We start from the raw sequence: 144,179 nt of genomic DNA, 5'->3' as shown, positions 1-144,179 counted from the left end.
ATGTCAATCAAGTCACTGAAGTCCAGTTTATTCAGGTGTCAGTACTAACAGGTAAGTGGTTAATGAAAAAATCTTCATTCAATAAGTAGGCAATATATTGCAAAAAGGATTTTCAAAAAAACATTTCTATATCAATGCCTTAGAATGTTGGTGCACAAAATACTTCAGGTATTGCATGAAAATAAATGTTTTTTGAATGTCATGTAACTGTTCATTCTTACAGGTAAGTGGTTTATGAAATTTACAACACACTGGACTTTCCATAACATCTTCATTTCAATAAGTAGGCAATATATTGCAAGAAGGATTTTCAAAAATAAATTTTTATATCAATGCCTTAGAATATTGGTACACAAAATACTTCAGGTATTGCATGAAAATAAATGTTTTCTAATGTCATGTAACTGTTCATTCTAAATACCATAAAGATATATAGGTCTACATAAATTCATCATTGTACTCTAGGTATCTCCCAAACTGTCTGGATACTACCCTAACTGATTATAGTGGTGGCTAAAAACCTTGTCCCAAGTAGTGTAGAAAGTGTTATTTCCGATTGTGAGTCTTTAAACGATTGCAGCACAGAGTATTGGAGACATCACAATCTGCAGTAGAGCAAGCTGGAGTACGCCTGTACACTATAAGTAACGCTGAACTTTAACAATATCTGCTTGTATGATATATATATATACGTAGTTTTGCAAATAAGTCTACAGTATGTGTTATTCTAAAAAGAATCATTAATTATCAGGGGTTTTTTTTTAATTTGCATCAAATTTAATATAATTGGTAATGTTGTTACATCGTTAATTAGACGCTATAAGGACTAATTATAGGTCGTTCGTGCTGCGCGTGCCGAAGCTACCGGTACCCTACAGGTATATCGGGTGTAATTAGGCCAAATTGGTACAATAAGAAATTAGCGCATCGCCGGTTATCCCGTCTCGGCAATAAAGTCACACCCCTGGTGTTTTATGATACGGGAACATAGACCCCATATAGAGTGCGTCCCATTCCGTATATTTATAAAACAGTAAGTCGGTATCATACATGATATACTTATATATGTCAACAGTGTGACATCGTAAGGAGAGAGAAAAAGAAAGGGAGTTATTTTCTTTTAATTTTTGTCAGCGACATTTACGCTGCGCTGATCTGTTATTGTCTTATAATTATTGTTTACATTACACATTGAATTTGACAGCACACACATGGAAAATATTTGACACTTACCAAGTCCAGGCGGCCGGCCAAATGAAGAAAACATTAAAATCACAAGAAAATAACATATTGGTCCAAAAATCATGGCATCCGATTCCAAATTGGATTAATTACATCCATACGACACCGTGAACATTTGAGGTATACGTCCAAAACAAGGAGACAACGATTACTGCTTGAAACACCGCTGGATGTTCAATATCCATTGCAGTGACTGCAAGGTGCGCGCTAGTATTTGATCTTAATTGTCCAATCATCGGCTTTGTTACATTCAGCCTCCGATACAAAGAACCAATCACATTGTCATTTACTGTTACATGACCTTTAGCCTAGTTACATGTCATTTAGGGTCAATCACGGGTTATGCGTGGAAAATTCATTGATAAACTGACATCTAGCGGGGATACCGGTAACGAAATAGTCACGTGTCCTGCCTCGTTTCGTCCTTTTTGTGAAGGTAAGATGGCGGCCCCCATGCACTAGAAAATTGTAGATGAAATTAGACGATTTCTACTCATCTTATCCTATTAATTGCTCAAACATTCTTGTATATTAGTAGATAACAATCCTATAAAGCATTTCTCATGAAATTAGACCGGCAGTATATCTGATTCTTCACGTAATTTTGAGATTGTGATTTCGTTAATTCATGCGCCTCGTGTCGGGGTGAAATCTGGAAGCATACCGGTGAAAAATATCCCATGTAGTGCGTATTTCGAGATGTACAACAGTTGATATTGTTTATCTCGTGTTAAGTTAACAAATATGAACATAATTGAGTCATTAAGAAGCATAGACAAGGAAATTATTTAACATGGAATGTCTAGTGACGTCATGATTGCAGTACACGTGCTGTCAAGGGAAACATTTTGTTACATCCCATGCAGCTCAAATAGGTGATATAAAAGTCTTCCATTCTATACATGCGAAATAAATAATACCTAGATCAGATCAAGTGTGAAGGAATATTATGATAACATCGCTGTTGGTCCCAAAATACGCAACCAAGTATCTTGCATGTTATTAAGTTGTATCACAGGGGCATGTCTAGTCTTAAATGAAAATAGCCAGAAATGCCCTATATATAAATATTTTTGGTTATTTTTAAATATAAGACTAGACATGCCCCTGTGGTTATATATCAAGTTGATGGGCGTACTTTGTTTTTGATATCCAACCAAAACACTCGTCTCCACTAGTACTTTGTTTCAGTATCTCATTGTAAAATATTGTATGGAATAGATTGTTTACAATAAATGTAATGAACAAGTGATGTCAATGTCTGGAAACCCTTCCCTGAATTGAATTTCATACACATTAAGATAATATAGGTCCAACAGAAGAATGCAGTAATATTGACTTGGCATGTGTTTTGTATTTTTTAATCGAGATCAAAATTTTGAACTGTAACATGCAGAGGTGACAATTAATACTTCAAAGTTCCACTCATGAATGTGAACTTAATGGTGAATTTCTCAAATCTCTGGTTTAGATTATTTAACAACCGATAAATGAAGGGAAAGATTTATTTATAGCAATTACGTAACCAATTTGATATTTATAACCCCTTTACATTTTAATTTAAAACTTTTTCCTAGAAGAATGACAGTGATTTGGTGATATTTTAATCCTAAATTCATATACCTTAAGCAAGAAACAGGCCAGAGTTTAATTTACATATTAACTATGCTAGGAATACTTGTAGTGGGTCATATTTGTCATTAATTTAATATTGTCATTGTGTGTTTAAAACCATATGCATGAGTGATGTTCAGTAGTTGACCATGTTTGAATTACAAAGATAAATTAAAGCAATTTTAACTTAACCCTCCAACTCTCAAGTTACACCTGACAAACCCATACTTTACAAAACTTTTATATTTATCCCTAATTGAAGAAAGTATTGTTTTTAACTTTTTAAGTTTTTAAAAATTGTTTAATCCTTTGATTTAGATCTTGACATAAAGCAAGGATGCAGATCTTTGTGAAGACCCTAACGGGCAAGACCATCACTCTCGAGGTTGAGCCATCGGACTCGATCGAGAATGTTAAGGCCAAGATTCAAGACAAGGAAGGTTTGTATACATATAGATCAAGCTGTGGCTCGAGTTTCTTCTAGGAGGGTTTTTATTTGTGAATGTTCCATATGCATATAATTTGGGTTGGTTATTAGTCCCCTGCCGTTTGAAAAACGGGGGGGACTTTTAGGTTTTCCCTCCGTCCGTTTGTCTGTCTGTCTGTCACGCAACAGTTGTCCGGACAACTCCTTCTAAAGTACTACTTAGATCTTAACGAAACTTGGTATACATAAACAGTATAACATGTAGTTGTGCATCCCACATTTGTTTTTTTCGAAAAATTTTTTTTTTTTAAAAATGGGAAATGAATAGGTCACTTCTAGCTCAGGCAGGGGACTTTGTATTGCTGTTGCAAACTTTTCCTAGTCTGGGTGTGTATACATATGTAATTCTAAAAATTGCTACTCTGTCGTAGTGAATGAGCTTTATTGTTAGGTCAATCAGGATGTAGATCATCAAAGACTTGAAACCTTCTTTTGTACATGTTTCTCATTTTCTAAATTTTTGTTTCCAATTCCCCTTCTTTAGAAAAATGCTTTTATGTTGAACATGGAAAATGGAGGTTTTCGGCCTCCACATACAGTGTCCTCTGAAACATATATTTGGCATTGAAGTATGTTTGTCATGTTAAAAGTTGTGTTATTGTTTCTTAGGCATTCCCCCAGATCAGCAGAGGTTGATCTTTGCCGGTAAACAGCTGGAGGATGGCCGCACCCTCTCTGACTACAATATCCAGAAAGGTAAGTCTCCGCATGTTTGCTATTGTTTTTTTTTTTGTTTTTTTTTAGTGAACTTTTTTTTTTTTTTTTCCAGTATATTTTCAGTGATTTTTTCCAAAGGACAAAATCTCAGGATTAAATATATCATGTTTTCTACTGTATCCAATCGTTCAGATTACAAAATGCCAAAGATCCAAGTGACCTTTTAAAAAAAATGCCTTTGTCGGTTGTAAAATACTTATACAGCCAAGAAAGATATAAAAATTTGTTTATACACAAATATCTCTGATCTCAAATGTCACCCTCAGCAGCCTTGGGTAGGCAGCTAGAAATACATAACTTATTTGGAGATTTTATTTTGCACAATAACAGATTGTGTCAAAGTGCTGAGCATTCCTTGTTGAATGTCTGAACAAGGATTTATATTGGGTGTAAACTAAAAACAATACAAGTGTATGGCTGTATGATTTTACAAATTCTAAAAAAATATCTGAAGTTATATTTGGAATCAATCACTGGTCGTAAATTTAATCAAATATTCCCTTTTTTTCGGTTTCTGGAATTGAATTGTTTTACAACAATTTTACCTGATTCCCAAGATATCTAATATGCAGGTAGAAGGGAGGCAACTCCCCAGAAAATGCGAGTTTCTGAGAGGTTGGCAGATGTATTTTATTTCACTAAATCAAATTTCAATAACTTATTTGGGAAAAATTAATAACAATCGATAGAAAATGGGGATTAAATAAACTGACAAGAAAAAATACTGAGTGCATTTTTCAAGTGGACTGATAATAATGAATGCAGACTTCGGTATTGGTTTTCTGCATCAGACTTTCTCCAGTTGAATAAGAATTGTTTTCTCTCTGACAGAGTCGACCCTCCATCTGGTGCTCCGTTTGAGAGGAGGAATCATTGAGCCCAGTTTGAGGACCCTTGCCTCCAAGTACAACTGTGACAAGATGATCTGCCGCAAGTAAGTAATGGACAACCGTGATGGCTACCTCTGACTTAAATAATATTCCACAGACACAGGACAACCGTGATGGCTACCTCTGACTTAAACAATATTCCACACACACAGGACAACTGTGATGGCTACCTCTGACTTAAACAATATTCCACACACACAGGACAACCATGATGGCTACCTCTGACTTAAACAATATTCCACACACACAGGACAACCGTGAGGGCTACCTCTGACTTAAACAATATTCCACTCTCACAGGACAACCGTGATGGCTACCTCTGACTTAAACAATATTCCACACACACAGGACAACCGTGATGGCTACCTCTGACTTAAACAATATTCCACACACACACAGGACAACCGTGATGGCTACCTCTGACTTGAACAATATTCCACACACACAGGACAACCGTGATGGCTACCTCTGACTTAAACAGTATTCCACACACACACAGAACAACCGTGATGGCTACCTCTGACTTAAACAGTATTCCACACACACAGGACAACCGTGATGGCTACCTCTGACTTAAACAGTATTCCACACACACACAGAACAACCGTGATGGCTACCTCTGACTTAAACAATATTCCACACACACAGGACAACCGTGATGGCTACCTCTGACTTAAACAATATTCCACACACACAGGACAACCGTGATGGCTACCTCTGACAAACAATATTCCACACACACACAGGACAACCGTGATGGCTACCTCTGACTTAAACAGTATTCCACACACACAGAACAACCATGATGGCTACCTCTGACTTAAACACTATTCCACACACACAGAACAACCGTGATGGCTACCTCTGACTTAAACACTATTCCACACTCACAGGACAACCGTGATGGCTACCTCTGACTTAAACAATATTCCACTCTCACAGGACAACCATGATGGCTACCTCTGACTTAAACAATATTCCACTCTCATAGGACAACAGTGATGGCTACCTCTGACAAACAATATTCCACACACACAGGACAACCGAGATGGCTTTTTCTTACTTTAAACTGTATATATCGCATGCTGAATTGAAGTAATGACAAGTCTGTTCTATAAGATTGATGACATCAAATCTTCAGCTGCTCTGATTAAACAGCCATGGCAAAGTCTGCCCTGCAGGTAGGGCGTAAGAATTGTACCTGCTGCCCCCATTGCATGATTGTAAGAGGCGACAAAATTTGGGATCTTATCTTTTCTCTTCTTTCTGAACAACTTTCTTCTTCCTAAAATCCCCCTTGACAATGCCTCACTTTTGGCCTTTAGTTGAGCGTTCGCCCCTGTGAGGAAGGCTTTGGGTTCTGTCCCCTAGCCGAGACATACTAGAGTCTTGAAAAATGGTAGTTGCTGCTCCTGCTTAACGCTCAGCATATAAGGAGTGGGACGACTGGCTCGCCCGTTGTCAGTATAATGTGACCGGGTGGGGTGTGCTGCTGGGTGTCTTCGGCAGTATGCTTCAGTGAGGTAGCACTATAAATCGGCAAAAGTTCCGGCCTATCACAAGGAGACTTAACACGAACATACCGCAGCCTCCCAAAACACACATACTCACTCAGGCACACATGCATGTCGCACGCACGGGAGACCGTCCTTAAATGACCTTAGCTGTTAATAGGACGTTAAACAAAATAAACCAAACCAAACCATGGCAAAGTTTTACCATTTTCAATTCAAAATGATAATGTTTTTTATATTTCCGAAGTTTAATATTTTGTCCGTCACAAAAAACTTATTATTTCACTTAATTGTCATCTGTAAAACCTGTTCACAAAAATTTTAGTACATGTTGTTAAACATAGCAGTTCATTCACTTCAATACCACCAACTGCAACTTGAATGTGATGGGTCTGTCAAATAGTCATTGTGTAGAATTAGATTCAACACATATAATTATCATTTTCTCTGCATTCTTGGCTTACAATTTAACATCCGGCGTGAGACTGTAATTCACCGATTTGTCTTGTTATTGTAGATGTTACGCTCGTCTGCACCCCAGGGCCACAAACTGCCGTAAGAGGAAATGTGGACACACCAACAACATCCGCCCCAAGAAGAAGCTGAAGTAGACGACAAGATGTTGTCATTTTGGTGTAAAGTTAAATAATAAAACTTCACACAACACGGAGGTCTGAGTATTTTTGTCTGCAGTGTTGATTCACCTGTCTTAAAGCCAACTGAGCTTTATGCAGCTTCCTCTGTCTATCCAGTAGCTACTTTTGCCTTTAAACAATATCCTCTCCAAAAAGAATAGACTCCAGGTCATAAAATTGAGCTGAAGGGCTACCAAATTATTTGTTCAAATTAATGACCTTGATAACTGTCAAGGTCATGTAGGATTGATTTGTTTGTAAAATCTATATATGACCAGTGTCAAAAATGTTTTAACACTGGAATTTCCTTGTCAGCGGGCTCTTCGAATGAGAGTGCTAAAAATTTGAGCTACTTGATAAGTTGGGTTTGTGACACTTCATGTAGATTTACCACAATGATGTAACAAGAAATGCTTGAAGTGATATGAAATAGTTATGTAGTTGAGTAATGGTAATATTTTTGTTTTGAACCATTTGTTTCCATGGTTACAGGTAAATTAATAAAAATTTGAACAACTCCATGTAACAGAGGACAGGATTAATTAATTAAATTTAAATGACTGCCTCCAATAGGGATCGAACACGGGACCTCTAGCTTACTAGTCTTACGCTCAACTGATCAAGCTAAAGAGAAGATCTCTCTAGCCGAGCGGTATATTGCGGCTAGTATTTACCAGGGTTGCCAAAAACACAGGGCTTCTGGTTAGTATTAATCGAAAAAAATATATAGGTCCTTACTCTTATGGATATATAGTAGGAGTAGGGATGATATTTATTTTTTTATTAATCAGGGGTTGGAATTCTTCCTTTTATCAGGAAGGATTTCCTCTTTTTCTGACTTCGTTTCCAAAAAAACAAACAAAACAACTTGGGATTCGGTCTGAAAAACCCAAAAATGATGTTTTTGCAGTTAGGGTTAGTATTTTTCCTCCTTTTTTGGAAGGCACAAATCTCGCCCGCGATTAAAACAAAACAGAAGCAGACGTCTGTGGCAAAAAAGGCACCACAAGAGCAATGCGTGTAGCATATATGGCTGGACGGAGCCCAAATTATTGCCTCACAAACTCGTTTCTTGAGGATAATATTCATATTGAAGCTAAACGAGTCCCTTACTTTCAGTGGTAATTGTTGACCTGAATATCAATCTAATTAAAATCTAGATGGTCATTCTCACTACTTACATGAACATCTAACGACATCCCATAAGGGGTCACGTTCTGGTGACCTTTGAGACATATATGTGTATTTCACTTTCCGGGCGAATTGTCAATTTGTCATGTCATCGAAGCAAACCGTTTCGTCACAGCATGTATTTAGTTATATGCTTTAGTGGGCAAAATGACTTGAAACAAATTGACCAATTATGTAGGCTATGCATTCTAGTCGTGCTAATTCGCACATATAAATTCACTTCCAAGATTCTGGAAGTAGTCATTTGATTGGCTAATCCAAAAGGTCACTCTGACGTGACCCCTTATGGGATGTTGTTAGATGTTCATGTAACCTAGTGTGAATCAATGAGGATCTTTTATTTTAATTAGATTGCCTTAATATGTGGATACATTAAGGGCGAATTTGTTCTCCTAAAACCAGTTTTAGTTTCGAACCGGTTCTGTAAACTTTCCATTTGTTGAATAAACCAGTTTCAAACCACATTTAAACTGAAACCGGTTCATTCATTTGTTTCTGATAAACCTAAACTAGTTTATTAAACCATTCAAACCACCACCGGTTGTGGTTTGGAAGGTTTCGTATCTAAAAACAAGATGGCGAATGTTGTCAACATGCAGAATGTGCTCTTGAAGTGCGCTACGTGCTCCAAACTTGCCAGCTATGGCTTGTAGTGTCATTTGACTGGACAAATAAAATATAAATTATAAATATTAATAATTGTTTTCCCATTGGTATGACAGTTTTTCCCTTGTGTTTGAAAGAAAGTCTGCTAGAACTGCATGCGTTTCCCTGTCATTGCATTGAATTGTGGAAGTGTGTCTTCAACATAATTTGGGATTCGGGGGATTTTTGTGCGTTCAGGAGGTATTAACGTTTCAAATACTGCTCTGAAGCTTTTTCTCCCAAAGACACCATATTGAAAACTAGAATTTTACATTTGTTTCTCAAGAGCAAACCAGTTTTAGTTTACAAACCGTTTTGAAAACCAGGTTTAAACCATAAACCCAAACCTAAACCAGTTTATTTGCAACAAATTTGCACTAAGAGACATCCAGCACAACATGTCCTTAATTAATGATTGTCGAAGGTAAGGCGTTACATAGCTAAAGTTTGTCTGGCCGACATTAGCTATTCTCGGGCGGTTTATAAGGTACATATCGCCATGAAATTTGTGATGAAAAATTTTAAAGTTTTTTTTTTTTACTGGCACAGTTTTTTTCGGCACCAGAAGAAGAGATAATCTTTCCTTTGTTCATGTTTCAACCTTATTCTGTTAACACAAGTCATGCTTATTTCTTTTTGAAGTTATTGCAGATTGGGTCGAATTGCATGGTCACATCAACGCAATTTGTTCAAAAAATAATTTAACACCAGAAGGAAAGATAATATTTCCTTTGCAAAAGTTCTCATACATTACGATAATGTGACCATGCAACTAGAAGCAATTTTTAATAACTTTTCAAATGTCATTTTAGTAATGAATAAGTATTTTGTTAATGAAATAAGGTTAAAACATGTATGTAAAAAGAGTATCCTTCCATATATGGTGCCGATTTATCTGGTAAAAAAAGACGTATTACAAATTGAGTGGTGATTGGTCCCGGACGTCCTCTGAAGTTCTACTCTGGGACCACCATATCTTTAAGAAGATCGAAAGTTGCTTTTCATAATTCCCACTTTTATTGTTTGGCATTGTGAGGATAAAACAAAACGAAAATGATTTGATGGTGTATCGATGGATTTTTCGGCTTCTGTCAACTTTTTAGCCTTCCTTTGACGAGTGTGAGCTGTTCAGGTCGCCATTCAAGGTCCGTCGTTCGTCCTGTGTCGTCCAATCGTCCATATTAACGCTGTTTCCCGAGGAGTTCCGGGGTCTTTCTCGAATCTACTATGAATGTTCAATTTTAAGATTCCACAGCAATTTTGACAGTTGACGTTCATTTCCCTTCATTCATCATACTCTTGTGCTGTTTCTCCTTCCCAAATTGATTTCATTTTGAGACTGTCAAGATAAAGACATGGCCATCTTCAATTTCACACGAAGTACTCAAATTCCACAGGTAGATATTTCTCACTGAGACGGAACATTGTCTGGACAGAGGACAACTCCCTTTCAAAAAACCCCCAGGATTCTTGAATTTACATTTTGGCGTCTGGTTATACGAGTTACCTCCCTTTAGATAAATTGAATTCATTTCCGATAAAAAAAATAAAGAAAATCAAAATTACCATCAGTTAGACAATCATATAGATTTTTCGAAAATCCTCAGGCCTGAGAGAAATGACAGTGCATGTAAACTTTATCTGAAACTTCAGCTTGCCGGTGTCGTTGGATTTTGAATCGATACAAAGTACTGTAATCCATGGTTTTGGTAACTACGCGATAATGTACTTTAGTTCACTTACGAAGCAGGAGGTAAATGGCATTGATTTGTTTAAAGTCATAATAATGATGCAGGTGCAAAATACCCTACCCGTGTCTGGTTTCGAGCTAGCGACCTCTAGCTCTCCAGGCAAACATCCTACCTCTAGGCTAAAGGGAAATTCTCGCTAGTGTGACCTAGTAAGGCGACCCTATATAATAAAGAATATACTACAGTGTTCGGGCTGTTTTGTACTGCGCTACAATAACTCTTGATCCAGGAAAGTGATTCAATTTCGACATACACGTATATTAATTGTTAATTTTAGGCCTGAACAAAATCTTCATCCACCTACTAACATTCTCCGAAATGGTTAAAGCTTATATGATATATGTGGTGAACTAGAGGACCTCGCGCTTGCTTATAAATACATGTAGGGTGCCGCAATGCATTCTGGGACAGATTGGGAAAATAGGTCATAGCGACCTTCTTTACATTTGAGCACAAGTTATTACGACATCAACACCATCCCCTCGAACATGTAAATAAAATTTACAAACATCCTCCCTCCAGTATCTATATCAAATTGATAGCCCCTCAACATGTATATCAAATTTTTAAACACCTTCTCCTCTAACAAATACATGTAGATTGTAACCATTCAATCGAATATGGCAATCTTTCGTTTGAATAGTATTCTAGTTTAAACAATATTTATTTATATTCAAGACAAGTGTACACATACATTGCAAATTATACATTGGTGAGGGATTTAGAAACAAGCTTAAAGCTTATATTAATCCATTTCCTTCTAAGGTTCGGCATATTGGTGATTAGTATGGTGGTACAAAAAGTATTCTGCTATTTCCTCGTAAATAACGCCATGATTATATATACTTGGCCAGCCAGTGACATTTTACACACATATATATGTACAAGTTAATCGCATAATTTCTAATTACACTGATTATCGCTTCACTAAATTGTCACCAACAACCTGTCATTGAATTATGGCTTGATAGTGTCCCATTCACTCAAATCTCTGTAGATCATGCAGCATCATACCAGAGACCGAATTCGGCTTACCACAAGAAACAAAACATTAGTTTAATTGAAAAACACGACCGGGTGATTTGATTTTAACTTTTGTATTGAATGTCCACATTACCACGAGAATATTGTAACGAAACTGAAAAAAAGTACACGGTACATTATGTAGGTGCCGATGAAAGCTCCAGAGATGTTCCGAATAATTCCCCTATCCTTCGTAGCATTTTCGGATAATACTAAGCCGGGTGAAATAGTGTGAGGTCAAAAGGTCAAGTCAGAAGTGAAGGCCAGTTGTTGACAGTAAAATGGTCGACAGGTGGCCATCTTGGATAACACTTCAATTTTGTCTCCGGAAGTACTGGAACGTTTATCGCTGTTATCAATATTTAATCACAGGCGATAGTATTAATACAAAAAAAAATTAAAAAAATACCAGCCCCTACTGTTACTATAGTAGGTATATAGGGCTAATATTTGTTTCTGTAAATACTCACCAGAAACAGACGCCTGTGATTTAATTTGAAACTATATTGATTTCAGAACAAACTGTTTTCATGTCAATCGTCAGAGTTACAGAAATATGAGAATGGGGCTAAAACATACAAATTACATATCTGTTGATGTTATGGCAATTTCGAAGAAAAAAAATCTATTTAGAAATTAAGAAAATTAATTTAAGAGTATTATTCAATACAACGCGAATTATGAGGGGAGAAAAGGGAGCGCGTATCAGAATCCGGAGACTGGTATAGATTGTACGATTGTTTGCGTCAAAATACCCAGGTGACATATTTTGGGAGATATAGAACAGTATTTATTCTATCCCACATAACGGAATATTAGTTTGAGAGTTATAAGTGACTAGAGGCTGGTAAAAGAGGTGGAAATGACCTCTGTGCGACCTCACATAATACCGAGAATTATTATATGTAAGGCAGGTAGGTGTATAACACATTAACACATTTAAACATCTTTTCAATAAAAACATCAAATATGGAATAATTTCTACAAAATACATATGCCCCGTCATTCCAGGACTCGTCATAAATGAAAATCAACTCCGCCATACATCTGTTTCGTCCTTCTAGGACTCGTCATAAATAGATATCAACTCCGCCACACATCTGTTTCGTCCTTCTAGGACTCGTCATTAATGAATATCAACTCAACCATACATCTGTTTCGTCCTTCTAGGACTCGTCATTAATGGAAAGTCTGGATCATCAAAAAGGGTCTTAAGAAAGGTTTTACGAATGAAGATGATATGCTATAACCAAAGATTATCAACTCTATGAGATTGGGAATTCGATAGTTTTGAAAGAGAATTCTAAATCAAATAAATGTACATTTTACAAAAAAAAAAAATCCTGCCACCTGCAGATTTACATTAACCATCGGGGATTATCAGTCGACCTTGTCATTCAGCTAATCCAAATGATTGTACAAAAGATAGACACACATATAGATTCGTTTTGTTTTAATGGTAATAGTTAGTCATATGAAATCAAAAACAGTCAAAAAGATTTGGAATCATTCACAGCGGAAGTAGAACCGGATATGACGTAAGACATACAGATATGTATAAAATTATCTAGTTTATCTCGCTTATCGTGTCACAGACAGGTGTATGATGAACGATTCTTTCAACTTAAACGAATCGATCAGAGATATGAAAACAATTGTCCAATCCACTAGATGAATCCCCCATTGAACACGAAGGACGAAGATAAGATGGATTTGAAGTTTCATCACAGCCTCTTTAACAGCCCAAGGCAAAGCTGAAGTATTTAAAACGTTGAACAATATTTAAAACTTTCATCCTCAAATGACGTCACAGAATATCAGTTAGATTTATACATTTTCAAAAGATGTTTTTTTCAGTACATGTATAACGTATGTTCATAGATCGTGATATCATATACAATCTTGCATATGAAGCTTTAAGGGGGCATTTCTTCGTTTGAATAAACTTTAAGGTCGTACAAAATTAAACTTACTGGAAAATATGCATTTGTTTCCAAAAAATAAAAGTTATAATCTTATTACATTAATACGGCAGTTTTACTCTCAAGATAAACCAAAGTTCTTCGAGTATTAAGTCTTGAAAATTCTTAATTCGACCCGAAGTATCACTAATTACCGCAAAACATACGGTATTTGTATACGATACGCCTTTTCCTGTACATTTCGGCGTTAATTTCACTACTTATAGGCACAGACACTCATATTATCATCGTTCTGATGAAGATTTCATAAACAGAAGTTATGCATGTTTCTGATGTGCGAACGACGGAATGTCCCTTTAAGTAAATTGTACTTAAAGCGACTATAGCTGTTGTATAGATTTTATACTGATTTAAATTCAAACGGTGATTTCTTTATATAAATAGTGACGTGGGTTTAAGGTATAGTGGTGACCGAGCCTATACCGTAAGAATGTTCTATAAATACATATTTACGGGATTTAAAGTGTGTTTACCTTGATTGATGGCTGTAAGGAATACTTCTAGGAAAGGCAAACCTGTAACTAATATTTTGGCAACAGAAAACTTAATTTGACTTAAACATATTTTATTTGCAAATATACAAACGGGGATCAGACACAAGTTTAAAACTTATAATCCGTCTTCTCCCGGAAAAAAAAACTTGATTTGATCAATACTAAACTCAGGCACGGCTGTAGGACGTTGAATTCAGATCTCTTCAAATGTAACTTATTATCATCACCAGCATGTAACTGCTTTATTCGTAAGAAAATCAATTTCATTATTATTTTTTTCAATGTAACTTATACAACATTGTCGAGATATCTATTTGAGAACATTGTCTATATATAATATACATTGTATAACTATTGATTTGAATGTTTTATGGCATAGCCGTATAATATTCTTTTGGCCCCGGATATGACGCGACAGGTGGCGTTACTGGTCAAAATGAAGTATGTGATTGGTCAATGTAGCGGTAAATGCAAAATGCATGTATCCAGTTAAAAACGAAACAAAGTTAAGATTGAATGCAAGCTGAATAATTGGATGTACGTTGTATCTTTTCATATGACACATTAATACAATTATATTCCTGAATTAAATGCAGTCTTATTATCACAAAAATGATTCAAACCGATCTAATTTTGTTATCCGTGCTGAAACACATTATTTCGTTAAATTATTTAACCAGCGGTTTTACATTATAACCACCAGCATTAAAACTATGCCGTTTATCTTTTTTAACGATATTTCTTATTTTGAATAGTTTTATTAATCTGGACCGGGATGATAATGATAACATAGGATTATTTGTACAAAAATGCATTAAGAATACCAATCGTTTTCCGTAAACTGTCATAGCTAAAAATGTAAATTCAAAATACTTTTTAAAATCAAATTAATGGGAATTAATTTGAAATTTACATATAATAACTTATCAAATATTTTTATTTTTAAACATAATTTTTTTCATTTTCTTAGCAAAGCGACTGGGCAAAAGTGAAACAACTTATTCAAAGTCCTTTTATTATAATTATTACAAATAACATTGGTAAATATACACAAATTCCAATATAGTGTACTTAGTAATAATGGAACATAATGTACAATATAAATAAATCTAATTCTATACCATAATAGGCAAGATAATGTTATTCATATATCGAGATGTAACCTAGCAATTGAATATATCAAATTTACCATTGTATAATAGATTATGATAGAGGACGTTACTAAGTTTTATAACTTGTGTCCAATTTCATTTGAATTTTTCAAATAATATATGTTTAAACTGAGAAATACTACACAGAAAAGGCCCAATGGAGTCCCGTGGTTGCGAGTCCGCTCGGCGTTCTGCTTTCGAGCGGCGACACCTGCATTCTTGCAGGACCTACCGAATACTAATACAATACACGGTTGCGGACACTTAATTTTCGTAATATTAAGGGGAAATCCTAGTTGTACGAGTTTTTTAAATTTACGCCTGATAATATTTTCCAATAGTGTTTTTACAGCCATAGTCGAGATATCATATCAAGTTATTGATCGATTTCTTAATGTTTAATTTAATGTCAATTATCAATTCCTCGCCATGTCCTTTCTTCCTTTCTGACGTCACAGGTACATGACGTCACTGTTCATTATATGACGTCACTTTAGTTTCCATGTGTCCGATACTATCATAGTGGCTACAGCAGCTTCTGAAATTAAAGAAAACATGAAAAGTGTATTAGCTATTAGGGTCGATAGTTTCTGTACACGAGAAAATAGGACAATTTCGGACAGTTTCCGGTAAGTTTCCGGAAATTACCGACAGTTGTCCACTACACATGTCATGGGTGGCGGTCCGTGTCAATAACGGCATAAAGTAGCGCGTTAAAAAAGTAACGCATTAAAATGCAAAAGTAACGCGTTAAAATGCAAAATACAAAAGTAACGTTACTTTTGCATTTTACCGCCACCCATACATTTAGACCGAAGACATTTTGAATGTTTTGTTTTTTGGGTGTTTTTTTTTTTGTTTTTTTTTGTTTGTTTTTTGGTTTTCATATTGAATAAATGAAAAATTGAGACAATGCATTTGTAATTTGATTAAAATTGATTAAATTAAATCTAAGATTTTAGTCATCGTCCTTACCTATAAAATCAAGCTCTCCGTCACCATCAAAATCTCCTATTGTTATCATTTCACTTGAAACTTCGCTGGCTTCCGTGTCGGAAAATCCAATACCATTTTTGAAAAATAAATATGTTTCTGATTCCGTCAAAAGGCCATTACCATCCACATCTCCATATTCTAACATCATCGCCGCCAAATCTGAGGCGTTGCTGCGTTTGGCGATTTTCTGAAGAGAACAATGCATACATTAGCATACAATGTATTATTATTTGATATGCTTTTTTTTTTTAAAGAAAAAGCTTGAAAATCCACAGTGATGATATTTACTTTGTAAAACACTAAAGATCTTAAGAAAATTCTTTTCCCTCTTTTGTGGTTCATTTTACAGGTTACTGTGTAGTTTACTCTGTAGTCGGAACCATTCGCTTATTTCCGTCATAAGTCCCGATTGGTCTCCGAGCACTCCGGCGGATTGACGGAAATACCCGAACAGTCATCGAGTTGGTTTTCTTATAGAACTAAATGTTAAGCTTCATTTGACATGTGAAGCATCTATTTGTAAGAAAATAACATTTCTTACATAATTTGTCTTGTCAATTTTCTTATCTTCATAGAGATATTCGTACTGATTTGGTTAAACTTTAGCACTGTAACAATCCTAGTATGTTTAAATTTAATCAATTGCTCAAAGTTGAAAATTTGCAAGAACTGAACAATTTAGGAAAGTAGTTAACGTTAGTTTAAACTTTATTTTATTGTCATAAATAGAAATTGTACATACATGTATATATGTATTTAATGTTAGTAACTAGACGCTGGAAGGAGGATTATTATTATATCTTCGTTAACATGTGTATTTGGTAATTATTTAACATATTTTATTTGCTTCAAAAGCATAATGGATTAGTCACAAGTTATTACAATATCACCAAGGCCCTCTCCACGACACATGATATTTTTATTGAGAGAAACATACTGTATAAATTGAGAGATAGAGTAATATGATCACAATGAATACCATTTTATACAAATAATTCAACAAAAACAAACATAAAAAAACTATCATACCCGAAACCTTTGGCTGGATTTTATTTGCAAATTTCTAAAAATGTTTGTGTTTACATCTACCATCATTTTTTCATTTCCTTGGGGACATGCGAAAAAGAAATGATAGGCATTCACACAGGGATATTTCCACAAGGAGAGTCGGAAGTTTAGAGATTTACTTTAAAAGATCATAGTTTAATGAACGTAGAATTTCAGAGATATCATTAATGCATATTTAAAAAAAAAAAAAAGTAAAGGGCCGAGAATGGAGCCCTGAGGCACTCCTGCTTAATGTTACAAATAGAAGAAAGCGATTCAGCCATGATAACTCTCTGGTTTCAATGATAGAGATAATTTCTAAACCATTCTAAAAGGTTTCCAGGAATCTCGTGAGATTTCAATTTTGCCACTGGACCAAAATGCCAAACCCTCTCAAAAGCCTTTGATATGTCACAAAAAACAAGACATGGGTTCTCTTTTTTTCTTCTCTAAAGTGCCATACAAACTATTTTTCTACTCTAAATAGTAATCGTATCAACTGCAACGAAGTAAGTTATCACCATTATTTAAGATGATTGTATCAAGAATAATTGTGTAGCGTTTATGATGGAACAAGAAAGAGGAGTTACATTGGACACATAACGTCTCTGATTTAAATGTTGGAATACCCGCTCTGATCAAATTAATGGCGATATTTTCTTAATCTTCATTTTTTCAAAGAGGTTTTTAACAATGCACAACAATTTATTCATGTCAACATACAAAATAATTTCTACAAACTTTCATTCAAAGTTGTTACATTATGTGTGTGTGCTTTTTGTTTTTGTTTTTTAATTTAGTTTTTTTGTTGTTGCTTTTTTTTTTAATTTTTGTTGTTGTTTTTAACGTCTTGTTTTGAATTGTAAGAAGAAATAAAGGAAATGTAGAAAAGAAGAATAAAGAAACAAAGATAGAAAGAAAGAAAGAAAGAAAGAAATATAGAGAGATATTGAATGAGTTAGCTGGATTGAGAAAAACAGGAGAGAGAAAAGGAAAATTTTGACTGACAGGTATAGTATATATTATTCATATAAGTCTTTGTTCTGATGCATAATCAGCCTGTTGGGTGCATTGCTCCAATCATTATTGAACAATCCAAATAATATACTGACGAAAACTTTATAAAGTTACTTAATACCTTTGCATGTCTTCCCGATACTGCGTCAGTCCGCTGTGGAATTGTGGGAAGACTAAGGCACGTGCAGATAATTGCTGAGAAGAACACAAACCGGTCAGTCGTCACAAACTTCATCTTCTCCTGTAAGGAGTTAACAAATCATCAGGTACATGTTTATTATATATAGAATATATACAGCAAAAAATCAAAGCACGTGTGTAAAACCTGTGTCAAGCGTGTGTCAAACTTGTGTCAAGCACGTGTCAAACAAATTTCAAACCTGTGTCAAGCGTGTGTCAAACTAAGGAGTTAACAAAACATAAGATACATGTTTATTATATATAGAATATATACATAAAAAATCAAAGCACCTTTTACTTGTACATTTCGTGAAAGACAGCCATGTGTCAATCGAAATTCCGACATACGCCTGACCACGGACTTCACCTGACATAATTAAGTCCGTGCTCAGATAAATTACTCCAATTCGGTGAATTCCATTTAGAAACGGAGACACGCCCGAATTTGAAATCGCAACACCCCGGGGAAAGTCCGACAATCTTTGGAAATGAAGTCTATTTCCAAGGATTGCTGGAGATTTTCCATAGATGGTTGCGATTTCCAAATTTGGACATCGTCATTTTTTTTTCATTGATACATTTGGATTTTTTGATTACATAGAAATAAGTCAAATGCGACATTTATTCCAGCTTTACTTGGTAGACATTACGGAAATAACCAATATGGATGTTGTGATTGACGTTACACAATTTTACTGGTCATGACGGAAGTTTTGTTTGTCCGTAAAACAAAGACTTATTACAGTGTAGTAAGTAAACAAAGTGTGTAGATGTGACATCTCGAGACCGTCTTTATAACTGGGAAGGACGCCAGCTTTAAACATCAGTGAAAATGTGTGTCAAGCCTGTGCCAAACGGGTTTCAAACGTGTCAAGCGTGTGTCAACAATTGTCAAACGTATGTCAAACTGGTGTCAAGCGCGTGTCAAACGATTTTCAAACATGTTTTACGCTTGTGTAAAACATATGCCAAGTTTGTGTCAAACCAGTGTCAAGCGTGTGTCAAACGGATGTCAAACGATTTTCAAACATGTGTTAAGCGTTTGTAAAACATGTGTTAAGTGTGTGTAAAACATGTTTTAAGTGTGTGTAAAACATGTGTTAAGTGTGTGTAAAACATGTGTTAAGTGTATGTAAAACATGTGTCAAGGATGTGTCAAACGTGTGTCAAGCGTGTGTAAAACTTGTGTCAAGCGTGTGAAACGATTTTCAAACATGTGTCAAGCGTGTCTAAAACATATCTCAAAAGGTTGTCAAACGTGTGTCAAACGTGTGTAAAATATGTGTCAAGCGTGTGTCAAAATAATATAAGGCGATTTTCCTTTGTAGCTGTAAATTGATGGGATACATAAATACAAACAGGAGTATGGTCAGTCTGAACTTATCACTGATCCTGATTCCATTTCTTTATGGTGATACACATTAATTATTCAGAATCGTCTCTTGACATTTTAAGGTTTATTGCTGAGCCGGGTCACGTCCACACGTGACGATCCCAGTTCGGTAATAACTCGGCAGTCATATTTGTACGGGCATCAATGCCATTTATGGATAAATCCGATATAATTGTGTCCAGTACATCTAATTCCAGATTTCCTTACTATGGATAAATGGTAAACTCAATACTGGCCCTGACAGATATTCAGTAAAATAACAGACCGGCTGTGTCCTAATGATTAAGACTTGCCGTGTCTGGGACCCTGACTGTTGGTGACCCCCTAGACACCCGTCCTCATATGACCCTGACTGTTGGTGTCCCCCTACACACTCGTCCTCATATGACCCTGACTGTTGGTGTCCCCCTAGACACCCGTCCTCATATGACCCTGACTGTTGGTGTCCCCCTAGACACCCGTCCTCATATGACACTGACTGTTGGTGTTCCCCTAGACACTCGTCCTCATATGACCCTGACTGTTGGTGTCCCCCTAGACACTCGTCCTCATATGACCCTGACTGTTGGTGTCCCCCTAGACACCCGTCCTCATATGACCCCGGCTGTTGTTGTCCCCCTAGACACCCGTCCTCATATGACCCTGACTGTTGGTATCCCCTAGACACCCATCCTCATATGACCCTGACTGTTGGTGTCCCCCTAGACACCCGTCCTCATATGACACTGACTGTTGGTGTTCCCCTAGACACCCGTCCTCATATGACCCTGACTGTTGGTGTCCCCTAAACACCCGTCCTCATATGACCCTGACTGTTGGTGTCCTCCTAGACACCCGTCCTCATATGACCCTGACTGTTGGTGTCCCCCTAGATACCCGTCCTCATATGACCCTGGCTGTTGGTGTCCCCCTAGACACCCGTCCTCATATGACCCTGACTGTTGGTGTCCCCCTAAACACCCGTCCTCATATGACCCTGACTGTTGGTGTCCCCCTAGACACCCGTCCTCATATGACCCTGACTGTTGGTGTCCCCCTAGATACCCGTCCTCATATGACCCTGGCTGTTGGTGTCCCCCTAGACACCCGTCCTCATATGACCCTGACTGTTGGTGTCCCCCTAGACACCCGTCCTCATATGACCCTGATTGTTGGTATCCCCTAGACACCCGTCCTCATATGACCCTGACTGTTGGTGTCCCCTTGACACCCGTCCTCATATGAACCTGACTGTTGGTGTCCCCCTAGACACCAGTCCTCATATGACCCTGTCTGTTGGTGCCCCCCTAGACACCCATCCTCATATAACCCTGACTGTTGGTGTCCCCCTAGACACCCGTCCGCATATGACCCTGACTGTTGGTGTTCCCCTAGACACCCGTCCTCATATGACCCTGACTGTTCGTGTCCCCTAGATACCCGTCCTCATATGACCCTGACTGTTGGTGTCCCCTAGACACTCGTCCTCATATGACCCTGACTGTTGGTGTCCCCCTAAACACCCGTCCTCATATAACACTGTCTGTTGGTGTCCCCCTAAACATCCGTCCTCATATGACCCTGACTGTTGATGTCCCCCTAGACACCCGTCCTCATATGACCCTGACTGATGGTGACCCCCTAGACACCCGTCCTCATATGACCTTGCCTGACTTTTGGTATCCCCCTAGACACCCGTCCTCATATAACCCTGACTGTTGGTGTCCCCCTAGACACCCGTCCACATATGAGCGTGGCTGTTGTTGTTCCCTAGACACCCGTCCTCATATTATCCTGTCTGTTTGTGTCCCTCCAGACACCCGTCCTCATATGACCCTGACTGTTCGTGTCCCCTAGATACCCGTCCTCATATGACCCTGACTGTTCGTGTCCCCTAGATACCCGTCTTCATATGACCCTGTCTGTTGGTGTTCCCCTAGACAACCGTCCTCATTTGACCCTGGCTGTTGGTGTCCCTATAGACACCCGTCGTCATATGACCCTGACTGTTCGTGTCCCCTAGATACCCGTCCTCATATGACCCTGATTGTTGGTGTCCCCCTAGACACTCGTCCTCATATGACCCTGACTGTTGGTGTCCCCCTAAACACCCGTCCTCATATGACCTTGCCTGACTGTTGGTGTCCCCCTAGACACCCGTCCTCATATAACACTGTCTGTTGGTGTCCCCCTAAACATCCGTCATCATATGACCCTGACTGTTGGTGTCCCCCTAGACACCCGTCTCATATGACCCTGACTGATGGTGACCCCCTAGACACCCGTCCTCATATGACCCTGACTGTTGGTGTCCCCCTAGACACTCGTCCTCATATGACCCTGACTGTTGGTGTCCCCCTATACGCCCGTCCCCATATGACCCTGACTGATGGTGTTCCCCTAAACACCCGTCCTCATATGACCCTGACTGATGGTATTCCCCTAAACACCCGTCCTCATATGACCCTGACTGTTGGTGTCCCCCTAGACACCCGTCCTCATATGACCCTGACTGTTGGTGTCCCCTAGACATTCGTCCTCATATGACATTGACTGTTTTGTTCCCTAGATACATGTCCTCATTTGGCCCTGTCTGTGTTGTCCCCTAGACACTCGTTCTCATATGACCCTGTCTGTTGGTGTCCCCCTAGACACCAGTCCTCATATAACCCTGACTATTGGTGTTCCCCTTGACACCCGTCCTCATATGACCCTGACTGTTGGTGTCCCCTTGACACCCGTCCTCATATGAACCTGACTGTTGGTGTCCCCCTAGACACCAGTCCTCATATGACCCTGTCTGTTGGTGCCCCCCTAGACACCCATCCTCATATAACCCTGACTGTTGGTGTCCCCCTAGACACCCGTCCGCATATGACCCTGACTGTTGGTGTTCCCCTAGACACCCGTCCTCATATGACCCTGACTGTTCGTGTCCCCTAGATACCCGTCCTCATATGACCCTGACTGTTGATGTCCCCCTAGACACCCGTCCTCATATGACCCTGACTGATGGTGACCCCCTAGACACCCGTCCTCATATGACCTTGCCTGACTTTTGGTATCCCCCTAGACACCCGTCCTCATATAACCCTGACTGTTGGTGTCCCCCTAGACACCCGTCCACATATGAGCGTGGCTGTTGGTGTTCCCCTAAACACCCGTCCTCATATGACCCTGACTGTTGGTGTCCCCCTATACGCCCGTCCCCATATGACCCTGACTGATGGTGTTCCCCTAAACACCCGTCCTCATATGACCCTGACTGATGGTGTTCCCCTAAACACCCGTCCTCATATGACCCTGAATGTTGGTGTCCCCTAGACACCCATCCTCATATGACCCTGACTGTTGGTGTCCCCTAGACACCCGTCCTCATATGACCTTGACTGTTTTGTTCCCTAGATACATGTCCTCATTTGGCCCTGTCTGTGTTGTCCCCTAGACAACCGTCCTCATATGACCCTGTCTGTTGATGTCCCCCTAGACAACCGTCCTCATATGACCCTGACTGTTGGTGTCCCCCTAGACTTCCGTCCTCATATGACCCTGACTGTTCGTGTCCCCCTAGACTTCCGTCCTCATATGACCCGGACTGTTGGTGTCCCCTAAACACCCATCCTCATATGACCCTGACTGTTGGTGTCCCCTAGACACCCGTCCTCATATGACCTTGACTGTTTTGTTCCCTAGATACATGTCCTCATTTGGCCCTGTCTGTGTTGTCCCCTAGACTTCCGTCCTCATATGACCCTGTCTATTGTTGTTCCCTAGACACACGTCCTCATATTATCCTGTCTGTTTGTGTCCCTCCAGACACCCGTCCTCATATGACCCTGTCTGTTGTTGTTCCTAGACACCCGTCCTCATATGACCCTGACTGTTCGTGTCTCCTAGATACCCGTCCTCATATGACCCTGACTGTTGGTGTTCCCCTAGACAACCGTCCTCATATGACCCTGACTGTTGGTGTCCCCTAGACACCCGTCCTCATATGACCTTGACTGTTTTGTTCCCTAGATACATGTCCTCATTTGGCCCTGTCTGTGTTGTCCCCTAGACTTCCGTCCTCATATGACCCTGTCTATTGTTGTTCCCTAGACACACGTCCTCATATTATCCTGTCTGTTTGTGTCCCTCCAGACACCCGTCCTCATATGACCCTGTCTGTTGTTGTTCCCTAGACACCCGTCCTCATATGACCCTGACTGTTCGTGTCTCCTAGATACCCGTCCTCATATGACCCTGACTGTTGGTGTTCCCCTAGACAACCGTCCTCATTTGACCCTGACTTTAGCAAGGCTAAAGAACCCGTATGATCAACAGTATACCCGATATCAAAGGATTTATCTGTCGATGATCAGGGCATTAAGATACCATTTTAGAGCTCTGTCTATTGTTCTTAGAGACACGTGTAGATAGCTGCATTTCTTCAAATGAGATATTAGGCCGAGGAAAAGATTTCTGTTAAGCAAGATCAAGGATAACATCGCATCCGTTTTACAAAAACGGTTTACTTTGAAGTCTCCTTAAATGGACATTTAAAAAAGAGTAAGTTTATTCTTACATGTATTTTTTTTATTATCAACTGAAATAATAAATATACTTTTAAATGTTATTTCCCTTTTTACCTGTTATGTGCATGCTTTAGACAATTGTGTAAGTTAAAAAAGTGAAACATTTAAACTTATTTGTAAATTAGCAAAACATTTCGTATTACACTTAAAGGGGCATTCCTTCGTTCGGACAGAAACGTGCAAAATCTAATGATAAAATATATGCCCGAATGAGGATTATATGAGCTTTTGTGCCTACCAGTAATGAAAGTAACGCCGAAATGTACAGAAAAATGACGTTTCCTACACAAATACCGTCTGCCTTTTCGGTAATTAGTGATACTTCGGGTCGAATTTTTTGAGAATTTTTATGATTTGATACTTTTTTTCCTTTGAGAGTAAAACTGTCGTACTAATTTAAAGTTTTTAAGTTTTACTATCTGGGAAAAATACATATTTTCCGTTAAGTTTCATTTTGGCGACGTACACTTCATTCAAACGAATGAATGTCCCTTTAAGTTGATGCCAAATATGGAAAATATATTTTCTCATAATGAATGTGAATGTAACAATAATGATTTGATTGTCAAAGACAGTTAATAAATATAAAAAAAATCATTTTGATGACTTCACGTAAAAGATATAACTTTTTGTACAACATTTTTGACGTTGTAGACACACGGAATGTTTAATTTCCGATCTTGAAGAGGAGCGGTTTGCATCCCTTCCCATCACAGGGGCTTGGCCGCCCCTGTGCTTCCCATGAATGTTATGGAATTCCATAACTTTGCTTAACATGGTCCAACCTCTCCCAGAATGTAATACGTTCGCTTTCATTGGAATGGAACGTACCGGCGAGGAGGGGTTGAGCCCCGATGTATTGAATGTATGCATACAACTTAGCACCTAAGATTTATCTGGGACGACATTTATTATCGTTATTACGTCTGCCCACGTGAAGGGAGGGTGCACACGTGACGGTGATGAGACATTAGGTCAGGCCGTGTACTCAAATATGCGTCCCCCTCCCCAGACCCCAATCCCACCGTCCCGACACTCCTTTGCTCGTCATCCGTCAAAATGTGATGGACAGTAATTTGGCTTTTTTGGCAAAAAAGTTTCCATATTTACGGAGGACTCATCGACACTATGTCTCCGTTTAGATTTTTTAATGAGTTGTTATGTAGAAATGCAATTAGAAAAGAAAGAAAAAAAAACATTTAAAAAAAAAAATTTGGTTTTGTTTATTTAGCAAAAGTTCGGCATTTATAAATTCGCTAGTTAATGTTTTGTAGCTTCAAGTTATGCTTGCTTTTTCTGAGATGTTTCCGAAAAGCATATTTTTTTCTGAAATAACCGGAGATGTTTATAGAATAACGAACTTTCTAGAACAACCGGAGATGTTGATAGAATAACGAACTTTCTAGAATAACCGGAGATGTTGATAGAATAACGAACTTTCTAGAATAACTGGAGATGTTGATAGAATAACGAACTTTCTAGAATAACCGGAGATGTTGATAGAATAACGAACTTTCTAGAATAACTGGAGATGTTGATAGAATAACGAACTTTCTAGAATAACCGGAGATGTTGATAGAATAACGAACTTTCTAGAATAACCGGAGATGTTGATAGAATAACGAACTTTCTAGAATAACCGGAGATGTTGATAGAATAACGAACTTTCTAGAATAACTGGAGATGTTGATAGAATAACGAACTTTCTAGAATAACTGGAGATGTTGATAGAATAACGAACTTTCTAGAATAACCGGAGATGTTTATAGAATAACGAACTTTCTAGAATAACCGGAGATGTTGATAGAATAACGAACTTTCTAGAATAACCGGAGATGTTTATAGAATAACGAACTTTCTAGAATAACTGGAGATGTTGATAGAATAACGAACTTTCTAGAATAACCGGAGATGTTTATAGAATAACGAACTTTCTAGAATAACCGGAGATGTTGATAGAATAACGAACTTTCTAGAATAACCGGAGATGTTTATAGAATAACGAACTTTCTAGAATAACTGGAGATGTTGATAGAATAACGAACTTTCTAGAATAACCGGAGATGTTTATAGAATAACGAACTTTCTAGAATAACCGGAGATGTTTATAGAATAACGAACTTTCTAGAATAACCGGAGATGTTTCTGGAAGAGATTGCTGAAATAACGGTGATATCTCAGAAAACGAGATTTCTAGAATAACCAAAGATATTTCTGGAATAAAGTTATTTACGGCGATTTTTCTGAAATAATTACCGGTGATATTTTAAGAATAACAACCAGCGAAGTTTCTGAAATTTGAAATAATAACCGGGATGTTTCAGAAAGAACCAACGACGATTTTGAAATAATAACCGGCGATGTTTCTGGAATAAACAGTGACGATTTTGAAACAATAGCCGGCGTTGTTTCCGAAACATGCCCGCGTTACCCAGGTCATCCTGTAGTCATGGCAACACCTGTTGACAGCACTCACCACCTGGTCACCTGGGTATACACGTCCATTAATCTAATATCCACGAATTACTGCCCGGGGTTAAAAGACAATTCTCTAAATACCACACGTTTATAATTTATGAATTATTACTGTATATTGTTGATCCCCGACGTTCGGGAATAACAGACACAAAGTATGTAGGTAGACCTATTCAGTAATACAGGACGTTATCGTGGACTTTAACATGCAGTATTTAGATCATGATTCAGGGGAAATGTTATTGAATAGATATTAACAACCAAATAAATTACATCTAATGAATTAAATAATCAGACAATATACTGCTTATAATGCAGTGGGATTATAGCTGTCATAGAGGTCATTTTTCATTCCATGAATATGATGTTTCAGAGGGGAGTCAAATCAACACCGAGCGTATTAATTTTATCGAATTTTGATCTAGCTTCCCAAAACGTCTGAAAATGTAATACATTTGTATACACATTAGGAAAGGTTCTCAAGTCCAAGTGATAGCCACTAATCTGATTGTCCCATTATCCAGTCACCACTAATCTGGTTCAGTTCGTTAATCCAGTCTTGTTAATCCAGTCACCACTAATCTGGTTGTTCCTCTGTTCAGTCTCGTTAATCCAGTCACCACTAATCTGGTTCAGTTCGTTAATCCAGTCTCGTTAATCCAGTCACCACTAATCTGGTTCAGTTCGTTAATCCATTCTCGTTAATCCAGTCACCACTAATCTGGTTGTTCCTCTGTTCAGTCTCGTTAATACAGTCACCACTAATCTGGTTGTTCCTCTGTCCAGTCTCGTTAATCCAGTCACCACTAATCTGGTTGTTTCTCTGTCCAGTCTCGTTAATCCAGTCACCACTAATCTGGTTCAGTTCGTTCATCCAGTCTCGTTAATCCAGTCACCACTATTCTGGTTCTGTTCGTTAATCCAGTCACCACTAATCTGGTTGTTCCTCTGTTCAGTCTCGTTAATCGAGTCACCACTAATCTGGTTCAGTTCGTTAATCCAGTCTCGTTAATCCAGTCACCACTAATCTGGTTCAGTTCGTTAATCCAGTCTCGTTAATCCAGTCACCACTAATCTGGTTCAGTTTGTTAATCCAGACTCGTTAATCCAGTCACCACTAATCTGGTTCTGTTCGTTAAACCAGTCTCGTTAATCCAGTCACCACTAATCTGGTTCTGTTCGTTAATCCATTCGTCACTGATCCGTTATACTGTACTCTCCCATTCCGTTAATCCACCAACCACAATCGAACTCCAGCCATGTTTATTAAACATCCGAATCCAAACAACCCCGGTCCGTATAATATTTGGACCAATACAGCTTTCTTTTACTTGCTGAAGGCCAGAGGTCAAAATTAAGGTCGCAGCGACCTAAATCTGATACGCGACATACGACCATCCCAACATGTCACTACACAATATTGAGGACGAAACAGTACAGGATATACTATGTATGCCTCAGACGAGATCGACTGGTGAGTTGTTATGGGTTGTCTGTGAACTTGTAACCCACAAGTCGATCGGAATTCCAAAATTTGTTTTAATTCCGTTTATTCATCGCTAAAAATTCACATGCGCAGTGTCACTCATTGATAAATTATGGACAGAAAACAAAATTTCTATTCTTCTACAGGCGACGAAGATATTTTGATGCAATGAATCACCGAATGTATCCTACAAGGATATTGAATGACAACGAGTAGACGAACGGACGAACGGAATGATGGATGGACGGACGGACATATAGGCGGATATCTAGAATACTATAAACTCTTATTTTTAAAAACGATGATACAATATTTTATCAAAATTAAATGTAAGGTAAAAATTAAATAATTAAATGAAACAAGGGTTTCTTTGAGGAGCCATTGCCTCCTTGTAGTAGCTGGTGGCTACCCCACTGAACACATATGAGAGGCCCGTCGCATGCCATTCAGAGCAAATAGAGTATCGGTAGACCGGTCCTCTCTCAGTTTCCCGTGAAACTCAAACCGCGTAGAAGAAGATTTTCACACAAGGTTACTTAGACTGAGCTATCGGTTGTAAATGTAAATTATAGCGATATAAAGTAAAATAATTAATTAATCCGTCAGAGTATTTATGAATAATAACTTTATAAACGACATGCAAATTGATAAAATATTATACAGAGCTAACGTTTTTTTTCTGTTATTTTTGTTTGTTTGTTTTGTATTTTACATAAAAACAAAAATAATCAATACATTTTAACAAGCAAGCTATTAAAATCCATCTTTCCTTCTACATGAGATATAATTCAACATTTGGTTTTAAAGTAAATTGACTCTTATATTAAAAACAAAAACTCTTACCTGTCAGAGCGTGTAGTCCCTGTTCTGTGTAGAGACTGGCGGTCGGTCGTTATATAGTCCCGCGGAATGACTCACCTGGTATGCATAGCGGTAATCAGTCCGCGGAGTGATTCGTACACTAATTAGCCAAATTGTTCCAGGAGCATGTTAACATATTACAACACCACCAAGATCATTGATTTTAAATCTCTCCCGTACACACATGGCGACGTGTGTTACCAATAACAATTTGATGAGGAGATGACCAGGGCCTGGTCTGACAACAAGATACAGCCAGCGATGTCGGTCCCGTAATAGAGCAATTAAATATCAGTCCGCTCGGTCCCCGTTGACGTATCATTAATGACATTAGGTGGGCCTAAACTCACAGATTTATTCTGACAACATACATCACAATTACAGGACTTACAATCCTTTGATAGACAGCTCATAATACAATTTATAAATTTTTAACAGTGAAATATCGAAAATTATTCATTCTGTAGAAATTGTTGTTTTTTTTCACTCGTGAAAAAATATCACATTTTCTGAGTTGACCAATCAAAACACTGCTTACAAACGACGATGGGGAAACTTGAAAACTGAACCGGTGTATTTTGCTATGAAATTGTAATAAACAGAATATCTAACAGTTTCTTCATTGATACCAAATGAATTTCACGAATCAGACTAACATTTTGATATGTATATCAATACATTAGCCTTACTCGTGAAATATAATTGGTATTAATTAAGATACTGTAAGATATCCTCTATACATGTACATCATCATAATTATACAATGTAATTAAAGAAGTATATATGTACTGTATTTCTTTATTGATCAATATATTATTTTTTAGATATTTTGTTGTCTTGCATTTCCTATGTTTATCTCGAAATCAAAAACGTTCAATGGGAGGTTATTCCTCGTATCAACACTTATCTGCGTGAATGAATATTTTTCTTACATTTAATATCTTCATCACATATTTTAACATGATGGCCGTGTGTGTTTTAACTTCCTGTAATGCTAGATGTGCCTGACTTATGCCCGTCATATTTACCGTTAAATATTTTCTAAGCCTTTATCAAAAAGAGATTACAGAAATAAATATCATTTAAGTTCTTTCTCAATGAAGTTTGAACATCTTTAAAATTCAACAGAATCCGTGTACATGTATACAGAATGACGTCAACATTTAACTGATATAAATTTTATGACGTGTAAGAATATATTGCCCAATCATTTCAGGATAATGGTTTTATAAGATGCTTAAACATGCAATGCATTATCTCCCTTGGAACTTGCCATCGGATCGCAGATATCTTATTTACGCTGCATGTTTGTACGGATGCTTATACATGTATGTAATGTTTTTGCCAAAACGGTAAGTTGATAAGCTCATGGACATAGTTTTATGTAATCATAGTTCAAAGCTCAAAGATAAAGTGTCACTGCTAACGGAAATTTACTGCCGTGCGCCTAGTTCCACGAATGAATTCCTTCGAACCTAATTACTATTTGACAGATAGCGAGTAGCCTCAATGTGATTAAAGCCCCACCCCACTTTTTGTTTGTTTGTTTTGTTGTTGTTATTTTTAGGAATAATTATATCAATATTGCGTTTAGTTTAAACAATATTTTATTCATTAATCAAAATAATCAATACATATAAAAAAAAATTATGGGATGGGAAAACAAGCTTAGAGCTTATATTAATTCCTTTCTCATTTACATACAAAGGCAAATATAAATCTTCGAACTGGAACACCTTACATCAATATGAAATGAAATAATGATATTTATTGGTTGCAATTAAAACCAATAGACATGTATACATGTGGTGAGTAGAATTAATAGTAGCGTTTGAACACTGTTCAACTTGTCAATTTTAATAGGGGTTAAAACCAACAAACTTTTCTTTTCATATTCACGCTAGTGCTTTTTAACGTTATCATGAATTTTTCTACTTGTTTTCCATTTTTATAGACTCGCAAATTAAAATGTATCGATATCATTTTCAATTTATTATCTTACCTCTTACCTTTGTTTTGAAGACGAAGTTGGTATTAAAATTGTATTTTGAAGATGAATTTGGTATACTATTAGGTATTTAATTATTTTTATATTTTAGTTTGAAAATTAATCTGGTGTGTGATTAGTTCTCGAAATATTTTGATTATGGAGTTCTCAGAGTCAAATTTTCAAACCTACTCCATATCTGACGTTCGGAACACCATTGGTATTTCATTCGGAAATTTCTACACAACTATCCCACATATTTGATGACAAACTGTGTTGAGCTTGAAACCATGATACATCAACTTATCGGTACCTCAGTTTCTTACTGAAAGCATGGTCAACTTAACATAAAATGGCAGCGAAATTCACACTTTTAAATTTCAATCATTTTAAATTTTTGTTTTATTTTTATTCTTACTGATACTTTTGTATATTTTGTCTTGAAATCAACGAAAATATCAAACGAATTCGTTTCATAAAAAATATTTATTTTTTACTTATTCTATCTTTTTTCTTTTCTTTTGAAAGCTAACCAGGCATTGTGCATCTATTCCCGTCTGGACTATTAACATTCAGAGACTGTTAACACGAGAATATGGCCGATAAGGATAATGGCGGAGAGTTTTTCCGCGTATTTGTGGAACATGGCACTCCCGGGACATGTTTAAAATGATAAGTAGGAAGTGTGACATTAATACGAGTAGTGTAGATATAAGGATATGACCGCAGCTCCCCACCGCTCTCACTAATCCTGAACTTTCCTCCGTACAGATTTGTAGATGACAAGTCCTCTGAGCTTCGATGACCTACATACCCGATGACAGTAGGAGGTGTCACTAAGTACAAGACACTTAGTTTCTTTGCTTTTTTGCTTCATTGTTTCCTGATATCACATTTCCTATCATTTATATATTTTGGCCATTTTTTTTTTATCTTCGGTGGCCGGGTGGCACAGTAGTAAAGCACGCGTCATTTACGCCCCTTACGTTCCTTTGGGGTTTCCCCGTTTGGCTGGTGTGTCCTGGGTTCCTTTGTGTTTTTCCAGTTTGGCTGGTGTGTCCTGGGTTCTCTGGGGTTTCCTCCGTTTGGCTGGTGTGTCCTGGGTTCCTTTGGGGTTTCCCCCGTTTGGCTGGTGTGTCCTGGGTTCCTTTGGGTTTTCCCCGTTTGGCTGGAGTGTCCTTGGTTCCTTTGGGTTTTCCCCGTTTGGTTGGTGTGTCCTGGGTTCCTTTGGGTTTTCCCCCGTTTGGCTGGTGTGTCCTGGGTTCCTTTGGGTTTTCCCCGTTAGGCTGGTGTGTCCTGGGTTCCTTTGGGTTTTCCCCGTTTGGCTGGTGTGTCCTGGGTTCCTTTGGGTTTTCCCCGTTAGGCTGGTGTGTCCTGGGTTCCTTGGGTTTTCCCCGTTTGGCTGGTGTGTCCTGGGTTCCTTTGGGTTTTCCCTATTTGTCTAGTGTGTACCGGGTTCCTTTGGGTTTCTCTGTTTGTCTGGTGTGTACTGGGTTCCTTCAGCTTTGTCCCCGTTTGGCGCGTGTGTCCTGGGTTCCTTTAGGGTTTTCATGCGTTTGGCTGGTGTGCCCTGGGTTCCTTGGGTTCTCTGTTTGTCTGGTGTCACATCGTGTGTACTGGGTTCCTTCAGCTTTGTCGTGTGTGTCCTGGGTTCCTTTGGGTTTTCCCCGTTTGGCTGGTGTGTACCGGGTTCCTTTGGGTTTCTCTGTTTGTCTGGTGTGTACTGGGTTCCTTCAGCTTTGTCCCCGTTTGGCGCGTGTGTCCTGGGTTCCTTTAGGGTTTTCATCGTTTGGCTGGTGTGCCCTGGGTTCCTTTGGGTTTCTCTGTTTGTCTGGTGTCACATCGTGTGTACTGGGTTCCTTCAGCTTTGTCCCCGTTTGGCGCGTGTGTCCTGGGTTCCTTTAGGGTTTTCATCGTTTGGCTGGTGTGCCCTGGGTTCCTTTGGGTTTCTCTGTTTGTCTGGTGTCACACCGTGTGTACTGGGTTCCTTCAGCTTTGTCCCCGTTTGGCGCGTGTGTCCTGGGTTCCTTTAGGGTTTCATCGTTTGGCTGGTGTGCCCTGGGTTCCTTTGGGTTTCTCTGTTTGTCTGGTGTCACACCGTGTGTACTGGTTCCTTCAGCTTTGTCCCCGTTTGGCGCGTGTGTCCTGGGTTCCTTTAGGGTTTTCATCGTTTGGCTGGTGTGCCCTGGGTTCCTTTGGGTTTCTCTGTTTGTCTGGTGTCACACCGTGTGTACTGGGGTTCCTTCAGCTTTGTCCCCGTTTGGCGCGTGTGTCCTGGGTTCCTTTAGGGTTTTCATCGTTTGGCTGGTGTGCCCTGGGTTCCTTTGGGTTTCTCTGTTTGTCTGGTGTCACACCGTGTGTACTGGGTTCCTTCAGCTTTGTCCCCGTTTGGCGGGTGTGTGGGTTCCTCAAGTTTTTTTTCACTGTCTGGAAGATGTGTTTTGGTTTCTTTTAGGTCGTTCTCCCGTTTGGCTGGTGTGTCCTGGGTTTCTTCAGGTGTTTTCCTGTTTGGCTGGCGTGTCATTGCTTCCTTGTGACGTTTAATTTCCCCTTTATTCACTGTATCCTTTCTTCCTCATGTCCTGTTTTTTTAGATATCAACTATTTTTTTGTATTATGTTTTATTAGGTTTAATTATGTTTAATTTGTTTGAATTTCATCCAAACATATTCACCTGATATGTTGCTGTTCTGTGCTATTTACATTTTAATGAATTTATTGATTAATCAATAATCCACGAGTGTTGTCGTAACTATATTTGGTTTACAACATTTGTACGATCACATTCATTTGTATTCACATGAAAAACGTAAGCCATATTTTTAAGTTATCTTTTTACACCCAATAATGATTCACATATTACATATCCATTGTTGCTTTTATAGAAAAAAAAACTAATGTATAGCCCGCGGATAACCTATCGGTGAAGGTCATCGCGATGTTTTCTATAAATTACTTAAAGATACAATATTTTACTGCCCGCATGCTATCCACCAGAGTGGGAAGTTTTCAAAAGCATTTGATGTAAAATGTCTATGCTAAGTGTTGTTGATGGAGCAGAAACGCTTATTTTTCCGGAACACCTGGTCTTGTTCCTCTGTTTGGAGGTTCTCCGTGTAAATACATGTACGATATTTTGCACTCGTTATATCCCTTTTGAGTTAGGTAAAGATTTTCTTTAGGTAACGATAATTCCTGTTTGTTGTTGTTGTTGTTGTTGTTGTTGTTGTGGTGGTGGTGGTGGTAATTCTTGGACTCGTCAGCTTATCTGTTGATGTGAAATCGAAAAAATCAAAATGATCCTAAAATATCAATGTATTCAATGAAACGTTACCTAACAGAAGCTTGATTATCAAAAGGAATGAGCATAAAAGGACAATGATAAGGTGAAGGAGCGTGCATATGTAGTTAGTTTGTTCCAGGCAGATATTATGTTATTGTGTGTAAATCAAATATTTTTGTTAGACATAAATTAAATATTGTATAATTATCTGTATTCCCTTCACTCTCCCACTTTAATCTTCCTTTTCTAATTTGTCAATCGTAAAATTAATGTAAATGTCCATTGTTTGTGTCACATTGTTGTAGTAATGTGTGGAGGAGAGGGCTTTAATAAGTTGTATAACTTGTGCCCAATCCTCATGCTTATATCTGAAGCAATAAAAATATGTTTAATCAAAAAGTCAATGCATAGAAGATGTAAACATTGTTTTGACCTATCTTATCATTAAACATTTTATAGAACAAGAAAAATTCACAATTCATTTTTAAATTACTACGCTGTCTAATCATTATTTATTGATGTCCACTATTGTATTTCAATACTATGAATATCGTTTCCACTGTCAAATGGTTTTTACCAAGTTTTGTCTCCGATAACATAACTAATATTCAGCGTGTATCTGCCACAATAATCGGTCATTATGTGATTAAATGGTTAATATATTAACAAAAATATTAGCTCTGTTACTATAAAAAAGTATTTTTTAATAATATGTTAATTATTTTATCACAAATGTCCTTTTGCTCCATTTATTCTTATAAGTGTTTGACAAGCTGGTGCTCTTGCTTCTGTCACACAAGAATTTTGAAATGTTAGGTCAGTATAGCATGGAGTCCAATCGCTGATTTGTTTCGGCAAAGCCGTATAATGTTCTTATGGCCTCGGATATGACGCGACAGGTGGCGTTACTGGTCAAGATGAAGTACTGTATGTGATTGGTCAATGTAGCGGTAAATGGCAGAATGCAGATATGCAGTTAAAAACGATTATGCATTAGTTTTTTTGTTTTTGGTTTGTTTGTTTTTGTTTTTTTTTATGTTTTTTGTTTTTCAAAATATTCGATCCATACGAGCTGCCCAGGTTCTCGAGAATCATACATTGTTCGCATATTTTCCAAAATTCTAAATCACCTAAATAACCTGTCAAAAGCAAGGCCCGTCATTAACCATGATACGTACTAACAATTAATCAGATACTCAAACTGCACAGTAGGGACGATTTTATAGTCTTATTAAACATCCTTAATCACCAAGGAAATATCTAGTTTACTAAAATATTATGTTGTGTTTATTCCGGACGAAATGAGCAGGATAAGAAAGATAAGGATTGCGTTATTATATCCCCTATTCCTACGATAGCGGCCGCGGTGGCCGAGTGGTTAAGGTGTACCGACACTTTAACACTAGCCCTCCACCTCTGGGTTGCGAGTTCGAAACCCACGAGGGGCAGTTGCCAGGTACTGACCGTAGGCCGGTGGTTTTTCTCCGGGTACTCCAGCTTTCCTCCACCTCCAAAACCTGGCACGTCCTTAAATGACCCTGGCTGTTAATACGACGTTAAACAAAATAAACTTAACTAAACATACGTTATGAAGTAAGACGCGTTTGATACTTGTTTCGGTAAAATCAACCTAGTTCTTAGTTTGATATTGTGACTGAACACAGATTTGACCTAGATTTGATTGGCATGTGTCGTCGATGAAGCGGAAGGCGCTTATCCTCCTGTAACACGTGGTCGCGGTTTCATCAAAGTTCCTCAACGTAAACATTTCCATAGAGACTCATTACAGGAAAACCTTAGTAAAGGAACCTTAAATACTGTAATGCTTTCATATAGAAAATTTAAGTTCAGGTATATTGACGAATCTGGAACCTGGTTTTTTCTCACTTTGAGGACTTACGGTAAGTAGTTAGTAACACTTGGACTGTTAATATGATATAGACTATTTTTAAACATTTTAAGCTTTTATATCTATGATGACGTCCCTAAAATACTAATGTAAAATCAATACTTTTTCGTGAGGATTTATTTTCGTTCATTTCTCTCGTAATCTTAATACACGATTTTTTTTTTCACTTTATGATATGAACCTGTTTTTGGAACTATATTTACATATATATAATACGGAGTACAGTAATTACTAAGTGGATGGTAGATAGTAATACACGTATTCAAATACAAAATCATAAATATGGTTAACGCTATTTAAGAGAAGAAGAAAAAAAACCACCATTCCGTGCATATGGTCTCTAGGATTGTTAACGTCCACGAAATCCGTTAAAACTCTAGTTAAATATACTGTGTATGCTTCGAACGATATCTAACAACACGTTCGACTTCGTCATGGCTTTGTTGAATACGCCATGTTGTAAATATTCAAAAATATACCTGATACTTACAATGAAGGAACAGAAAAATATTTTCACCAATCTTTAATCAATAGAAATAATATAAGCTTTGTGTACCCTTTATTGATATTCCTCCTAATTAGCAATTACGGGTTTATTTATAAAATAATTTTGATTTGTTCCGCCTTAATGCTTTCTTGAGTATATATTTTAGATTTTGGGTTATGTAACAAAACGTGGTTTTACTGTAAGCTTATACGAATCTATTCTTACCATTCCTTCCAAGTTTCCGTTCTATAAACAAATTAATTATCTTATTCCAAAAATGCTTTATTCTCTAGTTTTCAAATTGTACATAATTGAAAACGTCAGTGCCATATACTTTAACTAGGTTTATTTTTAGTATTTCGTTAAGCAGGTAAATACTATTGTATCTACTAGTATATCATTATTGGTTGTGTGTAAATGTCCATGGAATAATGCTGTATTCGTATTTTAGGAGAGGAATTAATGTAGGCTTATAACTTGTTATATAATCCTACTGATAGATGTAATTGTATTGTGATGTAGTGTGAATACAAATTGTTTAAACTAAATAATCAACTTAGGGTATATTTATAAATTGTAACAATAGCATGCAGCATGCAAGACAAAGGAAATCACGTGCGACGTCCTTTTGAACAAGTCTCTCTCTCTCTCTCTCTCTCTCTCTCTCTCTCTCTCTCTCTCTCTCTCTCTCTCTCTCTCTCTCTCTCTCTCTCTCCTGATAAACCCTGGTTAATATTACTGATTTAATTGATAGCGAATCTCCAATTCTCCATGGTACCGAGACAGCTCGAGGAGGAAGGTTACTCAGAGATTAATATTTCACCTGAGTATTGATTATAAATTCCAAAAAATCCTTGACACATGTACCTACCCCCTCTGAAGTGGTCTGTTGTTACATAGGGTAGATGAGTTTGCAACACTGTAAGTTAAAATCTAAAATGTATTTTTAGAATTCAAGCATAGAAGTACCTTTGTAAATGTCATATGGTTATCAATAGAAAATTGTAATTTCGTACCTGTTACCTGTTTTGAGATGGATTTTTTTTAAAAGTTTCTACTTATTCTCGCTGTAAACGAACCAACAATTTGGTTTATTAGGACGAGTCGGTAGACTTTTGTGAATACAAGAGTGTGTCATTTTCAAAAGAAACACAGGTAAAACCATAGCTAATCTCGCAAACATCCTGGTGTTTGTACAAACTATTTCAATAGCAAATAATATTTACTGGAAGTCTGGTCATGAACCTTAATTTCAGAAGTAACGGCAAATCGAGTTCTTCACTCGTACTGATACATACATTTTGTATGATTATGTTGTCACACAAATGCTGAGATAAACGACATTGTAGTATGTCGGCAAAAATGGCGATATTATTTCTTGAAATAAATCCTTTATCTTTCGTAAGTGAAATATAATAATGTTTATATTTGTTTTCACGTTTTATTTCTATAAAAAGCAGATCCACACTGAGAACTCACAATGATAACGTCACTATATTCACAGATGTGTCATTGTCAAAATTAGTTCATCATGACGTCACGATCTCCAGTGTGAACGTGCCTGCCGCCTCTGCTGGTGATTCCGTCTGTTTGAGAGCGCACGCGCGTGTAACTCTGAAAATATATACGTAGATAATTTATTGATAGAAATTCGAAATAAACATGCAAAAATAATTGTTTGATATGTTTTGAATTGCTAACTGTTGCTATGTAGTATCAAATTAATGTTAATACTTTAACAGAGTAAATAAACTGTCGTATGACAACAACGGATACTGTCAACCAATTTATTTCCGCAGTGATACATTTTCGTGGTTGTCTAATACATGTACCTGATTATTCCGAAAATTATCATTCGCAGTACTTTTTTATTTACAGTAATCGGTATACAACTCTAGGTAGGTTTTACCACATCTTGTTTTATTCATGTTTTACAGTTTATATCCAAAACTTCCACAACTGAAAATTTGATAATTTCATATATTTAAAGATCGGAAGAACATTTAAACTCTGTTTATCTAAATTTCTTTAAATCAAACTATATTTATATATAGATGTAGTTTTTTCATTAGACCATTTCAAAACGGCGTTCGAATATATATGCAGTAACTCAGGCAAAAATCATTGTGTTTTTAATACACCAAGAAAGATAACACCATGTTCTACTGTAGTGTTTCATGGAAGGAACACGCCGGAAGAGGAAGAAGACTAACAGAGGCCGCTACCGATGATAAGCCGACTACTAGCGACAGGTAAAAGGGTTTTGCTTTTTCTCAAAACTGTTATCCCTTTATCCGGGACGTCGTATTATTTGTTATATATGCAAAAACCTCTTCTCGTGTAATTACGTTTTATTTTTTATTTCTCTCCTACGGAAGTCAGAGTCCACTCGGAACTCCTCGGATGTAACTATGCAACATCACCTCGGACGTGATACGAAAGCTTCCATATTGGAAGCTAAGGGACTACTTTCATAAACAACATGGCAGACGATACACCTCGAAAGCCGTTGGTTCACCAATGCTGCCTCTTGTGCGGCTCTCATAATAAAAGGTTACATTCTCTTTCTCATAATATTGAATTAAGTGGCGTAACGATCAAAACTATCATTGGTGCGACAGCAGCCAGCTTTCTTTGCATTAAAAAGGGAAGTAAATGGAAAATTGCACTCTTTCCGTAGCCTGTGGGCAATACTGCCATGGTATCTTTCCCATCATACAAAGATCTTAAAGTTAACACTTGCTTTTCTTTCAAATCAAACGTAATCCCCAATCTCAATTTGACGTATTCTAAATCTACGTCAAAAGCTGTCGCCATGTTGACACTACGATAATATAAACAAATCAGTGTAATTGTTTTGAAATATAGAATATGGTCAGATATCTCGTAAATTTACATTACTTTGTGTTATGTGTAACAGTTTTGTTCACACATGATGAAAGATTGCGATTCATTAGTTTTAATACTTTTATATTTTCTAACGCGCATTCAGGGCGTAACTAGTTTTCCGGCGAATAAAATGTTTGACTTCACTACATATTCTTACACCTATGACATCCGAGGTCTGTGTATCACAGCCGAGGAGTTCCGATTGAGTCAGACTCCCGATCTTAATTACAAAACGGACTGCTGTCCGGAATTTATAAACATAGTACATAATAAAAGTTTAAACGGATTGGATAACTTTCCGGAATGAAAATTATTTATTTCAGCATTCTCGACCAGTGATACCATTATATATAACAAAACATACTTCAGTTGATCAGTTAACATTGTGATTTTATATTGGATTCAATTACAATTATTGGGGTAAATCAACGTAAAATACATGATGTTTTATCATACACTGTAACAAAATCACTCGTTTGAAACCAATAAGCTCTTAAACTGCTTTGAAAGGTAACGAAATGTAAAAAAAAAATGATTCAAAATGTCGCCGAAAGTTTATTTGTCGATGGAAAGGTAATCATATTTTCTAAATGTGAAGATGTATGGATAATAGCAGTTAAGTTACTTCAGTCATTTCTGTACTCAGACACCGTCCTCTGTAATTCTTTATGGAACAATTAGATGATATGTTTGAGATTATTGAGAATTTCAGTTCACATGGCAATTTAAGTATTTAAATGGAATAATCTACGAAATGAACTTTCTATCTCGATTAGACAACAGCATTTGTTTTAAAATTCTCTGAAGTCAGGAAAACTATTTCAATTAATACTTCTCAAACGAAATATAAAAACAGTTGCGTAAAATAGTGTGTACGTACCAGAAACCGCTCCGACAACGTCATTTTCGTCTGATCTGAGTATGCGCAGTATAAGTGGTATTTCCTCTTCCGGTTCTGTCGATTCGCCGTCTCCCATTGATTCGACGTCACGACTATACTGTCGGCTGTTATCCTATGTACAAAGAAAGAAGTTTTATTTCATTTCAGTTCAGTAAGAAGCCGATGATCAAATATGCGATCTGCATCATAGTGGGCGAGTTCGATTATCAACCATTTACTATAATTGTCAGGCTGTTTCATCTAATATGTTTATATATGCGGAATAAACTGGCAACCAATCACTACCGTGCTTCCAAACGTATGGCGCACGCGCGCGTGACGTATAGTTGCTGTGGTCGGACCAAAAGTTAATCGGTGGCTGAGTCGATCAGACATGCGCATCGTAGCTTTTCGTTTCTCTACACATGCGCATTACATGTAGCCAAAGTGAGTTCGCTCCGACTGTAGTTAGACCCTAGTCATTATAGCTTCTTGATCGAACTCGCTCAGTGTCTCTCGCAAAGTCTTTCAACGCAGCCGGAGTTATCCCCCCTCTCATGTGCATTCAACAGTTAACTGTTTTAAGAAGTGTTAGAAAAAATGCATCTTTTGATTTTATCAATTTGATGCTACCATGTTTGATGTTTAATATTTTGTCAAAATTTCAGTTGAACAAAATATCTTTGATGGCATACCTGTTTTCGTTAAATGTAATTTATAAATGACTAATTAGAAGGTTACAAAAAGTGCTAAAAGTATTAACACATCATTAAATACCAATTTTCCTTACAGTTGTTATCTTCAACAGATAATTTTGATATCTAAAAAGCATCATAAGAATTTGTCAATATGTTGTTTTTTTTCGGTGTTGAGTGGGGGTGGGGGATGAATCTTCCACAATAAAAAAGGATGAGCCCTCTTCAACAAAAAAATAAATAAAAATAGTATGAGCATGAATTCAGTATACTATATTAGAATCTTCCACACACACACACACACACACACAAAATGGTATGAGCATGAATTCGGTATACTATATTAGAATCTTCCACACACACACACACACACACACAAAATGGTATGAGCATGAATTCAGTATACTATATTAGAATCTTCCACACACACACACACACACAAAATGGTATGAGCATGAATTCAGTATACTATATTAGAACTCATATATTTTCACCCTGAAAAAAAAAACCCACACGATTGTTTTCAAAATTCTTGATTAATTCCAGTAAGCTTCTTCATCGTTAAATAACACTCGTCTCTGTTTAAGATAAAGTTAGAGTAGGGTGTATGTAATGTTACGATTTTGTCGAATTAATTCCAACTAGTATGACTATCCGCTTGCTGAATTGGTATGTAAATAAGCTCTTTTTCCAGTAATTTGATATTTGTCACACCGGGACGTCTGTGGGATCAGTATTTAGGCCATATCGTAGGAGGATGTATTCGAAGTATAGAAAGCAGACACGATATTCTCTAAAGACCGGAAGTAGAGGGCGCTTCCTTAAATAATCATATAAAGGCAGTTTGATTAGATAAATGTCTCATCGCGAAACTGTATAAGGAACAGAATATTTAATGAAGGCTATACCCTAGAGGTTAATTGATCCGATAAAACGAGTTATCTCCTCCCTCTCACTACCAGGTGGCGTGGTCAACATATCGTGTACTCTAAGCTTCAGATCATTGTGTTAGAATGTGAACTAAAAAATACTCCCTTTTTTCGTATTTTTGTTTGTTTTGTTTGTTTGGGGTTTTTTTTGTTTTTTTTTGTATGTTTTTGTTTTTGTTGTTGTTGTTTGGTTTTTTTTTATGTTTCTTTTTCTCTTTCTTTTTTTTTCTTCATTTTTTTTCATGTTTTTGTTTGTTTTTTTTTGTTTTGTTTTTTTATGGGTTTTGTTTGTTTGTTTTTTGTTTTGTTTTTTATGGGTTTTTTTGTTTGTTTTGTTATTATCATTATAAATTTTAAAGAATACATTTGTATTTGATAATTGTTTTAACTGTAACGTCATTCTGTATTATGAACAAAAGTGTTGTGAAATAAATACATTGACTTTATAAATATTAAAATTTCTTAAAGTACCATAGTGATGCAAATCAATTAGTGACGAGCATATCCACTTGGGTGGTTTTTCTAATGATCCAATTATCCATGTATTAAACGATTACAGTGCTGAACGCTATTATGTGTAATTTGCATGACAAATGGTGCCATTGTGTAAAAGATTGATTCTAATTATACCTAGTGCTTGAGTTTGGATTTAATGAATTTCAAAAATGACATATTGGTAGGAAAGCATGCGTTTTATAATCATTTGACAGTTCATAGGTTCATATACAATGGCTGACGTTAACACCAAATACTGACGCAACATTTGGGGACATATTCCAACACCGAGCTGATAATTTCCCTTAAGTGACAGGAACATCATTAGTGTCACAAGATTCTGTCATCGGAGAAGCGGTTATTAGATAACGGCCAGGATAACGAATTCAGCACACGTGGTACTCCCACAGCGGAAGTGGTTTAGTTTAAACATATTTTATTGTATCATAAATATACAAAGGGATCGGGCACAAGTTTTCCAACTTATATAAAGCCCTTTCCCAAAAACAGTATACAACACAAATATTTACACAAGATTACATTAGAATTTACATAAAGTGATCTTATTTTTGAAAATATGAGTAGAGATAGGGTGATAATAAGAGGGAAACGGAGGAAGAGAATTTAGAAGTCTCCTTCATTTACAATTTAATTTACAATATTTGAAGAATAATTAGAACATTTTTAACAAGAAAGTTTTCAAATTTTTAGACAGAGTGAGTGATCTTTCTCGACTCAGCTGACATTTGTTGACATTACACTATTCCATACTATCAGCTGTTCAATAAACTGGAAGTGGTTTGTATTCCCATTGTAAAGCCTTGAGAGCGGCGTAAACTACCAGTGTACATGTGTGCTTGTGTGCTTTGGTTTGGTTTGGTTTGTTTAACGTCCTATTAACAGCCAGGGTCATTTAAGGACGTGCCAGGTTTTGGAGGTGGAGGAAAGACGGAGTACCCGGAGAAAAACCACCGGCCTGCGGTCAGTACCTGGCAACTGCCCCACGTAGGTTTCGAACTCGCAACCTAGTGATGGAGGGCTAGTGATAAAGTGTCGGGACACCTTAACCACTCGGCCACGGTGTCCCCGTACATTTGTGCATCACAAAACAAATATACATGCGCGTGTTAGAATTAAAACACTAAAATACTTGTAAACGGTAATTCGTGGTAGTTTGTTAGAATTATACCGATATATTTACATGTCCGGTGCGTATTCTCTGTATATAGCCTTACCAATAAATTGACCTTTTCGGTAAACTCCAGTCTGGCGCGTATAGGAATACACTGCTGGTAGTGACATCGGGGCCCGATTTGGCACACACACGATTATTTTTCGGTATAGCCGTATAATTTTCTTTTGGTCCCGGATATGACGCGACAGGTGGCGTTACTGGTCAAGATGAAGTATGTGATTGGCCAATGTAGCGGTAAATGCAAAATGCAGGTATGCAGTTAAAGACGAAACAAAATTAAGATTGAATGCAAGCTGAATAAGTGGATGCATCTATTCAAATGACACATTAATGAAATTATATTCCTGATTCAAATGCAGTCTTGTTATCACCAAAAATGATTCAAACTGATATCATTTTGTTATCCGTGCTGAAACGCATTCATTGATTAGTTCGTTAATTTATTTCACCAGCAGTTTTACATTATAACCACCAGCATTAAAACTGTGCCGTTTATCTCTTTTAAAGATGTTTCTTGTTTTCTTCTCTCTTTTTCGTTAACAAAACGCGTGTCATTTAAAATATTTGTTAAGAATTCAGTTTACTCGCATTTAAAAAAAAAAAAAAAACAGAGAAGAAAAGTTATTTCTTAAACATTATAACAAAATACCGGACTTTAAATAACCAAAAAATGTGTTAAATAAATTAAATCCAAGGCCGATAACCGAAATAAACGTCATCATGGAACGACTTTATACTTTCTAGGTGTGTATGACCTTATGAACCACGCCTGACGTTACAAAAAATAGGGTGCGATATTCAATGCGCCATCTGACAATAAGATTATTTCAGTTTTTTGCTACATGGAGGTGAGCTTTAATGCGTGTTTGTTCTTAAATGACCATATGACAAACAGGTTTACAAGGGACCAACCAACCAATTGTTTTTCCATAGACTTTAGTGTTAACGTTTTGGAGTATTTCATTCAAATTCTTGAATTCAATATGACAATTATGGTTTATAACAAAAGTTTAGGGTCTCATATAACACCTAATAAAAAAGTTGGGTCCTTCAGCTCAAATTTTCTCCAGGGTAGCCATTTTGAAAATGGGTGAATTTCGCAGTAAAAATTCTCAAAATTCTTAAATGTTTACCTTTTAATTATTATTACCCGAATTTTTGGGAAAAAAATCAATCGGACTAACGAAATTTATATCAACATTTCTTATTGATAGTTACCTATCAGGCTACATATCTATTTTCTTACTTCATAACATACTGGCCAATCAGTGACTGCCAGACATTTTATCCTTGACTCAATGTTTCAAAAATCTGTTTTTTCAATTGGTTGGTTGTTCCCTACAACGGAACAGGGCTAACATTTATTGTCATGTCGCCATTGCTGATGGAACATAATATAAAAATAATTTGAATCTATTTCAGCATAAAACTAGTTTGGTAGTTTCCGGTGAACACCTTTACAATAATCTTAAATTGTCTACACACCTGTAAATATTATATTATCTTAATGTCTTAATTTATTGTTATTGACAGATAGTTTGAATTTTTTTTTTTTAATAAAACACCAAACTCGTGGCATTATACTTACAATTTCAGAGTTAACTCCCTTTTGGTCGATGTCGAATAGCCAAGCTGTTGTCACTTGTAAAACAACAGCAACGACTGTAGCAATGAACGCTAGCCTCATCACTCCTGTAACAAAGTCATTGATTGGTCCATTAGTGGTAGGTAAACACGTATGTAACGAAGACACTGATTGGTCCATTAGTAATAGATAAGCAATTATATGAAAAAACCCTTTTATTGGTTAATTTGAAAGTATACAAACATGTATAACAAAGAAATCGGTCAGTTAATGATATGTAACAAAGGCATTGATAGGTTAATTTATAATACTAAAGAGTTTAAAAAAACAATTAGTTATATGCATCGAATATTGAATAAAAGGGCATCTATCGAAGAACAGACCAGTGATTCATCAACTGGCTAAATAACACCAATACTTGTTTTATATAAACGGTATTAACCGGTAGATAAGCATACATGTCAGCATGCCTATTTTTGTTTAATCCCAAATAGTTATATTTTAAATTTGCATGGTGTATTCCATTTTTGTCATATACAGTCAGAAAAGTTTTTAAAACAGCATCAATTTTACAGTGCCTGTTCTCCCTCATTTGAAAATCGCAGGTTTGAGACAGGTATGCATCTTTGATATGGAGGTTATTAAGCCAAAATTATTTCTTGACGTACATAATTAGTAAAATGTTTTTTTGTTAAATTATTTATTTACTAAATTATATATGATGTCGTATGAAGAAAATATAAACTCATTTTTAATACTACTTATACAAGCTATATACAGAAAGCTGGACTACAAGCACATACGGCTCTTTTCCAATAAGTTATTCTTGTTTATAAACACACAAGGGCCCTTCCTATCTCTCGTTGTCTCATTGTCCCTTACGTTCTAACGTTATCATCGTAATTATCATCATAATTCAATAATTATTAAGTAAAACTACCAATTATAGATTTTGTAGAAAATATGTTATTGTTAATTCTAACTTTATCATCGTAATTATCATCATAATTCAATAATCATTACGTAAAACTACCAATTATAGATTTTGTAGAAAATATGTTATTGTTAATTCAGTTTCATATAAAAACATTTAAACTCAAACCGAAAACAAGTTTCATAGTTAATATACTGATAGATGATGATATCGTTAGCGTTTACAGATATAGTGGGATTTAGCACAAAAACACCATATTAAATGGATCCCTCCTTTTATAAAACAGAAACAGGAGACTAACCCTAACATTTACATGGTAATGCAGCACGCATGTTGATGTGCATCATTCGTCTTTTCACAGTTAAAATACTTACATTAATCAACTGTAGTATACCACCGAGGAGGAGTATTTCCATTATATAGATCTAGTTTTCAATCACAATAAACAGCAAAAACTAGCAACTGTGTAGGAGAACGGCTCCTTTCATGTCCATTATAATGAATAATGTGATAATTGTGTGCAAAATGACGTCGTAGGTGGTGAGGATGCTGAAGGAGTGAATTTCTGGGGTAAATAGAGTCGTTATCCGGATATTTTTGTATTATTTCGTTAATTTTACACGGATGGACGTATTAAATAATAGTCCTTGGTTATAATACCCATCCAGAATCACCAATGAAAGCTAATTTTGAAATTACTAACAGTCCAAATATGCGTGTGACCAATTAGTAGTAAATTACGGTGATTTAAAACCTCATATAATTATTTATAGACATCACGTGCAGTGGATAACATCACTCTATATAACAAGTAACGGTTTATATACTAAAAAAGTATATAAATAGACTTCCGTATATCACAACCAGTGTACAAGGATTGTATTTGGCTTTGTTAGTCGACCTATATATTAAGCCGAAATGACCTATTTATTTGATTACAATCTCGTACATAGTCCCTTCCCTACTCATTTGCTTACAAAAATGTGTGACGAAAAGGCTTGAGTGTGTAGTAACCAAAACGTCACACGAAGGGTGATAATTGTCAAATATTTTGCAAAAGTCCCCAAAATGAACTTCTGCTTAAACAAGTAGATAACACTTTCGGTTAGAAAGTGATCGTACCAAAAAGAATAGCGAGAATAGCAAGTGAAAGCAAACAAAAGTACACTTGATAAGAAAATCAGCATTTTCATGAATATGATAGGATCATTAGAGCGCATTAGACCTCTATAAAGAACAATACTGGTCGAAATTGCAATTGTTTCAAAGAACAATGCTCGTTTAACAAAACTATTCGTTAAGTCTGTTACATGATTGGTAATATTATTTTTTTGTTCAAAAATGACATCATTACTCATTTAAAATCAGGGTTGCAGATACAATCGTTTTGAATTCCATGTCTACAAAAATATACGTTATTTTATATTTTGAATTATTAGGCCAAAATGTGACTCTTGTAACGTATTCGATTGTGTAATAAGAAGCATCAATTTCTATGAAAGGACAGCTTTGGTTTGGTTTGTTTTGTTTAACGTCCTATTAACAGCCAGGGTCATTTAAGGACGTGCCAGGTTTTGGAGGTGGAGGAAAGCCGGAGTACCCGGAGAAAAACCACCGGCCTACGGTCAGTACCTGGCAACTGCCCCACGTAGGTTTCGAACTCGCAACCAAGAGGTGGAGGGCTAGTGATAAAGTGTCGGGACACCTTAACCACTCGACCACCGCGGCCCCTCATGAAAGGACAGCAAGAACTAGGTTATATACTTTTGAAAAAGTATTCCGTGTCATACAGGAAATTGCCTGTCTATTATCACTAATGACAAATACATGTTTGCAATATATCAAAGTCTAATAACACTTATTATAGAATTAATATGATAAGATGGTACAACAAGCATTTTAATACCATGGCAACTGCCGCTGAAATTGATTCTGTCTATATCAATACGTGTGTTTGAGTAATTTATTCCCTCCAGACTGTCTATTCATCTTATTATAAGCATGTAAACCTTTAGGGTGTCAAATTAAGAAAATTTTATAATACATTAACTAAAATGTGCCTTATATATAGAGAAAATAAGGTTACTGCAAACGCATCAATTTTGGCGGGCTCTTATCTTCGCGAATGATAAACTTTTGAAGGAATGCATTTTAATCATGGCAATCATCATCTAACGCAGTGCTTCAAATGCTAAAATAAGTACACCGCTAAAATATACACGTTTGGGTTTATTAACTCGCGGCTTATCCATTTTATTGATAAGGATGATACCGTTAGATAGTTAGCTTATTAACTCGCTATATACCTGCGATTTATTTCAAAATATTGACGATACCATAAAAGAAATATAGTTCAATTAAATATCAGACCTAATAATATTATTATTTATGTAAAATGAATTTAGTTAACCAGACTTCAAAATGCCAAAAAAGAATTTAAAATGAAGCGGAAATATTTGATTACTTCATCAGTTTGTAGTAGTTAGTCTGATTTTTTTTCTCATTTCATAATTGAAAAAAAAAGTATTTTGCTATTAGCTTTTGAGATTTTTCTCGTGTTTACGACGAGTTTTCATATATTTCCACATTGGTATGTGTTATCTCATTATGTTCTTGTTTGATACAAAAAAAAACACCCCAAATTTCCTCCAGAATTACATATTGTTACGAATATGATTAACTACATATTGCTTACTCAACCAATCAAAACCGTTTCTAGAAGGGGCGTATGCTTAATTCATGTATATTTTTTCTTCCTGAACATTGAATGAAGGAAAATCAATGAGTTTTGTTATGGAAATAAAGTTTCATTAAACATCGCGTACAAATGCTCCAAAACTCCTTCATTGCTTATGTTGTTGTTATAGATGTCGGCGACACCCCTCTAATACGGATTTGTAAATAAGTTATTTTTAACCTTACAAAATTTTACCTTACCTTGTAAAGCTGTAGATTAGGAACTGAATGTCCACCAATAATATCAAAGTCAATCTGAAGCTTGTCCTCGTTTTCCTGGTAGATGCATACGTATCCGGATTTGCGTCTACGGCGATAGAAATCCTCTACTCTCTCTCAGACACTCTAATTGTTGCCAGCTGTTCACCTGTACAAATTGCACCTGAGTCGACCAGCATAAAAGGTAGGCAATAAATTGGTATTTTCTATATTTCTGCAACTCGTGCTGCCTTTTATGTCAGATTCCAATGTAGGCGAGTCGTGTTGTGTCCCCTGTGTCAACGTTATGGGTTTTCCTCATTGGAGTAGCTTCGTAGAAGATTTTGTTTAAGACATTGCACAAGATTTGCCAAACCTTCGTTATCAGATGTTCATCAGTTGGGCGTTTGATAAAGGAACGGGGGTTGCTTTTCTGATTGTTTGGAATAAATATTGTGTTTTTCAGGGACAACTGCGTATTGATATACTGATACTAAGGTATATTAAGCTTATCATGCATGGTTTATCCGCCAATAAGTATATGAACAAATACAAATATGATAGTTAAGGCTATGACTATGGTACTCAAGGGAGATTACTCCCGTCATGAGTGAACGTTCATTGGCGGATTGAAGGCTGCAAATTGCAAAAGCGATTTGACTAGGACATCCGTGTACATGAACAGATTGGCTGATGGCGAAGCCTGTGTCCCTTGGTACCCGTCATAAAGACATACAGTCCAGCCTGACACTCTCTCAATCAACATTTCAATAAAACGGATTTATACGAAGGCCTTGGGTGACCTCCTTTATCATTCGAACTTAGTATATATGAAAGTGATGAAAATATCCTGGTTTTATTGTTACATTGTATGGAATCTTGATTCCATTTTTTTTTAAATATTTTTATTGTCTTGGCGATTTCTTAAGAACGGCAAAGCTCGAAATCGATAAATCGAAGATAAAATATGAAAAACAAACAATATAACATTGTAAATGATAAGACGATTTTAATAATATGCACAAAACTCGCCATGATTGACTTTCTAAAAATAAAACTGTCGAGTAAATTATGAGGCTTCACCCACTGAGAATGTGTTTTGACTGAGAAAATGACAACTTAGAAAGCCCAGAATGGGCGTTTGGCTCAACTATTAATATACATCATGAATTATAGATGAAGTCACTCCCACGGTCTGAGAGGATCAGAGACTGTGTAATGGTACTATAGAAAGTCTGGCCCCCTAAGGTGTTTATCCTCTCCCACCCAAAGATAAAAGGATAAATAGTTTTTAATTTTTCAAAAAGGTTTAACGTTCCAAACATTGTCAATTGTGTAATCTTATCAAATTGGGAAGATATACAAAATAAACAACATTGTCTTCATTTAACTAATAAGTACGGTGGCTGATTTGTGCCATTTCGTTATTTCGTCTTTTCGCCCCGAAAAGACGAGAATTAACAAACTTTAATTATCGTCTTTTCGCCCCGAAAAGACGAAAAGACGACAAGTCATACGCGAAAAGACGTTAGCGACCTTAATTCTCGTCTTTTCGGGTTTAAAAATCTCGTCTTTTCGTCTTTTCGCCCCGAAAAGACGAAATTTAACGAACCTTAATTCTCGTGTTTTCGTCTTTTCGTCTTTTCGGGGCGAAAAGACGAGAATTAAGGTTTGTTAATTCTTGTCTTTTCGGGGCGAAAAGACGAAATAACGAAATGGCACAAATCAGCCACCGTAAATAAGCCATACCGCAATTTATCAAGTACGATTCTGCTGTACTTTATCAAATAAACGATATCACACTTTATCAAATACAAAAATACCACATTGTCAATAAAAAAAGGTCTTGAACTTAATACCAGTAATATCGTTCGTCTCAAAGGACACTGCATATGAACATTTTCAGGGAAATGGCTCTCGAGGGAATAAATGAATCTAAAAATCACCTTACATTTTTTGATTGTCACTGTTATAAACGTAAATAAGGAGATATTGACTATTGTTTTCTGTTTATTGAAAAGGACCAGTCAAGGTTTAGCCTATTGTCTAATCCATTTATCTATATATCTTTATTCAATTGTACGTACATGAATTACATATTCTTGATAATAAAATATTTTGAAATGAAAATTATCTCGATTATAATGACCTATTTATTTTCAACATACAGTTACCGTACTTCTCGCGTAATATTCAAGGTAAAAGTTTTTGTGTTGCACAATTTAACTTTACAGAGTTTACAAAATTGTCATAGATCATATATCATACCAATTTAATAAAATACAAAACAGTTATCAAATTAACTAAATAAAATGTGTAATAAACTATTTTATCAATTATGGTATACCGTTAGATATCAAATAAAGAATATAGGAAATTTTAAAACTCGCTATACTGCACCTTATAAAAGATCACGTAAAATCGAAATGCTGAAATTTAAATTGTACGGAAAAATTGTTATCCTTCTGTCTGTATTTCTGATGGTAATGTTATGATGTATTAAAAATAGTCACGCAGTGAAGCTAATTTGTACTGAATACACTATATGATGTATGTGATGTACTCAATAATTATTCCGATATATATGATGTACTCAGTAACCATTCGCTAATGTGATGTTCTCAATAACCATTCCGGTAATGTAATGTACTCAGTAACCATTTCGATATATGTGATGTACTCAGTAACAATTCCGATATATGTGATGTACTCAGTAACCATTCCGATATATGTGATGTGCTCAATAACCATTCCGGTATATTTGATGTACTCAATAACCATTCAGATATATGTGATGTACTCAGTAACCATTCCGATATATGTGATGTACTCAGGAACCATTCCGATATATGTGATGTACTCAGTAACCATTCCGATATATATGATGTACTCAGGAACCATTCCGATATATGTGATGTACCCAATAACAATTCCGCTAATGTGATGTACTCAGTAACCATTCTGATGTATGTGATGTACTCAGGAACCATTCCACATTACTGCTTAATATCCACTAAAAATCCAGTCGACATTAAATGCACTCGAAGTACTTGAACAAGATGGCAGATTCTTATGGATTTCCTAGTACATATTGTACATGTTGCTGTATTTTAATCTGCATACAGCACAAACAACCAAATTAAATGTACTCAAAAAAATAGTAGCTTACAGTATGTAACCACGTGGATTCAAGTTTCGATTGAGGAACATGTCAAAGACTGTACATTACATGTGTATTGAATATGATTTCATATCCAATCATTGAAATGAAAACCTGATAGGATTGCACGCGGTCCTACAAACAATGCTTCTCTCAGGAATGTCATCATACCAAACAGGCTTCCAAGGTTTACACAACTTTTCACATTCATATATCTCAATATATATTAATACTTTGAGCACCTGGGGTCTAAATGTAGACATATCAGTCCAATGAAAGAACAATGGTTTTATGTTTTCGAAAATATTCATGACAAACAGCATTGAGTTTCTTTAACCAGAAGATGACAATGCTTTTAGAAATTCTGTCGAATATGCTGAATATGTGGGAAGCTTCGTTCCGGCTTAATCTAGACCTTACATCGGAGTTTACATCGTGAACGTTTGTTTTTTTATTGAGAGCGTTTGTAATCTCAGACAGGCTGATCTTTAATATAAGAGCATACAATGTCATACAATCGACAATGACAAGCATATGCCTACACGATTTCCTGTATTTCGTCGTGATGGCTTAAATATCTTAGTTCGTGACTTGCACTTTTTTTCTGTTTCATTAGGATAACGTTGGCCATTGTTATATATCAATATTGAGAATTTACGTCAAAATATTTCATTTGTTTCTATCTTAGACAGATTGAGCTGGAAAAGTATTGCTATAATAAATTTTGATATTTGGATAATTTATCTTTCATTATATTTCATGTCCAAAATAAGTTTATACCAGTGGTAATTCTGTAAATTAAATTTTATCTTTTTTTTCTATCTACACTGTAACCCTGAATGACCTGATGTCATTATCACGTGACCAGGAGGGATTACCATGGTAACCATGCTCAGACTAAGCATGGATACCCGGATGTGATTTGGTCTCGTCACTTGTGGAACGAGTATCATAATCTATATCGTTTAACAAATAAAGCTCAGACAGGCAATAAATACAGAAAAAAAGGCAAAGAAGTATGAAAAAAAGAAAACATACAAAAATCTTATTTTCCTTTGCTTATTTTTTTAAATGCTTACCTTAAATTTGGCACGTAAGAAGAGGCTAACGAGTGGTATAATTTCGCAAATTTTCTCACGGGATTTGAAAATACAGAGCATACTCAACGTTTGAACAACTAAGCCCAGGTGTTCCGCATGGCTAAGCGCTGTCTGACTCATGCGTCATGTAATCTAGGTCAACTCCAGGTTACGACAACTCCCCAAGATGGGAATCAGAATGATAACATGGTGTTTATGAACTTAAAAATGGCTGAAGTATATAGCCAATATTTTCGTAATCCTCCAATTCATTGATTGAATGGGACAAAATTTATTTCGACTGTTGCTTGTAAACATGATAATGCTCGATTTATTAAGAAGAAAAGAAAAGAAAGAAAAGAAACCGAATCCTTCATATGGTTCGAAAGTTATGCAACAAACTCTTTGAAAATATAACGTTTTATTTATTTATTTATTTATTTTTTAACATTATGGTCGCTTCAAGAGCACTTCTTATTAACCAATAAGCCTGACCATAGTCAACAGAACACGTATATGAAGATAATACCGTGATACCAGGCCTTACATTCACAGAGGTATTTTAAGGATTAAAGAAGACACAGGTAGATAGTGTCTTTAATGATGAATTCAGAAATAGGTACAGCATGTCACATCATGAATACAAAACCACACCAATTAACTGTTTCATCGTCATTGATACCAGGAGCCGTACGCGTGTAAAACTAGAAGAGAAAACGGGTAAATCGAATTGAGTCAGAACAAATGTTTAAATATAGCGGAGGAGTTATATTATTCCGATCGTTTACTGATTTTCAAATTTTTGATATCAGGTTTTAAAAACAACATCAAATGTATATCGATCACTCCTCGGGTCCATAAAGTCCACCATCAGATCTTACCACCTACAATCCCGGGTATTTAAAGTGTATCACCAACAATCCCCGGGTACTTAAAGTTTCCCACCAACAACATCCGGGTACTTAAAGTTTACCATCAACAATCCCCGGTACTTAAAGTTTACCACCAACAACATCCGGGTACTTAAAGTTTACCACCAACAACATCCGGGTACTTAAAGTTTATCATCAACAATCCCCGGGTACTTAAAACTTATCACCAACAACATCCGGGTACTTAAAGTTTACCACCTACAACATCCGGGTACTTAAAGTTTATCACCAACAATCCCCGGACACCTAAAGTTTACCACCAACAATCCCCGGGTACTTAAAGTTTACCACCAACAACATCCGGGTACTTAAAGGTTACTACCAACAACATCCGGGTACTTAAAGTTTACCACCAACAACATCCGGGTACTTAAAGTTTACCACCAACAACATCCGGGTACTTAAAGTTTACCACCAACAACATCCGGGTACTTAAAGTTTACCACCAACAACATCCGGGTACTTAAAGTTTACCACCAACAATCCCCGGGTACTTAAAGTTTACCACCAACAATCCCCGGGTACTTAAAGTTTACCACCAACAACATCCGGGTACTTAAGTTTACCATCAACAATCCCCCGGTACTTAAAGTTTACCACCAACAACATCCGGGTACTTAAAACTTATCACCAACAACATCCGGGTACTTAAAGTTTACCACCAACAACATCCGGGTACTTAAAGTTTACCACCAACAACATCCGGGTACTTAAAGTTTACCACCAACAATCCCCGGGTACTTAAAGTTTACCACCAACAATCCCCGGGTACTTAAAGTTTACCACCAACAACATCCGGGTACTTAAAGTTTACCACCTACAACATCCGGGTACTTAAAGTTTACCACCTACAACATCTGGGTACTTAAAGGTTTCCACCAACAACATCCGGGTACTTAAAGGTTACCACCAACAACATCCGGGTACTTAAAGTTTACCACCAACAACATCCGGGTACTTAAAGTTTACCACCTACAACATCTGGGTACTTAAAGGTTACCACCAACAATCCCCGGGTACTTAAAGGTTACCACCAACAACATCCGGGTACTTAAAGTTTACCACCAACAACATCCGGGTACTTAAAGTTTATCATCAACAACATCCGGGTACTTAAAGTTTATCATCAACAATCCCCGGGTACTTAAAGTTTATCATCAACAACATCCGGGTACTTAAAGTTTATCATCAACAATCCCCGGGTACTTAAAGTTTACCACCAACAACATCCGGGTACTTAAAGTTTACCACCAACAACATCCTCGTACTTAAAGTTTACCACCAACAACATCTGGGTACTTAAAGTTTACCACCAACAACATCCGGGTACTTAAAGTTTACCACCAACAACATCCGGGTACTTAAAGTTTATCATCAACAATCCCCGGGTACTTAAAGTTTACCACCAACAATCCCCGGGTACTTAAAGTTTACCACCAACAATATCCGGGTACTTAAAGTTTACCATCAACAATCCCCCGGTACTTAAAGTTTACCACCAACAACATCCGGGTACTTAAAACTTATCACCAACAACATCCGGGTACTTAAAGTTTACCACCAACAACATCCGGGTACTTAAAGTTTACCACCAACAACATCCGGGTACTTAAAGTTTACCACCAACAATCCCCGGGTACTTAAAGTTTACCACCAACAATCCCCGGGTACTTAAAGTTTACCACCAACAACATCCGGGTACTTAAAATTTACCACCTACAACATCCGGGTACTTAAAGTTTACCACCTACAACATCCGGGTACTTAAAGGTTATCACCAACAATCCCCGGGTACTTAAAGTTTACCACCAACAACATCCGGGTACTTAAAATTTACCACCTACAACATCCGGGTACTTAAAGGTTACCACCAACAATCCCCGGGTACTTAAAGTTTACCACCAACAACATCCGGGTACTTAAAGTTTACCACCTACAACATCCGGGTACTTAAAGTTTACCACCAACAACATCCGGGTACTTAAAGGTTACCACCAACAACATCCGGGTACTTAAAGGTTACCACCAACAACATCCGGGTACTTAAAGTTTACCACCAACAACATCCGGGTACTTAAAGTTTACCACCTACAACATCTGGGTACTTAAAGGTTACCACCAACAATCCCCGGGTACTTAAAGGTTACCACCAACAACATCCGGGTACTTAAAGTTTACCACCAACAACATCCGGGTACTTAAAGTTTATCATCAACAACATCCGGGTACTTAAAGTTTATCATCAACAATCCCCGGGTACTTAAACTTTATCATCAACAATCCCCGGGTACTTAAAGTTTACCACCAACAACATCCGGGTACTTAAAGTTTATCACCAACAACATCTGGGTACTTAAAACTTATCACCAACAACATCCGGGTACTTAAAGTCTATCACCAACAACATCCGGGTACTTAAAACTTATCACCAACAACATCCGGGTACTTAATGCTTACCACCTACAATCCCCGGGTATTTAAAGTCCATTAACAGAGCTTTCCAAGTAGAAATCTCAAACGAGTACAAGCTCGGTTTGATATTCTCGATTTCATAGCATTTCATGGGAAAGCATCGCTGAATTAAAGAAACTTTTTTCTCAATTAGGATTTCCCCAAATCCTTATACTAAAAACATGAATTAAAGATCTTACTCAAGAATGGCATACGCATTGAATGTTCTAATGATAAATATCATTCGATATTTATTAATTTCCTTGATGAAAATGACATTTGCCCTCGGGAAATTCTGCTGGATGGATTCAGAAATGGCTGTCTTATACACAGCATCAAACCATCCCTATATGATTGGGTCGTGATGCTGCTAGCTCCAATCCATCTGTCGTCTGCTCGCCTAGAGGATAGGTCGTCTATGGTTTCAATCTGATTAGAATCGTGTCGTGATCGGTGAAAATGATTTTGAACAAAAATAACTGTTAAGATATTTGTATTTTCAATATGATTTGTAAGATAGTTTTAAATCCAATATTTCTTCGCTTTTTAATAAATTAATGAGAAGATTCAATTTTTTTTGTAACTGTTACTTTAACACAAAACCTGATTGCTATATTTCATTTGCACACCGCATCGTGCGTCACCTTCCACGCGATACATCGTAAGTCCCTTGACATTTTAAAATCAATAAGTTAAAATTCAGGAAAACTTATTTCAAAGGTGAATGTTGCAGTTTTCATTTGCCAACCTGTATCACAAATATCTTAAAAATACGAATTTTCACAAAGTTACATGTCCTTTCAACAATTTTGATAACCAGAAGAAAAGTATTATCGGAAGAAGCTTTCTTATACAAATTTTATACTAAAGCTGTAAATAAAATAGAAAAAAACCCACCCCTTCGCCCTCCCTGTCTGAGACGGTGTTTTTTTTGTTTTCGTCGAGGGAAGTGACGTCATCAGTTATAACCTTTAGTTACACATGGTTCCGAAGTTTTGCTATATTCGCAGTCGTTGAATATACCGCGTAAATAAATTCTCGACGAATATTTATACCTATAAACAAATGTGTGTAGACTTGCTTACTGCAGAATGTTGCAAGGCGTGATTGCGCGAAATTCAATACCCACGGACTAGATCACATGGGACACCCGCGAAATATCAGTCTCGCGAAAATCAACAACTATGCAGTAACGGATACGAATTGAGGCAAATTAATAACTGTTTATTTCGTGTTAATATCGCCACCAGGAACAAATGTAATCAACAGTTATACACAATGTACGATCGTTATGTTGCTAATCAACATCCTAGACTGATTTATCTGTCGTTGTACGGATTCCCACCGCTAGGTGTCGCCAGGAAGCCCCTTAATGCCAATGAACACGGATGAATTTCTCTGCTAGATGCAGAGAGCGGTATTAAACTGTAAAATGACTAGAGATTAACTGATTATACATGGTCTGATAAGCTGGGATTATAACTAAACAGAAATGGTATATTGTGTAGCTCACTTCCGTTTTAGTTTTCACTCCTTTTCACATCATATATCTAAAATTGCTTAAACATCATATAGAAAACAATTGAACAGTGAAAATAATTTTCAATGTTACATTCTAAAACACCAGTAAAATATCTTCACTTTATACTATAATGACAAAATTGGTTTATCATGTTGAGGACGTATCTCCTCCACAGTTTAAATATTGTAATGGCAATGAAATTTTAACAACTCTCCACGAGCATATATACTTATATATAACCTAAATTATAATACACGTGTATCACCAAAGCTGTACATCTTGCTTATACCGATTTAAATTTGTCCAAACCTGCATCGTCGTACTCCCGGCTCTTAGCTTCACTGACAAATCCAAGACGCAGCTGTATAATTGATATTTCACCATCTGTATTGTACTGATCCCCTATTTATAAATAAACATTGCTCTTACTTAGTCTTTTACACAGCCATATCAAATGTCTACAGTAGATCTTAAATGTCATTCTGTTCACCAAACAAATGTGGATTTAGTCACTTAATGTCGAATATATATATATATATTTGTAATAGGACGGAGTAATGAAAATACCCTGCCCGCGCTGGGTCTCGAACTAACGACCATTCGCTCACAAGGCAAACATCCTACCACTAGGCTAAAGGGAAATTCCCACTAGTCTGATCCAGTAAGGTGACCTTATACTCTCTACTTTTACATATTTTTTTTTTAATTTTTAATTTTTAAGACATTTTTAATACATAAATACATGAATAATCACACACACACACATACATACATCAATTCCAATCGGTATGTTTTTCACACTATCATTTTCACCATCATCACAAACTGTCTTTCATCATCATCATCATCATCATTATCATCATCATAATCATCATCAAACTCTCATCATCATATCATCATTACATTATCAAACTAATCATAACCATTATCTTATCGTCAAACTAATCTTCATAGCATCATCATCATCATCACAATCAACATTATAATCATAATATCACAATCGTCTCATTAACATAGTATCTTCATCAACATCATATTCTCATCATCATACTAATCATCACAATCTTATCATCATAATCTTTTCATAATATCATCATCATTTTCATCATCATCATGGTCATCATCATTCAAATCATCATAATTATCATCATTATAATCATCATCATCATGGTCATCATCATTCAAATCATCATAATTATCATCATCATAATTATCATCATAGTAATCATCATCATGCAATCATCAAAATCTCATCATAATCTCATCATTTTTTCATCATCATCGTCTTCAACAAAACATCACAATCATCATCACATTATCAAACTAATCGTCATAGTATCTTCATCATCGTCCATGAACCATCATCATCATCATCATCATCAATATCACAATCATCATATCATTTTCAACAAACATTTTCATCATTGTTTTCAAACAACCATCATCATCATCATACTCAGCAATAACAGTCATATATCATCATCCATCAACAGATCATCATCTTCATCATACATACTCATAATCATACGGCTGTTTTCTCCCATGGGCTCGTCAGTTATACAATAGGTGTAGTGACAATGTAGGTATGTAGATATATAGGGACTTAAATATGTAAACATTGTAAAAATGTCATGTCATGTTTATTTTGTTTGAAAATACATCTTAAGTTAACATTTTTAATACGACCTGTGTATTTTTCACTCACATACATTCATAATAGATCTGTGTCAAATCTGACAATGTGATAAAGTGGTTAAGGTGTCCCGACACTTTATCACTAGCCCTCCACATCTGGGTTGCGTGATCGAAACCCACGTGTGGCAGTTGCCTGGTACTGACCGTAGGCCGGTGGTTTTTCTCCTGGCTTTTAATATGACGTTAAACAAAATAAACCAAATTTTCTCCGGGTATTCCGGCTTTCCTCCACCTCTAAAACCTGACACCTCCTTAAATGACCCTGGCTGTTAATAGGACGATAAACCGAAACCAAACCAAGCGTCAAATATAGAAAATGTCACGTTCTCAAAATGAAAACCGAGGTAGTGTCTCCCCGAGCGTCTAACTTGATATAGGCACAATTACACAGAATTTCCTAATGTATAAAACTTCACGACAGCCTAAAACAAACCTTCAATCTATTGTAATCTCGTGTTGTCTTTTTCTGTTGGCAGTCAATATCGATAACAATGGGATTGAGCTGTCTTCCTTGAATACAATATCAGGAGGTTCACCTACACCCACTCCAAAATAATTAACCCGCTAAGACAGGGATGACAAATCAAGAGCATAAAACATCTGTATTAAAGCTCTAATACTTCGAATTCTTTCATATCTTTTATCTAATGTTGAAACGATTGAAAATTCGTGCACATTCAAACATTATGTAGATCGACCACATTTGGGCCCAGTTGTTAAAAATGTGATTAGGCTAATCACAGATTAACAACAACTTTGAAATCCTGAGAAAATCATTTTTGGTGATCATTATCTTCATCACTAATCCATTGATTAAGCTAATCACCTTTTGAACAACTGCGCCCATGTCTTTATAGATATTTCTCAAAATGTACAAGCTTGCTTAGAGTCAGTAATTGTACGGTATAAATGCTAGGGGTTCACTTTGACTAGTCTAATGTATACTTAATCGCAGAAATCAACAGATTTTGTGCCCGTGTTGAATTTCCTCCGTGTCAGCAATGGGTCTCCCCGGAAGTGCCTCATATATGTATATGTATATGACGGCCCGTTGGTAGGAAAATGTCAGCATCATTTTGACCATCAACGACACTCGGTCGACCATATAATGGGTAATGATGTTATTGTCATTTGATAACAACACGCCTCCATCGGGTAATCGCCCCGTTATTTACACAATCAAGTCACTTCAACGCTGGCACCAAACCCACAACGGACAGCAGCGAACTCGGCAGCGAAAGGTCTGTATCTTAACTGTATATAATTAATCTTATTTAGAGGTCGAGAGATGTCATCATTATCATCGTTATTTATAAAAATGTTGTTTATGAAACAATTGCACGATTATAGGTCTGAATAATGAATCATCGTGATGAGTTTTGTACATTAGCTACGATGAAGCGAGCGCTCTACTGCATGTTTGTTATGATCGAATGATAGCCATATACATGTGTACTACTATCTTTGATAGCAGTAGGCAGCTTGTGTGATGGGATAAAATGGGCTCGACTCTTTCCGAGAAATGAATGTCAATTTCTACACTGGATTGATGAGTGGGTAGGTCATGACGAGTAACAAACACACAGGATGACAGGAGTGTGTTTTGCCATTTAATAAAAATAACAAGAAAATTAATCATTGATAACGACCAGATATTATTTCATAGGTGCATCGAAAGAGAATCTTTAGAATATTAATTAGATTTATACCGGTGTAACAACAACAACAACAACAACAACAACAACAACAACAGCAACATTCTGTCTGTCTGTTTCTCTGTCTGTCTGTCTGTCTCTGTCTGTATGTCTGTCTCCGTCTCTCTGTCTGTCTCTTTCTTTCTCTCTCTGTCTCTCTCCCTCTGTCTCTCTCTGTCTCCGTCTCCGTCTCTCTCTCTCTTTCTCTGTCTCTCTCTCTGTATCGCTCTCTCTGTCTCTCTCTGTGTCTCTCCCTCTGTCTCTCTGTCTCTCTCTCTCTGTCTCTCTCTGTCTCTCTCTCTCTCTCTCTCTGTCTATGTATCTCTCTGTCTCTGTCTCTGTCTCTCTCTGTCTCTCTGTCTCTGTCTCTCTGTCTCTGTCTCTGTCTATGTATCTCTGTCTCTGTCTCTGTCTGTCTCTGTCTCTCTGTCTCTCTGTCTCTGTCTCTCTGTCTGTCTGTCTCTCTGTCTCTCTCTCTCTCTGTCTCTCTCTGTGTCTCTCTCTCTCTGTCTGTCTCTCTGTCTCTCTCTGTCTCTGTCTCTCTGTCTCTGTCTATGTATCTCTGTCTCTGTCTCTGTCTCTCTCTGTCTCTCTGTCTCTCTGTCTCTGTCTCTCTGTCTGTCTGTCTCTCTGTCTCTCTCTGTCTCTCTCTCTCTCTAGGTAGTGTTGATCACTATCAATCGATAGGCGTGTCTGTACGTGCCTTTCATCTGTAAGGCATCGTTTCATCTGTAAACGGATCGATATCAAACAGAACAACAACTAATCGCCTGTACTGACACAATAAATCTGTTTTCTCTCGGTTCACACGAGTTTTAAACAAGACAGTTTGGATAACATACCTTTAGATTTTGTTACTAAATTCACACTGTATTCTCTTACATGCTTTCTGTACAATCTTAGGATTTTAATCTTAAGTCATGTCTCTCTGACTCTTAGATCTGGTTCTAGTGTGTCTTACTCTCAATTTGTACCGAAATGTGTCAATATCTAGTGTGCCTTACTCTCAATCTATACCGAAAGGTGTCAATATCTAGTGTGCCTTACTCTCAATTTATACCGAAAGGTGTCAATATCTAGTGTGCCTTACTCTCAATTTATACCGAAAGGTGTCAATATCTAGTGTGCCTTACTCTCAATTTGTACCGAAAGGTGTCAATATCTAGTGTGTCTTACTCTCAATTTATACCGAAAGGTGTCAATATCTAGTGTGCCTTACTCTCAATTTGTACCGAAAGGTGTCAATATCTAGTGTGTCTTACTCTCAATTTGTACCGAAAGGTGTTAATATCTAGTGTGCCTTACTCTCAATTTGTACCGAAAGGTGTTAATATCTAGTGTGTCTTACTCTCAATTTGTACCGAAAGGTGTCAATATCTAGTGTGTCTTACTCTCAATTTGTACCGAAAGGTGTTAATATCTAGTGTGTCTTACTCTCAATTTGTACCGAAAGGTGTCAATATCTAGTGTGTCTTACTCTCAATTTGTACCGAAAGGTGTCAATATCTAGTGTGTCTTACTCTCAATTTGTACCGAAAGGTGTTGATATCTAGTGTGTCTTACTCTCAATTTATACCGAAATGTGTCAATATCTAGTGTATCTTACTCTCAATTTGTACTGAAATGTGTCAATATCTAGTGTGTCTTACTCTCAATTTATACCGAAATGTGTCAATATCTAGTGTGTCTTACTCTCAATTTGTACCGAAAGGTGTTAATATCTAGTGTGTCTTACTCTCAATTTGTACCGAAAGGTGTCAATATCTAGTGTGCCTTACTCTCAATTTGTACAGAAAGGTGTTAATATCTAGTGTGTCTTACTCTCAACTTGAACTGAAAGGTGTTAAAATGTAGTGTGTCTTACTCTCAACTTGAACTGAAAGGTGTTAAAATGTAGTGTGTCTTACTCTCAACTTGTACCGAAAGGTGTTAATATCTAGTGTGTCTTACTCTCAATTTGTACTGAAACGTGTTAATATCTAGTGTGCCTTACTCTCAATTTGTACCGAAAGGTGTCAATATCTAGTGTGCCTTACTCTCAATTTGTACCGAAAGGTGTTAATATCTAGTGTATCTTACTCTCAATTTGTACCGAAAAGTGTTAATATCTAGTGTGTCTTACTCTCAATTTGTACCGAAAGGTGTCAATATCTAGTGTCTTACTCTCAATTTGTACCGAAAGGTGTTAAAATGTAGTGTGTCTTACTCTTAATTTGTACCGAAAGGTGTTAATATCTAGTGTGCCTTACTCTCAATTTGTACCGAAACGTGTCAATATCTAGTGTGCCTTACTCTCAATTTGTACCGAAAGGTGTCAATATCCAGTGTCTTACTCTCAATTTGTACCGAAAAGTGTTAATATCTAGTGTGCCTTACTCTCAATTTGTACCGAAAGGTGTCAATATCTAGTGTGCCTTACTCTCAATTTGTGCCGAAAGGTGTCAATATCTAGTGTGTCTTACTCTCAATTTGTACCGAAAGGTGTTAAAATCTAGTGTGTCTTACTCTTAATTTGTACCGAAAGGTGTTTATATCTAGTGTGTCTCACTCTCAATTTGTACTGAAAGGTGTTTATATCTAGTGTGTCTTACTCTCAATTTGTACCGAAAGGTGTTTATATCTAGTGTGTCTCACTCTCAATTTGTACCGAAAGGTGTTAATATCTAGTGTGTCTTACTCTCAATTTGTACCGAAAGGTGTTAATATCTAGTGTGCCTTACTCTCAATTTGTACCGAAACGTGTTAATATCTAGTGTGTCTTACTCTCAATTTGTTCTGAAAGGTGTTAATATCTAGTGTGTCTTACTCTCAATTTGTACCGAAAGGTGTCAATATCTAGTGTGTCTTACTCTCAATTTGTACCGAAAGGTGTTAATATCTAGTGTGCCTTACTCTCAATTTGTACCGAAAGGTGTCAATATCTAGTGTGTCTTACTCTCAATTTGTACCGAAAGGTGTCAATATCTAGTGTGTCTTACTCTCAATTTGTACCGAAAGGTGTTAATATCTAGTGTGCCTTACTCTCAATTTGTACCGAAAGGTGTCAATATCTAGTGTGTCTTACTCTCAATTTATACCGAAAGGTGTTAATATCTAGTGTGTCTTATTCTCAATTTGTACCGAAAGGTGTTAATATCTAGTGTGCCTTACTCTCAATTTGTACCGAAAGGTGTCAATATCTAGTGTGTCTTACTCTCAATTTGTACCGAAAGGTGTTAATATCTAGTGTGTCTTACTCTCAATTTGTACCGAAAGGTGTCAATATCTAGTGTGCCTTACTCTCAATTTGTACCGAAAGGTGTCAATATCTAGTGTCTTACTCTCAATTTATACCGAAAGGTGTCAATATCTAGTGTGCCTTACTCTCAATTTGTACCGAAAGGTGTCAATATCTAGTGTCTTACTCTCAATTTATACCGAAAGGTGTCAATATCTAGTGTGCCTTACTCTCAATTTATACCGAAAGGTGTCAATACCTTGTGTGTCTTACTCTCAATTTATACCGAAAGGTGTCAATATCTAGTGTGCCTTACTCTCAATTTGTACCGAAAGGTGTCAATATCTAGTGTGCCTTACTCTCAATTTGTACCGAAAGGTGTCAATATCTAGTGTGTCTTACTCTCAATTTGTACCGAAAGGTGTTAATATCTAGTGTGTCTTACTCTCAATTTATACCGAAAGGTGTCAATATCTAGTGTGCCTTACTCTCAATTTATACCGAAAGGTGTCAATATCTAGTTAGCCTTACTCTCAATTTGTACCGAAAGGTGTCAATATCTAGTGTGTCTTACTCTCAATTTGTACCGAAAGGTGTTAATATCTAGTGTGTCTTACTCTCAATTTATACCGAAAGGTGTCAATATCTAGTGTGCCTTACTCTCAATTTATACCGAAAGGTGTCAATATCTAGTTAGCCTTACTCTCAATTTGTACTGAAAGGTGTCAATATCTAGTGTGTCTTACTCTCAATTTATACCGAAAGGTGTCAATATCTAGTGTGCCTTACTCTCAATTTATACCGAAAGGTGTCAATATCTAGTGTCTTACTCTCAATTTGTACCGAAAGGTGTCAATATCTAGTGTATCTTACTCTCAATTTGTACCGAAAGGTGTCAATATCTAGAGTGCCTTACTCTCAATTTATACCGAAAGGTGTTAATATCTAGTGTGTCTTACTCTCAATTTGTACCGGAAGGTGTCAATATCTAGTGTGTCTTACTCTCAATTTGTACCGAAAGGTGTTAATATCTAGTGTGTTTTACTCACAATTTGTACCGAAAGGTGTTAATATCTAGTGTGTTTTACTCTCAATTTGTACCGAAAGGTGTCAATATCTAGTGTGTCTTACTCTTAATTTGTACCGAAAGGTGTCAATATCGAGTGTGTTTTACTCTCAATTTGTACCGAAAGGTGTTAATATCTAGTGTGTCTTACTCTCAATTTGTACCGAAAGGTGTTAATATCTAGTGTGTCTTACTCTCAATTTATACCGAAAGGTGTCAATATCTAGTGTGCCTTACTCTCAATTTATACCGAAAGGTGTCAATATCTAGTTAGCCTTACTCTCAATTTGTACCGAAAGGTGTCAATATCTAGTGTGTCTTACTCTCAATTTGTACCGAAAGGTGTTAATATCTAGTGTGTCTTACTTTCAATTTATACCGAAAGGTGTCAATATCTAGTGTGCCTTACTCTCAATTTATACCGAAAGGTGTCAATATCTAGTTAGCCTTACTCTCAATTTGTACTGAAAGGTGTCAATATCTAGTGTGTCTTACTCTCAATTTATACCGAAAGGTGTCAATATCTAGTGTGCCTTACTCTCAATTTATACCGAAAGGTGTCAATATCTAGTGTGCCTTACTCTCAATTTATACCGAAAGGTGTCAATATCTAGTGTCTTACTCTCAATTTGTACCGAAAGGTGTCAATATCTAGTGTGTCTTACTCTCAATTTGTACCGAAAGGTGTCAATATCTAGAGTGCCTTACTCTCAATTTATACCGAAAGGTGTTAATATCTAGTGTGTCTTACTCTCAATTTGTACCGGAAGGTGTCAATATCTAGTGTGTCTTACTCTCAATTTGTACCGAAAGGTGTTAATATCTAGTGTGTTTTACTCACAATTTGTACCGAAAGGTGTTAATATCTAGTGTGTTTTACTCTCAATTTGTACCGAAAGGTGTCAATATCTAGTGTGTCTTACTCTTAATTTGTACCGAAAGGTGTCAATATCGAGTGTGTTTTACTCTCAATTTGTACCGAAAGGTGTTAATATCTAGTGTGTCTTACTCTCAATTTGTACCGAAAGGTGTCAATATCTAGAGTGTCTTACTCTCAATTTGTACCGAAAAGTGTTAATATCTAGTGTGTCTTACTCTCAATTTGTACCGAAAAGTGTTAATATCTAGTGTCTTACTCTCAATTTGTACCGAAAAGTGTTATATTTAGTGTCTTACTCTCAATTTGTACCGAAAGGTGTTAATATCTAGTGTGTCTTACTCTCAATTTGTACCGAAAAGTGTCAATATCTAGTGTCTTACTCTCAATTTGTATCGAAAAGTGTCAATATCTAGTGTGTCTTACTCTCAATTTGTACCGAAAGGTATTAATATCTAGTGTGTCTTACTCTCAATTTGTACCGAAAGGTTCCAATATCTAGTGTCTTACTCTCAATTTGTACTGAAAGGTGTTAATATCTAGTGTCTTACTCTTAATTTGTACTGAAAGATCTCTCCTCGATACTCCAGGAGTTATGGAAACTTTCAATCTCTGCATGCATCCCTTGAGTATTTTCATCCTCGATACTCAAGTTGCTATGTTCGCTCAATAGATCATTGGCATATCTCCAACCTCGATACTCCCCTGGAATATATCCATCCTCGATACTCCAGGAGTTGCATCTTTTTAAGAACACAGTGTTTCGTTTGACGTGCATTAAAGGATCAAATTAGTTTTTGTTGGTTTTATCCACGAGGTGGCGCTGAATGAGCCTTCAATTTCACATGAACTATTCCAGGAGTTTCGTTCACTGTCGCGTTTTTGTACCTGATAGGTACGTGATAGGTACAGCGAAAGACGCCTGTATTTCCGAAACACGTGGTCCGATTTTCATCTCGTGTTTCCCCAGGTGGATTTATAATTTGAGTCTATGCTGTCCTTGTTTCATCGGTTGTGAGTTGGAATTTTCTTGTTGTTGTTGATATACTCAATCTATTTTTAGTTCATCGTTATTCAAATCGCCCTACATCTGTCATCCTGTTTAAACTGTCCGAATTGTATGGTTTTCACTGTTAACTGCACTGTTGACTTAACAATGCTGTCCATTTTTCAATTGCTTATTTATTTATAGGTGATAGATTTATATAAGTGTCTTAGACACCTGTTTCTATTTTCCTTTACTTTAGTATTGTATGCAATGTAATGTACTTAAGATATTTGAATAAAAGAAAGTTTAAACTAAATCGCCCTATGTCCGTGGTCAGTCTGTTGCCTGTCCGAAAACATTATCTGTTATCACTGTAACTTGAGAATTACTGGAGAACTATTTCTCAAACTTCATATATAGGACCCTCTTGGTCCCTGGATGTGCTCATTAGGTTTTTGTCTGACCGGAAAACAAAATAATCTCCTGGCAGCCATCTTGGATTTTGACAGTTGAAATTTGTTATTGATACATTTCAGGAAGTTCATAGATCTTTCTTAGACTTCATATGTAAGTTCTTTTTGTAATCAGATGCTTTAAATGAAGACAGGAGAGAAGGGAAAGTGGAGAAAAAATAAGTCTTCCATTGGACAGAGTAAGAGCATTCAATGTTGAGAGCCAATGTCACTCTGGAATATCTTGAAATCATTACGGATTCTTTTATTTCTGGTTGTCATTTCAATATTCTGATTCTATTTGTATCCTTTTGTTTTAGTTTATTAAAAATGATGATGAAGTGGACCTTGAGAGTGATGTCCCCTTGCTTGTTGCTGGTGGCGCTGTGTTCCTCACTTCCTGTCCGAAGCTCGTTGCGAGATAAATCTACAAAGTATATGTTGAAGCAGGTATGAGAGTATATTATAAAATACGCAACACGAGTCAATCACAATTGTAGCAACTGGTGAAGTTAGCGTCATCTAAAGTTGACCCCTGCAAAAATTACCAATGTTGTCACTTGACGTATATGTGAAAATCTGCTTGGTCAAAAACTGATAAACTAAATAGAATTGCCACTCAGCGCCAATTTTTCTATAAGACGCATGCCTTTACATCTGAGTAATTTTGAATTACTCTCGTAAAACTCGTAACGAACGATGGGTTTCATCCGAAAGAAAAACAGCCATTCTAAGCATTTCACACATACAAGTCACTGTTGCGATATGATGACAAATTAATAAAACAAATTCATGAAGCATTTTTGTTTTTAAATTACCTTGAGTTATAATGCCTCGATACGGACTTTTTTCTGTCTATACCATATGAAGCAAAAACACCGCTAATATTGAAAAAAAAAAAACCGCCAATACTTGAAACTAGGGTCACCATTGAAAAACACTGCAAATATTGAAAAAAACAGTTACTATTGAAAGACACTACCAATATTGAAAGACACTGTCACTATTGAAAACACTACCAATATTTAAAGACACTGTCACTTTTGAAAGACACTACCTTATTTGGAGATTGTATATATGTCTCTGGTTATACCCGACGTGTGAACATTATGGCCAATCTACCAGTGAACAAAATGGAAGTATGCGACCAGAGCGACGTATGTCTTTATCCAGTCCCTGTCGTACGTACATTATAAAGTCTCCGAGACGTTCACCATTGGACCCTTGTGTTAGCCACACGTGCTTTTGTACGCGACTTTCCACAACTCTGGTCAAGTATGCATGTGCCATTTTTGGTGTGCTTTCTGAGAACTGTATATATATCATAGATATTCTCCGTCCACATTCCATATAAGTCCTGTTAGTAGTTGTACGTCAACAAAAGGGGCCCTTATATGGGTTAGTGATAACGCCTCATTTTTCGGAAAAGCCGTATAATTTTCTTTTGGCCCGGATATGACGCGACAGGTGGCGTTACTGGTCAAAATGAAGTATGTGATTGGCCAATGTAGCGGTTAATGCAAAATGTAGGTATGCAGTTAAAAACGAAACCAAGTTAAGATTGAATGCAAGCTGATTAAGAGGATGTATCTATTCAAATGACACATTCATGAAAGTATATTTCTTATTCAAATGTAGTCTTATTATCACCAAAAATGATTCAAACTGATATAATTGTGCTATACGTGCTGAAACGCATTCATTGATTAGTTCGTTAATTTATTTCACCAGCAGTTTTACATTATAACCACCAGCATTAAAACTATGCCGTTTATCTTTTTTAAAGATATTTCTTGTTGAATATAAATATAGATAGAGATTCTACACCTGATGAATCCATAGTGCTGCTGCAGGATGCTCCTAGAAAGGAGGGATATTGTACAGAAAAAAAAAGAACAAAGCAAGATAGAGGAGTGTCATGGAAAGGAAATAGCCAACGATTATTATCGCAATGCTGCATAACGAATTTGCAGCGTTTATGTTGTATGAAACAGACTATAGTAGAAAATCCATCTACTGTAGTTCTTTGAAAAAGGCTATAACCATGAAAATATATGTTTACCAGATAACCGGTGTAACGTGAAAAAATGACCCGGGTAGAAAAAGTAACCCGGGTCATTTTTTCACGTTACACCAGCATCCCCAGACGGCAATATGTAATTTGATTGATAATTTAATCGTTAATTAGTGTTTTCAATATTGGCCTGGTCATTACGCACTGGTCAGCTACATGCCCTTCAGCCTTCGGCCAATATGGCAGACCACGGCATCATGATATAGCTAGGACAGTGTCGAAAACAATAAATTAATAATCTTTTAATATAAAACACTTGGATTATATGACTACAATAACATAAAGTATTATTGTATTTAATATCCCGGTAACAATGACAACCTAGCTAGCCACAAGCATAGGTTTGCATAGTTCTAGCATCTTAACTTGGAAACCCATTAAGCATTATGAAGCGATGTAATAATGAAGATTTGTCGCCTCTATGTATTTCCTCTCATTTGATCATTTTAACATGTTATTACTTTGTCAGAATCCGTTTAGCCATTCCGAAGCAGTAATCTTTAAACAACAGCACAATGGATACCGCGGCAAAGCCTCGTCACGACAGCTGCGGGATTCCCCACTGACTAAATGGCCTCAAAGGAACGTCAGGGTTAAGTTTCGGTCGATGTCCGCTGTATGAGACTGATGATGAACTCTGTATGCTAACTTGTACATATTAATGATACATTAACAACTCGCAGCCTTCAATTAATTACAAAACTTCAAAGCAACTTGCAATTGACCCTCGCATACCTTCCACCATGGTGTATGGAGTAGCAACACTTGTCTTTACCTTGTTATTGTGTACGTTTCAAACAAGCGATCCATATCCGCTTTGTTTGTTTGCTGGGTTTAACGTCCCGTAAACAGCCAGGGTCGGAGTCTACTTGTAGTAGTTGGTGACTACCTCACTGAAAAAACATGCATGTGACCCGTCGCATACCATCCAGAGGGCAAAGCTGCCGAAGGACACAACCACGACAGCACAGACAGGATTTCTGAGCTTCCCGAGAAACAAACCGACACGGGTAGGGAAAGTGGAGCCACGCACCTCGACCTCCACCTAAGGTTACGTGGCTGGTGTTCTAATCGACTTATATACCATCCACCCCCGCAGTGGGTTTTTTTCTGAACATCTCTGTCTTTTTTTCGTATGTTCCGAGTATCACTTAATTAGGTCTGTTCTGGCTTGATAATATATGAACTGATTGCACTACTTATTGTACCCACGGTTTATATGAGCTTACACATCGCCGGATAACCACGGTTGAATGCACTACGCCACACTTGTACCCACGGTTGATTGCACTACGCTACCCTTGTACCCACGGTTGATTGCACTACGCTACGCTCGTACCTACGGTTGATTGCACTACGCCACACTTATACCCACGGTTGATTGCACTACGCCACACTTGTACCCGCGGTTGATTGCACTACGCCACACTTGTACCCACGGTTGATTGCACTACGCCACACTTGTACCCACGGTTGATTGCACTACGCCACACTTGTACCCACGGTTGGTTGCACTTCGCTACGCTTGAAGCGTAGTGCAATCAACCGTGGGTACATCGTACAAATAGGCTGAAATATTTAAACGACTTCTCCTTAATAACCAAGAGTCCCAGGGAGTTGATACTGGGTCTGTAGCATGCTGGGATGAAGGGCTACCAAGTTTGTGCAAATGAATGACCTTGACCTTCATTCAAGGTTACAGGGATCAAATAGGCTGAAATCTTTAAACGACTTCTTCTTAATAACCAAGAGTCCCAGGAGTTGATATTGGGTCTGTAGCATGCTGGGATGAGGGGCTACCAAGTTTGTTCAAAAGAATGACCGTGACGTTCATTCAAGGTTATAGAGATCGAATAGGCTGAAATCTTTAATCGACTACTTCTTAATAACCAAGAGTCCCAGGGAGTTTATATTGGGTATGTAGCATGCTAGGGTAAAGTGCTATAAAGTTTGTTCAAATGAATGACCTTGAGCTTCATTCAAAGTCACAGGGGTCAAAAAGGCTTAAATCTTTAAACGACTTCTTCTCAGTAACCAAGAGTCTAAGGGAGGTGATATTGGGTCGGAAGCATGCTGGGATAAAGGGCTTCCAAGTTTGTTTAAATGAATGACTTTAACCATCATTCAAGGTCACAGGGGTCAAAAAGGCTAAAACTTTTAAACGACTTCTGCTCAATAACCAAGAGTTCCAGAGTCCTAATATTTGGCCTGTAGCATGCTGGGATGAAGGGATCCCGAGTTTGTTCAAATGAATGACCTTGACCTTCATTCAAGGTAACATAGTTTAAAAAATGCTAAAATCTTTAAACGACTTCTTCTCAATCACAAAGAGTCCCAGGGGGTTGATATTGAGTCGGTAGCATGCTGGGGTGAAGGGGACCAAGTTTATTCAAATTAATGACCTTGAACTTCATTCAAGGTCACAGGAGGAAAAAAGGCTAAAACCTTTAAACGACTTCTGCTCAATAACCAAGAGTCCCAGAGACCTAATATTTTGCCTGTGGCATGCTGGGGTGAAGGGCTACCAAGTTTGTTCAAATGAATGACCCTGACTCACATTCAAGGTTACGTCGGTCAGGTATGCTTAAATCTTTAAATGACTTCTGAATAGCCAAAGTGCCGAAAGACAATATATTGGCCCTGTAGCATGCTTTTAAATAACTGCAGGATCTATATATGCAAAGATCACTGCATTGCAGATGAGCGAGTCGGGCCCATTGGGCCCTTGTTCTACTCTCCGCTAGGCTTCGCTTCAAATGAGCGCAGCCTAGTGGAGAGAAATAGTACTAAGGCAGGTAATCCAGTCTACTTGTTTTATCAGTTTCTGGCACTCAATCCGTCAACAAAAATCAAGCAAATTCCATTGGTTAAAACTTTAACTTTGACTTATTGAAAATATTCCTATCGGCATTCAAGAATATCTAACTAGGTTGCCAAGGATAAAACACAAGATATGTATGAGACCTTTTCATGTGAGAGAGTCGTGGTTGAAATATTGAATTATTTGTATACATGTAGTATTATTTCCCCATTCTTATTCTTGTGCAACATGACGCGCGAGGAGTTTAATACTCGTTATTGACCCCGCGCGACGAGTCGGGATACGAGGATAGACCCGTACGTAGGTAACCAAACAACATCCTCGCTCTATACTGACTTCATTAATAATTCAATTATCCCGAAACTACAATTAAGTCAGAATCTTCATCACTGGTACAAATCCGCGCTTAAACCACCTGGAGTCCAAAATGAGGCTACTGTTACTACGCTATTTGGACTTCATTGATTTTCTTAAAACTCCATACACTTTCAACAGTATCAAATTTGGGCTTCAACCTCCAGGGGTGCTGAGAGCAAAAGTGAAAGTAAACGCAAAAATATATCAAGGATGTTAACGCGAGGATCGCCGGAAGTTCATTAAAACGAAATAGCATAATCGTCAGTTCGCTTGCGGGTTTTGCCATAGACATTCTTGGTTAATGAAAAACTGGAGTGTGCAAACGAAACTGATCAATCTCTAAAATATTACACAATTCTGCGCTAACATCCAACTTCCTTTATAACACTTTAATCGTGAAAAAACATCTTAAAAAAAGACAGAAAAAAAAAAAAACGAAAAAAATCCCCACAAAACCCCTAAACATGAAATAAATAATCTCTCGCTTGAAGTCTTTCCTAAATTCCTTCGATTCAATGAAAAAGTGTTAATTCTGACACATTTATCACCAAAAGCATTTGAGTCTGAAACCAAAATGTTTATTTGAGCCCGAGATCAGGATGTGTTTCTTGGACATGAGGACGGGTTCATGAAAAAACGGGTCCAGGTGTTCCAGAAGAGTAAACGTCTCCAGCTCGCCGTTCTGGTTCCCATGAAATTTGTGGGTTGAAAATGAGGTAATACGGACCTTGCTCATAAACGCATAACTTGCAAATAACTTAGCTGTAAGTATCAACATAAAATGAGTGAGTGACGTCATCAATTTATAGTGAAAAACGAGAAAATATCTTAACAGTTGTATGATTTTTTTTATCTTCTGAACATTTGTAACTTGCAGAGGCGCACTGAAGGAGAAAATCCGCAGGATCCGCAGGATGGATATATCCCACTAATAGCCATGGCGATCAAGGGGTTTGACGACAATCATGACGATATGATAGACGAGGACGAGTTGGAGAACATGTTTCTCACGATGAACTCCAACATAAATATGGATACAGCACATTACCTCACGGGAGTAGTATTTGATAAGAAGGAATTCCAGTATAACGACGGACAGCTCCCGATCTTAGGTATGGATACCAGACATGAAAATTATATGATTGTTGTACAACTTTAAGCATAACCAGAGTTAGAACGAGAGAAGAATATAGCCATGAACATGCGTAGGGCTATTAGGCGATTTTATACACGAATGTAGTTAAAGTTACCAGAATAAAGAAGCCCTTCTAGGACAATGATACGAGGATGTAAGAAATCACGAAGAGAAATAAGAAAATTTAAATCACTAATGTTGAAAATCCTCACACGTATTACAATCGGCAGTACCTCACATGTATTAAAATCGACGGTACTCTAACATGTATTACAATCGGCTGTACCCTCACATGTATTACAATTAGTAATACCCTCACATGTATTACAATCAGCAGTACCCTCACATGTATTACAATCGGCAGTACCCTCACATGTATTACAATCGGCTGTACCCTCACATGTATTACAATCAGCAGTACCCTCACATGTATTACAATTAGTAATACCCTCACAAGTATTACAATCAGTAGTACCCTCACATGTATTACAATCGGCAGTACCCTCACATGTATTACAATTGGCGGTACCCTCACATGTATTACAATCGGCTGTACCCTCACATGTATTACAATCGGCGGTACCCTCACATGTATTACAATCAGCAGTACCCTCACATGTATTACAATCGGCCATACCCTCACATGTATTACAATCAGTAGTACCCTCACATGTATTACAATCGGCAGTACCCTCACATGTATTACAATCGGCAGTACCCTCACATGTATTACAATCGACCGTACCCTCACATGTATTACAATTGGCAGTACCCTCACATGTATTACAATCGGCGGTACCCTCACATGTATTACAATCGACCGTACCCTCACATGTATTACAATCGGCAGTACCCTCACATGTATTACAATCGGCAGTACCCTCACATGTATTACAATCGACCGTACCCTCACATGTATTACAATTGGCAGTACCCTCACATGTATTACAATCGGCAGTACCCTCACATGTATTACAATCGGCGGTACCCTCACATGTATTACAATCGGCCATACCCTCACATGTATTACAATCGGCTGTACCCTCACATGTATTACAATCGGCGGTACCCTCACATGTATTACAATCGGCGGTACTCTCACATGTATTACAATCGGCAGTACCCTCACATGTATTACAATCGGCCATACCCTCACATGTATTACAATCGGCGGTACCCTCACATGTATTACAATTAGTAATACCCTCACAAGTATTACACTCGGCGGTACTCTCACATGTATTACAATCGGCGGTACCCTCACATGTATTACAATCGGATGTACCCTCACATGTATTACAATCGGCAGTACCCTCACATGTATTACAATCGACGGTACCCTCACATGTATTACAATCGGCAGTACCCTCGCATGTATTACAATTGGCAGTACCCTCACATGTATTACAATCGGCGGTACCCTCACATGTATTACACTCGGCTGTACCCTCACAAGTATTAAAATCAGCAGTACCCTCACACGTATTACAATCGTCAGTACCCTCACACGTATTACAATCGGCAGTACCCTCACACGTATTACAATCGGCGGTACCCTCACATGTATTACAATCAGCAGTACCCTCACATGTATTACAATCGGCCATACCCTCACATGTATTACAATCGGCGGTACCCTCACATGTATTACAATTAGTAATACCCTCACATGTATTACAATCGGCTGTACCCTCACATGTATTACAATCGGCGGTACCCTCACATATATTACAATCGTCAGTACCCTCACACGTATTACAATCGGCAGTACCCTCACACGTATTACAATCGGCGGTACCCTCACATGTATTACAATCGGCGGTACCCTCACATGTATTACAATCAGCAGTACCCTCACATGTATTACAATCGGCGGTACCCTCACATGTATTACAATTAGTAATACCCTCACATGTATTACAATCGGCCATACCCTCACATGTATTACAATCGGCGGTACCCTCACATGTATTACAATCAGCAGTACCCTCACATGTATTACAATCGGCCATACCCTCACATGTATTACAATCGGCGGTACCCTCACATGTATTACAATTAGTAATACCCTCACATGTATTACAATCGGCGGTACCCTCACATGTATTACAATTAGTAATACCCTCACATGTATTACAATCGGCCATACCCTCACATGTATTACAATAGGCGGTACCCTCACATGTATTACAATCGACAGTACCCTCACATGTATTACAATCGGCAGTACCCTCACACGTATTACAATCAGCAGTACCCTCACATGTATTACAATCGGCGGTACCCTCACATGTATTACAATCGGCGGTACCCTCACATGTATTACAATCGGCGGTACCCTCACATGTATTACAATCGACAGTACCCTCACATGTATTACAATCAGCAGTACCCTCACATGTATTACAATCGGCTGTACCCTCACATGTATTACAATCGGCAGTACCCTCACACGTATTACAATCGGCTGTACCCTCACATGTATTACAATCGGCGGTACTCTCACATGTATTACAATCGGCCATACCCTCACATGTATTACAATTGGCAGTACCCTCACACGTATTACAATCGGCGGTACCCTCACATGTATTACAATCGGTAGTACCCTCACATGTATTACAATTGGCAGTGACTTCACATATATTACAATCGGCAGTACCCTCACATGTATTACAATCAGTAGTACCCTCACACGTATTACAATTGGCAGTGACTTCACATATATTACAATCGGCAGTATCCTCACATGTATTACAATCGGCCATACCCTCACATGTATTACAATCGGCAGTACCCTCACACGTATTACAATCGGCGGTACCCTCACATGTATTACAATCGGTAGTACCCTCACATGTATTACAATCGGTAGTACCCTCACATGTATTACAATCGGCTGTACCCTCACATGTATTACAATCGGCAGTACCCTCACAAGTATTACAATTGGCTGTACCCTCACATGTATTACAATCGGCTGTACCCTCACATGTATTACAATAGGCGGTACCCTCACATGTATTACAATCGGCGGTACCCTCACATGTATTACAATCGGCGGTACCCTCACACATTACAATCGTCAGTACCCTCGCATGTATTACAATCGGCTGTACCCTCACATGTATTACAATAGGCGGTACCCTCACATGTATTACAATCGGCGGTACCCTCACATGTATTACAATCGGCGGTACCCTCACATGTATTACAATCGGCGGTACCCTCACATGTATTACAATCAGCAGTACCCTCACATGTATTACAATCGTCAGTACCCTCACATGTATTACAATCGGCGGTACCCTCACATGTATTACAATCAGCAGTACCCTCACATGTATTACAATCGGCCATACCCTCACATGTATTACAATCGGCGGTACCCTCACATGTATTACAATCGGCAGTACCCTCACATGTATTACAATTGGCAGTAACTTCACATATATTACAATCGGCTGTACCCTCACATGTATTACAATCGGCGGTACCCTCACATATATTACAATCGGCGGTACCCTCACATGTATTACAATCGGCGGTACCCTAACATGTATTACAATCAGCAGTACCCTCACACGTATTACAATTGGCTGTACCCTCATATGTATTACAATCGGCGGTACCCTCACACGTATTACAATCGGCGGTACCCTCACATGTATTACAATCGGCGGTACCCTCACATGTATTACAATCGGCCATACCCTCACATGTATTACAATCGTCAGTACCCTCACATGTATTACAATCGTCAGTACCCTCACATGTATTACAATAGACGGTACCCTCACATGTATTACAATCAGCAGTACCCTCACACGTATTACAATCAGCAGTACCCTCACATGTATTACAATCAGCAGTACCCTCACATGTATTACAATCGGCGGTACCCTCACATGTATTACAAGCAGCAGTACCCTCACATGTATTACAATCGGCAGTACCCTCACACGTATTACAATCAGCAGTACCCTCACATGTATTACAATCGGCGGTACCCTCACATGTATTACAATCGGCGGTACCCTCACATGTATTACAATCGGCGGTACCCTCACATGTATTACAATCGACAGTACCCTCACATGTATTACAATCAGCAGTACCCTCACATGTATTACAATCGGCTGTACCCTCACATGTATTACAATCGGCAGTACCCTCACACGTATTACAATCGGCTGTACCCTCACATGTATTACAATCGGCGGTACTCTCACATGTATTACAATCGGCCATACCCTCACATGTATTACAATTGGCAGTACCCTCACACGTATTACAATCGGCGGTACCCTCACATGTATTACAATCGGTAGTACCCTCACATGTATTACAATTGGCAGTGACTTCACATATATTACAATCGGCAGTACCCTCACATGTATTACAATCAGTAGTACCCTCACACGTATTACAATTGGCAGTGACTTCACATATATTACAATCGGCAGTATCCTCACATGTATTACAATCGGCCATACCCTCACATGTATTACAATCGGCAGTACCCTCACACGTATTACAATCGGCGGTACCCTCACATGTATTACAATCGGTAGTACCCTCACATGTATTACAATCGGTAGTACCCTCACATGTATTACAATCGGCTGTACCCTCACATGTATTACAATCGGCAGTACCCTCACAAGTATTACAATTGGCTGTACCCTCACATGTATTACAATCGGCTGTACCCTCACATGTATTACAATAGGCGGTACCCTCACATGTATTACAATCGGCGGTACCCTCACATGTATTACAATCGGCGGTACCCTCACACATTACAATCGTCAGTACCCTCGCATGTATTACAATCGGCTGTACCCTCACATGTATTACAATCGGCGGTACCCTCACATGTATTACAATCGGCGGTACCCTCACATGTATTACAATCGGCGGTACCCTCACATGTATTACAATCGGCGGTACCCTCACATGTATTACAATCAGCAGTACCCTCACATGTATTACAATCGTCAGTACCCTCACATGTATTACAATCGGCGGTACCCTCACATGTATTACAATCAGCAGTACCCTCACATGTATTACAATCGGCCATACCCTCACATGTATTACAATCGGCGGTACCCTCACATGTATTACAATCGGCAGTACCCTCACATGTATTACAATTGGCAGTAACTTCACATATATTACAATCGGCTGTACCCTCACATGTATTACAATCGGCGGTACCCTCACATATATTACAATCGGCGGTACCCTCACATGTATTACAATCGGCGGTACCCTAACATGTATTACAATCAGCAGTACCCTCACACGTATTACAATTGGCTGTACCCTCATATGTATTACAATCGGCGGTACCCTCACACGTATTACAATCGGCGGTACCCTCACATGTATTACAATCGGCGGTACCCTCACATGTATTACAATCGGCCATACCCTCACATGTATTACAATCGTCAGTACCCTCACATGTATTACAATCGTCAGTACCCTCACATGTATTACAATAGACGGTACCCTCACATGTATTACAATCAGCAGTACCCTCACACGTATTACAATCAGCAGTACCCTCACATGTATTACAATCAGCAGTACCCTCACATGTATTACAATCGGCGGTACCCTCACATGTATTACAAGCAGCAGTACCCTCACATATATTACAATCGGCGGTACCCTCACATGTATTACAATCGGCGGTACCCTCACATGTATTACAATCGGCCATACCCTTACATGTATTACAATCGGCTGTACCCTCACATGTATTACAATCGGCCATACCCTCACACGTATTACAATCGGCAGTACCCTCACACGTATTACAATCGGCGGTACCATCACATGTATTACAATCGGTGGTACCCTCACATGTATTACAATCGACGGTACCCTCACATGTATTACAATCGGCGGTACCCTCACATGTATTACAATCGTCAGTACCCTCACATGTATTACAATCGGCAGTACCCTCACATGTATTACAATAGACGGTACCCTCACATGTATTACAATAGACGGTACCCTCACATGTATTACAATTGGCAGTACCCTCACATGTATTACAATCGGTAGTACCCTCACATGTATTACAATCGGCTGTACCCTCACATGTATTACAATCGGCAGTACCCTCACATGTATTACAATCGGTAGTACCCTCACATGTATTACAATCGGCTGTACCCTCACATGTATTACAATCAGCAGTACCCTCACATGTATTACAATTAGTAATACCCTCACAAGTATTACACTCGGCAGTACCCTCACATGTATTACAATCGGCGGTACCCTCACACATATTACAATCGTCAGTACCCTCGCATGTATTACAATCGGCGGTACCCTCACATGTATTACAATCGGCGGTACCCTCACATGTATTACAATCGGCGGTACCCTCACATGTATTACAATCGGCGGTACCCTCACATGTATTACAATCGGCAGTACCCTCACATGTATTACAATTGGCAGTAACTTCACATATATTACAATCGGCTGTACCCTCACATGTATTACAATTGGCAGTACCCTCACAAGTATTACAATTGGCTGTACCCTCACATGTATTACAATCGGCGGTACCCTCACATATATTACAATCGGCTGTACCCTCACATATATATTGGGTTACTACCATTCAGCTTGGTGAAATTTGAAACATATTGGACATCATGCTGCTAATCTTTTACAAATTTGTAAAGTCTGATAATGTTTTATGGCCATTCATTTACTGGTACAAAGATTTTGGTTGGATTAGAAGTATATATGTACAGTATATATGTATGTAGATATTGAAATTGTCAATAAAAGTATTTTAACATTGATACGTCAAACGAACACTGTTACAATTGTCCTTAAACTGCTTGTTTAAATGTATTATTGTGATACTGGTCAGTTGATGTAAATTATCAAAATTGTTGTTTTAACAGGTTTGGCGACATTCTTCAGCCGAAATGACATAGGCATCTTCTGATGAATGAAGTCACATGACCTGGTGGAAAACCAAACGACTATCGTGATGAGAGCTATTTGAGATTGATCAAATGGATTTCCGATGATGTAAAATGTAACATTTACAAATGTGCAAAATTTGAGCCTTTCAGAGATGTGTTCTGCTGCAACGTACCTTGAAATGAAAACAAATTCTCTCACAGACTCTTCAATTTCATAACAAGAATTCGGCAGAATTGTGCTAGCCGTCAACTCTCATCAAATCAAATTGTAACAGATTAGTGTAATCGGTAGCTGTTTTAGAGGAATACTTATGACATTACAACCAGGAACCATTACCAATAAGATGTATTAATTTAGGGAACAAGAGTATATATACGTGTATATATATATACCGATAAAAAAATCTTCAAGAGACAGAATGTATAAATGAAAATTTAAAGAATAAACATGATTATATTAGTTCAAATCTGTGCTTTGTTTTATACATTAAGGTAGGAATATTGAGAAAATGTATGGGGATGTTGTATCTTGTTGTTTGGATTAAGGTAAATTCACAACATAATGTGTTATCTATGGAAAGTGAAACTAGAAAATGTCTGCAAGACATAAATGCCCCACGCTGCCACTTGATACCCAGAATCATGTACAATCACAAGCTACTATAGTTAAAATAGATTCTAATATCATATAGTGTTTCCCTGAGTCAAAATCTCTATAATATATTGAGACAGTATCACGTTTGGAGGAGTCACCATCTCCATAACACATTTAAACCGTATGGTGTATGGAGGAGTCAATGATGATTCTTGCATTGAAATAATTTTCATTTCTAATAAGTGTAATCACCATTATTATGAGGTTTCCTTCCGATGCTATCTGATCAATACCCTGGAAAGACAATGAAATGGTCAGAAAAATAAAGTTTGATGAGAATCTGATATAGAAGGAAGTTGATTGCTGTTAACATTGAAATAGGACGTGAGGGGACGGAGTCTTTGAAGTGACTTTGACCTTGGAAATCAGATATTTTTTTTTATGTTAAACATCCTTTTAACAGCAAGGGTCATTTAAGGACGTGCCAGGTTTGGAGGTGGAGGAAAGCCGTAGTACCTAGAGAAAAACCACTGGCCTACAGTCAGTACCTGGCAATTGCCCCACATTGGTTTCGAACTCGCAACCCAGAGGTGGAGGGCTAGTGTTAAAGTGTTGGTACACCTTAACCACTCGGCCACCGCGGCCCCTAAAAACTGCTGGAACTCAGAAGCACCAAAACAAATTTTCATGTTTTTTTTTGTTTAAGCTGTATGGTGGGACATAAAAACACAGGGATTTTGTAACCAGTCAGGGTTCATTTGCTGTTTTAAATTAAATTCCTCGATGTGTTTTAAGATTTTTTTTCAACAAAAAAGACAAAAGAGATGTTCAAGTCAACTGTAAACAGAAGGTTTATTTATTTATTTATTATATTAGGGTGCATTGTCTTGCTGAAGTGTAAATCAAACGTAGACTTCATCATCGTGATTGTATTCAAGCAAACTAAGGTTCCATTGATTGAAAGGAGGCACGTGTAAAGCAGACATAATTTTTTCTGCTTTTTGAAAAATTTCAATGTCCATTTTTACCCCTTCTAACCCCGCTGGGGAAGGTCCTCCAGATTCCCTTTCAGCTTTTTTTTTTTTACTGTCTATGCAATCATGTCTGGTAAACGTAATATTACGACTATAGCAAGTCTGTATTGTCATTACCATAATCATGAGATCATTTCATCTGAGCATATTAACACATCTGATTATTGTCAATGTCACTTTAATCACAATATTGTTTAATTACTCGGGGACAGCCGGAGTCAAACACAATAACATCCACTCAAATCGTTTATCATGACATCCACGCCGGGTCGAACACCAGAGGAAAGAACTGTCCGCCCATCTTCTCGCCCTGAAACACAATTCATAATTGATCAGAACTCATTAGGGAGAAAAAAATATACAAACATTAATTCATAAATGTAATATTTAATGCTTAAAGCTATAATCTGTTGATGAGATAGCTGTGCATGCTTGATTTGATTTTGAAGTTTCCTTAAAGTACACTACTGCAGCCTATACAGGGAAGTGTTGGAGGTAAAATTCTGATAAGGGATCTTTTCGTTTGTGTTACAGCCATAAAAACATAATGTTAAGGACGAGGGAAAAGAGATTCTGTCAAATCCTCCCACCGATCATCGATAATTTTGTAATTATTTTAAAATCTGTACAGTGGTCAATGGTTTGATACGAATAGCCCCCAGGAGACTTAAGTCGGTTTGTTACTAACACAAACGCGTATTGCTTAATTCTGTCTCACAACTATTTTCAATATTCTGTCCATGCTTAAGAGCTAAAAAATGGCAGCCACATCTATATTTTCTGTTCAAATAATTGTGAGTTACTTAACTTTATACATTAAAAAATTCACAAAAAGGGAAGAAAAAAGTCTGCTTTCCCTGTATTTCAGTGCAGGTAGATAGAAGACAAAATATTTCAGTGCAGGTAGATACAGTTTATAGAGATAAGATATTTCTGTGCAGGAAGATTATACAGACAAAATATTACACATCTATAGTTATCTGTTCAAATAATTGTGAGTTATTTTAATTTACACGGTACAGATATATATAGATACACATAGAGACAAATTAATAATGTGCAGGTAGCTATACATAAATATTTTTCTGAAGGTAGATATACATTTGTATGTAGACAAAATGTTTCTGTGCAGGTAGATTATAGACAAAATGTTTCTGTGCAGGTAGATTATAGACAAAATCTTTCTGTGCAGGTAGATATACAGAGGTAAAATATTTTTGTGCAGGTAGATTATAGACAAAATGTTTCTGTGCAGGTAGATTATACAGACAAAATCTGTCTGTGCAGGTAGATATATAAAGATGAAATATTTGTGTGCAGGTGGCTATATAGATAAAATGTTTCTGTGCAGGAAGACATATAGACATAAAATATTTCTGTGCAGGTAGATTATACAGACAAAATATTTCATTTCAAACTTTTTAACAATCAAGTTCTTGATTTTAACTATGGTTTTCTGATTTTATATATAAAATATCACAAGGAAATTATACAGACAAAATATTTCATTTCAAACTTTTTAACAATCCAGTTCTGGATTTTAACTCTGGTTTTCTGATTTTATATATAAAATATCACAAGGAAATTATACAGACAAAATATTTCATTTCAAACTTTTTAACAATCCAGTTCTGGATTTTAACTCTGGTTTTCTGATTTTATATATAAAATATCACAAGGAAATTAACTGTCATTTCAAGGCAGGGGAATAGGGAAAATGTATATTTTGTTTTAGGATTTAACACAATTTTAAAATCATAACCAAATCTATTGACTTTATTTGTAGTAATGTCGCCTACCTCTGGGATCTTGATGTTTTTAAGCAGATCCTCGTTAGTGGTGGATTTCACACCATCTGCAAAGTAGTTGAGTACGGCTGCTCGCCTTGGACCGTCCGACCTATTGTTAACATAGGATGACAATAATGACCACACAGTTTAGCTCCTAACAGTACATATATACACATGATCCCACGGTTACACATGATCCCACAGTTACACATGATCCCACGGTTACACATGATCCCACCGTTACACATGATCCCACGGTAACACATGATCCCACGGTAACACATGATCCCACGGTAACACATGATCCCATAGTTACACATGATTGCACAGTTACACATGATCCCACAGTTACACATGATCCCACGGTAACACATGATCCCACAGTTACACATGATCCCTCAGTAACACATGATCCCACAGTAACACATGATCCCACAGTTACACATGATCCCACGGTAACACATGATCCCACAGTTACACATGATCCCTCAGTAACACATGATCCCACAGTTACACGTGATCCCACAGTTACACGTGATCCCACAGTAACACATGATCCCACAGTTACACATGATCCCACAGTTACACATGATCCCACAGTTACACATGATCGCACAGTTACACATGATCCCACGGTTACACATGATCCCATGGTTACACATGATCCCACAGTAACACATGATCCCACGGTTACACATGATCCCACAGTTACACATGATCCCACAGTAACACATGATCCCTCAGTAACACATGATCCCACAGTTACACATGATCCCACAGTAACACATGATCCCACAGTTACACATGATCCCTCAGTAACACATGATCCCACAGTAACACATGATCCCACAGTAACACATGATCCCACGGTTACACATGATCCCACAGTTACACATGATCCCACGGTTACACATGATCCCACCGTTACACATGATCCCACGGTAACACATGATCCCACGGTAACACATGATCCCACGGTAACACATGATCCCATAGTTACACATGATTGCACAGTTACACATGATCGCACAGTTACACATGATCGCACAGTTACACATGATCCCACATTAACATATGATCCCACATTTACACATGATCGCACAGTTACACATGATCCCACATTTACAAATGATCCCATGGTTAAACATCCTATCAAGTTTCACAGAGATCAGAGAGGAAGTCCCCAAAAAGGATTTAAGTGCTAAACAAGAGGCAAATTTCTTTTTTCTAGGCCTTTCACTTATTCATATGTCGTTTATTGGCTTGAACAATTTGATATCTGACCTTAAATACAGGCCAAGGTCATTTCTTTTTGAAAACTAATGTCAGTCATAATCGAAGAAACCTACCAGCCACAGTCATAATCGAAGGAACTACCAGCCACAGTCATAATCGAAGGAACCTACCAGCCACAGTCATAATCGAAGGAACCTACCAGCCACAGTCATAATCGAAGGAACCTACCAGCCACAGTCATAATCGAAGGAACCTACCAGCCAAATATTTTGATGCTATGACTTTAAGGTAATCAGAAAAAGTTGTTTCAGTGTTTTTACAAAGTTGACCCCTGTGACCATGAATACAGATAGGTCATGGTAACTTCTTTCAGCAATTTTTGTGCAGCTTCATCCAAGGAACCTACAAGCTAAATATTCATGATTGTGGGCTTTTGGTTTTTGAGAAGATGTCAAATGAAAAAAATTGACATCAAACGGACATTGAATTGTCAGGCGGATGCCACACCACAGGTAGCATAATCTTATTTGGCCTTTTTGGCAAAGTGAGCTAAAAAAGGGTCAAAATTTCAAAACTTGGAATCAATATGCTGCATCAAAATGTTTCAGAGGAAAACATAACTACATACAGCAGGAAATACGGTCATATGAAAGTTGACAGCTATGTTGATCGATGTTCGTGGGTGATTTTTTCTTCTTCAAAATAAAGAGCAGGGGGAACATTTTTTTTTGATTAATTTTCCACCTAACAATCATAATTTACCTTGTCTTAGCTTTTAAAGAAATAAACTCGATATTTCATTATTAATATCATTTAATTCATATCTAAAAATGGACATGGTATTTACGCTACCTGTTTCCATAGGAACCATGTACAGCTAGAGCATGGTGAAAGCTTGCGTGACCTTTACGGAGTTTCCCACATACTGGTTTAAACTGCTGTTTTTCCTCCTCTGTCAGGATAGTCTGCAAAGGGAGGTAACTCTATCAGGTTTGACATAACAAAAATATGTAAGTGTGTACAATAAATGTCATCATAATCTAATTCACATCTGGGTTTGTAAAACACCAAATACATCTTTAGAACAGTATTATCAAGACCATCAATTTAACTGTCACCAATATTCATAGTCAATTTAGTGTTTGTATCCATTGAAAAGACAAATGAAGCTTTTAGACCCTGACCAGTATTAGTTAGAACTTTTACTTGGTAACGTTATGTTACAAATCTAACCATGTACATGCTATATATACCACATCACAATGTTTGAGCATCGTGTGTAGCCTGGAAAGGGGCGTAACTCTAACCTTCTAGTTGGTCATACAATGACTCCCGACAATATATGAATCACTAATTACTAGTTTTTGAGACATCACATCAGATTTCTTAACATAACTGATGTTACTCATAAACTGTAACTTGATCTATTTTATCATCACAGCAATTCATATTCAAAGTTTTACTCTGACAGATCTTATTAAATAACAGTGTTCTTACTGGTAGTTTTCACTTATACGATACCTCTGAAGTTTATTGTTCTTGGGGATTTATTTTTGTGGTTGCCCTGACACACAATCATCACACCAATACATTGCCTGTGAACGTTCCTCCTCACCTGTATAGATTCCATGTCTGCAAAATTGAAGTCAGTCACAGGAAGTGGGTTTCCATTTCTCGTCCATCTGATAAAAGATAAATACATGAACGGGTGGCATTTAACTTACAGGAAATTAAAATTTAACCTGACTAACAATTAGTCTACAATAAACCTGACTAACAATTAACCTACATTGAACCTGACTAACAATTAGTCTACATTGAACCTGACTAACTGTTAACTTACATTGAACCTGACTAACAATTAGTCTACATTGAACCTGACTAACTGTTAACTTACATTGAACCTGACTAACTAACCAACATTGAACCTGACTAACAATTAGTCTACATTGAACCTGACTAACAATTAGTCTACATTGAACCTGACTAACTGTTAACCTACATTGAACCTGACTAACAATTAGTCTACATTGAACCTGACTAACTAACCAACATTGAACCTGACTAACAATTAGTCTACATTGAACCTGACTAACAATTAGTCTACATTGAACCTGACTAACAATTAACTTACATTGAACCTGACTAACAATTAACCTACATTGAACCTGACTAACAATTAACCTACATTGATCCTGACTTACAATTTACCTACATTGATCCTGACTTACAATTTACCTACATTGAACCTGACTAACAATTTACCTACATTGAACCTGACTAACAATTAGTCTACATTGAACCTGACTAACAATTAGTCTACATTGAACCTGACTAACAATTAGTCTACATTGAACCTGACTAACAATTAGTCTACATTGAACCTGACTAACAATTAACCTACATTGAACCTGACTAACAATTTACCTACATTGAACCTGACTAACAATTTACCTACATTGAACCTGACTAACAATTAGTCTACATTGAACCTGACTAACAATTAGTCTACATTGAACCTGACTAACAATTAGTCTACATTGAACTTGACTAACAATTAACCTACATTGAACCTGACTTACAATTTACCTACATTGAACCTGACTAACAATTTACCTACATTGAACCTGACTAACAATTAACCTACATTGAACCTGACTAACAATTAGTCTACATTGAACCTGACTAACAATTAGTCTACATTGAACCTGACTAACAATTAACCTACATTGAACCTGACTAACAATTTACCTACATTGAACCTGACTAACAATTTACCTACATTGAACCTGACTAACAATTAGTCTACATTGAACCTGACTAACAATTAGTCTACATTGAACCTGACTAACAATTAGTCTACATTGAACCTGACTAACAATTAGTCTACATTGAACCTGACTAACAATTAGTCTACATTGAACCTGACTAACAATTAACCTACATTGAACCTGACTAACAATTAACCTACATTGAACCTGACTAACAATTAACCTACATTGAACCTGACTAACTATTAGTCTACATTGAACCTGACTAACAATTAGTCTACATTGAACCTGACTAACAATTAGTCTACATTGAACCTGACTAACAATTAGTCTACATTGAACCTGACTAACAATTAACCTACATTGAACCTGACTAACAAGTAACCTACATTAAACATGACTTACAATTAGTCCACATTGAACCTGACTAACTAACCTACGTTGAACCTGACTTACAATTAGTCTACAATAAACCTGACTAACAATTAACCTACATTGAACCAGACTAACAATTAACCTACATTGAACCTGACTAACAATTAACCTACATTGAACCTGACTAACAAGTAACCTACATTGAACCTGACTAACAATTAGTCTACATTGAACCTGACTAACAAGTAACCAACATTTAACTGGACTAACAATTAATTTACAATGAACCTGACTAACAATTAACCTACATTGAACCAGACTAACAATTAACCTACATTGAACCTTACTAACAATTAGTCCATATTAAACCTGACTAACTATTAACCTACATCGAACCTGCCTAACAATTAACCTTCATTGAACCTGACTAACAATTAGTCTACATTGAACCTGACTAACAACTAACCTATATTGAACCTGACTAACAATAAGTCTACAATAAACCTGCCTAGCAATTAACCTACATTGAACCTGACTAACTAACCTACATTGAACCTGACTAACAATTAACCAACATTTAACTGGACTAACAATTAATTTACAATGAACCTGACTAACAATTAACCTACATTAAACCTGACTAACAATTAACCTACATTGAACCTGACTAACAATTAACCTACATTGAACCTGACTAACAATTAATCTACATTGAACCTGACTAACAATTAACCTACATTGAACCTGACTAACAATTAACCTACATTGAACCTGACTAACAATTAACCTACATTGAACCTGACTAACAATTAGTCTACATTGAACCTGACTAACAATTAACCTACATTCAACCTGACTAACAATTAGTCTACATTGAACCTGACTAACAATTAACCTACATTGAACCTGACTAACAATTAACCTACATTAAACCTGACTAACAATTAACCAACATTGAACCTGACTAACTAACCTACATTGAACCTGACTAACAATTAACCTACATTGAACCTGACTAACAATTAACCTACATTGAACCTGACTAACTAACCTACATTGAACCTGACTAACAATTAACCAACATTGAACCTGACTAACAATTAACCTACATTGAACCTGACTAACAATTAACCTACATTGAACCTGACTAACAATTAACCTACATTGAACCTGACTAACAATTAACCAACATTGAACCTGACTAACTAACCTACATTGAACCTGACTAACAATTAACCAACATTGAACCTGACTAACAATTAACCTACATTGAACCTGACTAACAATTAACCAACATTGAACCTGACTAACAATTAACCTACATTGAACCTGACTAACAATTAACCTACATTGAACCTGACTAACAATTAGTCTACATTGAACCTGACTAACAATTAGTCTACAATAAACCTGACTAACAATTAACCTACATTGAACCTGACTTACAATTTACCTACATTGAACCTGACTAACAATTAGTCTACATTGAACCTGACTAACAATTAACCTACATTAAACCTGACTAACAATTAACCAACATTGAACCAGACTAACAATTAACCTACATTGAACCTGACTAACAATTAGTCTACATTGAACCTGACTAACAATTAACCTACATTGAACCTGACTAACTAACCTACATTGAACCTGACTAACAATTAACCTACATTAAACCTGACTAACAATTAACCAACATTGAACCAGACTAACAATTAGTCTACATTGAACCTGACTAACAATTAGTCTACATTGAACCTGACTAACAATTAGTCTACATTGAACCTGACTAACAATTAACCTACATTAAACCTGACAAACAATTAACCTACATTGAACCAGACTAACAATTAACCTACATTGAACCTGACTAACAATTAGTCTACATTGAACCTGACTAACAATTAACCTACATTGAACCTGACTAACAATTAACCTACATTGAACCTGACTAACAATTAACCTACATTGAACCTGACTAACAATTAACCAACATTAAACCTGACTAACACTTAACCTACATTAAACCTGACTAACAATTAACCTACATTGAACCTGACTAACTAACCTACATTGAACCTGACTAACAATTAACCTACATTAAACCTGACAAACAATTAGTCTACATTGAACCTGACTAACAATTAGTCTACATTGAACCTGACTAACAATTAACCAACATTGAACCTGACTGACAATTAGTCTACATTGAACCTGACTAACTAACCTACATTGAACCTGACTAACAATTAACCTACATTAAACCTGACAAACAATTAGTCTACATTGAATCTGACTAACAATTAGTCTACATTGAACCTGACTAACTGTTAACTTACATTGAACCTGACTAACAATTAACCTACATTGAACCTGACTAACAATTAACCTACATTGAACCTGACTAACAATTAGTCTACATTGAACCTGACTAACAATTAACCTACATTGAACCTGACTAACAATTAACCTACATTGAACCTGACTAACAATTAACCTACATTGAACCTGACTAACAATTAACCTACATTGAACCTGACTAACAATTAGTCTACATTGAACCTGACTAACTGTTAACTTACATTGAACCTGACTAACAATTAACCTACATTGAACCTGACTAACAATTAGTCTACATTGAACCTGACTAACAATTAACCTACATTGAACCTGACTAACAATTAGTCTACATTAAACCTGACTAACAATTAACCTACATTGAACCTGACTAACAATTAGTCTACATTAAACCTGACTAACAATTAACCTACATTGAACCTGACTAACAATTAGTCTACATTAAACCTGACTAACAATTAACCTACATTGAACCTGACTAACAATTAGTCTACATTGAACCTGACTAACAATTAACCTACATTGAACCTGACTAACAATTAACCTACATTGAACCTGACTAACAATTAGTCTACATTCAACCTGACTAACAATTAACCTACATTGAACCTGACTAACAATTAGTCTACATTGAACCTGACTAACAATTAACCTACATTGAACCTGACTAACTAACCTACATTGAACCTGACTAACTAACCAACATTGAACCTGACTAACAATTAGTCTACATTAAACCTGACTAACTAACCTACATTTAACCCGACTAACAATTAATTATAACCTACATTGAACCTGACTAACTATTAACCTACATTTAACCCGACTTACAATTAACCTACATTTAACCCGACTAACAATTCACTTACAGGTACATTTAACAGGATTAACCACTTGAAGAATCATTTACAACAGTGTCCAGACAAGACATGGTGCAGGATGGCCTTCGCAGAAATCACACAAAATATCATTTCTAACATCAAAGCTTGAACAGCTATTTGTGATGGGTCCCCTCAGACCTACTATAATGGCCATCACCAGGATGATGGGACCCTCGACAGCTGTAAGCGTTCAGATTGTAACTAGATTAGTATTGTCACAGACAGGGGAAATGTCACTAGGACAGACAAGGTCTACCAGTATGTGGGGCATTTGTTTTAAAGATCCTCACCCCATCAATATATTTTTTCAAGCATCTGAATTTTTTTTATTACTGGATGTACCTTAGATGCGAATTTATTAAATCATTAATGAATAAATCTTAATAGATTATGATGTTTTTGAGTGAACTAATTATAACAAAATTTTCTGGCTGTCATGTTTTCTGCTCAGTTTGTTTTAAGGATGAACAGCTAAATGGACATGTTGCTGAATCAATGGAAAACTTACGACAGATATTATGAATTAATATTATGCTTGTTGACTTGATTACAATCTCATACACTTTACACCTCAGTATTTATATACACATGCTTCACATGTGATTTGTCAGACGAAAATGGCTGTGTAGTCATTGAAATGTAGATTTACGTAGATTTATTCACTTATGCCGAAAAAATATCCACTGTATCACCTTGTGTTAATTACTACTGAGCAAATTGTCTATCTAGCTTGTTGCCTAGTGTTGGTCCCAACAAGAACAAGTCAAGCAGAGGACTGTTAAAGAAATACTCATTTAAACCTAATATTTATGACAGGTGTAATTAACAGACTAATTAGCAGAATGACAACACAATGTATTCCTGTATATCATTATTTTCAATTTCATTGAAATTCAGGACTAAAATGGATTCATAAAGTTCATGTTTTGGAGAAAAAAACAACATTAATCTGACCTTTATTTCTTAGATATCTCTGAAGTAAGTATATTAGACTTTTATTTAATGATTTGGTTTTGGTTTGGTTTATTTGTTTAACGTCCTATTAACAGCCAGGGTCATTTAAGGACATGCCAGGTTTTGGAGATGGAGGAAAGCCGGAGTTCCCGAAGAAAAACCACCAGCCTACGGTCAGTAACTGGCAATTGCCCCACGTAGGTTTCAAATTCGCAACCCAGAGGTGGAGGGCTAGTGATAAAGTGTCGGGACACCTTAACCACTCGGCCACCGCGGCCCCTTACTGACAATTAACCTATTTAATGAGTCAGAAAGCTAACCTGAGTTTTAATCTACTGGGTGTGAAATGTTGGTTGTGGAGAAGAGAGTTCATCACTCCTATCAACAAGTAAATTTCTTTCATTTTTATTATTCTTATTTATTTACTTTAAATAAATTCGTGTTTATAAATCAAATCTATATACTTCCTACAAAACACTGCTAAATATCTAAATTGTACAATTTTCAGGGATTTTCCAACGAGAAAGAATTAATTTGAAGAACTAGCTTTCATGACTAAAATTGGCAATCTACCAGAATTAATTTTCATCAATATAATTGGGACATATTTCTTTTATTAGGATATTTTCTCTAAAAGGTAACTTATCTACTATTCTGTTAAAAATATCTTTTAACAAAATACAAATATGTTTAATATCTTACAATGGTTTTCCTTAAACTAATTCAGTTATGGGGCAAGCTTCCTTAAAAATATGATAAGTGCCCTCATCCACATAGTGGTCTTCAGTCACCAGTATGTGCTGAATAAACAGTTTTCTAATGGTGTATTTGGTGAATGGGACATATTTCTGATGTTATGTTCAATTAGGCAGATTTTGATTGACACATGTTCCAGGACAGTCTGTCCGGTGAGGATGAGTGGAAAACAGGTGAGCACCTCTATAGTTTCTAAGGAACTTGACTAGTACCTGTACATACTGAGAACTCGTGAATAATAACGAACATGTATATATTGGCACTATCATATAAATTCTTTCTGGAAAATAATTTTCTATGCTCACCATCTCAACTACCCACTATATAAGGAGAACATTTCCTTATATGGAGAATTAGCACATTTCCTTATATGGAGAATTAGCACATTTCCTTATATGGAGAATTAGCACCTATAAAGCATTGTGTCATGTGTAAAGAGAACATTTCCTTATACGGAGAATTTGCACCTAAAGCATTGTGTGTAGAGTGAACATTTCCTTATATGGAGAATTTTGCACCTAAAGTATTAGTGTAAAGAGAACATTTCCTTATATGGAAAATTTTGCACCTAAAGCATCAGTGTAAAAAGAACATTTCCTTATATGGAGAATTTGCACCTGAAGCATCAATGTAAAGAGACCCTTTCCTTATATGGAGAATTTGCACCTGAAGCATCTGTATAAAGAGAACATTTTCTTATATGGAAGATTTGCACTTTAAGCATTGTGAGCAAGTAGAAAATTTCCTTATATGGAGAATTTGCACCTGAAATATCAATGTAAAGAGACTGTTTCCTTATAAGGAAGATCCGCGCCTGAAGCATTGTGAGCTATAAGAACACTTCCTTATATGGAGAATTAGAACATTTCCTTATATGGAGAACTGCACCTGAAGCATCAGTGTAAAGAGAACATTTCCTTATATGGAGAATTTGCACCTGTATCAGAGCCAGCATGTAATGAGAACATCTTAATCAGTAGGAAAACATTTCAACATCGCCATAAAACAACTGATAATACATCAAGAAAATCTGAAATGTTACATCTAGAAAACCACCTGTACAATGGAACTTACCAGGTAAATGGAAAACACCTATATACAAAGAACACATGAAAACACCTACCTGTGTATTCTATATGATCAACAGGTGTTGGATGGTTACCTGATGATTTACAATAACTATTTCTTACCAAGTCATTAACATGTACAGAGAAAAATGTTCCGTTATAACTCGGGTAAAGCTTTGAAGCCTTCTGGGATTATGGTAAGTTTTGTTAGAGGATAAAAATGTGCATACTTTGGACCAGGTGAGCGAACAATTATGCCTGGAATCTTCAAATATTTTCATAGTTGTGTTATCATCAGTGAATGACTTATACTTCACCATGTGATATATGAATTATTTTGATTTTTCAGAAAAAATATGATTACCAGGAGATTTAAGCTCCCATAATCTAGCTACAGAATCTGTTTTACTAAAATGGCCCCAAAAGTTTAACAAGAAATCAAACACAGTGGTAATACAGCAAAGTTATAGTGCCACAAGGAAAGGGGTAAGGACTTATCTAGGCCTACTAGAACATGAGGAATATGATGGGATGTGTGGATTTTAGTTCCATTAGGAATAGGGTGAGGTTTATGCCACGTTGAGTTGGATGCAATGTACATACTTTAGGTCCACTAGGATTGGGTTAGATAAATGCTACAAAAGTTTGATGACATGTGCTTAATTTAGTTCATCTGGAAATAAGGCAAAGATAGTGCCTTAAGGATTGTGCTTATTTTAGTTCTAATAGGAATAAGGTAAGGTTAGTGCATCAAGGATTGTGCTTATTTTAGTTTCTCTAGGAATAAGGTAAGGTTAGTGCCTTAAGGATTGTGCTTATTTTAGTTCCACTAGGAATAAGGTAAGGTTAGTACCTCAAGGATTGTGCTTATTTTAGTTCGTGTGTGAAGATTAGTGCCTCAAGGAATGTGCTTATTTTAGTTCCACTAGGAATAAGGTAAGGTTAGTGCCTCAAGGATTGTGCTTATTTTAGTTCAAATAGGAATAGGGTAAGGTTAGTGCCTCAAGGATTATGCTTATTTTAGTTCTAATAGGAATAAGGTAAGGTTAGTGCCTCAAGGATTATGCTTATTTTAGTTTCACTAGGAATAAGGTAATGTTAATGCCTCAAGAATTGTGCTTATTTTAGTTTCACTAGGAATAGTGTAAGGTTAGTGACTCAAGAATTGTGCTTATTTTAGTTCCATTAGGAACAGGGTAAGGTAGGCACCAGAAGTAATTGGATGTGCAGTGTTCTGTTAGGAATAGGGTGAAGTTAGTACCTGTGTGATCCTGGGACATAGTAGAGACCTCCGTTCTCCTCTGTTTGATCGTCCAATGCAATATGGACCTACACAGAGAGATCATGTCACTTAACACTTTAACAAGGATGATTATATTGGTTAATCAAAATGAATTGTGCAACATCGTCTGCATGGTTCATACAGATTTTTCATACCAAAATTCAAGCTTTTTCTTAACTTTCCAACTTCATTTTTTTTTTACCAAACTTGAAGGATTTGAGGTGATTTTTGTCTTAAATGTTATATAATTAACAAGAGATCCCAGAGGGATCTTGGCGCCCACCATTGAATGATCTTTATAGGTTCCATGTCAGATTGATCTTTTCTCTACTTTTCCCTTCTTCCAGTCTTACTAATCTGTGTAAATTCAGAAACAGCCCTCTAGTACTTTTCAAACAAGGGGAACCTATATATAAAATTGAAGATTTAGCGATAAAGGCTGTCTGTTGTTTTCGGATTGGTCCCAAAATGCAACACCAGGGACCAAGGGGAACCTACATATGAAATTTGAAAAAGATCCCTTCAGTACCATCTGTAAAATAGCGATAACAAACTTCAATTGTCAAAATACAAGATGGCTGCCTGTCGGGCAGGTTGTTTTCTGACTGGTCTAAAAATCCAATATGCATAACTAGGCACAGAGGGCAACCTACAAATGATAAATAGCGATAACAAACTTCAATTGTCAAAATCCAAGATGGCTGCCTGTCGGCCATGTTGTTTTCCTATTGGTCCCAAGATGCAATATGCAGAACTACAGACCGAGGGGAACTTACAAAAATGTTTGAGAAAGATCCCTTCAGTACTTTCTGAAAAATAGCGATAACAAACTTCAATTGTCAAAATCCAAGATGGCTGCCTGTCGGCCATGTTTTTTTTACGTTTAGTCTCAAAATGCAATATGCATAAAAAGGCACTGAGGGGAACCTACATATCAAAATTTGAGAAAGATCCCTTCAGTACTTTCTGAGAAATAGCGATAACAAACTTCAATTGTCAAAATCCAAGATGGCTGCCTGTCAGCCATGTTGTTTTCCGATTGGTCTCAAAATGCAATATGCATAACAAGGCACCAAGGGGAACCTACATATGAAATTTGAGAAAGATCCCTTCAGTACTTTTTCAGAAATAGCGATAACAAACTTCAATTGTCAAAATCCAAGATGGCTGCCTGTCGGCCATGTTGTTTTCCGATTGGTCTCAAAATGCAATATGGATACCTAGGCACCAAGGGGAACCTACATATGTAATTTGAGAAAGATCCTTTCAGTACTTTCTCAGAAATAGCGATAACAAACTTCAATTGTCAAAATCCAAGATGGCTGCCTGTCGGCCATGTTGTTTTCCGATTGGTCTCAAAATGCAATATGCATAACAAGGCACCAAGGGGAACCGACATATGAAATTTGAGAAAGATCCCTTCAGTACTTTCTCAGAAATAGCGATAACAAACTTCAATTGTCAAAATCCAAGATGGCTGCCTGTCGGCCATGTTGTTTTCCGATTGGTCTCAAAATGCAATATGCATAACTAGGCACCAAGGGGAACCCACATATGAAATTTGAGAAAGATCCCTTCAGTACTTTCTGAGGATTAGTGATAACAAGAATTGTTTACGGACGGACGGAGGGACGGACGGACGGATGACGGACCACGGACGCAGGGCGATTTGAATAGCCCACCATCTGATGATGGTGGGCTAAAAATTGTTCTGTGTAAGAAGTGTTCAAAACACATGCAATACCGGAATTTGGATATTATCAAAAATTAAGTAAATCTTTTCAGGATTTTCTCCTTGTAAATTTCTCATTTTTAAGGAATCTGAAAAAGCATGTTTTCAGCAAGTAAGTAGGAATTTTGATTCTTTCCAAGTACTTGTCGACACTGACCCTACTTCCAGCACTGATCACAAATTTCAGCACTTTTCGTCATCTGTACAAACCATGTACAATTAGGATTTCATTTTAGGAGGATCATTTGGGAAATTAAACTGAATCTTCCATCAAAAATCATCAAACCATCACCTTAACTGCTTTTAAGTCAGCTTGATAGCTTCTCTTTTTTAATATATTAAGGAAGTTTGAAAATTATTCTATTGTTGTTTTTAAATTGTCCCATTTATGTGAGATTATCATCTTATATATCAACTAAAATAATCCCCAACCAGGAGGCTCAAACTAAACATATCAACAAAGTTTCATTTCAAGATTTTCTGAGGAATAGTCGTAACTAAACATATCAACTAAGTTTCATTTCAAGATTTTCTGAGGAATAGTCGTAACTAAACCTATCAACAAAGTTTCATTTCAAGATTTTCTGAGGAATAGTCGTAACTAAACCTATCAACAAAGTTTCATTTCAAGATTTTCTGAGGAATAGTCATAACATAACTTGAACCCATACTGAACATGTTCATCAGGTTTCAAGATAACCTGTTCAGCAGTTCTGGAGAATAAGTTTTAACAAAAAATTGTAAAGGAATTGACAAATGGACCACATGTCTATCAGGTTTCAAGATAACCTGTTCAGCAGTTCTGGAGAATAAGTTTTAACAAGAATTGTAAAGGAATTGACAAATGGACCACATGTCTATCAGGTTTCACGATAATCTGTTCAGCAGTTCTGGAGAATAAGTTTTAACAAGAATTGTAAAGGAATTGACAAATGGACCACATGTCTATCAGGTTTCAAGATAACCTGTTCAGCAGTTCTGGAGAATAAGTTTTAACAAGAATTGTAAAGGAATTGACAAATGGACCAAATGTCTATCAGGTTTCAAGATAATCTGGTCAGCAGTTCCTGAGAATATGTTTTAACAAAAATTGTTAAAGGAATTGACAAATGGACCAAATGTCTATCAGGTTTCAAGATAATCTGTTCAGCAGTTCTGGAGAATAAGTTTTAAAAAGAATTGCTAAAGGACAATTGATGAGAGATGATTTGAAAACCCGACCATTTGATGATGGTGTCAGACAAATAAAGGGGAAAGATTTCTTGACAAATGATTGGTTGACAGAAAAATGTATTGTCACTTTTGCTGGGCCGATATTCGAAAATTATTAAAAAAAAAAAAAAAAATACATCAATGATGATTTTGAAAAGGCAATTAATCGGAAATTTCTGGAAGTGTTCGTAAATCTTCGACTCCACAATTTTTTGTAATATAACCGAACCAAGTCATGAGATCTTATATTTTAGTGATATATTCATTGGTGGATAACAAGTGATTAAGGAGATTTAAAGAGATTTAAACAGATTAACAATTATTAAATGCTCTGTTTGTGTTCAGGGTTAAAGATATTGATAACAAATTTAAAGGCTGAGACTTGTAATAAATGTACTTAAGACATACATAAATTTTCTACAAAAGGGCAATTCTGTGCTAAATTTAGACAACTGATTATAATCAATAATTGATTGATTTCAAGTTACCAATTATCCATTCTGAAAATGAAACTCCCATCACTAATTGTCACCCTGAAATAAATCAGAATTAGCTTTACATGTCTCATTATTCTGCTTGTTAACAACACAGGTTTGGCGGTCATTTCAGTTGTGTCTAAATTATTGAAAAAAATTCCTTCCTTGCCCTAGAAATAAAACTCTGTGTTCGTACAAAGAAATCCAGGACATATAATGAGACCGTGACAAGTTTGTTTTAAGCCGAAGTCTAACCTCATATCCTCACTCACCTCAAACACGATATTTACATAAAGTAAACTTAATATTTTAGCAGAAATTTTTATTTTCGCGATTTTCATGCTTGAAGCATTCGACTAATTTTCGATTATGCTTATTGTAGTTTCTATACAGAGTTTCTATGGCAAGAATTGTGGTAGCGCTACTTTATCACAGCGCTAATCTGTTTAACATAACAAGGTATATCAACAGTAAGTGCATCTGATGTGCTGAAGCAAAGTTCATGTTTATAACATGCATACGTAGCCAAGTTAACTCTCCTACGTTCTTCCTTGGCCATTATCAAGTGCTCTACCGATATATCAAAATCTCCCGAGTCAATAACGGTTCACTAGATACTTTGTCAATGTGACAGGCACAACAATGGCTGTCAGATCTGGTAAATGACAGAATATTCAGAAAAAGAAGACTGACACAGAAGTTTGTATGTCCTGGTAAGTTTAAATACTTACCGTGAGGTGCATCATGGGACCAGTTCTCGTCCAATAGGAATAGTCTTGGTGCCTAAAAATCAAGGGAGATAACCAGTAACAAAAATAAGGAAACTAGAAAATGTCTGAAAGACATAAATGCATCAGCTGCCACTCAACACACAGCTTGGTGAGGATCGCATCAGCTGTTTCTGAGTTTAGCTAGTTTAATATATTGCATCAGGATGGGATGTGATGGAACGGGACGGGACAGGGATGGGATGGGACTTACATAGGTAACACTATTTCATGGTGGGGCATAATAAACAGCAATTATTGGAAAAATATATACATTGGTATTGAAGATACGCTGGCTGTTCAAGAGGAAGGGGAGACAACTGGAACAAACCTGTGTCAGATTATATTGTGTGGTTTCTTTAGAAACTTTATTCAAAATATAGGTGTATATTCTATCTATAATTAGCAAGTTTCAATATTAAAATAAAGAAATAAATGCACACAAACCTATGATTCTATAACAAATTTCATAAGATACCATACACCATAGCTTGAACAATTAATTCGCCAATGCTTTGTTTTTCAACATCCACGAAATAACAAAATGAGAAATGTGTTTACCATGCCACAACACCTCCATGCTTGGCTGGCTTTGCGAAGAGTTGGTCATGCCAGAAACGAATAGGCATCGTCTTATTCTCAGCCAGAAGTTGTGAACCAGGAACCTTGAGGAAACCAAGGAAATTTAGAATTCCTCATTTAAAGATAACATAGCTATGGCAACATCATATAGGATTTCTCGCTACAATTACAAAGTTACCAAGATTTTTCTCCATAGTGACAAAAATATTATAAAACTTCCCTATACAGTAACAACAAGTGCAATCAATGATTGTGAAATCGAAGCTCAACCAGCAGCAGCAATCACACTATGCACTCATTTAAAAAAAAAACCAACATAAGATTATCACTTAAGGTAATATTTTGCCGTTTTTAAACATTATAACCATCTAAATTACCCTATTTGTTGATAAATGTCTAAAACTTAAAGAAATACGTGATGACTTTCGTGAAAATTGGAGCATTTCTATTTTTTGGTTGGATTGTCGTAGTCGAACAACCGGAAAATACGACTTTTCCAATCCAATTAAACGCTTTATTTTAACATGACTCAAGAGAAAATGGTTTTGGTTTTTGAATTTTTACCCCAATAAACGAAATACCCTATTAAGCTTTACCGATTAAGTGGAATCTACTGTATTTATACATGTATAAGCATGCCATTTTCAAATTGTATGTCACATAACATCACTCCCCTGACTTCTTTTGGATGTTTAATTAAACCAAATGAGAAAAGTGTGAGGTGTATATTTTTTGACCTACAAGCTTTCCTTAAACTTACCCCCAAAACTTTAAAATCTTGGAGTGGGACACAGACGCTGATGCCGGGGGTACAGCATAAAAAAAGCTTTTCTCTCTATATATCTATTGAATTTCTCTCTACTGCGAATAACTTATTGGAATTTTCACACTATAAATGAGCTGAAAATCAGAGATTTAGTCTAGATCTCATACTAGGAAATAAGACAGATAAACAAATAGACCTAACCGAACCTACCACGACTTGGGGGAGGAAAGCCAGATCATGGAATAGCTCGGTCATTCTCCAATGTCCCAGACAATGCATCAATACATTGTTAGTGTCACCACTCTGGTTGCTATGGTATTCATACAACATGTCCATTCCATCATGTTGGTTTTCACCCTGAATAATACATTAAGCTGAAATAAGTCATTCAATTTCATATTTCAAATCTCAAAAGGGAAAGTGTTGATTTCGTAAGGTTTGAGAAATTTTCTGAATTGGATTAAATTAAAAACTTTCTGCCACTCACTGTAAAGTAATTGTAATCCTTCAGGATCATATCACAGTCCTCTTCCGACAACAGAGGTACGTTGAGGAGAAAGCCGTCCTCCCAAAACTGCTTCACTTGATCATTGCTGAACTGGAACTTGCTCCATTCCGATTTATCCTGAAAATAGAATGAGGCCAAGCAAATCTTGATCTCTGTTTCTACAATTCATAAAATCCATGATTTAACACCGTATGGTTAATAATTGTATAATTTATCCCAAGTTTTATTTAACATGTTTGATCCTTTGACCTCAAATACAAGTCAAGGTACTGCAAATTAAAAAAAAAACATATTTTTGTGGCGATTTTATTTTACGTTTTCATGCCAAACAACTTTTTCGCTGCGATTGAATTTTGTATTGAAACTATTTCATGGCCATTAATTTTCATTAATTTTGATTACCCGCAAAATACGCAAAAATTAATCGCTTGAAAAAATAAGCTGATTTGCAGTAAGATATTTTTGCATTTTGCTCATTTGACAGGATATTACCTTGATGGGAGGGAAGAGTTTTCCTGTAGACTCATGTACTGTACTCCAGTCTGGAACTCCAGGCTTAAAATCTTTTGGAGCCGGTGGCATTGTGTGGTTTTATAGATCTGAAACATTCAAATTAAACAAATTAAGAATATTTTTTCTCTTCTTACTTTTTTTTTATTAAATATTCTATGTAGAAAAATTAAACACCAACTTACAAGGAATACTTGAAACTGAAATAATATTCCAATGCTAAAAGCCTTTTTGGTATTGTTGTTTTTTTCAAATTTGAAGACTTTTTTGTTCTAGTGCATGTCCTAGGTGAGAAAGAAAACCTTTAAGTTGGGGTCAGGGTTGAGGCTGCATATGTTGTATATCAGACAACAGAGTATATCTTTGGCGTATAAAATAATTCATAAAAGAATTCCTGAAAATGTCTATTGTTTCCTAAAGCTCAATGCTAAAAAATATTATTGATAGCAAAAATAGATATTATTAGCCCAGTGGACAGGCAAGATAACCTGTTGCTATACAATCATTGTTTTTATTTAATTTTTTTTATGTCAATTATTATCTATCTATATTGCCTTTAAGCCTTTCAGCAGACAAGAGTAATAACTGTTTATAGCTATATTGCTGTTGGTTAACAGGGTCAGATAGCCTTATCATCTTCCAGTCGCCATATAAATGGCTGTCTAGTTGCTAGGACACACATGTTGAGGTCGATAGATTTTATACCATAATAACTACTTAGAGGCTTAACTAGAAGTCATTAAACATGATATTTCAATAATGACAAGATCATTAATACTCTGTTTACCTGGCAACCAATCAAGCAACAGGAATTATCATAATTGCATTTATGGTTATGGACAATTGGGTCACTTTTTCAGAGAATTTGAAATTGAAAATATGTGCATTAAGTTAAGCTAGCTTGACAATTAAACTTTCTTTTCAGATCTAATAATTACAATTTTGAAGAAAAGAAAATTTCACATTATTTTTTGCCATTCTATTTAAAGATAACAATAACCACAGGGGCATGTTTAAAGTCTTAATATAGGTATTAACTATTTCTGGCTATTTTTGCCCTTGTGCAGTAACTGTTTAGTTATATAAGGAACTTAGGAAGGGGCATTTTCTGCCAGTTGAAAACTAGAACAACTTCAACACGCCCACTTCAACACGTAGGCCCTATTAGCAGAGACATATATATGTCTATGCTATTAGGTCTCTGCTATTAGTATTACATCCCCTGGCTCAGTGGCCGATGTGAAAAGTACGAATAGATGCATGGATTAGGATAATATAACTCTGCTTGCTGTTGTATTTGAAAGTTTTTGGTTCGAATAAACATCTTTAGTCTGCTTAGATTGTTCTTTTTCTTATCATATTTCCCACTTGTAAGGTCACGTGATCGGCAAGTTTCCAAAAACTTTGATAATTTATTCTCTCTCGGGTTTGTGAATCTTAACGAAATCTCAGCGGTGTGACCGTATCTCCTTTGTCGGCATCTTCAAGAGAAAACGCCAATTTTAATGAGACCGCGAATCTACCTGCTAGATCAAAGGGTTCTTACCTGTGATCGTTCAGGGAGATAGTCAGATCTAAGCGCACCTGGCCGTATCTTAAACCGGAAATAGATTTCTGTAGTGGCCATTCCTTTGTCCTCCCTGCTAGATTTATAATCGGTACGTGCTAAACTAGATGAAAAATTGTTGTTATAATTAAATTATCTATAACCTGGACTGATAATTATTTGGGAACTTTTGAGAACAGCTGGATACACGTGGAAGGAAACGATATCTAACACCATAGGTAATTCAAAGATTAGCAGTGGAGGGCGGTAAACATAACAGCGAATGAAAAGCTTGGCTGGGAATCAAAATGGACGACAGGACGAAATGAGATCTTGTTTTCGAGAATGGAGATTGATTCGTTGTTTAAACAGGAATGGACAATGACATGAACTACACTAGTCATTCTTGGACAATTTTAAAAGCTTTTATAAGTATTTAAACTTACGAGGTAGGTGTTTGTATGATCTATATATTTCAATTTACCGGTGAACTCCAAAGCTCTCGATCGGCTCTGCAGTTTACGTTTTACGTTTATTTTCAAATCTTTACTGTTGATTCTGAATCCCAATACAAAAGACCACCAGTGACCAGTACGACCTAAATTGGTTGATATTGCTGTTCGGTGTTTCTTGATAGTCTTTAATCGTGATGTCTTCATAAAAATGTAATGAAATTGGGTCAGACGGATCATTGACATGTTCTCGTTTGTTGTGTTGAGTCATCTGCCAATGCATTCAACACCGAACACGCATGTCGTATCTAGATCTTGCACCAAAAATTTGTTCTGAGAGGTTTTGAAGACGGAGTCTGTTTTGATGTAAACTGGAACCCGCCACAGTTTGAGACGGCCATGTAATTGATGCCTGGCTGTGGGGGCAATTAGTTCAGTACGTGCTTTGTTTAAATTGGGGTCGGGTCGCGCGCTTTTCACACGGTTCAGCGACAACAACCAAATAAGAATTGTTTTTAGTTACAGCGGCTGTGTGATTTAAGTTCGTTATGACCTTGATTAACGGGAAAAGGTTCACAATATAGGAACTATGCTTTAGTACAAGTCAGTGCATGTGTAATTTGCAAACCAGCAAATCAATAATAATTATTTATATTTATACTATAGCTAGTCTGCATAAATTAATCGGCTGATATGAATGCATGTGGATTGCAGTGCGCGCTGGACAAACACTTGTTGAAGACTTTGGATTTCTTTTTATTACTTCCTGGCAAATTCTCAGTCCACTTCAATTTTGTAAAATGTCAGTGTTTTAAGTTGCACAAAGAATTATCTGGCATGCAGGTACAAAAACTATAACAAACCAAATCTGATTTGATATCGATTAAGTTGTCCTACATTTGCCAATTAAATTTTGTTGTACAAAGGTGGAAGATCTTATCTTAAGAGACACAAAGAAACCCCTTAACAAATCATAACCTTGAGTAAGTTCAGTCGCGTTGTCAGAATCTGACAGCATATGATCAGTGATAATAGTAATATTGAAACAATGCACCAGGTTTAAAAAACATTTTCAGGTCCAACGTTTTTAAATGACTTGTAAACATGCTCAAAACCTGGCACAGAGATAGAATCTATTGCTTTAAGAACCAACAAAGATGGTTATTAAGATAATTCAATATTTTTTCATTTTAAAAATATCCTTATTGTGTCAAAGGTAAACATCAGACTGACTAGACAGTATTTGACTCACTGAAGAAATTTCATATTATAAATGTTTTGTAAAAAATATGACATTTTAGCATGATAAAACATTGTACAAATGCATGAATTATAAATAAAAATGTCAATTTTCAGTATGGATTAGTTGACACAATCCTCATATTAATGGAGCTCGAGGAGAAAGGAATTATTCCGAACCTCAGTTTCATCCAAACAATCAACTGGCCGTAAAATATTACTTTATAGACCCTGAAATAAAATCCTGAGACTTTGAAGTCATCAATCAAAAAATATGATCAATGAAGTCATCAATCAAAAAATATGATTGGAGATGAATATACTGCATGCTAAGTTCAGATCAGTCTGCTGGAAACTTTATTTTTTTTGCCTAAACATAACTCTTGGCCAAGTCCATCGGCTCTTAGGGATTCCCAGTGTCATAGCTATATATATCAGTGTACATGTATGAAAAGTTATCTATATAACAAAAAATAAGTAAATATATTTCAGGTTCTCAGTGATGCGACAGTAATATTTGTTGAATTCTTTTTTTTGCTGATCCAAATCCCCCCTCCCCCCTTTTTCAAATTCCTCGATCTGCGCCTGGGACTCAAATATGTGGTTGATTGGTAATATTGTAATTTTTCCTGATTTATCACGATCAGTAAAAAATTCAAACGTTTAAATTTCAGAATAGAAATATTAAAGGCACATTATAATATCATATGTCAGTTGTGACCAGATTCATTCATTAGTATTTTTAGATTTAAAGTTATATCTTTGAGTTTTTACAACAAAAATGACTGCTTTGTGCTATGGAGAATTTGCTCAGTTTGTTTGATACCTACATCAGAAAGCTAAATTCCGATTGTTACTGATAATATGATATGAATTACAACTCATGTTCTAATATATAGCCCAAGTTTCCTCTGGCCTTGACACCATGTCTGGTGTAGGGCCAGAGCACACTAATATAGCTATACTTTATATATGAAATGGTGGAATTCTTGGACACCAAACAGTGTCACGAAGATTTTGGTGCTGATAAAATCAAATCTTGGGTGACATAACACCTACCTATGTATATGTGATATTATTAACCCCAAAACATACATTAATTCCCATTTGAGTGTTCTATTCTGTACGTATATACCCTCGCTTTACTAAAACTACATGTTGATGTTTAAACATCCGCGAGTAGAGTAAATCTGGAAACAATGTTTTATTAATTGTTGAAACATTCATGTGTCTTTAGTAGTCGGACAACAGTGTGTACGTTTTCAATGATTAAATAAACAGGCAGTGTTTTAAGAACAATGGGGCGTTTAAAACTCCTTGAGATGGTAACCTGATTATCTGTGTGATCACTACAAAGACAGTAGATGTCAGGTGTGGTATGTAAACGGCACGGCACAAGTCTAACAGGTGTTCAGTGGACTTTGTAATAGTCGGGGCAGTGAGGTGTAACAGCAGTGATATCTTACACTGCTTATAATACAGGTAGTATGGAAGACTGGAGATAGAGGGTGTTTGGTGGTGGTGGGGAAGGGGCACTGATTTGTATATTACTACATTGCTGTAGGGAAGGGAAGAGGCTAACTTCATCAGGAAGAATGTGATAAGAGAGATACTTTGTACTGGGGAAAGATTTTAGTGTGTGGTGGGGTGTTAGATTTTAGTGTGTGGTGGGGTGTTGTTTGTTTATTCATCATAATGTACAGTATGGGTGGGGTTGGAGGAGACTGAGGTTATAGGTGTACTGTACATGTACAAATGTACTTGGGAAAGATGTTTTTGGTGTGGAAGTAGGGGGGGGGGGTGGATTTACACAGCATGGGTTGGGTTGGACCTGTCTGAGGTTATAGGTGTACTTTACTGTAGAAAGGTGTTTTTGGTGTGGGGGGGGGGGGGGGGGGGGGTGTGTTTACACGTACACAGTATGGATAGGGTTTTGGAGGGGACTCTCTGAGGTGATACAGGTGTACTGTACTAATGATGTTTTTGTGTGGTGTGGGGGGGGGGGGGGGGATTTACATATACACAGCATGGGTTTGGTTGGACCTGTCTGAGGTTATAGGTGTACTCTACTGTAGAAAGATGTTTTTGGTGTGGGGGGGGGGGGGGGGGGGGGGGGATTTTACACATACACAGCATGGGTAGGGTTGGAGGGGACTGTCTGAGGTGATACAGGTGTACTATACATGTATTGATGATGTTTTTGGTGTGGTAGGGGGGGGGGGGGATTTACACATACACAGCATGGGTGGGGTTGGAGGGGACTGTCTGAGGTGATATAGGTGTACATGTACTGTACTGATGGAAGTTTTTGGTGGGGAGGGGGTATTTATGTTACCTAGGTAGAATACACATGGCACAGCATGAGATGGGGTGGAGGGCTGTCTAGCTACCAATTCTGCTGTGCCTGGGGAAAGGTCTAGATCTGTGTATGAGGGTGGCTGCTGGTTTGGATGGTGGATATACATATGGCTGTTAGCAAGGTACAAAGCATAGTTATTACATGTGACTGTCTACCTATATAGCTAGTGTACATGTTAGAAATATAGATAATGCTTTATCTGATGACAAACTATTAAATTAGGGAAGAGGATATATGTCCTGCACTAGATAAATACTAATGCCAGTTTAATGTAGGACATAGGTTGTAGGACAACTGTTTTACCTACCGAGTATCTGTGTACCTTTGGAAGCATGTATATGTGTACATTGTCACTGGATTGCGTTAGCTATAGTGGTATATTTGATTTAGTATTAGGTAAAGTTAAAACAGTGCTCACATAAAGTCTTGGGGTAGATCTAAATATAGATTTTAAAAGTAATAAATTGTATTGCACTACATACACCTGGATACCTAAGAAATAAACAGTTAATTTTATTAAAAAAAATATATATTAATAAACTTGTGTGACTATGAATTTCATTATCATTGCAAATTAAATCTCATATCAGTTTAGGGAATCAAAGCAGTTATATATATCTATAGATCAATATCCCTGGCTTCAATTATTTTCTCGTGTTTAAACCTCTACATTTGAGCATTGGTGGTAATTATTAAACCCTACACTTAAATATTTATTATAAATATTTTGTAGTATACAACTTCAAGTGGGAGGTGCTAATGGTGTAAACCAGTATATAAACACGATGGTGTCACTGGGTCAGATTGAGGTGTGGGTGTCCTTTAGATTCACACCTAGTGTTAGTTATGACATACACCTCTCTTTGCCCCAGGCTACTGTTTTGACACCTCAACAGGTCTACCACACCCTGCCCTGTTAAACATACACAATGCCTCTTGTTAATTATTGGGAATCCTGGAAGTTGACATTTGAGTGCATTGTCTGACATGTTCAGTTGGTGTTTTTGATGACAGTTCAAAGGAAAGGATGTAAGAACAGATCTTAAGTGGTGTAACCTGCCCCCGGAGCATAATTTGTAAGTTGTGAACCAAAATTTTTGATAGATATTCAGTGGTTAGATTTCAAACCACTTTTGAAATGAAGATAATTAGGAGGTATACAAAAAACACCATTGGGTCATGGATCGGGACAGTCCAGCGCATGATATGTCTTAATGAAAACCTACAAACACAAATTATAATTGACAAGATAAAAAATGTCCAATTTCTTGCATTAATTGTATAAGTGGATGTCAGTGAATTATTTAGATATTGGACAGGTCAGTATTAATTCGCAAACTTTATAAAGTCATACAATGCATTTTTATTTCAGCTTAAAAATTTAGTTATGATTGACGTTTAGCATGCTACAATAGAGGTTGCACTTGGTATTTTTTAAAGGGTGTCCAATGTTCAAGTTAAATGACTTGCAGTCCGTCTGTATAAAAAATTAGTGGGGTTGATCTTTTTATTTTCTATGCTTCAAAAACTTTAAAAAGGCTGTAGGGACTGAGAAGACTTCAAAAAAACATCTGAGCAACTTGAATACCTGTTTCATCACAAATCCTATATATCTGATCTCTGAAGTATGCAACCAATAGATTATAAGATGTTTTCAAACCAAAGGTTAAAACTCATTTTTAGGAGACCCTCAAAAGTCTTTAAAATGTTCTGGGTGTAACTTGAAACTTTGCGAGTTTACTCAGAGATTGATAAAATGAGTGATTTTTTTGCTTCCTTTTACTGTTTTATTGGCAACATATCGCAGTCAAATACAAAATTCTTTCCTTAGCAAATAAATAGTTTCCAAAATGAAAGAAAAGTATGAGGGGATGAGTGGGATCTGAGGTAATCTTCCCAATTTCCAATATATTACTGACTTGTATTTTGCCATTTTATTCAGGCACAGGTTGTTGAAAGGATAGGTAGAAAAAGAATAATACTGAATTATTTACAAATTACAGGGAGAGTTTTACTGGCCTCTTGACCACTGGCCCCGCAGACCAAGCCAGTACCAAAGAATGGATGGGGCAGAGTCTGTACGGTCCGGCCGCAGTGACCGGTCCGAACGGTCACGACACAGTCACGGAAGTAGACATCACGGACACCACCGGCACCATGTTGGAAGACACAGCAGTCGGGGTTCTGAACGTAGTGGAATGAACAGGGACCGGGACAGAGATGACCGCTCAGTGACCATTAAGATGCCGGGCAATGTGTCGGAGTGTGAGGATAGACCACTGGGAGAGGAGAGGATTGAGGTCCAGATACTTCCTCAGGACGATAACTGGGGGGATAACACAACAGCCTATACAGGTACGTATACATCGGGGGAGGGGGGATAACACAACGGCCTATACAGTTATGTATACATTAGTGGGGGGGGGGGGGGGGGGATAACACAACAGCCTATACAGTTATGTATACATTAGTGGGGGCGGGGGGGGGGGGGGGGGGGGGGGGGGGGGGGGATAACACAACAGCCTATATAGGTACGTATACATCGGGGGGAGGGGGGCTAACACAACAGCCTATACAGGTATGTATACATCGGGGGGAGGGGGGGGGATAACACAACAGCCTATACAGGTACGTATACATCGGGGGGGGGGGGGGGAGGGGAGGAGATAAACACAACAGCCTATACAGGTACGTATACATCGGGGGGAGGGGGGATAACAACAGGCCTATACAGGTATGTGACGGGATAAACGGGGATGGGGGGGGATAACACAACAGCCTATACAAGGTACGTGACGGATAAACGGATGGGGGGGGGGAGGGGGATAACACAACAGCCTATTACAGGTACGTATACACTCGGGCTGGAGGGGGGATCACAAACAGCCTATACAGGTAGTGACGGGATAAACGGGGATGGGGAGGGGGATAACACAACAGCCTATACAGGTACGTATACATCGGGGGGAGGGGGGATAACACAACAGCCTATACAGGTACGTATACATCGGGGGGAGCGGGGATAACACAACAGCCTATACAGGTACGTATACATCGGGGGGAGGGGGGATAACAACAGCCTATACAGGTATGTGACGGGATAAACGGGGATGGGGGGGGATAACACAACAGCCTATACAGGTACGTGACGGGATAAACGGGGATGGGGGGGGGGATAACACAACAGCCTATACAGGTACATATACATCGGGGGGAGGGGGGATAACAACAGCCTATACAGGTATGTGACGGGGATGGGGGGGGATAACACAACAGCCTATACAGGTACGTGACGGGATAAACGGGGATGGGGGGGGGGGATAACACAACAGCCTATACAGGTACGTATACATCGGGGGGAGGGGGGATAACACAACAGCCTATACAGGTATGTGACGGGATAAACGGGGATGGGGGGGGGGGATAACACAACAGCCTATACAGGTACGTATACATCGGGGGGAGGGGAGATAACACAACAGCCTATACAGTTATGTATACATTAGTGGGGGGGGGGATAACACAACAGCCTATATAGGGTACGTATACATCGGGGGGGGGGGGGGATAACAACAGCCTATACAGGTACGTGACGGGATAAACGGGGATGGGGGGGGATAACAACAGCCTATACAGGTACGTGACGGGATAAACGGGGATGGGGGGGGGGGGGGATTAACACAACAGCCTATACAGGTACGTATACATCGGGGGGAGGGGGGATAACAACAGCCTATACAGGTACGTGACGGGATAAACGGGGATGGGGGGGGGGATAACACAACAGCCTATACAGGTACGTATACATCGGGGGGAGGGGGGCTAACACAACAGCCTATACAAGTACGTTGGGAGGGGGGATAACACAACAGCCTATACAGGTATGTTTTGGGGGGGGGATAATGCAACAGCCTATACAGGTACTTTGGGGGATAACACAACAGCCTATACAGGTATGTTAGGGGATAACGCAAAGCCTACTTCAGTGAGGGGTTGTTGTTAACACAACAGCCTATACAGGTACGTCGAGGGGATAACAAAGCCTACATTAGTGGTAAGGTTAACAAAACAACATACAATAGCTGGGGGGGGGGGGGGGGGGGGGGGGTTACAGGTAAGTGGAAGGGATAACACAAAACCTTCATCAGTGTGGGGGGGGGGGGGGGGGTTAACATAAGAGTCTTCATCAGAAAAGGGAGGCTTGGTTTAAATAAGTCTTTAGAAAAGAGAAAAGGGAGGGGTCAACACAAGAGCCTTTTTCTGAAAAGAAGGGCTTAGTTAACACAACAGCCCTTATCAGAAAAGTATGGCTTGGTTAAAACAACAGCTTATATATATACTACATGGGGGGGGGGGGGGCTACACATGTACAACAGCGTACTACTGTACATCAAGGGGGTAACAACAGCGTACATCAGCGAATTTGGAAAGGAGGAGGGTTAACACAACAACCTGGGGCATAGTAAATTGACAATGAGTAGGAAGTGAAGAAAATCAATGTTCCAAAGGAAAAGTTTGATATTAATTCCTCAAGCCAGGTTTGGATGTTTTCACCTGTTTTCTATACATGTCTGTTATACAGGTAATACTAGTGAGACTGGGTTCTCCATGGAGGACATCCGTAAGTTCAACACGAAGGAGAGTTTTGAGAGCAGCATCGGGATAGGCTGTGCCCGATATGTTGGAACAGCATTGGCAGGTGTACTCAGCATTGCCGGCTTCCTGTCACCAATTGCTATGATAATCCTACCTAAACTTCAAATCAACGGTTGGCAGACGCTGCCTTGTGATCCTGAGTGTGAAGGACTGTTGATCAGTTGTGCGTTTAAACTGCTGATATTGTTCCTCGGAACAGTGGCCTTATTTTTTCGCCAGCCCAAGGCGACGATGCCCCGTGTGTTTGTCTTTCGTGCTGTAGTTTTATTTCTTGTATTTGTTTTAACATTTGCATTCTGGTTGTTTTATGGCGTCCGGATCTTTAAAGAGCAGATGCCTGACTATTACAAGATTGTGCAGTTTTCTGTGTCGCTCGTTGATGCACTGTTGTTCATCCATTACATCGCTGTCATCTTGTTGGAAATTCGACAGCTTCAGCCCCAGTTTGTCATCAGAGTTACGCGGTCACCAGATGGGGAGAGTCGAACATATAACATAGGCTGTCTGAGCATACAGAGGGCTGCGGCTTGGGTACTGGAACAATACTATCGCGACTTCCCAGTCTACAACCCTTACTTGGAGATGGTTGCTAAGCGACCTTCCAAGGTGTCGGGACTTAAGTTCTACGAAGTTGACGGAAACACAACAAATAATCAGGGAAAGTCGCGAGCAATATTCGCTGCAGCGGCTCGTCGACGAGATGCCAGCCACAATGACCGCTTCTACGAGGACGTTGAATATGACCGCCGAGTGCGTAAACGTCGTGCTCGACTAATTGTGGCTGCGGAGGAAGCATTTACTCACATCAAGCGCATGCAAGATGATCAAGGTAAGTAATCATTGGAATCTGTGAAACCAGCCTTGCCTCTTGGCCATTTAAAACCTTATTTTGTCCAGATTTGTTTTAACAATTTTGGTAGAAGTTATTAAAACAAGGAGAAGGTCATAATTTATTCCTGTAAAAATCTGAATCAATTTGAAAAGGTCTTTTGTGTTTGAAAGTTTTCTATGGACAGCAAGAACATAATTATCTTTGATTTTACAAAATTTCATAAAAGACTAGACACATTATACAAAGCAGTTCTGAGACAGCTTTGGACAGGCTGGATCAAAGGGAACAATGAGATCAATGGGAAAGGGTAATTAATTAATTACTGAGAAAAGTTTGACAGATCTGTATTGAAAGTGAGATTTTAGTGGATATGAAACTAATCATATAAATAGATAGCAAGAAATTAAAGATGCTTTCTTTAGGAAAAGATAATTTTGAATAGATATAATGAGTACTGGTTTGATAAAGGTATTGAACATTATTTGACAGGGAAAGAACATAATTTTCAATTCATCGATTCATATATCTATTCGTTGGCCAAATATACACTAGTTTTCAGACTTAGAATTTTTGGGAAACTAGGCTATAAACATAGAGAATGATTTATTGTAATTCAATAATATATGGTTATATTGTAATATATAATTGCTTCACAACGTAAAATAAAGAACGCTGTTGATGTGTAAGTTTAATTACTGGACTGGGACATTTTTTTTAGGAAAATGTCAAAGTATTTTGTGAGCTGAGACTTATGAATCAATACAATGATGGAAAAATCTATATTAACCGACTGTAAAGTGACGATCATATCATTCCCTTTGTTTGTGATGACCTATCTAAACACCAGGACTATCTTAAGCTCTTAAAACACCAGCCCCTACTTCAAGAGAAAAATCATAATAACAAACAGACTTTACTAATTTTCCCATTAGGGGTTCTGAGAGTTGGAATCCCGCCTACAAAATTAGCCTGGCGAGATCAAAAGCCTGGAGGTTACAACAGCTAATAAAAGTTTATCAACCGAGCTGTATCCTATATGTGATGCCACACTGTAGACGGAGGTGTTTATTGTCAGAATTACATTCTGTATCTGAAGAGAAAATCTAGGGATTGTCCCGCAAATAGACAAAGGATTTTGGTCCGTTACATTAACTAGTCTAGCTTATCATTTGTGTACATCCATTCTTATAAGGTAGGCATGTTTAAAAAATTGGATCCCAAACAAGCAAGAATATGTTATATGAGATAAGCCATAGAGGGTTATGTGTTGTTTCTACAGCATGATAATATTGGTATATGGGAAAACAAACATTTCCAGAAAATAGCCTGATAAATAGGAAGTTCTAGATTTGTTTGTATAAGAACTGGTATTAGCGGTATATATGTCCAGCAAAAAAACATGTAAACCAAACTACTATCAGTATCTAGTTTCCAGATTAAAAGGATTTTTTTTTTATCTATATCAGAACATTTTATTGATTAAGCGTTTTTAAGTTTGGAAACAAAAATTACAAAAATAAACATTTTCTTTTCACGGACAAAAATTTATATCATAACATATTGATTTTAAATGAATTAAAAACATTGTCAGCATTCAGTTGATTGCAATGTAATGTGCACATATATATACCATGCATTAAATTTAAATACTCATATTGTCCTTGATTATATATATATCTGTATACTTTAAAATTTCAATAAATATGTACATATGCATATCTTTTTTTGAAAAATTGAATTTTTTTTTTTTTAAAATATGGAACATTCCATAACCATAATCAGTGCTTTTTAAGTAGCTACTTTTTATTTATATTTAACCTGTGTGGGACCCCTCAACTTATGATATTGCCAAAACATTCCAGGTAAAACATCCCTCAGTAGTTAAATGTGTTAACCTCAGTGGGGGGCCCCAGATGGGAGCTGGAACCTGGAGGTCACATCTGGCACTCACCCAGTGGAGGCACATTACAAATAATTGTAAACCAGCCTCATCTAATCAGTTCCTTCCATGTTTTATAAACGCTAGTATTTTTGTAACAGTTTAGTAGACAATGTAACATAATGTATTTTTGTAGCAGATCTCTAGACAGTGTTCCATGTGTTTTATGGTCATGGTACAGGGCTTTTCCCGGGGCCGATTTGGGGCCGAATTCCCCACGGCAAAATTGGATTTTTTTCCCAATCCGACCAGTTAAAATTCACAATCGAATGAACTATAAAAAAATTATGTCTTTAAATGTTTTATTGGTTATTCTGGCCTGATAAAGGGAGATAATCTTCGTTCTATTGGTTATTCTGGCCTGATAAAGGGAGATAATGCTCTAGAGTCTAAATAAATATAGCATAGATCCATATTTGTGTCTACTTGTCATTTTTACCATATGCATTATGTCCATTTTTTCCAATTTATCTGTTGCCGCGCATTTTTACCCATTCCCAAAGTAGTGAAAAAAAGCCCTGTGGTATTATATATATCAACAATTTTAAAAAAGCCTCTGAATGAATCTGATGTAGAAGTCATTATCTTTATAATCCCAGAGGTCTGGTGTAGATATACTAATATCACTCACTTATCATCTCTTCATTGGGAAATTATCATGACAAAAATTACCCCCATCAATAATAAAGAGCGTTTCTTCATTTTGTACATGTATACACAGATAAACTGCTGAAGATGATTAACTTGTGGTGTTTGACAAGAACTTGTCATTCCATTGTGTTAATATAAATTAAATATCTGCTGTTTCCAGGTGCTCCAGTTCCGATGGATCCAAAGGAGGCTGCCCATGCTGTGTTTCCGTCTATGGCTCGGGCTTTACAGAAGTATCTGCGAATCACTCGACAACAGCCCCGCTACACGATGGACGCAGTGTTGGACCATCTGGCCGTGTGCGTGGGCCATGACGTGAGCCCCAGGGCGTTTATTGAGCGCTACCTGACACAGGGCCCAGTTATTATGGACGATCACAACTATCGCCCCATTCAGAAGTGGGTCTTGGTATGTGACCAGCTTCTTACTAGGGAGATGGAACACGATACAGTTTTCCAACTCCGACAGAACGAGGTGTCGCTGCTCGTCAATGTGAAACGTATTCCTCATTTTAATCTTACAGAAGAAGTCATTGATCCAAAAAATAACAAATTTGTATTGAGACTTAACTCGGAGACGTCTGTGTAGGTTACACTGTGTGTGAATATGGAGACTCACAAACAATGTCACTGGAACATCGTACCCATCACTGCGCGTGAATATGGAGACTCACAAAAACGATGTCACTCGTACATCGTACCCATCACTGCGCGTGAATATGGAGACTCACAAACGATGTAACTGGTACATCGTACCCATCACTATTTGGTTCCGACTTTGTAGATATGAACAATTTCGTAGATTTATGTTTGGGAACCAGAGTTTTCATCAGGGGAAACCTAGTGTTTAAACCAGTTTTGGGAGGTTAATCCAAGTCCACTATATTGAGATTTGTATGACTTCTTTTTGAAAACCAAGCATAGAAAATATATCTCAATGGTGTTTGTCCAGGGTTAGGAATCTCAAAATCAGTCCAAAGGTTGAGGAAACGGACAAAACGTTATCAGGTTGTGTAACATTAACTGGACTGATCCTTAAGGACATTAAAATAAAAAAGACTGATGGAGAGAAAAAATTAGCTCCTGAATATTATTTCGGTGAAGAGGCAATTTTTTTTTTCTAGATTAACAATGCAATGTAACAAACTAGATGAATTTTGTAAATGTTCAGATTTTTCCAGCAATACAAATGCCTACATTGAAGAAATCCTGACTTTATAGCATTGATTTCACAATCCCTAGAGGAAATGCTGTGTATATGATTCAAAGTTGTGATTTGATCTTGTTCTGTAGAAGTGAATATTTTCAAGAACACAAATTGGTGCATTCAAATTGTTGATGGACCATTTTACATCTGGAAGTGTCCGTGCAAATATTTCTAAAGCATTCTATTGGATGCCTTAAGAGAGCTGTTACATTGAAATGAAATGCTGCGAGGAAAATTTATGAAATTGCAAATCAAAGCTACAAAAAATTATTCAATAAATTGTTTCCGATATTTACACAGTATAAAAAGTACCGTAGTCGACAACAGGGGAAGTAATGCATTGATATTATTTTTAAGCTTGAAAAAATCTGTCATGGAAGGAGGTTTTAAAAAGATATCATTTGATCTTGAAGCTAGGGGGATTTATAGATATACATTTATGTATGTAGATGTATAATGTGCCATAAAGTTATAAAGTATTGTCATACAGTGTCTTCATATAGGACATGGTCATTGTTAAAATCAAAAGGTTTATCATAATACACATAATAAAATCATCATTGTTATTTAAACACATCACTTACCATTGCCTCAGGATCATATATCTGATTTTTTTTGCCAGATCATCACATTGGATTCATATATCAGATTGAAAATTAATTATTTTAATTTTACAAGATGTTTTTTCAAAGTGGAAAGATTGTCATTTCCAGAAAATTAAGGGTCAGTGAACGTCGTTCCTAAAATCAGTGTCACATATACATAGTATAGAGGTTTTAATCGTTTTCACTTTGAGAGAATTTGCTTTGGTGCATGTATTTAAAGATTAGCTTTAAACGGAGGGAGAGCCATGTATGTGTGAATATGTAAAAAGAATCTCCAGTGTACATAGCGTGTCATGGATCACCAACCGAGCATAGCCAATAAATGTGTTGTCAAAGTGATAGTATATCGTGTGATCTGCCAACCATGTTATCAGTTTTACTGTTCGTGAGATGTACATATAGCGTTGTGTGTAGATTTAAAGTGTAAGAAACACATGAATTAGTTTAATATACATTTTACCACATTTGAAACTTTTTATAGTAGAAAAAAATCTTTTGTACTCAATATTTCAAGTAGAATTTAATGAATAATAATTTAATATGTTCCAATAATTTATTTTGCTTTTGCCTTTTGTAGATAATAACACATGTGAACTACAATATTACCTTATATACCTGTCCATTGTGTGCAGAATAACCTGTGTATATTTGAATTATGTGCGTGAGGACTAATGGGAGGAATTCTGTTCGGCCTCGGATGTATTGTAAAATTGTAATCTTGCAGCAAATCTTTTGATTTATATATATTTTTTACATCTCTACAATACAAGCTGATCAAATGCACGATTCTGCACATTTTCATTTATTTTCAATTTTTTTGTTTTTTTTTAAATTTTTGTTAAGTATGTGGTGATTCCAAGTTTCAAGCTATTGTGCTACACAATGCATCAATTACCAATTCTGTGTCAGGAAAGAAATATAAGATATTCTTAATTGTCAAATATAGACTGAGTAATTAGCAGGCATCGACAAAAGTCCTTCAGTAAATTGATTACATTTATATATGTCCGTATGTATTGAATGTTATTAAACAACTGTATGTTCAAACTGATAGATAATCAAAGTTAAAAAGATATATTTTCATCCAGAGAAGTGTTAAAACTAATAATGTGGAGTCAAAATTAGATTCTCATAATCAAGGTTCAAGTGGAAGCGAAATCTTTACAACTCAGTACAAAGTTTATACTCAAAAATCTGATTGATAGACAATTGTTTCTACTTGAATATACACAAAAACTGTCGACACATTGGAAGGTACACAAAAATTGGTGACATGTTTGAAATGTACACAAGAATTGATGACATGTTTGAAATGAACACAAGAATTGATGACATGTTTGAAATGTACACAAGAATTGGTAACATATCAAAAGTTACACAAGGATCATCGACATATTTGAATGGTGCACATAAGATGAAGACAGATTGGAAAGTCTAGAAAGGTACACAAGACTTGATGACACAATTGAAAATGTACACAAGACTTGATGACAGATTGAAAAATGTGCACAATATTTTGATGACACAATGTAAATGTACACAAGAATTTTGAAATATTTGGACTGAGAGTGACTGAACATAGGTATGTACAAGGAATCCTCTATAACAATGAAATAAGTTGATAACTATTAGTGGAAGGGATATTACTCTAATCAAAATGTAGTGTAGAAATAGATTCATTTTATAAGGGAGATAAGTATAGGTAACTGATTTTGTATTTAATATTTTTCAGGTGTAGTAGGAACTAGTTAGCACACTGTATCAGATTTATAAAAAGATGATAAAACATCAAAAACCTTTGAATTAGTTTAGCAGATAATACCTGGGAGAAGTAAGGAGTCATTTATTACAATAAATACTTAATTCACGAAAAAATTTCACTCAAGTTAGACCATGGTAGTGTTACTCATAAGCATTATTTTGTATACTTACAATAGGTTTACCACCTCCACTATGATCAAATCATTCATACCATTACATACACTCATTTCTATTAAACTATTCTGCATTATTGTAGAAGCATTTGACAATTTTTGTCGCAAAGAAATTTTTGATCTCAAAAGTTGCAATTTCATTTTCTTTCATAATAAGTTTTCTAAAGTTTGTCATATATTTTTTTTCACGGATCATATCGTACATGGTTGTGATAAGGATCCATCCGAATCTCCGATGGTCCCGGTGCTTTTACGGACCAAGGGAGATAGCCTCAGTTTGGTTGTAAAAAGCAATACTTTTTATGTGTGTACTGTTTAGTGCTAATTGATATATCTGTACTTTCCAAGAAATCCTGTAAGTAAGTGATGTTTGGAGATGATGATGTGTTTTGTGGACAAATAAATAACAGCATTCTAATACATGTATCACCAGGCCTGCTGTCTATATTCTATGCAAACAACTTCTCTCAATATCATATATCTCATCTCTACGTAAATCATTTAGCTCTCATTTCAATGTTGAGATCATGATTGAAATGTTTCCTGTGGAATTCACTATAATCATCTCAGCAGGGCTGGTTTTGTTTATCGCTGTCTTGTATATTGGTTGGACCAGAGTTGTTGGTTTATAAAATAAGAACAGACTTCGTGATTGTATGTTGCTTCCAGACAAGCTGTCTAAAGTGAAGATTTTCAAGTCTTGTCATGATATCTTCAGGTCCATCAAGGTTTAAGTCTGAAAAGGTTGAGGATTTAAAAAAAAAAAAAAAAGACGAACCAATTTTTCGGCATAAGAGAACAGGTCCCAGCAGTGTAAACAATCTATTGTGTAAGTTAGTACAAAACCGAAACCAGATTAAATTTTGTCCATTTTACTATTCGAAACATGTCAGAAATTCAATCTTGTATAGCATTCATCCTGTGCTCGTTAATAAACTCACTCATATCTTCATTAGAAATCTTACGGATGCTTTGTCATTGTCTTGTATAAAACCCTTTCCTGCTTTGAGTTAATAATAAATTATTTAGCCTGTGTGCTTTTGCAGGATAAAAACAGTATTATAATCTTCATCTAAATGTTGTCTGCAATTAATGGTGTACAGAGCCAAAACGTCCAATCAAAGCCAAATATCAATAGGACAGGGCCTCTTTGGAGTAGCTTTGTTATGTTAGGAAAAGTATTGTCCTTCATAATCATCTTCGCATGTTTTTTTGGCCTTAAAACTGTGTTGTGATTGGTCAATGTATCATCAGGTGACCTAAATAATTTGTTGTGATTGGCTGCCTTGATAAGACAGTCACAGGCCCCATTTATTCGATCATTGTCATGCTTAAGTATCAATTTTGTGTTCCAACTAATTTTCTTGTGCAACTCTCTAAAATCTGAACATCTCAGTCAAAAAGGGTGTCTAGATGTTGAAAAAATACCAAAGTTTCTCCAAAGATGTTTTGCATTGTTTAATTGGAAAATAGTTTTTATCACGACCAAGATTCTTGCTTGAACACAAAATCAAAATTTTGAGCATGAGAATGATTACATGAATGTGGCCCGGATATTAATGTTGTAATCCTACATTGAACCCTTTAAACAGTATGTACATTGTAGTAGTATATTATTGTATTGTATAAATGTTGAGAAAAACATCGTTTATTAAACTTACAACCTTTTTTTATACAAAACTTTTTTGTTATTTGTTGTTACAAAGATCTGATGAAGTTTCAAACCCATCCGAAGAGAAAAAATTATGGTCCCCAAGTGTTGCTAATGAGCTGGGGATCACAAAGGGATTTTGTCCCGTTTGAAGATGATTGATGTAAATTGAACAAATTTTAACTATAGGCAAATTTTTTGGGCGGGCACATATGGTGTCCGGACCATATCTCCAATACTACTCGACCAAGGCTCCATACTTGACACAAATATACATCTTGATGAACCGGAGTGTCGCATACCAAAATCATGCCCCTTACCCCCGTATTTGCGGAGTTATTCCCCTTTGATGATTTTACTTTTCCGGACCATAACTCCAGTACTACTCAACCCAGGCTCTCCATACATATTGATGAGCCGGAGTGTCGCATACCAAAATCATGCCCCTTACCCCCTTATTTGTGGAGTTATTCCCCTTTGATGATTTTACTTGGGGCACATATGGTGTCCGGACCATATCTCCAGTATTACTCGACCCAGGCTCTCCATACTTGACACAAATATACATCTTGATGAGCCGGAGTGTCGCATACCAAAATCATGCTCCTTACCCCCGTATTTGCGGAGTTATTCCCCTTTGATGATTTTACTTGTCCAGACCATAACTCCAGTACTACTCAACCCAGGCTCTCCATACATATTGATGAGCCGGAGTGTCGCATACCAAAATCATGCCCCTTGCCCCCGTATCTCCAGTACTGCTCGACCCAGGCTCCATACTTGACACAAATATACATCTTGATGAGCCGGAGTGTCGCATACCAAAATCATGCCCCTTACCCCCCGTATTTGCGGAGTTATTCCCCTTTGATGATTTTACTTGTCCAGACCATATCTCCAGTACTACTCGACCCAGGCTCCATACTTGACACAAATATACATCTTGATGAGCCGGAGTGTCGCATACCAAAATCATGCCCCTTACCCCCGTATTTGCGGAGTTATTCCCCTTTGATGATTTTACTTGTCCAGACCATATCTCCAGTACTACTCAACCCAGGCTCTCCATACATATTGATGAGCCGGAGTGTCGCATACCAAAATCATGCCCCTTACCCCCTTATTTGTGGAGTTATTCCCCTTTGATGATTTTACTTGGGGCACATATGGTGTCCGGACCATATCTCCAGTATTACTCGACCCAGGCTCTCCATACTTGACACAAATATACATCTTGATGAGCCGGAGTGTCGCATACCAAAATCATGCCCCTTACCCCCGTATTTGCGGAGTTATTCCCCTTTGATGATTTTACTTGTCCAGACCATAACTCCAGTACTACTCAACCCAGGCTCTCCATACATATTGATGAGCCGGAGTGTCGCATACCAAAATCATGCCCCTTGCCCCCGTATCTCCAGTACTGCTCGACCCAGGCTCCATACTTGACACAAATATACATCTTGATGAGCCGGAGTGTCGCATACCAAAATCATGCCCCTTACCCCCGTATTTGCGGAGTTATTCCCCTTTGATGATTTTACTTGTCCAGACCATATCTCCAGTACTACTCGACCCAGGCTCTCCATACTTGACACAAATATACATCTTGATGAGCCGGAGTGTCGCATACCAAAATCATGCCCCTTACTCCCTTATTTGTGGAGTTATTCCCCTTTGATGATTTTACTTCGGGCACAAATGGTGTTGAGCTCTCCATACTTAACACAAATATACATCTAGATGAGGCGGAGTGTCACATACCAAAATTATGCCCCTTACCCCCTTATTAGCGGAGTTATTGCCCTTTGATGATTTTACTTATCCGGACCATAACTTCAATACTACCCGACCCAGGCTCTGTTTATTCTGTATATAAACATGTGTACTAATTTTTGTGTTGTGTGTCTAAATCAAGGTTTCCCATATTTGCTACATATATACATCTCATCATTTAAAGTTGCCCTTCGGTTTCAACTACACACCATTATGTGTATCAATATCTCCTTCCAACTTTCCAACAATGATACTTCATTTTAAAGCATTACAACCTGTGAAACTACCCCCTTCCAAGTGTCAAATATTGCAGCGGGCGTATGTTGTGTCCCTCCAACGGGCCCTTGTTTTTAATGTACATGTACCTTATAAACTGGACCTCGGTCTTCGCTCTAACCACAGGTGTTCGACTCGTTTTATATAATAATAACATATATATAAGAGTACATATAAATAAGACCTATTTTATTGTATAAAACGAGTCGGGCGACTGTGCTCTTACTGAAGATCACTTGTGAGGTGTGCTAAGGAGAGGAAAATCTAACAACCTGGTAGCATTTACCTCTCTTTGTTGGCTCACCTTCATCAAATGATGGGCTATTTAAATCGCCCTGTGTCAGTGGTCTGTCCAGCCGTCCCTCCGTAAACAATTCTTGTTATCGTTATTTCTCAGAAAACACTAAAGGAATCTTTCTCCAATTTCACATTAAGTTCCCCATGGTACCTTGTGCATATTGTATTTCGGGACTGATCAGAAATCAACATGGCTGACAGGCGGCCATCTTGGATTTTGACAATTACAGGTTGCGACTGCTATATCGTTTTATATGAAAAGCTATTAAATTTTTTGAAAGAATAGAAAAGATCAGCCTTTCATTTGACTGATATTAATCATTCAATGGTGGGTGCTAGGATCTCTTGTTTTCAGTAAACTATTCAGTGGTATCACTCACCGATAAATTTTGTAGATACTGTACAGTAAACATTTAATTACATTCATGGTTGATTTAATTTTACTATATTTGCAGTCATAATAAAAAAAGTACCCAGCGAATATCTATACATTAATTGTACATGTATATACATACATTTGTGTGAAAATTATTACTCATAAACTAGCTCTGACTGGGACAAACACAAAATATTTGCCCTGTGATATTTTACAAGCCAATAACAAAAACCACTGGTAAAAGTACATGTATTTTATTGCAAAAAAATGACAAAGCTTATCTGGAACTATCCTCAATTTTTTTTTTCAAAAATCGGCGGATCTTACAATGGTTATTTGTGTTTTGACTATGGCGATTCCTTTTTATGTCTGAGGTATTTTGCCTGGAATGCATTGAGAACATCCCTGTGAGGAGTTGGACTGTCCAGTTTACTCTTCTGAATGCCCAGAGCTCTCTTGACTGATGGTGTGTTTAGGGCAAGCATCTGCGTTAAACTCCATACACTCATTGTGCTGAAATATAGGGTAATACTCTGGAAAGACAAACAAAAAAAAGATATCAACAATTCAGGAGCATAATCTTAGCTAATATCAGCTACAAACGACAATTATAAGAATAATAAATTAAAATTCTATAATGAAAATGAACATTTTTAATAACACTAGAGAATAATTGTAGCTTTGTCACCAGAATATTGTACTAGTATGACAGACCACACATTTGTTCTGACTATAGATGTGTTTGAACCCTGAGTGATTATGGTTTTGAGGATTAGCTATGTCTTATTTACAAACATTTCCATCTAAATCATCACCCTATGACCCATTGCTGTAGCCGCAAGATTTTCAAGATGGCAGCCTTTCAAATTTCTGACAGGATTATAGTCTGTCTTTGAACCATACATGATTGTGTTGCCTGAAAAAGCATGGCAGACACTTCTGAATCCGTCGTGATGTTTCGTTATTGTCATTTCTCCAGACTTTTTTCACAACCATCAATTTGTAACTCTGTATGAGAATTTATGATAATAGATTACAAGATCGAATCCAAACCATGTATCAACATTCAATTTTTACTGCACAACATGACAAAAAATGTTTCATGCAATGTCCCCAGATGTTATGTGGATGTTCAGTTCTATCAACAAATAGGCAACAGAAATCACAATGTGTTCCATAAGGAATGTTAACAAAATATAGAGGGTGCTGTTCGACACATCCACTTTTGTGGTGATCTAGTTTGAAAGAAAGTCCTGTCTAAAAATGGTTTTTCCAAAAAGACAGGAAAGAACAACCATGATGGTGGCCATCCTAATTTCAGTTAAATAAGGATCTTGTTCCACTCAATCGGTGGACGAGCGGTGAAGGTGTCCCTTCACCTCTAGATTGCAAGTTCGTGACCCACGTGGGGCATTTGCCTGGTTCTGACTTTAGTACAGTGGTTTTTCTCAAGATATTCTACCTTCAAAACCAGGCATGTCCTTAAAAGACTCTGGCTGGTAATAGCACATTAAACAAAATAAACCAAACTTAAACGAAATCATCCACCGATGAAAAGAAGCACAAACAAGAATGGTTTACAAATGGACAGAACAGGGGTAAAGTATGCTATATTAAGAGACATACACTGTATTAATGATGATCTTGACAACAGACTTACACTAGGGGCAAAGCACAGGAATGGGAAAATCACGGTGACCACGCCCTGGCCAAATCGTGTAAGGTAGTTCAAACCCTTCTGTACTTTCGTCTCGGGTACCACGGCAACACCCCAGTTTACTTGGTTTTGGTTGACTTTCCTCAGCAACATGGAATACTGCAACACAAGAATACAAGGTGATATTTATAAATCTATAAAAGTATTTGAAAATTTTGCTGTAGATAATGTGCTGCAATATTTTGAATACTTGAACATAATTCAGCCCATCTCGAAAATAAGCAATAAACTCTATAGATATATTTCTATTATAAAACATTGATTAGATAGGCACAACTGGCAACCAAAGAAAATATCAGTAAGATTTGGAAACAATCTACTGGTACCAATACTTAAAAAAAAATAGTCATAACAAACTTCAACTATCAAAATTCAAGATGGGTGCCTGACGGCCATTTCTTACCTCTAGTCCACAGAAAGTGCAAAGGAATCCAATGGTTGGTAGTATGAAGTACGGGTCGGCAATGGTAAGATTGGAAAACCATGCTAAACCCTCCAGGCACATTTCTGGCTGGAAGTAGTTATCCGCTGAAACCAGATATTAATATTAATATTTCATTACAGGCTTTAAATGTAAAAATGAATGCTCCAACAAGGAAACGGTCGTGTAGTATTAGGGCCCATAAATGGGGAAATTCATTTAGTTATGGGGCTCCAAAAAGGGAAAATTCTTGTAGTAAAAGGGGCTCCAAAAAGGGAAAGTTCATGTAGTAATGGGGCTAGAAAAAACAGAAAGTTCATGTTGTAATGAAGCCCCCAAAAGGTAATGGGGGTCCAAAAAGGAAAAGTTAATTCAGTAATGGGGCTAGAAAAATAGAAAGTTTGTGTTGTAGTAGAGCTCCAGAAATGGAATGTTGATGTAGTAATGGGGCTTCAAAAAGGGAAAGTTGATGTAGCAATGGGGCTTCGAAAAAGAAATCCATGCAGTAATGGGCCTACTAAACGGAAAGGTAAGGAAACTCAAAATAGGGAAAGTTCCTGCAATGTTTGTATACCAACCTAATGGCCCTAGTCGTCCTGTATATGACCGAAGTGCCAATCCACAGGTTACAATCACAGGAATTTGAACATACACAATACAAAAAGGTTTCATTGGAGAACAGTTATGCTTCACATAAAGGTCACGTTTCATCTGAGTTATCTGTAAAAAAATGAAAAATAAGAAATTAAGTACAACTGTCATGCCATACTGATATTACAGTTAATAGCAAATATTGGCTTAAATCAATAATAAAGCTAATGTTATACAAATTTAGTGAAAGAATGCAACATGCAGATAATGCACATTTATAACTTAATTAATTTGGGGACTTTTTCTGTTTTTATTTTAAATACAGATGTATTGTGCACCTTGTGAACTTCTGTCAGATTGTTTCATGTTTTAAATTGAAATAAATTCATAATTATATATTGCATAGATATTAATGCATTTGTGAATTAAACTGAAAACTGAAACTTTTGCATCTTAATGACCATGCTTGGTGATCTGTATGTGATTATATTTGTATAGCTATCAAAAATAACTTCAGCGGGTAGCAACATACTTGTAAACGAGTTTCTTTTTTCACTGCATTTGGTTTCACACGACGATAGAGTCCATCAGCAGCCACATCTCCAGCAATTTGTGCCGACATATTTCTTATCTGTGGTGAAATTGTTGTGAGCTTTGCTTGAGACTGTAAACTGAGGACAGTCAAAGGTAGCAATGCTAATCTGAACAAAACCGTCCCAGAAATAATAACCGACCACCATGGCATTCCAATGGTATCATGTAGACAGAAGAAAAATTGTCTGGACAGTTCCACTGGCCAACTGTCCACCATTATACCCAATACGTTGTAAAACGAATTCAGTGACGATTCTATAGACAGGGTCCTCGATGTCACGAACCCCAAACCGAAACCACCAGAGGGGCATTGATTAAGAGTTTTCTCACGTGAAAGTATAGGAATTTCACCCGTACGGAGAATATGTTTAGGAGATAACAATACATTAAACTGTCGTTGAGTTTCTGTCGGTTGACATGACACGCTTGCTCTGTATACACAACAACGTTTCGTGCAATGCACACCACATATCGTCGAATAGGAATGAGAACGATGCATAAAATGTCTACATAACAGATTTGCACGGTGTTCGTGAACTTGAAAAATATCGGATGGTTTTCGGGTAAGATGACTGAATAAACTTATTCAAACGGGGAATCATTTTCTTCAAGTCTTCTATCATCGATTGAAATCAAAAGAGTGTATACCGGTGCGACACAAAACCAATGTCACTCGATGTTAATTATATGCTTGAGAAGATCCGAAAAATACTTTAGCAATACAAACATTTCCCTTACCCAGATGAACGAGAAATGGCAGGGGCATTCGATTTGCATTAATAAAAGTACTGGTTCGATTGCAATGTTAAAAAAACTATCAATCATGGGCCTAGTCATGTAGGCAATACAACCAGTAACTTACTTAATAACTGAAATCTTTCAAATATTAATTAATATCAATATACACACTGTTTACAAATATTTAACACTATCAAAGATGAATATCAATACATCTAAAAGAGAGAGAAAAAATACTGTAAGATTCGAATTTACATTTAACATAAATTCATTTAAACATTTAAGATACCATGCATTGAAGACCACAAAAATCTAGAAGGTTGGGCTGAGCGCCGGTGTTCTGGTAGCTCCAACAAATGGTTACAAATGGTTAAATTCGTCCGTTCAGAGTTAGAAGGTCCCCGGTTCGAGTCCCGGACTGGTCGCTGCATTTTCCATCTCGTGTTATAATTAGATACTTAACGGGTCCTGTTTTACTTCAAATATCAGGACAACATAATGTCAATATTTCATTTTAAGCAACAACATTATCATATACAGCAGTACAATATAAAACCTTCCAATAAAACAGGAGTATGAATTAATTTATTAATGAGATACCAGCTAATGGCTTTTGTACTTTAATCCAACGCCCTTCCCTCACTGTCACTACATTCACTCTAACACTTTTGCAGTCACAATCATGCGTAACACAAGTAATATTTTCAATATAAAATAACCCCCCCCCCCCCCCCCCCCCCCCCCAACTAGATAAAGATGGTCGCACTACACATATATTATATTTAGAAGTTTGTTTTTATGTGATCAGACATTGTCATAATTACAAAAAAGACACATTTAAGTACTATCAAATATAGGGACGCGAACTCTCAAAATCCACCTACAATACCATATATTAATGTATGTTGTTTATAACTGCATGGTATTAAATTATATTAATACTGATATCATTTTGATATATACTGATAAAAGCATGCCTTATTGGTCCGTTTGGTTAATTTCATCTATGGCAAGGAGCGAAACATTTTCGATTTTCAAAAGTTTACATGAAAAGGACAAGATTTTTCACAGAACTTTATTTATACTCAAAATTAGTGTATAAAACATCATCATCATCATGATCATCATCAATTGACATTCTTTCGTGATGAACTGTTCTAATCGCTTCAGCCACGTAATGACCAATCCATTCATTTCGTGTCAACCTCGCAATGGTAGGCCTGTCACATTCGGTATGGCTGCGCAGCCTCCGACAGATGTTGCTTCCGTGAAGCATTGATTTGCTGGCGATTCCACATCACATGGCAGGGATGAAAAACTGTGCAGATAGCCCGGAACCCGTGGAAGATGTCCAAGGAGATGGACGCTGGATAAGTCAGGTTGTCACTCTTTTGCTTATTTTTGCAGTGGATTCACGTGTCGGCGGTCGGCCAATGGCCTTCAGCAGTTCAGCTTTAGTACAGGAGCAAATCCTACGCTCAGTACCCCATGTTGTAATGTATATTCATAACAAAACAGTAGATTCTAATTCTCGATCCTTGCACCAGAATAATTTTAAAAACCCCGCTTATTCTCATCACCCTGACCCTCAGACGGAGTTGCACTGTAGACATTTTCTGTCTGAGGCACCAAGAACCTTTTAGTGCTAGATATAGCGGGACTGACTGGTCATCAAAGTGACACTGGTGTCCATGACCAGTACATCGGTACATCAATGATTTTCTTACCCTTAGTTAACAGGGGCCTGTACCTTTTTACCATTGGGAGAATACAGTGGTTATTTTTGCTAAATGATGAAATATCATCAATATATTTGTTTGTTTAATTTAACTTCAATAAATTGAAAATAGAAGCATAAGTTCATCTCCTTGAAATACTCACTGATCGACATTTCTTCCTAAAGATTGATGTAAAGCGACACTTATACAATTTCTCATTGGGAATATATGAACAAAAAATTGGGGAAAATGCAACAAAATTTCACCGGGGGAAGGGGCCTAAATTTGGCCCACACCCCAAATATGTCGCCCCCCCCCCCCAACCCCCTGCTGTAACTACATATTTAACAGATCACAGGCACTTGTATATCAAGTAATACGAACCTGAGATAAGATTCCAGTATCGATGATATATATGTTAATTACCAGATACCAGTGCCTGTGAATAGAGTGTTATCCACAAGTGAGAGGTCCTCGGTTCGAATGTCAGTCGGGTCGAGCTGCATTTTCCTGTTACATTTGTGTGATTGCATTTAAGCATTTCAAGAACTGGTTTTCATTGGTGGTCGAGTGGCACGGTGGTAACACGCTTGCCTTTCACCTAGACGGCCTGGGTTCAATTCCCTGATCGGACGTGAAAAGGTATGGTGTCACCTGCCCAATCATGTGGGTTTTCCCTGGTTAATCTGGTTTCCTCCCACAATAAGACCCTTCACGCGCTTCCATTCAGACCAACAACTGTGAGTAAGATAAGTTGTTAAACTTGTTTCACAATTGTTGTAAAATAAATAAAGTTTAAATTGGTGTTTATAATACTCATACCAAGCATGTGTCAGTAGCCTATTATTAAAATCTACTGTCGGACAGCAACTTACTGATTTAACACTGAGCAACTTGGGAATTATTTACTACAAATGGCGTTTAAGATGCGAGCTTGTCATTTGAATTTCAAAGACTATATTTAATATTTTGTAAATGTAACATCAACAGGTACATATCTTTCAGAATTGAAAACCTGAAAGTATTTGTTCTTGGACATTATGTAGGGAGAATGGAGGAGATTGCATGGAGAAAGTGTGCTATATAGTGTCAACGTAGCGTGAAATATTCTCCCCAGTGATAATTTTTTAAATAAAAAAAAAAAAAAAAAATCCCATTAAGCAATGTAGTGCTGAAGCCATAAACACTCACCATCATTCTCTGAAAGAAGGAAGGGAACTCTGTTTTGATGTAGGGTAGCATTACCAGGTTTGGTTGTGTATTGGTTAATGTTTCCGTTCACCCCAATTCATAAAAGTCTCGATTTTCATTGTCAACTATAACTTTGTCTACAAAACCATTATGTATTTGTACAAATACTACTTGTTCTGAACACTTATTTTCAAGATTTGCAAATGCAACTTAACAGATGTGTATACTGGTATTTTAAAATATGGTCTTGAAAGGATGCCAACTGATTCACTTTGTACACCAAAATTCAAGGTCATGGTGTGCACTAAAAGTCAAGGTCGTGGTTATGTCATTTGCCAAGGTCATTTTGCAGATGTAGCAACAACAGTCAAGGGCTGAAAAGTGACACCTATTTTAATGGACATGGCACCTTAAATTCACCATTGAAAACCAGAGGTTGACCATAAGTAGACTAGAAATTAAAAAAAAAAAAATTATTAGACATGAAGTAAAAGAAAAAAAATGTGCTCTACTACTATTACATAAACACATCTCTGCTCACAATCTAAAACATGCTTTGTAAAATGGCTGCAGCTTGCACTACTGAGTTTCAATATGTTGTGATTTCATCATTGAAACTGTGATGACAACTGGCCCGAGTGATCAAACTTTTCCTATTGGCACCTAGATTTTATGACTTGGTTTTCCAATAGGCCACTTATTAGAACTATCCACTTTGAGTCAAGTTCGTGGTGTGCACAAAAATTCAAGGTCATTAGCCAGGGTCATTTTGTCTGTGCATCAACAAAGATGGTCATGGTGTATATAATAGTCAAGTTCATAGTGTGACCTTCAGTCACAGACTCAAGGTCATGAGGTGTTTTGTCAAATAATGCTATGAAATGCACAAAAAGATGAGGTCATGATGTGCATCAAAGTTCAGGATGATGGTGATGGGGTTGTAGTATAGGGTTTGTAATGTGGGGTTTGTGGTGGTGGGGTGGGGGTGGGGAGTTGTGGTGGGGGGTGTTGAAGTGTGGGGTTTGTGGTGGTGGTGTGGGGTTTGTGGTGTGGGGTTTGTGGTGTGGGGTGGGGGGTGTGGTGGGGGGGGGGGGGGGTGTTGTGGTACAGGGTTTGTGATGGGGGTGGGGGAGGGGGTTGTGGTGGGGGGTTCGTGGGATGTGTGTGTGTTGTGTGGGGTTTGTAGTGTGGGGTTTTGTGGTACGGGGGTTTGTTGTGGGGGGTTGTGGTGTGGGGTTTGTGGTGGTGGTGGGGGGTTTGTGGTGGTGGGTTTGTAGTGTGGGGTTTGTATTGTGGGGTTTGTGGTATGGGGTTTGTGGTGATGGTGGTGGAGGGTTTGTGGGGTTGTGGTGCAGGGTTTGTGATGGGGATGGGGAGGGGGGTTGTGGTGGGGGGTTCGTGGGGTGTGTGTGTATTGTAGTGTGGGGTTTGTCGTTTGGGGTTTGTGGTATGGGGTTTGTGGTGGTGGGAGGGGGGGGGGTGTTGTAGTGTGGGGTTTGTGGTATGGGTTTGTGGTGGTGGTGGTGGGGGGGTGTTGTAGTGTGGGGTTTTGTAGGGGGGGGGGGGTGTTGTAGTGTGGGGTTTGTGGTGGTGGTGGGGGGGGGGGTGTTGTAGTATTGGGGTTGACAGTGTTATAGACATGTTTGAGAGCCTCACTTTGGTTGACTGTTTTGGGTTGACTGTTTCAGCATCTCCGGTTTATTGCTGAGGGGAAAAGCAAAGAGCCAGAAGTTCTCTTTATTGGTGATTCAATTATCCAGCAAATGAGATTTTCTAAGGTGAGTTAATGTGAAGGCTTCGTTTGGTGAATGGAAAACTATCAACTAAAACTTACATTATTTGTAATTATATCATGAGATATCATCTGCTAGTTATCCTTGCTTTTTTAGTCATAAACAGTTATTTTTGAGGAGAATATAACATTGACAAAACTATAAATAATTCTGTACTTTTCAAACAAGTTCATATTAAAACAGCATCACTCACACATTTATAACAATCTAAATAATAATTTATATTCAGCCGATTATTCACTATACAATTAATGTATATTTAGTATTCTTAACAGTGTATGAAAGTATATATGAAAACTCCTTAGACAATTGGTCTACATAAAATTGAAATCCCATAGCCCAAGTCATTTTTCCATAGACCAATTTTGTAAACATATATTGTTAAAAGTCGCATAACTGCATCATGCAAACGCTTGCATATGTATATATCATTCAGTTCAAACTCTCTCAAATGTTTGAAACCAATAGCGCGCTATTAGACGTAAAACGACCTCAATTGTTAGCTCTGATTTCATATGATTTTTTGTCAGAAAATATAGGAATGTTGTTTACATGAATTGTAATGTATGTCAGGACTCAAACTTTTCATAGCCAATGGGGCCAACACTTAGAAATTTTACATAGACCGACCAGGTTTTCTATATAGCCTTTGGTCATATAGGACCACCTTTACATTCGAACACTGTCTTAAGCATTAGACCATTTCATGATTTGCAGCTAAACCTGCTAGCAAAGTCCAAAAACCTGTGAAAAAATAAATTCCAGTTAAAAAGGAAACTCTGATGGACTAATCAAACAACTGGAAAAGCTATTTCAATATCAATAATCCTAATACATATGTTCATCAGTTATGGACCTTTTGTGAGGTCAGTATGATTTTATACTAACCTTATAGAATCAAATATTCACTCTGGGCAAAAGTCAGTATATAATACCATATTGAGTCATTGACCAAATATAAGGTCCTAAATTTTCATATTAGATATGAAACTTGTTTGCAAGAGGGTTGATTTGAATTATATTTATCTTGGTAAGAGGAAACTGACACTTGGGCATTAATTGTGATGTCAAAATGATTATGACATAAACGCAATACATATTGACTTTGTATTTCTAAAAATATAACCATCAAGGTCAATATCCCACCATGTGACCATGTTTTAGCCAATGAGAATTGAGGAAAATTGGACCATATCTAATTAAGCCTGATTGTCATGTGACTCTAGGTGTGGACTACCCTGTTGGAACCTCTACATTGCCTGAACTTTGGTATCGGCGGCGATCAGACTCAACATGTTCTCTGGCGAGTGACTAACGGAGAATTAGATTGTATCCCTCCGAAGGTAGGGCACGTTTTCTTGTAAACCTATTCAAACATTTCAAAACCTTCCAAAGATACCTTTTCTTGAAATTTATGTTGAAATATATGTTCCGTAATTTAAAATTGGATAGTTCTTCAGTGTAAAAATTTGATTTTGATAGATAATTCTTCCCGCGAAACATATTTTGAAGTTTGCTAACCTATCCTTGAAGATATACCCACCAAGTTCTAATTACAAATATATATCAATAATGTATGGTAATGTTTTCAGGATCAGTTGATGAGTCCCAATTATTAATTCACACAAACTGTTACATTATTAAGATGAATTTGGAATACAGAAGCTGAGTAAAATGTAATTTTACATTGTGAAGATGACCATTGTATTTAAAATACAGAAGCTGAGTATAATGTGATTTAATTCCTGGATGAACAGGTACGGATTGGTTCCAGTCCTAAAAAACCTACGTAAAAAAAATAATAAAAATCTTATGCACTGTAAGATAATTTCTGATGCATGCACAAGGGGAGATAACTCTGTATTCATGTTGCCTAGGTGATTGTCCTTCAAGTTGGTACCAACAACCATGGCCACACAGCTGAGGAAGTTATAGCAGGAATCCTGGAGATTGTTAAAGTTATACGGACCAAACAACCAATGGCACAAATCGTTGTTATGGTAATGTCATATCCTACTTTTAGCCCACTTGTTTTGTAGCAAGATCTGTTTTCAGCATGATTTAAAGAAAGCCATGCCATTAATTGTAGAGAAAGTTTCGCATATTTAAATTTTAAAAAGCACAATAGCTATTATTTGAGCTGTGGGTTCTTTTATTTCATTTCATTTGTACGGAATAGGTACAGTACCATATAATGGAATGCAATTCAATCTTAAGTGATCATGAGTTCCCAAGATGGCATCCATCTCTAGAAAGTATACACTTCAAACATAAAAGCCATTATTTTTATTTTTACGATGTAACAGACGTAAAATCAATCGTGAATAGTTCGGTCATATATTTATAGGTATAATTTATTCAATTTCATTGCAAATGGAGATTGCCTGTCTCGCTTTTAACAAAATGTACCAAATGAAGCATCAAAGTTCTGCCATCTTGAATCCAAGTGGTATGTTTCAAGAAACGAACCATGTTTACCGGTTTGGTTCTGCTGGTGCACTGCATTCCATTATGAGTCAGAGTACAGCAGATTTGTTTCAGTACAACTGGTACGAACTGGATAAAGGAACGCATGGATGATTATTTAGTTGTCCTAGGCTGGTGTTCAATCTTTAGAATTACTCTATTTTGAGTCTATAACCTATTGTATGACTTGATGTATAAACTTGCAATGGTCATATCTCTTCTACACTGGTCAAAATGTTTTATAATTCAGGGTATCCTACCAAGGGGAGAAAGACCGAACCCTCTCAGGATCAAGAACAGCAAAGTGAATTCTGAAGTTGAAGCAAAATTACGCTGTCAGAAAAATGTGACATTTTTCGCAGTGGAAGACGACACGTTTGTGAACAGTGAGGGGATGATTAGTGCAAACGACATGTATGATTATCTTCACCTGACGCCGGAAGGATACACCAAGCTTGGGGAACCTCTGCTGGAGGTGATCGAACACTTGATGCAGATGTTTGTAAAGGTAGAGAACGTTTCCCTTGATAACGACTCTTTAGCTGGGGACCTTGCTTCAGATACACAGTGAACTGTCGGCCATTACTGTAAAACGATACTCGTCCTGCTTGACAGAATATTAGCTTCTGTAACAGTTTTGCTATCAAGTTAAAATAATTTTTTTCTTGCGGAATTGTGGGCACTCTCTGTAAGCTGCGAACTGTTGTTTCCATAGCAACACTGTTGTTACTGTTGAATAAGAAATCAGTGATTATCCGATAAATATGCCACATCTCCTGTAGGTGGTAATTATGAAAGATTTGTTACCATAGCAACAAAGGTTTTTATTGTGTCATAGGAATTCTAATCATGGAGATTTAGTAACCATAGCAACAGAGGTTTATATTGTGTCATAGGAATTCTAAACTTGGAGATTTAGTAACCAGCATAGCATGTGAAAACAAGGTTTATTCCAAATTACAAATAATATCTTGATTATGTAACAGGTAAGTTATCATGAATTTTGTACAGACCACTCGACTGAACTTGAAGTAATTTACACATGATTCTTACAGATAAGAACTTAATATATGTAATTTTAAGGCTGAATTTTTCAAGAGGATGTCTAAGGAATATTCTTTAACTCTGAGGCTTGTCATTTTGAACATGTGCAATTTAGACCATGGAAATTCGAAGAAGTTGACAAGTATCACATCCATTTCAGTAACTTTTGTGGTTGCTTTTCATGGAAATATGTTTACAGTTTGTCGTTTATTTGTGCCATATATGATACATTCGCTGTGCTAGTAACAGGTTATATAAAAGGGCTGAAACACCTTTGCCATTCGGATAAGAATATATTTGCTGTGTTAGTAGAGAGTAATATAAGAAGGCCGAAACACCTTTGACACTAGGATAAGAATATTTTGTTTTGAAGGCAGAAAATAATACCCAGTTATATTTCCTGAGCAATAATATTTGTGCACCAAAAAGGTAGGTTGTGTCGAGGCAGTACTGTCAAGCTATTTTAGAGCACTGGTACCAACTTTTATCTCCTTGCAAATCAATGTTAGGAAGCTTGTACTTTAAACAGGTTTCCAATTCTTTGTAATGTTGTATCCGACACATTCCAAATGTTCACTTATTAGCTCTGCCATAATACTCCTTCAACTACAAATATTGATATAGTCTGTCAAAATTTGTCATCAGTCCCTGTGCAACAAGTCATCGAAGGTATGTATGTAACTGGGGTAAAAAATGAGGTCATTGTTACTATAAATAAATCTGACACCTTACTTATCAAACTTCATTTTTCTTCCAATTGCCGTGAAACCTCATCCCTGAAGGTACACTTATTCAAACGATCCCTCTTGGAAAGGCTCACAGATCAACCATCAAGGGGAAGATGAGGTCAGTTTCTATAAATAGAATTTTTATATCCTCGCTCTATCAATTTACTTGCTAAATTGCGTGTCAGAACCTTCATAGACTCGTTACATTTCTGCTGTGAGGGGACCATAGGGACTTGGCATCTATTTCCAACACACAGTCCATATAATATGTATAAGATACTATAATATATGGACCGTGGGTTGGGAATTTGTGTCAAGTCCCTGTGGAGGGGACTAGTATGTTAATCCGGCTGTAACTAATTAAATTAAATTGTCACAGACCTTATCATTGGTTACTGTGACATTAGCTGTATAAGGGTCACCTGTTGACCGTGACATTAGCTGTATTAGTGATCACCTGTTGACTGTGACATTAGCTGTATAAGTGATCACCTGTTGACCGTGACATTAGCTGTATAAGTGATCACCTGTTGACCGTGACATTAGCTGTATAAGTGATCCCCTGTTGACTGTGACATTAGCTGTATAAGTGATCACCTGTTGACCGTGACATTTGCTGTATAAGTGATCACCTGTTGACCTTGTCATTAGTGGTATAAGTGACACCTGTTGACCGTGACATTAGCTGTATAAGTGATCACCTGTTGACCGTGACATTAGCAGTATAAGTGACACCTGTTGACCGTGACATTAGCTGTATAAGTGACACCTGTTGACCGTGACATTAGCTGTATAAGTGACACCTGTTGACCGTGACATTAGCTGTATAAGTGACACCTGTTGACTGTGACATTAGCTGTATAAGTGACACCTGTTGACTGTGACATTAGCTGTATAAGGGTCACCTGTTGACTGTGACATTAGCTGTATAAGGGTCACCTGTTGACTGTGACATTAGCTGTATAAGTGATGGCCTGTTGACTGTGACATTAGCTGTATAAGTGATGGCACCTGTTGACTGTGACATTAGCTGTATAAGTGACCACCTGTTGACCATGACAGCTGTATAAGTGATCACCTGTTGACCGTGACAGCTGTATAAGTGATCCCCTGTTGACTGTGACATTAGCTGTATAAGTGATCACCTGTTGACCGTGACATTAGCTGTATAAGTGATCACCTGTTGACCGTGACATTAGCTGTATAAGTGATCACCTGTTGACCGTGACATTAGCTGTATAAGTGATCACCTGTTGACCGTGACATTAGCTGTATAAGTGATCACCTGTTGACCGTGACATTAGCTGTATAAGTGACACCTGTTGACCGTGACATTAGCTGTATAAGTGACACCTGTTGACCGTGACATTAGCTGTATAAGTGACACCTGTTGACCGTGACATTAGCTGTATAAGTGACACCTGTTGACTGTGACATTAGCTGTATAAGTGATCACCTGTTGACTGTGACATTAGCTGTATAAGTGACACCTGTTGACTGTGACATTATTTGTTGACTGTGATCATGCCATGGTATCCTCTTGCCTAATTTTTCATTTCACTGCTTTTTAAGTGGATATGGTGAACTTTTGAAATAGAAATTGTTTTTCAAGTGATTTTCTACAGTTTTACATTTAGTATGTACATATTCAATGCAAAAACCAGTGTCCCATATTTGGATCAAATGTTTGACACAAAGTTCAGGTGAATTTGAAATTGATTCTTGTTAGTAGATGATAATTGATTCTCTAATTCCAAGTAAAATACCATTCCTTATGAGTCCACTACTAATGAAACTGGGGGTGGGGGTGGGGGTGGGGGGACTATAGGTTTACTCATCGTCTGACTTGCACGTATGTAACGTGACAGTTTGCCAGTACTCTAGCAGCTTCATTCCTTGAGGGATTTTGATCAATCTTCACACATTGATGAAGTATCGTAATATCTGGGATGAGTTCGTGCTTCAGGGTGAAGGTCAAGGTCACTATTTTTGGGCAGAGGCCAGTAGTGTATTGCTTAGGCATGCTTATTGATGTTAATCCCGATAATTGTTTCAAGATAAAAATTGATTAACTTTTTCCAAATAAAATACCATTTTGGAGTTATACAAGGTTTCCATAGTGTGAATCTGTTTTTGAAATTTGTCAATGTTTACAGGTGGGAAGTTTTATTGAATGTATTCATGGTGCAAAGTAAATTTCCAGTTCAATAATGGATAAAACAGGCAATAAATAGAATAAGAATGTTGCAAGTCATGAGATTTCTTATTACATTGATATTAAATGTGGAGGTTTAATGGAGGTAGTCAGGCTCGGATCCAGGAATTTGAAAAGGGGGGGTCCAGTAATTTAGTGGTAATGTGAGCGCCGTAGGCACGAAGTTTTTTTTGACGAGGGGTCTGGGGGCCAAAATTTCTGACTGTAGTCTGATAAACACGTTTATAGTCTTGCGTTCATAAAAGACCAATACAGATGTAATTTCTAAACATTCAAAATTCCTATCTTTCTTAAATGATTGGAATATAGAATTGTTTGATATGTTGTTAATTGTGGTGCATATATTATTTAAAAAAAAATTGACTATCAACATTCCTTGTTCACTGTAAAAACTGATGTATTTAATTCACTTGTGAAAGACTAGTTCTAAGTTATTTTTGATGATTTTAAATGTTTTCAATATAACGTTTACCCGAGATTGTATGCAGGTCATTTATAAGTTTGAAAAAGACCATAATATCAGCTGTGCTGTTTGTTGTATTTAAAATGTGTACATGTATCAATCACCATTCCTGTTTATATCGCATTATCAGAGACCAAAACATGAGATTGATAAATGGAGGTTGGAACTTTTTGACAAATTTTAATTACTTAATTAAAAGCCATATTTCTAACCAGTCATAGCTTTTAATTTCATCTTACAAAAAAAAAAAAAAAAAGGTGAAAAAAAGTAAAAAAAAAAAAAAATTCCTTCATAATAAAATGTTCTGCCTTGTCTAAAATGCATTTATTGGAAATCACCATTGTTGGTCATTAGATTTGATCCTAATGCCAAATTTCATTCCTTCTTGACAAGTCGGTTTCATACTTCATATAAACTGCACAATGTCCGATACCTGATGTAAAGTTGATTTTAAAACAATGTTAACTTTAATTTTAAAATACTCCACTAGAATAGTTCCCTGCATTTTCATTATTCATATCGCCCAATGTATTACATATCTGTATGGTGTGAAAGTGTTAAAATTATCATTATAAGTGCTTGAATATATCTAATAGGGCGGCATTGAGCGAGTAGAGATACGGGGGAATTAAGGAACATTTAATAAAAAATTTCTTTAGATTAGAAAAAATGTAAAAATTTATTTATTTTACAACAATTGTGAAACAATTAGTTATACCAGATTTTATCAATCACTCTTGTTGGCCCGGATGGAAGCATGCGAAGGGCCTCGGTGCAGGAGAAAACCAGAGTACCGGAAGAAAACCGATGTCTGTAGATTCAAGAATATGATTAAACTAGAGACAAGCCGACTTCTCTGTTGGTCTGTGTATTTTAAACCAGAAGGTTATAAATGACAAAAAATAAATCTTTTTGGAAGTTTTTTTTTTTTTTTTTACAATTTTATTACTTTCTTGAATTTAGGAGTTATATTTTTGTTTTGAAAAGGTGTCTGTCTTTCACTTTGGTGCCCTCATTTTTCTTTGTGTATATAGTCTGTACAGATAACCTAGATAATACTACTGATATGTTTGTGTAATGAATGTAAGCTCCTCAATACTATGTGAGCGAGTCCAATCAATAAACTATATACAAGAGTCAGGCTGTTCCATCAAATGTGATTACATTTGCCTGTAAAAACAACCAATCATTGCTCTGCTATCAAATGATGACACATGCAGACATGTCTAGTTGATCAAAAGGAAACCTGTTGGTTGAATCACTCGTCTGGACATAATAACTTCTTGTTTCCCTGTAACCAGACAGAGTTGTGATGCTCGCTCTATAGTTAGATCACATATGCAGTTATTAGAGTTGGTGATTGAACTCACTCCATACAAAGTTGTATGCAACATATGGTAAAAATCTATATCCCTTGTATGCTTCACTATTGACTGTGAATAAGATTTATTGTAAAAATCTATATCCCTTGTATGCTTCACTATTGACTGTGAATAAGATTTATTGTAAAAATCTATATCCCTTGTATGCTTCACTATTGATTGTGAATAAGATTTATTGTAAAAATCTTTATAACTTGTAAGCTTCACTATCTGGCTAATTGTATGTAAAATTTATGGTAAAAATCTGTATCACTTGCAAGCTTCACAATTGATTGTGTATAATCACTTGCAAGCTTTACTAATGATTATGTATAAGATAAATGATAAGAATCTGTATCATTTGCAAGCTTTCCTAATGATTGTGTATAAGATTATGGTAAAAATCTGTATCACTTGTAAGCTTTACTAATGATTGTGTGTAAGATAAATGGTAAAAATCTGTATCACTTGCAAGCTTCACTATTGATTGTGTATAAGATGAATGGTAAAAATCTGTATCACTTGTAAGCTTCACTATCAGGCTAATTGTATGTTAAATGTATGGTAAAATCTGTATCACTTGTAAGCTTCATAATTGATTGTGTATAAACTTTCTTTACAAAAAAATCTGTATTACTTGTAAGCTTTACTAATGATTGTATAAGATAAATGGTAAAAATCTGTATCACTTGTAAGCTTTACTAATGATTGTGTATAAGATAAATGGTAAAAATTTGTATCACTTCTAAGCTTTACTAATGATTGTGTATAAGATTAATGGTAAAAATCTGTATCACTTGTAAGCTTTACTAATGATTGTGTATAAGATTTATTGTAAAAATTTGTATCACTTGTAAGCTTCACTATCAGGCTAATTGTATGTAAAATTTATGGTAAAAATCTGTATCACTTGTAAGCTTTACTAATGATTGTATAAGATTATGGTAAAAATTTGTATCACTTGTAAGCTTCACTATCAGGCTAATTGTATGTAAAATTTATGGTAAAAATCTGTATCACTTGTAAGCTTTACTAATGATTGTATAAGATTATGGTAAAAATTTGTATCACTTGTAAGCTTCACTATCAGGCTAATTGTATGTAAAATTTATGGTAAAAATCTGTATCACTTGCAAGTTTTACTAATGATTGTATACGATAAATGGTAAAAATCTGTATCACTTGTAAGCTTTACTAATGATTGTGTATAAGATTGATGGTAAAAATCTGTATCACTTGTAAGCTTTACTAATGATTGTGTATAAGATAAATGGTAAAAATCTGTATCACTTGTATGCTTCAATATGTGTGTACTGGTGTGTTTCTGTTACAGCTTGCCACTTGTGTTACTGTATTCACTGGACAATAAAAGACATTAAACAACCAAGTTTTGTTTCTCTTTTTCTGTGATTAAACAGTAAAGTATGGCATTATTCACAGGGACTAACTCATATACACTGTCATCCATCAGCTCCTTTACACTTTGCAGGAAAAATCTTGAAATTCTGTAAATATCATTAAAAAATTGTTATTGTCTTTTAGCTCACCTGAGCTTATGCCATACCCTGGTGTCTTGCTGTAAACAATTGACTTCTTCTTCTGAACCGCTGATCAGAATTTAACTCAATTTGGTAGGAAGCATCCCTAGGAGG

The 144,179-nt window shown here is 37.0% G+C and overlaps 9 protein-coding genes across 11 annotated transcripts; 4 read left to right on the top strand and 5 right to left on the bottom strand.

Annotated features, from left to right (window-relative positions):
- The first annotated feature begins 1,604 nt into the window (after positions 1 to 1,604).
- On the top strand, positions 1,605 to 7,130 carry LOC117340877 (ubiquitin-60S ribosomal protein L40). Its single transcript, XM_033902654.1, has 5 exons — positions 1,605 to 1,678; positions 3,175 to 3,296; positions 3,953 to 4,039; positions 4,892 to 4,994; positions 6,982 to 7,130. The coding sequence occupies exons 2-5, from the start codon at positions 3,194 to 3,196 to the stop codon at positions 7,073 to 7,075; spliced, it is 387 nt and encodes a 128-aa protein (XP_033758545.1). The 5' UTR covers positions 1,605 to 1,678; positions 3,175 to 3,193; the 3' UTR covers positions 7,076 to 7,130.
- An 8,517-nt stretch (positions 7,131 to 15,647) lies between these two features.
- On the bottom strand, positions 15,648 to 29,545 carry LOC117340876. The gene is made up of 4 exons (XM_033902653.1): positions 29,330 to 29,545; positions 18,518 to 18,637; positions 16,312 to 16,519; positions 15,648 to 15,874 (listed from the first exon to the last, which is right to left on the bottom strand). Exons 2-4 carry the CDS (start codon positions 18,629 to 18,631, stop codon positions 15,825 to 15,827), a joined length of 372 nt encoding a protein of 123 aa, XP_033758544.1. The 5' UTR covers positions 18,632 to 18,637; positions 29,330 to 29,545; the 3' UTR covers positions 15,648 to 15,824.
- A 2,718-nt stretch (positions 29,546 to 32,263) lies between these two features.
- On the bottom strand, positions 32,264 to 33,120 carry LOC117340745 (proteoglycan 4-like). Its single transcript, XM_033902507.1, has 2 exons — positions 32,787 to 33,120; positions 32,264 to 32,754 (listed from the first exon to the last, which is right to left on the bottom strand). The coding sequence occupies exons 1-2, from the start codon at positions 33,118 to 33,120 to the stop codon at positions 32,264 to 32,266; spliced, it is 825 nt and encodes a 274-aa protein (XP_033758398.1).
- Positions 33,121 to 38,440: 5,320 nt separating this feature from the next.
- LOC117341093 lies at positions 38,441 to 49,761 on the bottom strand. 2 transcript variants are annotated; one of them, XM_033902928.1, is made up of 4 exons: positions 49,553 to 49,761; positions 45,685 to 45,788; positions 40,783 to 40,915; positions 38,441 to 38,627 (listed from the first exon to the last, which is right to left on the bottom strand). In XM_033902928.1, the coding sequence occupies exons 2-4, from the start codon at positions 45,781 to 45,783 to the stop codon at positions 38,551 to 38,553; spliced, it is 309 nt and encodes a 102-aa protein (XP_033758819.1). In that variant the 5' UTR covers positions 45,784 to 45,788; positions 49,553 to 49,761; the 3' UTR covers positions 38,441 to 38,550. The 2 variants fall into 2 exon arrangements, with proteins under 2 accessions (XP_033758819.1, XP_033758818.1); XM_033902927.1 differs by lacking the exon at positions 49,553 to 49,761 and adding an exon at positions 46,990 to 47,116.
- Positions 49,762 to 61,421: 11,660 nt separating this feature from the next.
- LOC117340871 lies at positions 61,422 to 82,241 on the top strand. Its single transcript, XM_033902648.1, has 4 exons — positions 61,422 to 61,629; positions 69,003 to 69,132; positions 74,812 to 75,046; positions 82,017 to 82,241. The coding sequence occupies exons 2-4, from the start codon at positions 69,013 to 69,015 to the stop codon at positions 82,058 to 82,060; spliced, it is 399 nt and encodes a 132-aa protein (XP_033758539.1). The 5' UTR covers positions 61,422 to 61,629; positions 69,003 to 69,012; the 3' UTR covers positions 82,061 to 82,241.
- A 1,221-nt stretch (positions 82,242 to 83,462) lies between these two features.
- On the bottom strand, positions 83,463 to 105,340 carry LOC117340870 (probable alpha-ketoglutarate-dependent hypophosphite dioxygenase). The gene is made up of 11 exons (XM_033902647.1): positions 105,239 to 105,340; positions 103,675 to 103,781; positions 103,162 to 103,299; positions 102,885 to 103,031; positions 101,888 to 101,991; positions 101,291 to 101,342; positions 97,119 to 97,186; positions 88,311 to 88,377; positions 87,548 to 87,660; positions 85,469 to 85,568; positions 83,463 to 83,979 (listed from the first exon to the last, which is right to left on the bottom strand). The coding sequence occupies exons 2-11, from the start codon at positions 103,762 to 103,764 to the stop codon at positions 83,920 to 83,922; spliced, it is 939 nt and encodes a 312-aa protein (XP_033758538.1). The 5' UTR covers positions 103,765 to 103,781; positions 105,239 to 105,340; the 3' UTR covers positions 83,463 to 83,919.
- A 162-nt stretch (positions 105,341 to 105,502) lies between these two features.
- Positions 105,503 to 121,882, top strand: LOC117340869 (vang-like protein 2). Of its 2 annotated transcripts, XR_004535490.1 has the most exons (5): positions 105,503 to 105,687; positions 111,292 to 111,643; positions 113,871 to 114,773; positions 117,527 to 119,305; positions 119,346 to 121,882. XR_004535490.1 is itself a non-coding variant. In XM_033902646.1 (4 exons), the coding sequence occupies exons 2-4, from the start codon at positions 111,349 to 111,351 to the stop codon at positions 117,952 to 117,954; spliced, it is 1,626 nt and encodes a 541-aa protein (XP_033758537.1). In that variant the 5' UTR covers positions 105,503 to 105,687; positions 111,292 to 111,348; the 3' UTR covers positions 117,955 to 121,882. The 2 variants fall into 2 exon arrangements, 1 of the variants encoding a protein (XP_033758537.1); XM_033902646.1 differs by having other exon boundaries at positions 117,527 to 121,882.
- A 3,857-nt stretch (positions 121,883 to 125,739) lies between these two features.
- Positions 125,740 to 129,495, bottom strand: LOC117340868 (cytochrome c oxidase assembly protein COX18, mitochondrial-like). The gene is made up of 5 exons (XM_033902645.1): positions 128,749 to 129,495; positions 128,204 to 128,345; positions 127,608 to 127,732; positions 127,148 to 127,303; positions 125,740 to 126,020 (listed from the first exon to the last, which is right to left on the bottom strand). The coding sequence occupies exons 1-5, from the start codon at positions 129,307 to 129,309 to the stop codon at positions 125,835 to 125,837; spliced, it is 1,170 nt and encodes a 389-aa protein (XP_033758536.1). The 5' UTR covers positions 129,310 to 129,495; the 3' UTR covers positions 125,740 to 125,834.
- Positions 129,496 to 130,753: 1,258 nt separating this feature from the next.
- LOC117340867 (platelet-activating factor acetylhydrolase IB subunit beta-like) lies at positions 130,754 to 137,650 on the top strand. Its single transcript, XM_033902644.1, has 5 exons — positions 130,754 to 130,927; positions 134,146 to 134,235; positions 135,477 to 135,593; positions 136,128 to 136,250; positions 136,967 to 137,650. The coding sequence occupies exons 1-5, from the start codon at positions 130,850 to 130,852 to the stop codon at positions 137,285 to 137,287; spliced, it is 729 nt and encodes a 242-aa protein (XP_033758535.1). The 5' UTR covers positions 130,754 to 130,849; the 3' UTR covers positions 137,288 to 137,650.
- The last annotated feature ends 6,529 nt before the right edge of the window (positions 137,651 to 144,179 follow it).

This window comes from Pecten maximus, chromosome 13, assembly GCF_902652985.1.
Source record: "Pecten maximus chromosome 13, xPecMax1.1, whole genome shotgun sequence".
Taxonomy (NCBI): domain Eukaryota; kingdom Metazoa; phylum Mollusca; class Bivalvia; order Pectinida; family Pectinidae; genus Pecten; species Pecten maximus.
Note: the sequence above shows the minus strand (reverse complement) of the source record. Positions and strands in the feature narration are given on the sequence as shown.

Coding starts and splice junctions, on each gene's coding strand:
- LOC117340877 (XM_033902654.1), top strand. CDS start 3,194: ATGCAGATCTTTGTGAAGACCCTAACGGGCAAGACCATCACTCTCGAG. Junction 3,297..3,952: donor CAAGATTCAAGACAAGGAAG/GTTTGTATACAT, acceptor ATTGTTTCTTAG/GCATTCCCCCAGATCAGCAG. Junction 4,995..6,981: donor GACAAGATGATCTGCCGCAA/GTAAGTAATGGA, acceptor TTGTTATTGTAG/ATGTTACGCTCGTCTGCACC.
- LOC117340876 (XM_033902653.1), bottom strand. CDS start 18,631: ATGAAGTTTGTGACGACTGACCGGTTTGTGTTCTTCTCAGCAATTATC. Junction 16,520..18,517: donor TATCGGGAAGACATGCAAAG/GTATTAAGTAAC, acceptor TGTTCTCTTCAG/AAAATCGCCAAACGCAGCAA. Junction 15,875..16,311: donor CGGAGAGCTTGATTTTATAG/GTAAGGACGATG, acceptor CTTTAATTTCAG/AAGCTGCTGTAGCCACTATG.
- LOC117340745 (XM_033902507.1), bottom strand. CDS start 33,120: ATGAAAACCCTAAAGGAACCCAGGACACACGCGCCAAACGGGGACAAA. Junction 32,755..32,786: donor GAGAAACCCAAAGGAACCCG/GTACACACTAGA, acceptor GAAAACCCAAAG/GAACCCAGGACACACCAGCC.
- LOC117341093 (XM_033902928.1), bottom strand. CDS start 45,783: ATGAGGCTAGCGTTCATTGCTACAGTCGTTGCTGTTGTTTTACAAGTG. Junction 40,916..45,684: donor AGGGAGTTAACTCTGAAATT/GTAAGTATAATG, acceptor CTTTGTACATAG/GATAACAGCCGACAGTATAG. Junction 38,628..40,782: donor CGTTGTCGGAGCGGTTTCTG/GTACGTACACAC, acceptor ATATATTTTCAG/AGTTACACGCGCGTGCGCTC.
- LOC117340871 (XM_033902648.1), top strand. CDS start 69,013: ATGATGATGAAGTGGACCTTGAGAGTGATGTCCCCTTGCTTGTTGCTG. Junction 69,133..74,811: donor CAAAGTATATGTTGAAGCAG/GTATGAGAGTAT, acceptor TGTAACTTGCAG/AGGCGCACTGAAGGAGAAAA. Junction 75,047..82,016: donor CGGACAGCTCCCGATCTTAG/GTATGGATACCA, acceptor TTGTTTTAACAG/GTTTGGCGACATTCTTCAGC.
- LOC117340870 (XM_033902647.1), bottom strand. CDS start 103,764: ATGCCACCGGCTCCAAAAGATTTTAAGCCTGGAGTTCCAGACTGGAGT. Junction 101,343..101,887: donor CATGGAGGTGTTGTGGCATG/GTAAACACATTT, acceptor CTTGATTTTTAG/GCACCAAGACTATTCCTATT. Junction 87,661..88,310: donor CAGACATGGAATCTATACAG/GTGAGGAGGAAC, acceptor CTCCCTTTGCAG/ACTATCCTGACAGAGGAGGA.
- LOC117340869 (XM_033902646.1), top strand. CDS start 111,349: ATGGATGGGGCAGAGTCTGTACGGTCCGGCCGCAGTGACCGGTCCGAA. Junction 111,644..113,870: donor TAACACAACAGCCTATACAG/GTACGTATACAT, acceptor TCTGTTATACAG/GTAATACTAGTGAGACTGGG. Junction 114,774..117,526: donor GCGCATGCAAGATGATCAAG/GTAAGTAATCAT, acceptor TGCTGTTTCCAG/GTGCTCCAGTTCCGATGGAT.
- LOC117340868 (XM_033902645.1), bottom strand. CDS start 129,309: ATGCATCGTTCTCATTCCTATTCGACGATATGTGGTGTGCATTGCACG. Junction 127,733..128,203: donor AGGACGACTAGGGCCATTAG/GTTGGTATACAA, acceptor ATCTGGTTTCAG/CGGATAACTACTTCCAGCCA. Junction 127,304..127,607: donor GCACTTTCTGTGGACTAGAG/GTAAGAAATGGC, acceptor CTTGTGTTGCAG/TATTCCATGTTGCTGAGGAA.
- LOC117340867 (XM_033902644.1), top strand. CDS start 130,850: ATGGCAGGGATGAAAAACTGTGCAGATAGCCCGGAACCCGTGGAAGAT. Junction 130,928..134,145: donor ATGGACGCTGGATAAGTCAG/GTTGTCACTCTT, acceptor TGACTGTTTCAG/CATCTCCGGTTTATTGCTGA. Junction 134,236..135,476: donor AGCAAATGAGATTTTCTAAG/GTGAGTTAATGT, acceptor ATGTGACTCTAG/GTGTGGACTACCCTGTTGGA.